Source organism: Anomaloglossus baeobatrachus, chromosome 4 (assembly GCF_048569485.1).
Source record: "Anomaloglossus baeobatrachus isolate aAnoBae1 chromosome 4, aAnoBae1.hap1, whole genome shotgun sequence".
NCBI classification, from domain to species: Eukaryota; Metazoa; Chordata; class Amphibia; order Anura; family Aromobatidae; genus Anomaloglossus; species Anomaloglossus baeobatrachus.
The window spans coordinates 435,707,877-435,852,055 of record NC_134356.1 but is presented as its reverse complement, the minus strand read 5'-3'; the positions used below and the strand labels follow the sequence as shown (position 1 = coordinate 435,852,055).

At 51.0% G+C, this 144,179-nt stretch overlaps 1 protein-coding gene across 1 annotated transcript; it reads right to left on the bottom strand.

Annotated features, from left to right (window-relative positions):
- Positions 1-79,790: 79,790 nt before the first annotated feature.
- LOC142302487 (ephrin-A3-like) lies at positions 79,791-120,549 on the bottom strand. The gene is made up of 5 exons (XM_075343560.1): positions 120,460-120,549; positions 85,194-85,480; positions 84,422-84,487; positions 84,246-84,323; positions 79,791-79,912 (listed from the first exon to the last, which is right to left on the bottom strand). The coding sequence occupies exons 1-5, from the start codon at positions 120,462-120,464 to the stop codon at positions 79,791-79,793; spliced, it is 558 nt and encodes a 185-aa protein (XP_075199675.1). The 5' UTR covers positions 120,465-120,549.
- Between the last annotated feature and the right edge of the window lie 23,630 nt (positions 120,550-144,179).

Sequence of the window (144,179 nt, the reverse complement as noted above, 5' to 3'; positions counted from 1 at the left end):
CCAGTGTCAACAGGTTGTTAGTTGGATAGCGGATAATGCTTCCAGTCAGATTGGCACCACCACAAACACTCTGTCTTCCACACGGTCAAGTGTCAGTAGCCGTGATACTGCACCGCACATTTCAGAACCTGATCCTCCTTCCTACCACCAGGCCGAGTACACGTCCACGGACATTACTGATCCCACACTTGGACACTCGGAAGAGCTGTTCGTTCACGTTTCCATTCACAAATTCTGGCCTCTCGCCAGCTCCTGTTGAAGTGGGCCATGACGAGATTGTATGTACAGATGCCCAAATATTTGAGCAGCCACGTTCTCACGAAGTTGGCAACGTGTCTCAACAAGGGGTGGACGATGATGAGACACAATTGTCAGGAAGTCAGGAGGAGGAGCAGGGTGCGGAAGAGGAAGACGACGTGGTGGATGATCCAGTAACTGACCCAACCTGGCAGGAGGATATGCAGAGCGAGGACAGCAGTGCACAGGGGGAGGGAGGCGTAGCATCCCAACAGGCAGTAAGAAGCAGAGTGGTGGCCCCAGGCAGACGTCAGGCAACTGTTCCCCGGAACAACATGACACAAGGTGCCTGTACAAATGTTAGGTCTTCCCGAGTCTGGCTGTAATACTATTGTATGTATTGAGGATTTCGATTGCGTTAGGGCAATGACAACCAGAGACGAGTTCTTGGTGCAAGACGTTTATAATATGCAACCAGCAAATATGTACATAAACGGAACAAAAACACAGTAGAACATAAATACAGGAAATACCTTCCAGGGACGGAGCGAAAGGGAATTCCCGGGACCGCGCACCGGACTCCCCCAGGGAGACCACCAAGAGCGAACCCCTATACAGGGACTGTCTGGCAATCACCCCAGAAGCCCTAAATGCGCAGCAGCCGGGACACAAAAGGGCAATAGGTAAGTCCAAAAATGTCCGTACGTGATGTGAGTCCAGAGTGGTATTAAACGGAAGGAACCGGGCAGAAGTGCCGACCAAAGACGGCAAACGGAGTCCGGGCACAGCTAGATGATACCAGATGAAGTCCAGAGTCGGTGTCGGTTGTTTTCCAAGAGGATCCGAATAACAATCAGGAACCAAAAGCAGCAGGGCAGGAGCACACAGGAAGCAGTATACTCAGGCACTGGACTAAGCTTTAGGGGTGGCTTTTAAACAGATGGACAGGAAGTAGGGCAACAGAACAGAAAACTCCATGTTAACAAAGGGCAAGCTCTTTCAAAAGAAAACTGGAAAACCCGGAACTCTGACACTGGCAGTTTTTTAAGTTGGCTCCAGATGATTCTAAAAAGGCCATTTGCAACACCTGCCATGCCAGCATCAGCAGGGGTACCAAAACTAGCAGCCTGACCACCACCAGCATGATCAGGCACATGTCAGCCAAGCACCCGACTTTGTGGGAAGTACAACAGAGTCGAGGAGCAGTGCTTGCTGATGTCACTGCTACGTCTTCGCTGGTTGTGCATGCGAGCCAATCCCCTGTCCATGCTGCCTGCGAACAAGCCTCCTCCACTCCTGCACCTGCAGTTGCCTACGCAGAAAGAACACCATCATCAAGCACGTCCTTGTCTCAGCGCAGCGTTCAGTTATCCATTCAGCAAACCTTTGAACGCAGGCGCAAATACACTGCCAACACCCCACATGCCACAGTTCTAAATGCTAACATTTCGCGACTGCTTGCGCTGGAAATGTTGCCTTTTAGGCTGGTTGAGACAGAAGCATTCCGCGACATGCTGGTGGCAGCTGTCCCACGTTACTCGGTCCACAGCCGCCACTATTTCTCCCGGTGTGCCGTCCCCGCATTGCATAACCACGTGTCACAAAACATCACACGTGCCCTGAACAACGCTGTTTCAGCCAAAGTCCACCTAACCACAGACACGTGGACAAGTGCATGTGGGCAAGGCCGCTACATCTCGTTGACGTCACACTGGGTTAATATTGTGCAAGCTGGGACCCAGTCTGAGCGAGGGACGGAACACGTCCTTCACACACCAAGTTTTGCAGGCCCTACCTCAGTCAGGGTTTCACACACACTCTACAGCTCCGGAATGTCATGCTCCTCAGCCTCCTCCTCCTCCTGCGCATCCTGATCCACTTTACCCTCCACACCAGTCCCAAGCTGGAAGTGTCGCGGGCGGAGGAGGGGACGGTGCGCTCTCCCACTGCTCGGGTCCGGCTGACGCTGCTCTACGGCTGCTGCTGCTCGTTGGCTCGAGCGATGGCCGGATCCCGGGGACTCGAGCGGCGCTACTCGCCCGTGAGTGAAAAGGGGTGGTTTGGGTTTTGGGGATATTGTCCGTGACGCCACCCACGGTTGTGGTGATTGTGTGGACACCACCGCTGCTCTGGACGGGGATCCCGGGAGCCTGTGACAGGGAGCAGCTTTGTTGTTATTTCTCCCCTCCGTGGGTAGGGGGGTTGGTTGTCCCGGGGCCTGGTGATGGGGTAGAGATGGATGACAGGCGGGTTGCGGGGCCTGATGAGGTGCAGGGTCGCAGGGGCAGCGCTGTGCCGCACGGCACGGAGGTACTCACTCAGCCCAATGATGATGACACAGTTCACGGTAAAACAAGTGGCTGGATGGACGGGTCACTCGGACGGCTGCGGTTGTTCCTCCCTGCAGGTTAGTGATGACTGTCTCTCCCTGCACCTAAGTTAAGTGTTGGTAGTGATGGTTTCCCAACGGTAACCCGCTCCCCGACCTGGATATGGGCCGGAGGAGCCCCTTTTGCCCACAGGCGCTGGCCCTGGGAGACGGTTGCCCTTAGCGGTGGCGGTATCTCCCCTTCACGGTTGTACGGTTGCCTTCTATCTGGACTTGGCTGTTTGGAAACCCTGAGGTTCCCTTCACTAACGGATTTGGCAAATTCACGGCGACACCAAGCCTTGCCGGGATCCGAAAGTCCTCTGCCAATGGTGCTGGCTTCTCTTTGTATACCGGTCCGGTACGGCCGGGTCACCACCCGTCCACGGTCCTTACGGCAGACTCCAATCGGCCTCCACTGCAGACGGTCACCACATCCTGCCAACCTTGCTGTCCTGTCCGGGCCACACACCCAGACCAACTTCAGGCTCTTTGCTGTCACTTTTCTCCGCTCTACTACTTTCCTCCTTCCACTTCCTTAGCTTAACTCTCACTGCCTGTGTTTTCCCTCCTCCTCGGTGGGTGGAGACCAACCGCCTGGCTCCACACCCTGGTGTGGACAACAGCCCCTGGGGAAGGCAACAAGGATTTTGTGTTTTGACTATGATATGCCTGCAGGGAGTGTGGGGTGTTTAAGTGTTGTGCTCTGTGGCCCCTGGCTTGTCCAGGGCGACACAGAAGCACTGCAGCACTGCCTCGGCGAAGCGGCAACAGGCAGTGCTGAAGCTAATCTGCATAGGTGACAAACCCCACAATGCAGAAGAGGTGTGGACAGCTCTGAAACAGCAGGCAGATCACTGGCTCACAACTCTGAACCTAAAGCCAGGAAAGGTCGTGTGTGACAATGGCCGGAACCTGGTGGCGGCTTTGAGGCGAGGCCAGCTGACACATGTTCCATGCGTGGCCCATGTGCTCAACCTCGTGGTTCAGCGGTTTCTAAAGTCATACTCAGAGCTGTCTGATCTGCTGGTAAAAGTTCGCCGCCTGTCTGCACATTTTCGAAAGTCACCTACTGCTTCAGCCGACCTTGCCGGCTTAAGACGCCGTTTGCATCTTCCGGCACACAGACTGGTGTGTGATGTCCCCACGCGTTGGAATTCAACTCTGCACAAGTTGGTCAGGATATGTGAGCAGAAGAGGGCAGTTGTTGAGTACCTGCATCACCTAAGCCGTCGGGAAATGGGTCAAACTCCACACATAACACCTGAGGAGTGGAGATGGATGTCCGACCTATGCACCATCCGCCAAAACTTTGAGGACTCCACCAAGATGGTGAGCGGCGATGACGACATTATTAGCGTCACCATACCGCTTCTCTGCCTTCTAAAATGGTCTCTGCTCAAAAAACAACCATGATGCATTGCAGGCGGAGCGCGATGAGTTTGAGCAAGAAACAGTAGTGGGTGTGGGTGATGATAACACACACAGCCCAGCCTCGTCTCATCACAACGTGCAGTGGAGGACTATGACGAGGAGGAGGATGAAGACATGGAGCAACTCTCTGGCCAAATTGAGGATATGACATGCAGTCATATCCTCGGTTCAGCGTGGCTGGCCAGAGGACAGGGTAGATGATGAGGAGGAGGAGGAGGAGGACAGCATGTTCAGTCATCGTATTGGTCAGGATACTGAAGTGATGGCTGTTAAGAGTCTGGCACACATGGCTGACTTTATGGTAAGCTGCCTGTCTCGTGACCCTCGCGTTAAGAACATCTTGGCCGACAATCATTACTGGTTGGTAACACTGTTAGACCCACGCTAAAAGGAGAAATTTATGTCTCTTATTCCCGAGGCGGAGAGGTCAGGCAAAATGCAGCAGTTCCAGAAGGCCATAGTCACGGAAGTAAGCAAAGCATTCCCCTCACAAAACGCTAGCGGCATAGGTCAGGAATCACTGGACAACCAAGGCGTACAGCCGAGAGGGGCACAAGTCCAATCCGCCAGAGGTAGGGGAACAGTCTTTAAGATGTGGGACAGTTTTCTCAGCCCCTCACATACCACAGCCCCTGAGGTGAGGGGTAGTGACACAAGAAATCCTAAGTTTGGCCAGATGCTCAAGGAGTACCTTGCAGATCAAACAACTGTACTCCGACATTCCTCTGTGCCTTACAATTAATGTGTATCCAAGCTGGACACGTGGCATGAATTGGCTCTCTACGCCTTGGAAGTCCTGGCCTGCCCTGCCGCTAGCGTTTTGTCAGAGCGTGTTTTTAGTGCCGCAGGTGGAATCATTACAGATAAACGCACCCGCCTGTCAACTGTAAATGCTGACAGGCTGACTCTGATCAAGATGAACAAGGGTTGGATTTGGCCAGACTTCACCACACACACCAACAGCAAATTACAGCGGAATTTAAAGTTTGTAACGGGAATTTGCCATGTACCTCCACTCACCCATGGTAACACACTTCTGGACTTTGGCTAATCGCTGGACTGCTCCTCCTTCTCCTCATGCGCCATCATGGTGACCGTTACAATAGTTAAGCCGTTGTTTCAGGTATACCCCCAGTGGTAAATTTTTTCGCCCATTCTTTCTGAATGGGCATTACAACGACAGGAGACCCGCTCCTTTGCAATAGGAACAATGTTTTGAGGCCCTCATGCACATCTCTATCCAGGGACAATGTGGAGCCTCCCAATTTTTGGCTGCCCTGCCTAAGGGCTATACTACAATAGACCCACTTCCTTACAATGGGCACTTCATGTTTACAGGCCATCATGCACGTCTCTATCCAGGGACAATATGGAGCCTGACGCTGCCACCGACTGCCACACACATGCTGTTTTTAAATGCAAGCACGGACGCAATAAGAACCTAACTGGTTTTTAGGAGCGACAATTACTGAGAAGTCTGACACTATCAGACACTGCTGACTGACGTGTATTATACACTAGACTTGTGCGTTATATAATAGTTTGTGCAAAACGCGCACCTGTACGCTGCCACCGACAGACACACACGTGCTGTTTTTAAATGCAAGCACGGACGCAATAAGAACCTAACTGGTTTTTAGGAGCGACAATTACTGAGAAGTCTGACACTATCAGACACTGCTGACTGACGTGTATTATACACTAGACTTGTGCGTTATATAATAGTTTGTGCAAAACGCGCACCTGTACGCTGCCACCGACAGACACACACGTGCGGTTTTTAAATGCAAGCACGAACGCAATAAGAACCTAACTGGTTTTTAGGAGCGACAATTACGGAGAAGTCTGACACTATCTGGACTGTTTTACACTGTGTACACCAGCCCCAGATATGATGAAGGCTGGTATACGGTCACCACTAGGAATGGCTATATACCCTGCCTGCCTGCCTGTATACTGCTACAATAGTCCTGACAAGGACTCTTCTGGTCACTAGCCTGTATTCCGACCTGGCTATACCCTGCCTGTATATAGCAACAATAGTCCTGTGAAGGACTCTGCTACTGTACTCCGACCTGGCTATACCCTGCCTGCCTGTATACAACTAGAATAGTCCTGAGAAGGACTTTTGGTCACACTGTTTGCAGCCCTGCAACTGAAAAAGCTATAAAGGGCCGCAAAGCTTTCCCTGAATCAGCGACACTCTCCCTGCACTGACTGTCTGGATAGCTGTGAGCAGAGCACAGCGCGCCGGCCGGTATAAAGGCTCGGTCACGCTGTGCAGGCCGGCCAATCACTGCAATTCCACAACTAACAGGGCTGTGGCATTGCAGTGGTCTGCCAGCCAATCCCTGCATGAGGGCTGGCTCTCAAAAGAGCGCCAACATGCAGAAATGAAGACCACGAGTACAGCACGAGTATCGCGAGATTACTCGGTCCCCGCCGAGCAGCCCGAGTACAGCGATACTCGTGCGAGTACCGAGTAGTTACAAGCATGCTCGCTCATCACTAGTCAGAACTCTTTCTGACATGGCAAAAACAGCCCACGATCAAGGTTGGATATATCATGAAGAATCAGACACATGGGAAGAAGGCTAATAAGGAACAGCAGCTTCCTCCGTACCTGTCAATAACGAATAACGTTTGGAACACCATTCTAAGTCTGAACTGGGTGCAAAAAACCTAAAAAAAACCTAAAAAAAAACTAAAAAAATCACTATGGGGAGATAAGGTATGCACACCAGTGACTATGTAAGGGGAATACATGGAATAGCAGAAACTGCTGTGTGAATACTGACTTGAAAAATCCAATAGCTATATGTAAGGGTGAAAATGTGAAAAATGGAATCTGCATTACTGCCATGAACATATGAATCAAGAGAAATTTAGCTACTGAATTGATCAATGCAATAGAGCCCCAACACTACGCCAAAGTATTTCTCTACGTTGGGGTCCCTAGCTTGTGTGTGTCCTCTCATGCAGTTAAAAAACTTACCGTGTATGGGAAGCTGAGACCCAGGCTATTTATGCGTATTATATGGATTGGCAATAGGTGTGGTGGGGAGGGTTCACAAACGAAAAACTACTAACAATAACGAATAACGTTTGGAACACCATTCTAAGTCTGAACTGGGTGCAAAAAACCTAAAAAAATCACTATGGGGAGATAAGGTATGCACACCAGTGACTATGTAAGGGGAATACATGGAATAGCAGAAACTGCTGTGTGAATACTGACTTGAAAAATCCAATAGCTATATGTAAGGGTGAAAATGTGAAAAATGGAATCTGCATTACTGCCATGAACATATGAATCAAGAGAAATTTAGCTACTGAATTGATCAATGCAATAGAGCCCCAACACTACGCCAAAGTATTTCTCTACATTGGGGTCCCTAGCTTGTGTGTGTCCTCTCATGCAGTTAAAAAACTTACCGTGTATGGGAAGCTGAGACCCAGGCTATTTATGCGTATTATATGGATTGGCAATAGGTGTGGTGGGGAGGGTTCACAAACGAAAAACTACTAACAATAACGAATAACGTTTGGAACACCATTCTAAGTCTGAACTGGGTGCAAAAAACCTAAAAAAATCACTATGGGGAGATAAGGTATGCACACCAGTGACTATGTAAGGGGAATACATGGAATAGCAGAAACTGCTGTGTGAATACTGACTTGAAAAATCCAATAGCTATATGTAAGGGTGAAAATGTGAAAAATGGAATCTGCATTACTGCCATGAACATATGAATCAAGAGAAATTTAGCTACTGAATTGATCAATGCAATAGAGCCCCAACACTACGCCAAAGTATTTCTCTACGTTGGGGTCCCTAGCTTGTGTGTGTCCTCTCATGCAGTTAAAAAACTTACCGTGTATGGGAAGCTGAGACCCAGGCTATTTATGCGTATTATATGGATTGGCAATAGGTGTGGTGGGGAGGGTTCACAAACGAAAAACTACTAACAATAACGAATAACGTTTGGAACACCATTCTAAGTCTGAACTGGGTGCAAAAAACCTAAAAAAATCACTATGGGGAGATAAGGTATGCACACCAGTGACTATGTAAGGGGAATACATGGAATAGCAGAAACTGCTGTGTGAATACTGACTTGAAAAATCCAATAGCTATATGTAAGGGTGAAAATGTGAAAAATGGAATCTGCATTACTGCCATGAACATATGAATCAAGAGAAATTTAGCTACTGAATTGATCAATGCAATAGAGCCCCAACACTACGCCAAAGTATTTCTCTACGTTGGGGTCCCTAGCTTGTGTGTGTCCTCTCATGCAGTTAAAAAACTTACCGTGTATGGGAAGCTGAGACCCAGGCTATTTATGCGTATTATATGGATTGGCAATAGGTGTGGTGGGGAGGGTTCACAAACGAAAAACTACTAACAATAACGAATAACGTTTGGAACACCATTCTAAGTCTGAACTGGGTGCAAAAAACCTAAAAAAATCACTATGGGGAGATAAGGTATGCACACCAGTGACTATGTAAGGGGAATACATGGAATAGCAGAAACTGCTGTGTGAATACTGACTTGAAAAATCCAATAGCTATATGTAAGGGTGAAAATGTGAAAAATGGAATCTGCATTACTGCCATGAACATATGAATCAAGAGAAATTTAGCTACTGAATTGATCAATGCAATAGAGCCCCAACACTACGCCAAAGTATTTCTCTACGTTGGGGTCCCTAGCTTGTGTGTGTCCTCTCATGCAGTTAAAAAACTTACCGTGTATGGGAAGCTGAGACCCAGGCTATTTATGCGTATTATATGGATTGGCAATAGGTGTGGTGGGGAGGGTTCACAAACGAAAAACTACTAACAATAACGAATAACGTTTGGAACACCATTCTAAGTCTGAACTGGGTGCAAAAAACCTAAAAAAATCACTATGGGGAGATAAGGTATGCACACCAGTGACTATGTAAGGGGAATACATGGAATAGCAGAAACTGCTGTGTGAATACTGACTTGAAAAATCCAATAGCTATATGTAAGGGTGAAAATGTGAAAAATGGAATCTGCATTACTGCCATGAACATATGAATCAAGAGAAATTTAGCTACTGAATTGATCAATGCAATAGAGCCCCAACACTACGCCAAAGTATTTCTCTACGTTGGGGTCCCTAGCTTGTGTGTGTCCTCTCATGCAGTTAAAAAACTTACCGTGTATGGGAAGCTGAGACCCAGGCTATTTATGCGTATTATATGGATTGGCAATAGGTGTGTTGGGGAGGGTTCACAAACGAAAAACTACTAACAATAACGAATAACGTTTGGAACACCATTCTAAGTCTGAACTGGGTGCAAAAAACCTAAAAAAATCACTATGGGGAGATAAGGTATGCACACCAGTGACTATGTAAGGGGAATACATGGAATAGCAGAAACTGCTGTGTGAATACTGACTTGAAAAATCCAATAGCTATATGTAAGGGTGAAAATGTGAAAAATGGAATCTGCATTACTGCCATGAACATATGAATCAAGAGAAATTTAGCTACTGAATTGATCAATGCAATAGAGCCCCAACACTACGCCAAAGTATTTCTCTACGTTGGGGTCCCTAGCTTGTGTGTGTCCTCTCATGCAGTTAAAAAACTTACCGTGTATGGGAAGCTGAGACCCAGGCTATTTATGCGTATTATATGGATTGGCAATAGGTGTGGTGGGGAGGGTTCACAAACGAAAAACTACTAACAATAACGAATAACGTTTGGAACACCATTCTAAGTCTGAACTGGGTGCAAAAAACCTAAAAAAATCACTATGGGGAGATAAGGTATGCACACCAGTGACTATGTAAGGGGAATACATGGAATAGCAGAAACTGCTGTGTGAATACTGACTTGAAAAATCCAATAGCTATATGTAAGGGTGAAAATGTGAAAAATGGAATCTGCATTACTGCCATGAACATATGAATCAAGAGAAATTTAGCTACTGAATTGATCAATGCAATAGAGCCCCAACACTACGCCAAAGTATTTCTCTACGTTGGGGTCCCTAGCTTGTGTGTGTCCTCTCATGCAGTTAAAAAACTTACCGTGTATGGGAAGCTGAGACCCAGGCTATTTATGCGTATTATATGGATTGGCAATAGGTGTGGTGGGGAGGGTTCACAAACGAAAAACTACTAACAATAACGAATAACGTTTGGAACACCATTCTAAGTCTGAACTGGGTGCAAAAAACCTAAAAAAATCACTATGGGGAGATAAGGTATGCACACCAGTGACTATGTAAGGGGAATACATGGAATAGCAGAAACTGCTGTGTGAATACTGACTTGAAAAATCCAATAGCTATATGTAAGGGTGAAAATGTGAAAAATGGAATCTGCATTACTGCCATGAACATATGAATCAAGAGAAATTTAGCTACTGAATTGATCAATGCAATAGAGCCCCAACACTACGCCAAAGTATTTCTCTACGTTGGGGTCCCTAGCTTGTGTGTGTCCTCTCATGCAGTTAAAAAACTTACCGTGTATGGGAAGCTGAGACCCAGGCTATTTATGCGTATTATATGGATTGGCAATAGGTGTGGTGGGGAGGGTTCACAAACGAAAAACTACTAACAATAACGAATAACGTTTGGAACACCATTCTAAGTCTGAACTGGGTGCAAAAAACCTAAAAAAATCACTATGGGGAGATAAGGTATGCACACCAGTGACTATGTAAGGGGAATACATGGAATAGCAGAAACTGCTGTGTGAATACTGACTTGAAAAATCCAATAGCTATATGTAAGGGTGAAAATGTGACACACACAAGCTAGGGACCCCAACGTAGAGAAATACTTTGGCGTAGTGTTGGGGCTCTATTGCATTGATCAATTCAGTAGCTAAATTTCTCTTGATTCATATGTTCATGGCAGTAATGCAGATTCCATTTTTCACATTTTCACCCTTACATATAGCTATTGGATTTTTCAAGTCAGTATTCACACAGCAGTTTCTGCTATTCCATGTATTCCCCTTACATAGTCACTGGTGTGCATACCTTATCTCCCCATAGTGATTTTTTTAGGTTTTTTGCACCCAGTTCAGACTTAGAATGGTGTTCCAAACGTTATTCGTTATTGTTAGTAGTTTTTCGTTTGTGAACCCTCCCCACCACACCTATTGCCAATCCATATAATACGCATAAATAGCCTGGGTCTCAGCTTCCCATACACGGTAAGTTTTTTAACTGCATGAGAGGACACACACAAGCTAGGGACCCCAACGTAGAGAAATACTTTGGCGTAGTGTTGGGGCTCTATTGCATTGATCAATTCAGTAGCTAAATTTCTCTTGATTCATATGTTCATGGCAGTAATGCAGATTCCATTTTTCACATTTTCACCCTTACATATAGCTATTGGATTTTTCAAGTCAGTATTCACACAGCAGTTTCTGCTATTCCATGTATTCCCCTTACATAGTCACTGGTGTGCATACCTTATCTCCCCATAGTGATTTTTTTAGGTTTTTTGCACCCAGTTCAGACTTAGAATGGTGTTCCAAACGTTATTCGTTATTGTTAGTAGTTTTTCGTTTGTGAACCCTCCCCACCACACCTATTGCCAATCCATATAATACGCATAAATAGCCTGGGTCTCAGCTTCCCATACACGGTAAGTTTTTTAACTGCATGAGAGGACACACACAAGCTAGGGACCCCAACGTAGAGAAATACTTTGGCGTAGTGTTGGGGCTCTATTGCATTGATCAATTCAGTAGCTAAATTTCTCTTGATTCATATGTTCATGGCAGTAATGCAGATTCCATTTTTCACATTTTCACCCTTACATATAGCTATTGGATTTTTCAAGTCAGTATTCACACAGCAGTTTCTGCTATTCCATGTATTCCCCTTACATAGTCACTGGTGTGCATACCTTATCTCCCCATAGTGATTTTTTTAGGTTTTTTGCACCCAGTTCAGACTTAGAATGGTGTTCCAAACGTTATTCGTTATTGTTAGTAGTTTTTCGTTTGTGAACCCTCCCCACCACACCTATTGCCAATCCATATAATACGCATAAATAGCCTGGGTCTCAGCTTCCCATACACGGTAAGTTTTTTAACTGCATGAGAGGACACACACAAGCTAGGGACCCCAACGTAGAGAAATACTTTGGCGTAGTGTTGGGGCTCTATTGCATTGATCAATTCAGTAGCTAAATTTCTCTTGATTCATATGTTCATGGCAGTAATGCAGATTCCATTTTTCACATTTTCACCCTTACATATAGCTATTGGATTTTTCAAGTCAGTATTCACACAGCAGTTTCTGCTATTCCATGTATTCCCCTTACATAGTCACTGGTGTGCATACCTTATCTCCCCATAGTGATTTTTTTAGGTTTTTTGCACCCAGTTCAGACTTAGAATGGTGTTCCAAACGTTATTCGTTATTGTTAGTAGTTTTTCGTTTGTGAACCCTCCCCACCACACCTATTGCCAATCCATATAATACGCATAAATAGCCTGGGTCTCAGCTTCCCATACACGGTAAGTTTTTTAACTGCATGAGAGGACACACACAAGCTAGGGACCCCAACGTAGAGAAATACTTTGGCGTAGTGTTGGGGCTCTATTGCATTGATCAATTCAGTAGCTAAATTTCTCTTGATTCATATGTTCATGGCAGTAATGCAGATTCCATTTTTCACATTTTCACCCTTACATATAGCTATTGGATTTTTCAAGTCAGTATTCACACAGCAGTTTCTGCTATTCCATGTATTCCCCTTACATAGTCACTGGTGTGCATACCTTATCTCCCCATAGTGATTTTTTTAGGTTTTTTGCACCCAGTTCAGACTTAGAATGGTGTTCCAAACGTTATTCGTTATTGTTAGTAGTTTTTCGTTTGTGAACCCTCCCCACCACACCTATTGCCAATCCATATAATACGCATAAATAGCCTGGGTCTCAGCTTCCCATACACGGTAAGTTTTTTAACTGCATGAGAGGACACACACAAGCTAGGGACCCCAACGTAGAGAAATACTTTGGCGTAGTGTTGGGGCTCTATTGCATTGATCAATTCAGTAGCTAAATTTCTCTTGATTCATATGTTCATGGCAGTAATGCAGATTCCATTTTTCACATTTTCACCCTTACATATAGCTATTGGATTTTTCAAGTCAGTATTCACACAGCAGTTTCTGCTATTCCATGTATTCCCCTTACATAGTCACTGGTGTGCATACCTTATCTCCCCATAGTGATTTTTTTAGGTTTTTTGCACCCAGTTCAGACTTAGAATGGTGTTCCAAACGTTATTCGTTATTGTTAGTAGTTTTTCGTTTGTGAACCCTCCCCACCACACCTATTGCCAATCCATATAATACGCATAAATAGCCTGGGTCTCAGCTTCCCATACACGGTAAGTTTTTTAACTGCATGAGAGGACACACACAAGCTAGGGACCCCAACGTAGAGAAATACTTTGGCGTAGTGTTGGGGCTCTATTGCATTGATCAATTCAGTAGCTAAATTTCTCTTGATTCATATGTTCATGGCAGTAATGCAGATTCCATTTTTCACATTTTCACCCTTACATATAGCTATTGGATTTTTCAAGTCAGTATTCACACAGCAGTTTCTGCTATTCCATGTACTCCTCCGTACCGGTCAGCTACTCCTGGAACAGCTTCAAAAATAGCAGGATCCCCGGGATGGACCTGCACAAACTGTAGCCAACAAAATCCGGACTGGAGTGAAACATGCCTAGCCTGTGGAGCCCCACAGCACAAGCTACAAGCCACAGCACCAGTGCCTCTTTATCCCGTAGTGGAAAGAAGAGTCCTGATAAGACCACCTGTTAATCCACAAAACCCAGATGCTCCCAGAGATGCAGTTCCTTGTACGTATGATGACTACGTTCCCTGGACTCCAGCCCAGCAGATGGCTTTCCTGCAAAATGCTCCAGACCCGACTAGAAACCCAGTCAGTTTTTCACGTTACCTGAACCAAATACAGGTCTCCTACAGAAGCACTTGGTTGGACATGGAAGGTTTGTGTAGAGTTAAAATGTCTCCCGAACTGTATGCCAAACTCACTGCCCACCTGACAGGACATGTTCCGGACAATACCCGTAATGTGGAATCGGGCCAAGATTTCATGATAAGACTCAATCTCTTCTGCGCCCAGGAGCAAAGAACTAAGGGCACAATGGGACCAGTGCATCAAGGTCATGTGGAGAATGTCAGCTCATTTTACTACAGATTGATGCAGTCATTCGCAGATGAAGGGCTGGACTTACAAGCGGGTGCGATACGTCGCCTGATGGTAAGATCCTTCATGGATGGAATACATGCACCTCTGGCAGAAAGATTGAAAGCGTGCTGCCCAGAATGGAGAAACATGGAAGACATAGATCTTCTAGTGAACAAAGCAAGTGGCTTAGAAACCGACGCAAAGGATAAAAGGAGCAACAAGAAAGTTGTCATAGCAGCAGTGGACGGTGAGCCAGAAGGTACAAGAAGGAAGGCACCGACCTGCTACTATTGTGGGAGTCAGACGACATGTGATCAGAGACTGTAGAAAGAAGAAGAGGGACACTCAAAACCAACCCGAGAGTCAGGAGGAGAAGACTGCCTGACTTGCGGCAGCACGGGATAGGGATGCCAGAGGTCCATTTATACATGTCCCCCTTCACATTGGCAACAAGGAAATAAGAGCTTTAGTGGACTCAGGAGCCTCTCGCTCCGTACTCCCCAAGAATCTGGTGCCTGAAGGATCCATCTCCTCTGAAGCTACTGTAGTATCCGGAGTTGATGGACAAGCCCAGATAATCTCAATAATACATCCACTGAAGGTGAAACTGGGACCATACATGTTCGTGTCTAAATTCTTAGTGTCCCCCCTGGGTGGAGATGCCCTAGTGGGAGCAGATCTACTATCAAGACTACAAGCTCAGATTGTCTACAATGAAGATGGATCTGCTATCCTGCAAATTCCAGAAGATATCCCAGAAGAAATACTGTGCACTCTCCAGATGATAGAAGACCAACCAGAATCTGAAGTTACACATGAAGTAAACACGGATCCAATACTTCTACAAGTTCCTGCAAAACTCTGGTCCACATCAAAAACTGACCTCGGCACACTACCCGTGCCCACAGTAAAAGTTTCAGTCAAGCCTGGAATTACGCCACCGCAGCTGAGACAATCCCCCCTCCCGCTACCTCTCGCAGTACATCTACCAGTACGTGGATGATTTACTACTGTGCTGCCCTAGTGAAGAAAAATGCACAACTGCTTCAATAAGTCTTCTTACCTTTCTAGCAGAAGTAGGATGCAAAGCGAGCAGAGATAAATTGCAGTTCTGCAAAACGAGGGTCACTTTCCTGGGTCATTGCCTTTCTGCGGGACAAAAATACCTCAGCCCGGACAGACAAGAAGTTATCAGGAAAGCAAGCATTCCTAGAAATCTCAAACAACTCAGAGGATTTTTAGGGCTAATATCATTTTGCAGACAGTGGATTCCCAATGCATCGCTACTCATGCAACCGCTGTATGATTGCACAAAGAATGTTCCTTTCTCCCTCACAGAAGAAGCTCGACAACATTTTCAAAAGCTCAAGGAACTAGTGATTGATGCACCTGCTCTGGCACTACCAAACTATGATCTCACCTTTTAATCTGTTCGTAGCAGAGCTTCAAGGATTTGCCGTAGGAGTACTCACCCAGAAGACGGACAAACATCACATAATCGGGTACTACTCCTCTCAACTTGACAACGTCACAAAAGCAGCACCAACCTGTGTCCGTGCTGTTACAGCAGTTTCAAACATACTGAAGAAAGCATCTGAAATCTCACTCGATTTCCCGACTACCATCGTTACCAGCCATGACATTTATGCTGTTCTCAATCAAGTGCAGCTGAAACGCCTCTCCATGGCAAGACAGGTCAGACTCCAGTGCACGCTGTTGCTACCCCCAAACATCTCATTTGCTCGAGTTACAAGTCTAAACCTTGCTGATCTGCTGATCTTTACAAGTTTAGAAGAGAGGACAGAAGAGAGGACAGAAGAGAGTGACAAACGTACCAGTGCACCATTTGATCATGATTGTCAGGAACTCATTGAACATGAGGCAAAGCCCCTGCACAATATTCAGGCAACACCGCTTACAAATCCAGACTTTGAACTTTTTGTGGATGTAGCAGATACGCTGATAAAGCAGGCAAGTTCCACACCGGATTTGCAGTAGTGACTCTATATGCAGTCCTAGCCAAACAACCGCTACCTCCACGCATATCTGCTCAAGAAGCAGAACTTCTTGCTCTCATCTGGGCAATTGAGTTTCTGGAAGAACGAACAGCGAACATCTACACGGACTCAGCCTATGCACACGGCATTGTGCACGATTTTGGCACTATCTGGCAGATAAGAGGATTCCTCACAGCAACAGGAAATCCCATCAGGCATGGAGCCTCAGTGAAGAAACTAATGGAAGTAGCCTTGATACCAAAACAGCTAGCAATCATAAAGGTTGCTGCCCACACCAAGGCTCAAACACCCGAGGCAAGGGGAAATCGCTTGGCCGATCAAACAGCAAAACAAGCAGCCTTACTCCCTTTGAAGGAGACGGAAACAGTGTCAACGACGGAGGAAGAAATGCAGAACCTCTTTGAGACACAAGAAAACGCCTCTGAGGAAGAAAAGGCCGGATGGCGGGCCAAGGGGGCAGAAAAGGTGGAGGGGATTTGGCGCCTAAACGGACTTCCCGTCCTGCCACGCAGTTGGTTCCCTGCCATTTTCCAAGTACTCCACTATCCCACACACAGTAGCACAAACTCAATCATGAACCAGATGCAACCTTATTGGGTAGCCCCCGGCTTCAGACAATACGCCTCCCAGAGAATAAAAGCTTGTCACAGCTGTCAACAACATAATCCAGGCCAGCTAACTAAAACCCCGCAAAGACACATGCCAAAGACGTTTGCCCCATTTCAAAGAGTACAAATAGACTATATACAGTTGCCAAAACATGGCATCTACGAGTTTGTACTTGTCTGTGTAGACCTCTTCTCAGGATGGCCAGAGGCCTATCCTGTAAGCTCAGCCACGGCCCGAATTACAGCAAAGAAATTGGCCTGTGAGCTGGTGCCTCGGTTTGGACTCCCTGAAGTCATAGAGTCAGACCGAGGTACTCATTTCACTGGACAAGTTTTCCAGAACACCTGTGCCCTGTTAGGCATTCAGTCAGCCTTACACACGCCTTACCACCCACAGTCATCAGGGAAAGTGGAAAGGTTAAATGGCACTCTAAAGCTCAAACTAGCCAAGGCAGTGGAGGAGACTGGTAGACCATGGACAGAATGTCTCCCCATAGCTCTTTACTCTATAAGGACTACCCCGCAGGGAAAGCAAAGGCTCTCACCCTTTGAAATACTCTTTGGTAGTGCACCCAGATTAGGATGCTACTTCCCACAGGAGTTACACCTGCAATGTGATAGCCTAACGTCTTATGTTGTTTCCCTGCAGAAGAGACTAGCTGAAACCCACCAAAGGGTCTACTCTTCTCTACCTGATCCTGATGCCGTTCCAGGAACCCACTCTCTAAAGCCTGGTGACCGGGTCTACCTAAAGAAGCTCGTGAGAAAGACCCTTGAGCCACGATTCGAAGGGCCTTTGACTGTCCAGCTGACCACTCCAACCTCCGTCAAACTTGAGGGGAGATCGATATGGGTCCATGCCAGCCACTGCAAGAAGGCCTAATACTGCTGTCTTTCCTCTAGAAATCACCTTGGCGTATCATGATGAGACTCCTATCGAGAGGCATGCAGGCAGTCCTGGGTGACGGATGTGAGACGACACTCCCTGAGCAAACCCGCGGCTTAGAAAGTATCTGGAGGCTAGCCTGCTTTCTCTATAGTCCACAGCTTCTCGATGGCCCCCTGTCCATCAATCACGCCAATAGGGGGGATTGTGAGGAAAGAGTTAACCTTTTTCACTGACTTAAAAAATAATAGAAATTCATTCTCCCTGGCAAGACCGAACCAGACTTATTTGCGTAATAAACTGTGAGACCAACCTAACAAAGGCTTGTAATATTGTTCAAGCCTCTATAAGATCAGCTGAAGTATAGCACAGACATAAGCTCGTGTTTGCTGCCTCCGTGAGACGTCCGGGCAGTGATGTCCAGGAGTTCTCTGTCTATGTCCTGCTTCTCTGACTTCCAGACAGATGATGTCCAAAGCTCCTTGGTGATGTAAGTATATTTAACTGTACTTAACCTTTGCATGTTCAATATACAAAAGTGTACGCAATATCATACTTTTCCTTTAAGTTTGTATTTCACATTAACCTTTATAATAAAATTACTTATTTGCCTTCTTTAAAGCCGTATCTGAACCTTAGTGTTAAAAATATTAGCAAAACAGGGCGGAGCAGAGGGCAACCTGCATAGGGGCAGAGCAGAGGGCAACCTGCATAGGGGCAGAGCAGAGGGCAACCTGCATAGGGACGGAGCAGAGGGCAACCTGCATAGGGACGGAGCAGAGGGCAACCTGCATAGGGGCGGAGCAGAGGGCAACCTGCATAGGGGCGGAGCAGAGGGCAACCTGCATAGGGGCGGAGCAGAGGGCAACCTGCATAGGGGCGGAGCAGAGGGCAACCTGCATAGGGGCGGAGCAGAGGGCAACCTGCATAGGGGCGGAGGAGAGGGCAACCTGCATAGGGGCGGAGCAGAGGACAACCTGCATAGGGGCGGAGCAGAGGGCAACCTGCATAGGGGCGGAGGAGAGGGCAACCTGCATAAGGGCGGAGGAGAGGGCAACCTGCATAGGGACGGAGCAGAGGGCAACCTGCATAGGGGCGGAGGAGAGGGCAACCTGCATAGGGACGGAGCAGAGGGCAACCTGCATAGGGGCGGAGCAGAGGGCAACCTGCATAGGGGCGGAGCAGAGGGCAACCTGCATAGGGGCGGAGCAGAGGGCAACCTGCATAGGGGCGGAGCAGAGGGCAACCTGCATAGGGGCGGAGCAGAGGGCAACCTGCATAGGGGCGGAGCAGAGGGCAACCTGCATAGGGGCGGAGCAGAGGGCAACCTGCATAGGGGCGGAGCAGAGGGCAACCTGCATAGGGGCGGAGCAGAGGGCAACCTGCATAGGGGCGGAGCAGAGGGCAACCTGCATAGGGGCGGAGCAGAGGGCAACCTGCATAGGGGCGGAGGAGAGGGCAACCTGCATAGGGGCGGAGGAGAGGGCAACCTGCATAGGGGCGGAGGAGAGGGCAACCTGCATAGGGGCGGAGGAGAGGGCAACCTGCATAGGGGCGGAGGAGAGGGCAACCTGCATAGGGGCGGAGCAGAGGGCAACCTGCATAGGGGCGGAGCAGAGGGCAACCTGCATAGGGGCGGAGCAGAGGGCAACCTGCATAGGGGCGGAGCAGAGGGCAACCTGCATAGGGGCGGAGCAGAGGGCAACCTGCATAGGGGCGGAGGAGAGGGCAACCTGCATAGGGGCGGAGGAGAGGGCAACCTGCATAGGGGCGGAGCAGAGGGCAACCTGCATAGGGGCGGAGCAGAGGGCAACCTGCATAGGGTCGGAGCAGAGGGCAACCTGCATAGGGGCGGAGCAGAGGGACACCTGCATAGGGGCGGAGGAGAGGGCAACCTGCATAGGGGCGGAGGAGAGGGCAACCTGCATAGTGGCGGAGGAGAGGACAACCTGCATAGGGGCGGAGGAGAGGACAACCTGCATAGGGGCGGAGGAGAGGACAACCTGCATAGGGGCGGAGGAGAGGACAACCTGCATAGGGGTGGAGGAGAGGACAACCTGCATAGGGGCGGAGGAGAGGACAACCTGTATAGGGGCGGAGGAGAGGACAACCTGTTTTAGGCCACGCCCCCTAACCACACCCATTTCACAGTCACGCCCATATCCACTCCCCATCCACACCCATTCAGCATGGACACGCAGGCAGCCGGCGTGCCTCCAGAATGGACACGCAGGCAGCCGGCGTGCCTCCAGCATGGACGCGCAGGCAGCCGGCTGGCCTCCAGCATGGACGCGCAGGCAGCCGGCTGGCCTCCAGCATGGACGCGCAGGCAGCCGGCTGGCCTCCAGCATGGACGCGCAGGCAGCCGGCGGGCCTCCAGCATGGACGCGCAGGCAGCCGGCGGGCCTCCAGCATGGACGCGCAGGCAGCCGGCGGGCCTCCAGCATGGACGCGCAGGCAGCCGGCGGGCCTCCAGCATGGACACGCAGGCAGCCGGCGGGCCTCCAGCACGGAGAGGCAGGCAGCCGGCAGGCCTCAAGCACGGAGACGCAGGCACCCGGCGGGCTTGCAGCACGGAGACGCAGGCAGCCGGCGGGCCTCCAGCACGGAGACGCAGGCAGCCACAGTGAGGTCGGCCGCCCGCCTTCACAGACAGGCGGCGGGCCGCCCGCACAGACAGGCGGCGGGGGGCGCCCGCACAGGCAGGCGGCGGGGGGCGCCCGCACAGAGAGGCGGCCGGCCGACCACACAGAGAGGCGGCCGGCCGACCGCACAGAGAGGCTCCGGCCGGGGGGGGGGGGGGGGGGAGGGGAATCAGTGCTGGGGAGATTATGTTTACATACCTTAGCACAGCACAGAGCAGACAGAGACTAGTTTCGGGCAGCGCGCTCCTCTCTGTTATGCCACGTCACGTGTTAGGATGGTAGGAGGGAAGATCAGGGAGGCGGGGAGAGAGTGGGTGGGCGGAGCCCGGGAGACGGCCGTCCCGTCCGTGGCAACGGGACAAACAATGCAAAGCGTGATAGTCCCGCTGTATCCGGGACGGTTGGGAGGTATGATATAGCTCTGGTGAGGAGAGGGCTGCTGGGGCATAAATATCTGGTGGGACGGGGCTGGAGGCATACAGAGCTGGGGTGTGCTGGGGGGTATATAGATCTGGTGGGGTGGCTGAGGGGTATACAAATCTGGTGTGGGGGCTGGGGGACATACAAATCTGGTGAGGGGGGTGGCTGGAGGCATATAGCTCTGGTGAGGAGAGGGCTGCTGGGGCATACATATTTGGTGGGAGGGGGCTGGAGGCATACAGAGCTGGGGTGTGCTGGGGGGCATATAGATCTGGTGGGGTGGCTGAGGGGTATACAAATCTGGTGTGGGGGCTGGGGGACATATAAATCTGGTGAGGGGGGTGGCTGGAGGCATATAGCTCTGGTGAGGAGAGGGCTGCTGGGGCATACATATCTGGTGGGAGGGGGCTGGAGGCATACAGAGCTGGGGAGTGCTGGGGGGTATATAGATCTGGTGGGGTGACTGAGGGGTATACAAATCTGGTGTGCGGCTGGGGGACATACAAATCTGGTGAGGGGGGTGGCTGGAGGCATATAGCTCTGGTGAGGAGAGGGCTGCTGGGGCATACATATCTGGTGGGAGGGGGCTGGAGGCATACAGAGCTGGGGTGTGCTGGGGGGCATATAGATCTGGTGGGGGGGCATACAAATTTGGTGAGGGGGCCATACAGATGTGGTGAGGGGGTGACTGGAGGCATATAGCTTTGGGTAGGTGGGGGGGGGTTACATACAGCATTCCTTGGTGTTCAGCTCCTCTTCCTGCAGTCTCTTTATCTGTGGACAGAGCTCAGCATGTTGCTCGGTAGCTCCGCCCACAGATGCACTTCCGTACACAAACAGCCCAGCAGTGAGCAGTGAGTGCACGCTAAGCTGCAGATTTAAAGTGCCGGCAGCCAGAGTGCTGCTGCCGCCCACCCATAACAGCGGCAGCACAGAGCCAGAGCAGTGAAGCAGCGCTCGGCTCTGCTCATGTGCATTAGGAGGGGGAGAAAGTCAGACTGGGAGAGAGCGGGTGGACGGAGCAACAGGCGGGACAAAAAGCCTCACGATCGTGACACCGGGACACCCGCTGAAATCCGGTACAGTCCCGCTGTATCCGGGACGGTTGGGAGGTATGCCAACACTGCTGACCCCCCAACGCCTGCCCTCCCCACCAAGGACAGAGAACAGGCGGCTTATCTGCTACACGACACTCGTGTTCGCGGGTGCAGGGAAGACACATCACAGCCGTCATATATTGGGTACACAGGCAGTAACAGAAGATTCCTGGAGCAATGTAAGGTCGAGCCGGCACAGAGCCCCCCCATTCCTCCTGCCTGTGACGTACGACTATGTAGAGGTCACACGTCACCAAGGAGAGATCTTCGCAGCTTCCTGGGTACACGCTAATGCTGCCGCTTGTAGAAAAGCGTGCAGCCGCCTCCTGCAGATGAGGGGAATCTATTTTACAGAAAAAACTATTGCCAACTACACCAATAACCACAAAAACCATATGAGGCCTCTTATTGCATAGATTCAATATAAACACCAAAAAGGAAAATGCAGGCCATATAATATATAACACATCATCTTTATTAACAATAATAGTTAAAACCACATAACAATAATGGATCAGCCCAAGAGGGACGGATGGAATAATGGGGATCGCCGGGCACTTGTTATACTATTATAAATGGAAAACTATATATGGATGGTATGAAATGCTATTCTGTTTCAAAAATCATTAATGACTGCAAACCTTTCCTTAATAATAACCATTAAATAATGTATAAGTAGTAGCAAGGGTATGGTTTGCAGTGACATAAATTACTTAATGCAACATAACATTACCAAAGTCCAAAAATTAGGCTGCCACGACCTCCCACAGACACACTGACGCGCGTTTCGCACTTAACCGTGCTTCGTCCAGGAGACAATAGAAAAAACTATTGTCCAAGTGTCAGATGCGATCGATCGGACGTCACGTGGTCCCGGAGGCAGAAAATTGTGATCAGCATCACAATCAGTGCTCCGATCACCAGCTCCAGCCTCCTGGACAAGAGCAGAGAAAGAACTGGGCAGAACAACACAAAGGACTACAGCCACATCTGAGAGGCATAAACCAATTATATTTATATTAGAATAGAGGATCACTTGAAAACCAGAAAAAATTCTCTCTAAAACGTCACTTTTATTAATACTATTAAAATACTAAAATCATACTAAATTCTGGAATAATATCCAGAAGTAAAGACATCAACAAGTCGTGCTTAGTGATAACTAAGTAGGGTCTTGAAGGTGGACAGGGGACAAGGGGTGTGCACCGCCTACTAATTTCAATTGATATGCTGATAGTTATGAGGTGGGACAGGGGGTCTGATAATCCCTGATGTTATTCCCTACCTAACCACGGAGGTCAAAAGCACCTTAATTTTTTGGGTGCCCCCCGTTCCTCGGCGGCTAGCCCTAACTGCCCCTGTTACTACTCCTGACCCTAACCCACCACCAAGTGGATTGTGCAGTGGTGCATAGCAGTCATGTGTCAAAAGTAATACCAATTACAATAATAAACCCAAATCTCATGTGCAAATTAAGGATTTCAAATCACAGTTTTATAAATTGCCTGTATGGCTATGAAACTGGGAAGATACATGAGAAAGAGGGTCTACACAAAGGATGATGGACCTGTGGTCCTAGTACTTATCCTGCCAGGACTAACTTGATCCCGACGCGTTTCCCCCCAGCGTCTTGGGGTTCATCAGGGGATATAGATATATCAAATTATCTCTAATCTGTTTAGGCCATCAATCTCCTCGTTGTTTATATTCTCCATGAGATGAAGATCCTGTGTGGTCCTTATGTGGGTCCAGTTGATACTCTGTACCCCCCCATTTAGGTGCTGGAGTTACAATGAAAAGCTCCTTTCACTTAATGGTACCAGGAAGGCTCTCTAGGCAATAGGTGCCTGCAGTAACAGCCTTTCACTGTGGCATCAGGTCCATAAGTCTCATGGACTTATGGACTCCAACTCCAGCACCTAAATGGGGGGGTACAGAGTATCAACTGGACCCACATAAGGACCACACAGGATCTTCATCTCATGGAGAATATAAACAACGAGGAGATTGATGGCCTAAACAGATTAGAGATAATTTGATATATCTATATCCCCTGATGAACCCCAAGACGCTGGGAGAAAACGCGTCGGGATCAAGTTAGTCCTGGCTGGATAAGTACTAGGACCACAGGTCCATCATCCTTTGTGTAGACCCTCTTTCTCATGTATCTTCCCAGTTTCATAGCCATACAGGCAATTTATAAAACTGTGATTTGAAATCCTTAATTTGCACATGAGATTTGGGTTTATTATTGTAATTGGTATTACTTTTGACACATGACTGCTATGCACCACTGCACAATCCACTTGGTGGTGGGTTAGGGTCAGGAGTAGTAACAGGGGCAGTTAGGGCTAGCCGCCGAGGAACGGGGGGCACCCAAAAAATTAAGGTGCTTTTGACCTCCGTGGTTAGGTAGGGAATAACATCAGGGATTATCAGACCCCCTGTCCCACCTCATAACTATCAGCATATCAATTGAAATTAGTAGGCGGTGCACACCCCTTGTCCCCTGTCCACCTTCAAGACCCTACTTAGTTATCACTAAGCACGACTTGTTGATGTCTTTACTTCTGGATATTATTCCAGAATTTAGTATTATTTTAGTATTTTAATAGTATTAATAAAAGTGACGTTTTAGAGAGAATTTTTTCTGGTTTACATCTGAGAGGCAGCCTCTACCAGGAGCCGATACACCAAATACAAACCACAGACAACCGCTGATCTCCAGCTACAGAGAACACACATTACAAGGGACAGTCCGCACTAACATCAGCAGAGACGTGAGGATACAGCCACATCTGAGAGGCGGCCTCTACCAGGAGCCGATACACCAAATACAAACCACAGACAACCGCTGATCTCCAGCTACAGAGAACGCACATCACAAGGGACAGTCCGCACTAACGTCAGCAGAGATGTGAGGACACAGCCACATCTGAGAGGCGGCCTCTACCAGGAGCCAATACACCAAACACAAACCACAGACAACCGCTGATCTCCAGCTACAGAAAACGCACATCACAAGGGACAGTCCGCATTAACGTCAGCAGAGATGTGAGGACACAGCCACATCTGAGAGGCGGCCTCTACCAGGAGCCGATACACCAAATACAAACCAAAGACAACCGCTGATCTCCAGCTACAGAAAACGCACATCACAAGGGACAGGCCACACTAACGTCAGCAGAGACGTGAGGACACAGCCACATCTGAGAGGCGGCCTCTACCAGGAGCCGATACACCAAATACAAACCAAAGACAACCGCTGATCTCCAGCTACAGAGAACGCACATCACAAGGGACATTCAGCACTAACGTCAGCAGAGACATGAGGACACAGCCACATCTGAGAGGCAGCCTCTACCAGGAGCCAATACACCAAACACAAACCACAGACAACCGCTGATCTCCAGCTACAGAGAATGCACATCACAAGGGACAGTCAGCACTAACGTGAGCAGAGACATGAGGACACAGCCACATCTGAGAGGCAGCCTCTACCAGGAGCCAATACACCAAATACAAACCCCAGACAACCGCTGATCTCCAGCTACAGAGAACGCACATTACAAGGGACAGTCAGCACTAACGTGAGCAGAGATGTGAGGACACAGCCACATCTGAGAGGCAGCCTCTACCAGGAGCAGATACACCAAATACAAACCAAAGACAACCACTGATCTCCAGCTACAGAGAACGCACATCACAAGGGACAGTCAGCACTATCGTGAGCAGAGATGTGAGGACACAGCCACATCTGAGAGGCGGCCTCTACCAGGAGCAGATACACCAAATACAAACCACGGACAACCGCTGATCTCCAGCTACAGAGAACGCACATTACAAGGGACAGTCAGCACTAACGTGAGCAGAGATGTGAGGACACAGCCACATCTGAGAGGCGGCCTCTACCAGGAGCCAATACACCAAATACAAACCACGGACAACCGCTGATCTCCAGCTACAGAGAACGCACATTACAAGGGACAGTCAGCACTAACTTGAGCAGAGATGTGAGGACACAGCCACATCTGAGAGGCGGCCTCTACCAGGAGCCAATACACCAAATACAAACCACAGACAACCGCTGATCTCCAGCTACAGAGAACGCACATCACAAGGGACAGTCAGCACTAACGTCAGCAGAGATGTGAGGACACAAGAAGAAGCTCCAAAGGTGGGAAATCAGACCGTGCCATGAAAGACCCCAGCCAGCGTACTGCCACGGGCCGGCATGATGCCCACGGACAGGAGTGGAAAACTCTGTGTATGATCCCCTGTGAAGGCCAACTGAAATTACACCTAGTGTAAGACATTGTGCTGCCCCCCATGTAGACCTGGGGAACATGGAGATACTGGGCGCACAGTGGTCTCCACCGTCTTCTGTAGAAAATGCATGCTCCTGGGCTCCTTAACCACTGTCCTCCTGACTTCCCCAGCCCTGATGTAGCAGGATTATGGGCATAGAAGAACGACCCAGGGTCATCAGCAGAACAGCTCCTCAGTAAATTGACCCCACAATGAGGCCTAATGGCAGTATGTGCAGGGCCTCAGACTATCCCGGCATAAGGGCAGCCTGTCCACCCCGGAGAGCTCTCATTAGCGGCTATGCTTCCCAGTGATATAAGTGACAGGCTCTGGCCTCAATCTGTTCTCTCCTTTCTATTGTTCCGCTGAATGCACAAGGGGCGCCGGGAGATGGTCATCTATCTGCGGGAGGAAGCCATGCATGAAAGTGACAATCTCCATAGTAATACAAGCGGCCACTGACCAGAAACCCTGAAATCTGCTGCGGAAACCTGCCAATATCAGCTTCTAACAGATCACCTTGTGCCTACTTCACCTGCAGGAACGGCTGGCAGGACGGAAGGCGGCTATTACCACACTGCAAGATGGCGGCACGTCACTCGATTACAAGTAAAGACACTGAGGTAATGAGTGACCGCAGTGCAAAAATGGATGACCGCGCATACGTGTGGAGTGACCTATGGGCACAGCCGCAACATTACATGAGGTTTTCTCTGGAATTAATTGCCCACCCTACGCTCACAAGTTGTCAGCGAATGGACAGCGGGTTATTCACACAGATCCATGACACCCATAATAACATCCCATCATGGAAACCGTGGGCGAGGAAGACAAGGAGGCGGACACTGATCTCACCGCAAGCCCACAACATAAGACCTTACATGAAGGGGTCAAATGTACGAGAGAAACAAGCAAAACCAAAAAAAAGCAAACCCCCAAAGTATACTCCTGCTACACCATTACAGGGGTCACATTTACAGTATACAGAGACCCCGCAGTGACCGGACGTCTCCTTCACCATTACAGGGGTCACATATACAGTATACAGAGATCCCGCAGTGACCGGACGTCTCCTGCACCATTACAGGGGTCACATATACAGTATACAGAGACCCCGCAGTGACCGGACGTCTCCTGCACCATTACAGGGGTCACATATACAGTATACAGAGACCCCGCAGTGACCGGACGTCTCCTGCACCATTACAGGGGTCACATATACAGTATGCAGAGACCCCGCAGTGACCGGACGTCTCCTGCACCATTACTGGTGTCATATATACAGTATACAGAGACCCCGCAGTGACTGGACGTCTCCTGCACTATTACTGGGGTCACATATACAGTATACAGAGACCCCGCAGTGACCGGACGTCTCCTGCACCATTACAGGGGTCACATATACAGTATACAGAGACCCCGCAGTGACCGGACGTCTCCTGCACCATTACAGGGTTCATATATACAGTATACAGAGACCCCGCAGTGACCGGACGTCTCCTGCACCATTACTGGGGTCATATATACAGTATACAGAGACCCCGCAGTGACTGGACGTCTCCTGCACCATTACAGGGGTCATATATACAGTATACAGAGACCCCCGCAGTGACTGGACGTCTCCTGCACCATTACAGGGGTCATATATACAGTATACAGAGACCCCCGCAGTGACCGGACGTCTCCTGCACCATTACAGGGGTCATATATACAGTATACAGAGACCCCGCAGTGACCGGACATCTCCTGCACCATTACAGGGGTCATATATACAGAACACAGAGACCCCGCAGTGACCGGACGTCTCCTGCACCATTACAGGGGTCACATATACAGTATACAGAGACCCCGCAGTGACCGGACGTCTCCTGCACCATTAGAGGGGTCATATATACAGTATACAGAGACCCCGCAGTGACCGGACGTCTCCTGCACCATTACAGGGGGAAAAATTTTTTTTGCCAAGTTGTGTTTATTTTCTTTTTTCTGCTTTGTATGTATATATTTGTTCTTGTATATATTGTATATATATTGTATATATTGTGTATATTGTATGGTGGGTATGGTAGTAAGGGCAGTAGAACTGGGTTTGGATGGTTGTGATATTTTTGTTACCGGGTACGGGCTGGAATGTAAATATGTAAATATGGTTTTATTTTTTCTGTTATCTATATATATAATTGCCTTATTCTGTCTGTCTGTCTGTCTGTCTGTCTGTCATGCTCCAAAATTGTGTCCTTACGGTGACACAAAGCTGATTGGCCGCTGGGCTCGCCATGGCCCCGCCCCCCCACACGGATTGGCCGCTCGCCCAGGCTGCGCCCCCACACGGATTGGCCAGCCGCTCGCCCAGGCTCCGCCCCCCCCCACAGATTGGCCTCTCGCCCCGGCACCCTGCAGGCATTGGCAATTCGGCCACGCCACGCCCCGCCCCCCTCACGCAATGCACGCTAGCTCTGGCCCCGCCCCCTTCTCCCCCCGCGCATTCCCCGAACTGACACGGCTGTCACGGAGGTGAGTACTGTACTCCCCCCCCCCCCCCGCGCATTCCCCGAAATGACACGGCTGTCACGGAGGTGAGTACTGTACTCCCCCCCACCCCCCCGGCCCCCGCTCGCACGGGAGTGGTGTGGATACGTTGGTAACCATGCTCGCATGGTTACAAGCGCATCAAGGTCCTGCTGCGGCGGAAGATCCACACGCACACACATAACAGCACACACACAAACATACACACACATCAGATCACACTCACTCTCACACACACATCACACACACCTCACACACACCTCACACACACCTCACATCGCATCCACACACTCACAGCATCCGGCGATATCACTTGCTTCTCGGCCTCGATACTGTGCTGTTGTGACCTTCCAGGACCTGACGGAGGATCACATGGCCAGAGGCATGTGGTATCTCCAGATGTTGTGAGTGTGAGCGCGTATGTGCGATATCGTCTGTGTGTGTGAGTGTATGCGATCGGGTATGTGTGAGTGTATGCGATCGGGTGTGTGTGAGTGGATGCGATCGGGTGTGTGTGAGTGGATGCGATCGGGTGTGTGTGAGTGGATGCGATCGGGTGTGTGTGAGTGGATGCGATCGGGTGTGTGTGAGTGGATGCGATCGGGTGTGTGTGAGTGGATGCGATCGGGTGTGTGAGTTTCGGCAGAGGAGCACGGCGTGCTGGAGGAGGCTGGGAGCAGAGAGGCTGATCATGGGGAAGGCTGGGAGGGGGAGGCTGATGCTGAAGGAGGCTGGGAGGGGGAGCCTGGGAGGAAGGAGGCTGGGAGGAGAGAGGCTGATCCTGGGGAAGGCTGGGAAGGGGAGGCTGATGCTGAGGGAGGCTGGAAGGAGAGAGGCTGATGCTGGGGGAGGCTGAAAGGAGAGAGGCTGATGCTGGGGAAGGCTGATGCTGAGGGAGGCTGGGAGGGGAAAGCTGATGCTGGGGAAGGCTGGGAGGATGGAGGCTGGGAGGAGAGAGGCTGATCCTGGGGAAGGCTGGGAGAGGGAGGCTGATGCTGGGGGAGGCTGGAAGGAGAGAGGCTGATGCTGGGGGAGGCTGGAAGAAGAGAGGCTGATGCTGGGGGAGGCTGATGCTGGGGGAGGCTGGGAGGAGAGAGGCTGATGCTGGGGACAGAGAGGAGAGGCTGATGCTGGGAGGAGAGAGGCTGATGCTGGGATGAGAGAGGCTGATGCTGGGAGGAGAGAGGCTGATGCTGGGGGAGGCTGGGAGGGGGAGGTTGATGCTGGGGGAGGCTGGGACGAGGGAGGCTGATGCTGGTGGAGGCTGATGCTTGGGGAGGCTGATGCTGGGGAGGCTGGAAGGAGAGAGGCTGATGCTGGTGGAGGCTGATGCTTGGGGAGGCTGATGCTGGGGGAGACTGGGAGGGGAAGGCTGATGCTGAGGGAGGCTGGGAGAAAGGAGGCTGGGAGGAGAGAGGCTGATCCTGGGGAAGGCTGGGAACGGGAGGCTGATGCTGAGGGAGGCTGGAAGGAGAGAGGCTGATGCTGGGGGAGGCTGGAAGGAGAGAGGCTGATGCTGGTGGAGGCTGATGCTTGGGGAGGCTGATGCTGGGGGAGACTGGGAGCGGAAGGCTGATGCTGAGGGAGGCTGGGAGGGGGAGGCTGGGAGGAAGGAGGCTGGGAGGAGAGAGGCTGATCCTGGGGAAGGCTGGGAAGGGGAGGCTGATGCTGAGGGAGGCTGGAAGGAGAGAGGCTGATGCTGGGGGAGGCTGGAAGGAGAGAGGCTGAGGCTGGGAGGAGAGAGGCTGATGCTGGGTAAGGCTGATGCTGAGGGAGGCTGGGAGGGGAAAGCTGATGCTGGGGAAGGCTGGGAGGATGGAGGCTGGGAGGAGAGAGGCTGATCCTGGGGAAGGCTGGGAGAGGGAGGCTGATGCTGGAGGAGGCTGGAAGGAGAGAGGCTGATGCTGGCGGAGGCTGATGCTGGGGGAGGCTGGAAGGAGAGAGGCTGATGCTGGTGGAGGCTGATGCTTGGGGAGGCTGGGAGAGGGAGGCTGATGCTGAGGGAGGCTGGGAGGAGGGAGGCTGGGAGAGGTAGGCTGAGAGAAGAGAGGCTGATGCTGGGGGAGGCTGATGCTGGGGGAGGCTGGGAGAGGGAGGCTGATGCTGGGGGAGGGTGGGAGGAAGGAGGCTGGGAGGAGAGAGGCTGATGCTGGGGAAGGCTGGGAGGAGAGAGGCTGATGCTGGGGACAGAGAGGAGAGGCTGATTCTGGGAGGAGAGAGGCTGATGCTAGGATGAGAGAGGCTGATGCTGGGAGGAGAGAGGCTGATGCTGGGAGGAGAGAGGCTGATGCTGGGAGGAGAGAGGCTGATGCTGGGAGGAGAGAGGCTGATGCTGGGAGGAGAGAGGCTGATGCTGGGAGGAGAGAGGCTGATGCTGGGGGCAGAGAAGCTGATGCTGGGGGCAGAGAAGCTGATGCTGGTGCAGCATGGGGGATGGAGCACAATGGGGGGGTGCGCAGCATCGGGGATGGAGCATGATGGGGGGGTGCGCAGCATCGGGGATGGAGCACGATGGGGAGTGCGGAGTATGGCGGATGGAGCACGTTTGGGAGTGCGCAGCATGGCGGATGGAGCACGTTTGGGAGTGCGCAGCATGGCGGATGGAGCACGTTTGGGAGTGCGCAGCATGGGAGATGGAGCACGATGGGGGGTGCGCAGCATAGGGGATGGAGCACGATGGGGGGTGCGCTGCATGGGGGATGGAGCACGATGGGGAGTGCGCTGCATGGGGGATGGAGCACGTTTGGGAGTGCGCACCTCCCCCCAACACACACACACACGCGCGCACTGCACAACACACCACACACACTGGGAACCACAAACAACTGCCCTACACAGACACCCACACACACAGACAACGCTGCACACACACAACACCCAACACACAAACACCGTGGCACACACAAATATACGCACATACCGCACAACACACACATTGCACAAAACATACCTCCCCCAAAACACACCACACACACACAAACCGCGCAACACACACACAACGCTACAGACACACAGCGCTCCACAAACAACGCAACACACGCAACACACATACAACACCGCTCTCACCCCCCGTCACACCCAGACAACACCCAGAACATACAAAAAACACAAAAACCTGAGCTGAAACAATGTTCAGTAAACATGCAACATTAAGCATGTGAATTGCAGCCTTAAGACTAGAAAAAACCAAGGAGAAAAATTGTATGAAAAATACCCTGAATATAAAATAAATTGCAAGTGCTTAATAACAGGGTACTTAGTGTATACATTTTTGCAAAAAGGTAAAAAGCTGTCTCACCTCGTCACGGTGTACCCATCTGAGACAGTCCCTAACCTACTGAAGTTAAAAACATTATCAATACCTGACTTGTGTCATGTCAAAACTCCAATGTGGATGGTGGCAAGTGGTCAGCTGTGTCCCAGATAAAATACACAGCAAAGTGAGACGCAATCAGTTGTTCAGTCTCAGTATTAGGAGGGCTGCACCCCCAACTTGCAATAAAGCAAGGTAACATACAAAAAACACAAAAACCTGAGCTGAAACAATGTTCAGTAAACATGCAACATTAAGCATGTGAATTGCAGCCTTAAGACTAGAAAAAACCAAGGAGAAAAATTGTATGAAAAATACCCTGAATATAAAATAAATTGCAAGTGCTTAATAACAGGGTACTTAGTGTATACATTTTTGCAAAAAGGTAAAAAGCTGTCTCACCTCGTCACGGTGTACCCATCTGAGACAGTCCCTAACCTACTGAAGTTAAAAACATTATCAATACCTGACTTGTGTCATGTCAAAACTCCAATGTGGATGGTGGCAAGTGGTCAGCTGTGTCCCAGATAAAATACACAGCAAAGTGAGACGCAATCAGTTGTTCAGTCTCAGTATTAGGAGGGCTGCGCCCCCAACTTGCAATAAAGCAAGGTAACATACAAAAAACACAAAAACCTGAGCTGAAACAATGTTCAGTAAACATGCAACATTAAGCATGTGAATTGCAGCCTTAAGACTAGAAAAAACCAAGGAGAAAAATTGTATGAAAAATACCCTGAATATAAAATAAATTGCAAGTGCTTAATAACAGGGTAGTTAGTGTATACATTTTTGCAAAAAGGTAAAAAGCTGTCTCACCTCGTCACGGTGTACCCATCTGAGACAGTCCCTAACCTACTGAAGTTAAAAACATTATCAATACCTGACTTGTGTCATGTCAAAACTCCAATGTGGATGGTGGCAAGTGGTCAGCTGTGTCCCAGATAAAATACACAGCAAAGTGAGACGCAATCAGTTGTTCAGTCTCAGTATTAGGAGGGCTGCACCCCCAACTTGCAATAAAGCAAGGTAACATACAAAAAACACAAAAACCTGAGCTGAGCTGTGTATTTTATCTGGGACACAGCTGACCACTTGCCACCATCCACATTGGAGTTTTGACATGACACAAGTCAGGTATTGATAATGTTTTTAACTTCAGTAGGTTAGGGACTGTCTCAGATGGGTACACCGTGACGAGGTGAGACAGCTTTTTACCTTTTTGCAAAAATGTATACACTAACTACCCTGTTATTAAGCACTTGCAATTTATTTTATATTCAGGGTATTTTTCATACAATTTTTCTCCTTGTTTTTTTCTAGTCTTAAGGCTGCAATTCACATGCTTAATGTTGCATGTTTACTGAACATTGTTTCAGCTCAGGTTTTTGTGTTTTTTGTATGTTACCTTGCTTTATTGCAAGTTGGGGGTGCAGCCCTCCTAATACTGAGACTGAACAACTGATTGCGTCTCACTTTGCTGTGTATTTTATCTGGGACACAGCTGACCACTTGCCACCATCCACATTGGAGTTTTGACATGACACAAGTCAGGTATTGATAATGTTTTTAACTTCAGTAGGTTAGGGACTGTCTCAGATGGGTACACCGTGACGAGGTGAGACAGCTTTTTACCTTTTTGCAAAAATGTATACACTAAGTACCCTGTTATTAAGCACTTGCAATTTATTTTATATTCAGGGTATTTTTCATACAATTTTTCTCCTTGGTTTTAACACCCAGAACATGTACAGCCCCTACACAAACACTTGGTAACTACACACAACAACATCTATATATATATATATATATATATATATATATATATATATATATATATATATATATGCTCCGCCCCTATACAGGTTGCCCTCTGCTCCGCCCCTATGCAGGTTGCCCTCTGCTCCGCCCCTATGCAGGTTGCCCTCTGCTCCGCCCCTATGCAGGTTGCCCTCTGCTCCGCCCCTATGCAGGTTGCCCTCTGCTCCGCCCCTATGCAGGTTGCCCTCTGCTCCGCCCCTATGCAGGTTGCCCTCTGCTCCGCCCCTATGCAGGTTGCCCTCTGCTCCGCCCCTATGCAGGTTGCCCTCTGCTCCGCCCCTATGCAGGTTGCCCTCTGCTCCGCCCCTATGCAGGTTGCCCTCTGCTCCGCCCCTATGCAGGTTTCCCTCCTCTCCTTTCTGCTTCTCCCGCACGGATCCTCCACTGCCCTGCACAGCTCCCCATCTCCACTGTATAAATCCCCCTCTCTCCTTTGCCCCTGTATAGATTCCTCTTCGTCGCTGCCCCATATAGCTCCCCCTCCTTCGTCTCCTCCACCCTCATAAAGATCCCTCGTCCTCTCCAGTGGCCCGTAGAGATCCCCCTCCTATCCTCCTCTTCCTCGTACATATCCCTGTACTCTCCTCCTCCTCATCCTCCTCTTTGTATATATCCCCATCTCCTCCTCCATCTCAATCCCCCCCGCCGTGTGGGGGCTGATGATAGGGGTGGTGGTGTATTAGGGCAAGAGCGCTGTGTGGGGGCTAAAGATGGGGGGGTGGGGGTGTATTAGGGGAAGATCGCTGCGTGGGGGTGTATTGGGGCATGAGTGCTGTGTGGGGGCTGATGGGGGGGTGGGGGTGTATTAGGCCAGGAGCGCCGTGTGGGGGCTGATGATGGGGGTGGGGGTGTATTAGGGCAGGAGCGTTGTGTTGGGGCTGATGGGCAGGAGCGCTGTGTGGGGGCTGATGATGAGGGGTGGGGGTGTATTAGGGCAGGAGCGCTGTGTGGGGCTGATGGGGGGTGGGGGTGTATTAGGGCAGGAGCGCTGTGTGGGGCTGATGGGGGGAGGTGGTATATTAGGGCAGGAGCGCCGTGTGGGGGCTGATGATGGGGGTGGGGGTGTATTAGGGCAGGAGCGCCGTGTGGTGGCTGATGATGGGGGTGGTGGTATATTAGGGCAGGAGCGCCGTGTGGGGGCTGATGATGGGGGGTGGTGGTGTATTAGGGCAGGAGCGCCGTGTGGGGGATGATGATGGGGGTGGGGGTGTATTAGGGCAGGAGCGCTGTGTGGGGCTGATGATGGGGTGGTGGTGGTATATTAGGGCAGGAGCGCCCTGTGGGGGCTGATGATGGGGGATGGTGGTGTATTAGGGCAGGAGCGCCCTGTGGGGGCTGATGATGGGGGATGGTGGTGTATTAGGGCAGGAGCGCCGTGTGGGGGCTGATGATGGGGGTGTATTAGGGCAGGAGCGCTGTGTGGGGGCTGATGATGGGGGTGGTGTATTATTGCAGGAGCGCTGTGTGGGGGCTGATGATGGGGGGTGGTGTATTAGGGCAGGAGCGCTGTGTGGGGGCTGATGGGGGGTGGTGGTGTATTAGGGCAGGAGCGCTGTGTGGGGGTTGATGATGGGGGGTCTTGATGTTTTAGGGCAGGAGCGCTGTGTGGGGGTTGATGATGGGGGGTCTTGATGTTTTAGGGCAGGAGCGCTGTGTGGGGGCTGGTGATGGGGGTGTATTAGGGCAGAAGCGCTGTGTGGGGGCTGATGATGGGGGGTTGTTGTATTAGGGCAGGAGCGCTGTGTGGGGGCTGATGATGGGGGTGGGGGTGTATTAGGGCAGGAGCGCTGTGTGGGGGCTGATGATGGGGGTGGGGGTGTATTAGGGCAGGAGCGCTGTGTGGGGGCTGATGATGGGGGTGGGGGTGTATTAGGGCAGGAGCGCTGTGTGGGGGCTGATGATGGGGGTGGGGGTGTATTAGGGCAGGAGCGCTGTGTGAGGGCTGATGATGGGGGTGGGGGTGTATTAGGGCAGGAGCGTTGTGTGGGGGCTGATGGGGATGGGGTGTATTAGGGCAGGAGCGCTGTGTGCGGGCTGATGGGGGGGTTGGTGTATTAGGGCAGGAGCGCTGTGTGGGGGCTGATGGGGGGTTGGTGCATTAGGGCAGCAGCGCTGTGTGGGGGCTGATGATGGGGGTGAGGGTGTATTAGGGCAGGAGCGCTGTGTGGGGGTTGATGATGGGGGTTGGTGTATTAGGGCAGGAGCGCTGTGTGGGGGTTGATGATGGGGGTGGTGGTGTATTAGGGCAGGAGCGCTGTGTGAGGGCTGATGATGGGGGTGGGGGTGAATTAGGGCAGGAGCGTTGTGTGGGGGCTGATGGGGATAGGGTGTATTAGGGCAGGAGCGCTGTGTGGGGGCTGATGATGGGGGTGGGGGTGTATTAGGGCAGGAGCGCTGTGTGGGGGCTGATGATGGGGGGTGGGGGTGTATTAGGGCAGGAGCGCTGTGTGGGGGCTGATGATGGGGGTGGGGGTGTATTAGGGCAGGAGCGCTGTGTGGGGGCTGATGATGGGGGTTGGGGGTGTATTAGGGCAGGAGCGCTGTGTGGGGGCTGATGATGGGGGTTGGGGGTGTATTAGGGCAGGAGCGCTGTGTGGGGGCTGATGATGGGGGGTGGTGGTGTATTAGGGCAGGAGCGCTGTGTGGGGGCTGATGATGGGGGTGGGGGTGTATTAGGGCAGGAGCGCTGTGTGGGGGCTGATGATGGGGGTGGGGGTGTATTAGGGCAGGAGCGCTGTGTGGGGGGCTGATGATGGGGGGTGGTGGTGTATTAGGGCAGGAGCGCTGTGTGGGGGCTGATGATGGGGGTGGGGGTGTATTAGGGCAGGAGCGCTGTGTGGGGGCTGATGATGGGGGTGGGGGTGTATTAGGGCAGGAGCGCTGTGTGGGGGCTGATGATGGGGGTGGGGGTGTATTAGGGCAGGAGCGCTGTGTGGGGGCTGATGATGGGGGTGGGGGTGCTTTAGGGCTGGAGCGCTGTGTGGGGGCTGATGATGGGGGATGGTGGTGTATTAGGGCAGGAGCGTTGTGTGGGGGCTGATGGGGATGGGGTGTATTAGGGCAGGAGCGCTGTGTGGGGGCTGATGGGGGGTTGGTGTATTAGGGCAGGAGCGCTGTCTGGGGGCTGATGGGGGGTTGGTGTATTAGGGCAGGAGCATTGTGTGGAGGCTGATGGGGGGTTGGTGTATTAGGGCAGCAGCGCTGTGTGGGGGCTGATGATGGGGGGTGGGGGTGTATTAGGGCAGGAGCGCTGTGTGGGGGCTGATGATGGGGGGTGGGGGTGTATTAGGGCAGGAGCGCTGTGTGGGGGCTGATGATGGGGGTGGGGGTGTATTAGGGCAGGAGCGCTGTGTGGGGGCTGATGATGGGGGTGGGGGTGTATTAGGGCAGGAGCGCTGTGTGGGGGCTGATGATGGGGGTTGGGGGTGTATTAGGGCAGGAGCGCTGTGTGGGGGCTGATGATGGGGGGTGGTGGTGTATTAGGGCAGGAGCGCTGTGTGGGGGCTGATGATGGGGTGGTGGTTTATTAGGGCAGGAGCGCTGTGTGGGGGGCTGATGATGGGGGTCGGGGTGTATTAGGGCAGGAGCGCTGTGTGGGGGCTGATGATGGGGGTGGGGGTGTATTAGGGCAGGAGCGCTGTGTGGGGGCTGATGATGGGGGGTGGGGGTGTATTAGGGCAGGAGCGCTGTGTGGGGGCTGATGATGGGGGGTGGGGGTGTATTAGGGCAGGAGCGCTGTGTGGGGGCTGATGATGGGGTGTAATAGGGCAGGAGCTCTGTGTGGGGGCTGGTGATGGGGGTGTATTAGGGCAGAAGCGCTGTGTGGGGGCTGATGATGGGGGGTTGGTGTATTAGGGCAGGAGCGCTGTGTGGGGGCTGATGATGGGGGGTGGGGGTGTATTAGGGCAGGAGCGCTGTGTGGGGGCTGATGATGGGGGTGGGGGTGTATTAGGGCAGGAGCGCTGTGTGGGGGTGTTTTAGGGCAGGAGCGCTGTGTTGGGGCTGATGATGGGGGTTGTATTAGGGCAGGAGCTCTGTGTGGGGGCTGGTGATGGGGGTGTATTAGGGCAGAAGCGCTGTGTGGGGGCTGATGATGGGGGGTTGGTGTATTAGGGCAGGAGCGCTGTGTGGGGGCTGATGATGGGGGTGGGGGTGTATTAGGGAAGGAGCGCTGTGTGGGGCTGATGATGGGGGTGGGGGTGTATTAGGGCAGGAGCGTTGTGTGGGGGTTGATGATGGGGGTTGGTGTATTAGGGCAGGAGCGCTGTGTGGGGGTTGATGATGGGGGTTGGTGTATTAGGGCAGGAGCGCTGTGTAGGGGCTGATGGTGGGGGTGGGGGTGTATTAGGGCAGGAGCGCTGTGTGAGGGCTGATGATGGGGGGTGGGGGTGTATTAGGGCAGGAGCGTTGTGTGGGGGCTGATGGGGATGGGGTGTATTAGGGCAGGAGCGCTGTGTGGGGGCTGATGAGGGGGTTGGTGTATTAGGGCAGAAGCGCTGTGTGGGGGCTGATGGGGGGTTGATGTATTAGGGCAGTAGCGCTGTGTGGGGCTGATGATGGGGGTGAGGGTGTATTAGGGCAGGAGCGCTGTGTGAGGGTTGATGATGGGGGTTGGTGTATTAGGGCAGGAGCGCTGTGTGGGGGTTGATGATGGGGGGTGGTGGTGTATTAGGGCAGGAGCGCTGTGTGAGGGCTGATGATGGGGGTGGGGGTGTATTAGGGCAGGAGCGTTGTGTGGGGGCTGATGGGGATAGGGTGTATTAGGGCAGGAGCGCTGTGTGGGGGCTGATGATGGGGGTGGGGGTGTATTAGGCAGGAGCGCTGTGTGGGGGCTGATGATGGGGGGTGGGGGTGTATTAGGGCAGGAGCGCTGTGTGGGGGCTGTTGATGGGGGGTGGGGGGTGTATTAGGGCAGGAGCGCTGTGTGGGGGCTGATGATGGGGGTTGGGTGTGTATTAGGGCAGGAGCGCTGTTTGGGGGCTGATGATGGGGGTGGGGGTGTATTAGGGCAGGAGCGCTGTGTGGGGGCTGATGATGGGGGTGGGGGTGTATTAGGGCAGGAGCGCTGTGTGGGGGCTGATGATGGGGGTGGGGGTGTATTAGGGCAGGAGCGCTGTGTGGGGGCTGATGATGGGGGTGGTGGTGTATTAGGGCAGGAGCGCTGTGTGGGGGCTGATGATGGGGGTGGGGGTGTATTAGGGCAGGAGCGCTGTGTGGGGGCTGATGATGGGGGTGGGGGTGTATTAGGGCAGGAGCGCTGTGTGGGGGCTGATGATGGGGGGTGATGGTGTATTAGGGCAGGAGCGATGTGTGGGGGCTGATGATGGGGGTGGGGGTGTATTAGGGCAGGAGCGCTGTGTGGGGGCTGATGATGGGGGTGGGGGGTGTATTAGGGCAGGAGCGCTGTGTGGGGGCTGATGATGGGGGTGGGGGTGTATTAGGGCAGGAGCTCTGTGTGGGGCTGATGATGGGGGTGGGGGTGTTTTAGGGCTGGAGCGCTGTGTGGGGGCTGATGATGGGGGATGGTGGTGTATTAGGGCAGTAGCGTTGTGTGGGGGCTGATGGGGATGGGGTGTATTAGGGCAGGAGCGCTGTGTGGGGGCTGATGGGGGGTTGGTGTATTAGGGCAGGAGCGCTGTGTGGGGGCTGATGGGGGGTTGGTGTATTAGGGCAGGAGCGTTGTGTGGAGGCTGATGGGGGTTGGTGTATTAGGGCAGCAGCGCTGTGTGGGGGCTGATGATGGGGGTGGGGGTGTATTAGGGCAGGAGCGCTGTGTGGGGGCTGATGATGGGGGTGGGGGTGTATTAGGGCAGGAGCACTGTGTGGGGGCTGATGATGGGGGTGGGGGTGTATTAGGGCAGGAGCGCTGTGTGGGGGCTGATGATGGGGGTTGGGGGTGTATTAGGGCAGGAGCGCTGTGTGGGGGCTGATGATGGGGGGTGGTGGTGTATTAGGGCAGGAGCGCTGTGTGGGGGCTGATGATGGGGGTCGGGGTGTATTAGGGCAGGAGCGCTGTGTGGGGGCTGATGATGGGGGTCGGGGTGTATTAGGGCAGGAGCGCTGTGTGGGGGCTGATGATGGGGGTGGGGGTGTATTAGGGCAGGAGCGCTGTGTGGGGGCTGATGATGGGGGGTGGTGGTGTATTAGGGCAGGAGCGCTGTGTGGGGGCTGATGATGGGGGGTCGGGGTGTATTAGGGCAGGAGCGCTGTGTGGGGGCTGATGATGGGGGTGGGGGTGTATTAGGGAAGGAGCGCTGTGTGGGGGCTGATGATGGGGGGTGGGGGTGTATTAGGGCAGGAGCGCTGTGTGGGGGCTGATGATGGGGGGTGGTGGTGTATTAGGGCAGGAGCGCTGTGTGGGGGCTGATGATGGGGGTGTATTAGGGCAGCAGCGCTGTGTGGGGGCTGATGATGGGGGTGGGGGTGTATTAGGGCAGGAGCGCTGTGTGGGGGCTGATGGGGGGGTTGGTGTATTAGGGCAGGAGCGCTGTGTGGGGGCTGATGGGGGGTTGGTGTATTAGGGCAGTAGCGCTGTGTGGGGGCTGATGATGGGGGTGAGGGTGTATAAGGGCAGGAGCGCTGTGTGAGGGTTGATGATGGGGGTTGGTGTATTAGGGCAGGAGCGCTGTGTGGGGGCTGATGATGGGGGTGGGGGTGTATTAGGGCAGGAGCGCTGTGTGGGGGCTGATGATGGGGGGTGATGGTGTATTAGGGCAGGAGCGATGTGTGGGGGCTTATGATGGGGGTGGGGGTGTATTAGGGCAGGAGCGCTGTGTGGGGGCTGATGATGGGGGTGGGGGTGTATTAGGGCAGGAGCGCTGTGTGGGGGCTGATGATGGGGGTGGGGGTGTATTAGGGCAGGAGCACTGTGTGGGGGCTGATGATGGGGGTGGGGGTGTTTTAGGGCTGGAGCGCTGTGTGGGGGCTGATGATGGGGGATGGTGGTGTATTAGGGCAGTAGCGTTGTGTGGGGGCTGATGGGGATGGGGTGTATTAGGGAAGGAGCGCTGTGTGGGGGCTGATGGGGGGTTGGTGTATTAGGGCAGGAGCGCTGTGTGAGGGCTGATGGGGGGTTGGTGTATTAGGGCAGGAGCGTTGTGTGGAGGCTGATGGGGGTTGGTGTATTAGGGCAGCAGCGCTGTGTGGGGGCTGATGATGGGGGTGGGGGTGTATTAGGGCAGGAGCGCTGTGTGGGGGCTGATGATGGGGGTGGGGGTGTATTACGGCAGGAGCACTGTGTGGGGGCTGATGATGGGGGTGGGGGTGTATTAGGGCAGGAGCGCTGTGTGGGGGCTGATGATGGGGGTTGGGGGTGTATTAGGGCAGGAGCGCTGTGTGGGGGCTGATGATGGGGGGTGGTGGTGTATTAGGGCAGGAGCGCTGTGTGGGGGCTGATGATGGGGTCGGGGTGTATTAGGGCAGGAGCGCTGTGTGGGGGCTGATGATGGGGGTCGGGGTGTATTAGGGCAGGAGCGCTGTGTGGGGGCTGATGATGGGGGTGGGGGTGTATTAGGGCAGGAGCGCTGTGTGGGGGCTGATGATGGGGGGTGGTGGTGTATTAGGGCAGGAGCGCTGTGTGGGGGCTGATGATGGGGGGTCGGGGTGTATTAGGGCAGGAGCGCTGTGTGGGGGCTGATGATGGGGGTGGGGGTGTATTAGGGCAGGAGCGCTGTGTGGGGGCTGATGATGGGGGGTGGGGGTGTATTAGGGCAGGAGCGCTGTGTGGGGGCTGATGATGGGGGGTGGGGGTGTATTAGGGCAGGAGCGCTGTGTGGGGGCTGATGATGGGGGTGTATTAGGGCAGCAGCGCTGTGTGGGGGCTGATGATTGGGGAGGGGGTGTATTAGGGCAGGAGCGCTGTGTGGGGGCTGATGATGGGGGGTAGGGGTGTATTAGGCCAGGAGCGCTGTGTGGGGGCTGATGATGGGGGGTGGGGGTGTATTAGGGCAGGAGCGCTGTGTGGGGGCTGATGATGGGGGTTGGTGGTGTATTAGGGCAGGAGCGCTGTGTGGGGGCTGATGATGGGGGTGGGGGTGTATTAGGGCAGGAGCGCTGTGTGGGGGCTGATGATGGGTGTGGGGGTGTATTAGGGCAGGAGCGCTGTGTGGGGGCTAATGATAGGGGTGGGGGTGTATTAGGGCAGGAGCGCTGTGAGGGGGCTGATGATGGGGGGTGGGGGTGTAGTAGGGCAGGAGCGCCGTGTGGGGGCTGATGATGGGAGGTGGTGTATTAGGACAGGAGCGCTGTGTGGGGGCTGATGGAGGGGGTGTATTAGGGCAGGAGCGCTGTGTGGGGGCTGATGATGGGGGTGGGGGTGTATTGGGGCAGGAGCGCTGTGTGGGGGCTGATGATGGGGGTGGGGGTGTATTGGGGCAGGAGCGCTGTGTGGGGGCTGATGATGGGGGGTGGGGGTGTATTGGGGCAGGAGCGCTGTGTGGGGGCTGATGATGGGGGGTGGAGGTGTATTGGGGCAGGAGCGCTGTGTGGGGGCTGATGATGGGGGTGGGGGTGTATTAGGGCAGGAGCGCTGTGTGGGGGCTGATGATGGGGGTGAGGGTGTATTAGGACAGGAGCACTGTGTGGGGGCTGATGATGGGGGGTGGGGGTGTATTGCGGCAGGAGCGCTGTGTGGGGGCTGATGAAGGGGGGTGGGGGTGTATTAGGGCAGCAGCGCTGTGTGGGGGCTGATGATGGGGGTGGGGGTGTATTAGGGCAGGAGCGCTGTGTGGGGGCTGATGATGGGGGGTAGGGGTGTATTAGGGCAGGAGCGCTGTGTGGGGGCTGATGATGGGGGGTGGGGGTGTATTAGGGCAGGAGCGCTGTGTGGGGGCTGATGATGGGGGTTGGTGGTGTATTAGGGCAGGAGCGCTGTGTGGGGGCTGATGATAGGGGTGGGGGTGTATTAGGGCAGGAGCGCTGTGTGGGGGCTGATGATGGGGGTGGGGGTGTATTAGGGCAGGAGCGCTGTGTGGGGGCTAATGATAGGGGTGGGGGTGTATTAGGGCAGGAGCGCTGTGAGGGGGCTGATGATGGGGGGTGGGGGTGTAGTAGGGCAGGAGCGCCGTGTGGGGGCTGATGATGGGAGGTGGTGTATTAGGACAGGAGCGCTGTGTGGGGGCTGATGGAGGGGGTGTATTAGGGCAGGAGCGCTGTGTGGGGGCTGATGATGGGGGTGGGGGTGTATTGGGGCAGGAGCGCTGTGTGGGGGCTGATGATGTGGGTGGGGGTGTATTGGGGCAGGAGCGCTGTGGTGGGGGCTGATGATGGGGGGTGGGGGTGTATTGGGGCAGGAGCGCTGTGTGGGGGCTGATGATGGGGGGTGGGGGTGTATTGGGGCAGGAGCGCTGTGTGGGGGCTGATGATGGGGGTGAGGGTGTATTAGGACAGGAGCACTGTGTGGGGGCTGATGATGGGGGGTGGGGTGTATTGCGGCAGGAGCGCTGTGTGGGGGCTGATGATGGGGGTGAGGGTGTATTAGGACAGGAGCACTGTGTGGGGGCTGATGATGGGGGGTGGGGGTGTATTGCGGCAGGAGCGCTGTGTGGGGGCTGATGATGGGGGGTGGGGGTGTATTAGGGCAGAAGCACTGTGTGGGGGCTGATGATGGGGGTGGGGGTGTATTGGGGCAGGAGGGCTGTTGTGGGGGCTGATGATGGGGGTGGGGTGTATTAGGGCAGGAGCGCTGTGTGGGGGCTGATGATGGGGGGTGGGGGTGTATTGAGGCAGGAGCACTGTGTGGGGGCTGATGATGGGGGTGGGGGTGTATTGGGGCAGGAGCGCTGTGTGGGGGCTGATGATGGGGGTGGGGGTGTATTAGGGCAGCAGCGCTGTGTGGGGGCTGATGATGGGGGTGGGGGTGTATTAGGGCAGGAGCGCTGTGTGGGGGCTGATGATGGGGGTGGGGGTGTATTGAGGCAGGAGCGCTGTGTGGGGCTGATGATGGGGGTGGGGGTGTATTAGGGCAGGAGCGCTATGTGGGGGCTGATGATGGGGGGTGGTGGTGTATTAGGGCAGGAGCGCTGCGTGGGGGCTGATGATGGGGGTGGGGGTGTATTGAGGCAGGAGCGCTGTGTGGGGGCTGATGATGGGGGGTGGTGGTGTATAGGGCAGGAGCGCTGTGTGGGGGCTGATGATGGGGGTGGGGTGTGTATTAGGGCAGGAACGCTGTGTGGGGGCTGATGATGGTCGGGTGGGGGTGTATTGGGCAGGAGCGCTGTGTGGGGGCTGATGATGGGGGGTTGGTGTATTAGGGCAGGAGCGCTGTGTGGGGGCTGATGATGGGGGTGTATTGTGGGCAGGAGCGCTGTGTGGGGGCTGATGATGGGGGTGGGGGTGTATTAGGGCAGGAGCTCTGTGTGGGGGCTGGTGATGGGGGTGTATTAGGGCAGAAGCGCTGTGTGGGGGCTGATGATGGGGGGTTGGTGTATTAGGGCAGGAGCGCTGTGTGGGGGGCTGATGATGGGGGTGGGGGTGTATTAGGGCAGGAGCGCTGTGTGGGGGCTGATGATGGGGGTGGGGGTGTATTAGGGCAGGAGCGCTGTGTGGGGGTTGATGATGGGGGTTGGTGTATTAGGGCAGGAGCGCTGTGTGGGGGTTGATGATGGGGGGTTGGTGTATTAGGGGCAGGAGCGCTGTGTAGGGGCTGATGATGGGGGTGGGGGTGTATTAGGGCAGGAGCGCTGTGTGAGGGCTGATGATGGGGGGTGGGGGTGTATTAGGGCAGGAGCGTTGTGTGGGGGCTGATGGGGATGGAGTGTATTAGGGCAGGAGCGCTGTGTGGGGGCTGATGGGGGGGTTGGTGTATTAGGGCAGGAGCGCTGTGTGGGGGCTGATGGGGGGTTGGTGTATTAGGGCAGTAGCGCTGTGTGGGGGCTGATGATGGGGGTGAGGGTGTATAAGGGCAGGAGCGCTGTGTGAGGGTTGATGATGGGGGTTGGTGTATTAGGGCAGGAGCGCTGTGTGGGGGGCTGATGATGGGGGTGGGGGTGTATTAGGGCAGGAGCGCTGTGTGGGGGCTGATGATGGGGGGTGATGGTGTATTAGGGCAGGAGCGATGTGTGGGGGCTTATGATGGGGGTGGGGGTGTATTAGGGCAGGAGCGCTGTGTGGGGGCTGATGATGGGGGTGGGGGTGTATTAGGGCAGGAGCGCTGTGTGGGGGCTGATGATGGGGGTGGGGGTGTATTAGGGCAGGAGCACTGTGTGGGGGCTGATGATGGGGGTGGGGGTGTTTTAGGGCTGGAGCGCTGTGTGGGGGCTGATGATGGGGGATGGTGGTGTATTAGGGCAGTAGCGTTGTGTGGGGGCTGATGGGGATGGGGTGTATTAGGGCAGGAGGGCTGTGTGGGGGCTGATGGGGGGTTGGTGTATTAGGGCAGGAGCGCTGTGTGAGGGCTGATGGGGGGTTGGTGTATTAGGGCAGGAGCGTTGTGTGGAGGCTGATGGGGGTTGGTGTATTAGGGCAGCAGCGCTGTGTGGGGGCTGATGATGGGGGTGGGGGTGTATTAGGGCAGGAGCGCTGTGTGGGGGCTGATGATGGGGGTGGGGGTGTATTACGGCAGGAGCACTGTGTGGGGGGCTGATGATGGGGGGTGGGGGTGTATTAGGGCAGGAGCGCTGTGTGGGGGCTGATGATGGGGGTTGGGGGTGTATTAGGGCAGGAGCGCTGTGTGGGGGCTGATGATGGGGGGTGGTGGTGTATTAGGGCAGGAGCGCTGTGTGGGGGCTGATGATGGGGTCGGGGTGTATTAGGGCAGGAGCGCTGTGTGGGGGCTGATGATGGGGGTCGGGGTGTATTAGGGCAGGAGCGCTGTGTGGGGGCTGATGATGGGGGTGGGGGTGTATTAGGGCAGGAGCGCTGTGTGGGGGCTGATGATGGGGGGTGGTGGTGTATTAGGGCAGGAGCGCTGTGTGGGGGCTGATGATGGGGGGTCGGGGTGTATTAGGGCAGGAGCGCTGTGTGGGGGCTGATGATGGGGGTGGGGGTGTATTAGGGCAGGAGCGCTGTGTGGGGGCTGATGATGGGGTGGGGGTGTATGAGGGCAGGAGCGCTGTGTGGGGGCTGATGATGGGGGTGGGGGTGTATTAAGGCAGGAGCGCTGTGTGGGGGCTGATTATGGGGTGGGGGGTGTATTAGGGCAGGAGCGCTGTGTGGGGGCTGATAATGGGGGTGGGGGTGTATTAGGGCAGGAGCGCTGTGTGGGGGCTGATGATGGGGGGTGGTGGTGTATTAGGGCAGGAGCGCTGCATGTGGGCTGATGATGGGGGTGGGGTGTATTAGGGCAGGAGCGCTGTGTGGGGGCTGATGATGGGGGGTTGGTGTATTAGGGGCAGGAGCGCTGTGTGGGGGCTGATGATGGGGGGTAGGGGTGTATTGGGGCAGGAGCGCTGTGTGGGGGCTGATGATGGGGGTGGGGGTGTATTAGGGCAGGAGCGCTGTGTGGGGGCTGATGATGGGGGGTTGGTGTATTAGGGCAGGAGCGCTGTGTGGGGGCTGATGATGGGGGTGGGGGTGTATTAGGGCAGGAGCCCTGTGTGGGGGCTGATGATGGGGGGTGGGGGTGTATTGGGGCAGGAGCGCTGTGTGGAGGCTGATGATGGGGGTGGGGGTGTATTAGGGCAGGAGCGCTGTGTGGGGGCTGATGATGGGGGGGTGGGGTGTATTAGGGCAGGAGCGCTGTGTGGACGCTGATGATGGGGGTGGGGGTGTATTAGGGCAGGAGCGCTGTGTGGGGGCTGATGATGGGGGTGGGGGTGTATTGGGGCAGGAGCGCTGTGTGGGGGCTGATGATGGGGGGTGGGGGTGTATTGGGGCAGGAGCGCTGTGTGGGGGCTGATGATGGGGGGTGGGGGTGTATTGAGGCAGGAGCGCTGTGTGGGGGCTGATGATGGGGGTGGGGGTGTATTAGGGCAGGAGCGCTGTGTGGGGGCTGATGATGGGGGGTGGGGGTGTATTAGGGCAGGAGCGCTGTGTGGGGGCTGATGATGGGGAATGGGGGTGTATAGGGGCAGGAGCGCTGTGTGGGGGCTGATGATGGGGGTGGGGGTGTATTAGGGCAGGAGCGCTGTGTGGGGGCTGATGATGGGGTGGTGGTGTATTAGGGCAGGAGCGCTGTGTGGACGCTGATGATGGGGGTGGGGGTGTATTAGGGCAGGAGCGCTGTGTGGGGGCTGATGATGGGGGTGGGGGTGTATTGGGGCAGGAGCGCTGTGTGGGGGCTGATGATGGGGGGTGGGGGTGTATTGGGGCAGGAGCGCTGTGTGGGGGCTGATGATGGGGGTGGGGGGTGTATTAGGGCAGGAGCCCTGAGTTCTGGATACTTGTGACCTACAGCAAGTGTGTCCTTACATCTGTGGCAGAGGTGGCCATGTGACTGCAGAGAAGACATAGCCGGGGGGGGGGGGGGGGGGGGGGGGGGGGACAGAGGGGAGGTCACTGACCTGTGCCCTCCTGCATCCATACACTGCACGTCTGTCACCTTATCCTTCTCAAGGACGGAGACTGTGCAAAATAATAATCCTGCTGACCAGTCCGCCACATGTCCGTGTACTGCTCTATCCGAAAATCTCAGCACCAAGATAATGGACACAGTCACAAATGAGGGCAGCTGGATCTCAGGATGTCAGTGATGAGCGAGCACTGCCATGCACGAGTGCTTACTGCCGGTAACGAGCACTAATCGCGGCTCTATATAATCCTCACACGTCTCCTAATGTGATTGTGGCTCTATGTAATCCTCACGTCTCTTCTTCATGTGATTGCGGCTCTATGTAATCCTCACGTCTCTTCTTCATGTGATCGCGGCTCTATATAATCCTCACGCGTCTCTTCTTCATGTGATCGCGGCTCTATATAATCCTCACACGTCTGTTCTTCATGTGATCGTGGCTCTATTCAGGGGTCGGGAACCTATGGCTCGCGAGCCAGATATGGCTCTTTTGATGGCCGTATCTGGCTCGCAGACAGGGCTCCTACCTGTCTATGGGAAGGATCAGGGCCGGCGCCAGCACCCGGCAAACCCGGTCAGCTGCCGGGGGGGCCCACTCGCGGTGGCAGGAGTGGCGCACCGCTACTCAGGGGGGCCCGGTGGCCACGCTGTCACCGCCCCCCGCCGAGGATCGAGCTTTCAATTGCATCGGCATCGCAGGTGCCGATACAATTGAGAGCAATGATGAGAGAGTGAGCGGCGCGCTCTCTCTCTTATCATTCTCCCCGCTGTGACTGTCGGCGTTCTTCTGACAGCTCTGCAGCGAGCGCGGTGACGTCATCACTGCGCGCCTGCTGAGAGGTCAGCGAGCGACAGCAATGGACGATGCGCCGAGGAGACCGGATCAGCGGGGGAACGAGAAGTGAGCCGCCCCTCTACTGACACTGGGCTCCCCTGACTCACAGGCCGGCCACTACACAGCGGCACTAGTACACATAGGGGCCCGGCAGCCGCTCTGCGTCTATGTGTAGTGCTGCTGTGTAGTGGCCGAACTGTGAGTCAGGGGAGCCCAGTGTCAGTAGAGGGGCCCCTGACCTGGAGAGGCCACCAGCCATGTCTGACCTGCACAGCAGACGGAATCTCCATCCTGCAGGACCTGCGATGATGTCACGCCCATGTGACTGTGTGGGAGGAGACACAGGATGCCGGCAGAAAGCAAGAGAACTGAATCCTGAAGGAGATTTGGACACATGACTGGTAATAAGAAAAGAGGGGACATGAGGGTGAGGGGGGCTGCAGGGTGAGGGGCATATGAGGGCTGCAGACTGTGACAGAAGCATGTGAAGGGGTGCAGAGTGTTTGAGAGGGGTAAGTTGGGGTACAGGCAGGGTGAGATATGTGAGCAGGGTGTGTGAGATATGGGGGTGTATTGTGTGTGATATGGGGGGTGCAGGCTGTATGGGAAGCAGGGTATGTGACATATGGGGGTGTAGTGTGTGAGATCTGGGGGGTGCAGGCTGTATGGGAAGCAGTGTGTGTGTGTGTGGGATATGGGGGGTGCAGGCCGTATGGGGAGCAGTGTGTGTGTGTGAGATCTGGGGGGTGCAGGCTGTATGGGAAGCAGTGTGTGTGTGGGATATGGGGGGTGCAGGCCGTATGGGGAGCAGTGTGTGTGTGTGTGATATGGGGGGTGCAGGCTGTATGGGAAGCAGGGTGTGAGAGATATGGGGGTGTAGGCTGTATGGGAAGCAGGGTGTGTGATATGGGGGTGTAGTGTGTGTGATATGGGGGTGCAGGCTGTATGGGGAGCAGGGTATGCGACATATGGGGGTGTAGTGTGTGGGATATGGGGGGTGCAGGCTGTATGGGGAGCAGTGTGTGTGTGTGATATGGGGGGTGCAGGCTGTATGGGAAGCAGGGTGTCTGGGCCACTGACAGATACAATTGCTCCAGCGGTCACTTAGTACACAAAGGAGTGTTCCTCTCTGCTGCACTAAGCCACCGCTGGACCTAAACAATAATTCGCTGTAAAATAATAAAATAGATAATTGACATAACTGACAATGCGTTGTGTGACATGTCCAATATTCCAGCTTCTTTCTTCTGCGAATGCCTCAAAGCTGGCATTCTCTCAACATCAGGTGGGAAGAATGCCAGCTTCCAGTCATGCGCAGGAAAAAGAAGAAGCCAGACTGCTGGACTGATGTCATGCATCGCAAGTTCACAATGTAAGTTATTTATTTGATTTTTTTACTGCTAATTACCATTGTTTCAGTCCAGTTGTGGCTTTATACAGCAGGGAGGAGCATTCCTTGCTGTACTAAGTGAACATTGGAGCGATTGATCTGTCAATGGCCCTTTAAACATATTGTACGGCTCTCGCGGAATTATATTTCAAAATATGTGGCGTTTACGGCTCTCTTAGCCAAAAAGGTTCCTGACCCCTGCTCTATATAATCCTCACACGTCTGTTCTTCATGTGATCGTGGCTCTATATAATCCTCATGCGTCTCTGCTTCATGTGATCGCGGCTCTATATAATCCTCATGCGTCTCTTCTTCATGTGATCGCGGCTCTATATAATCCTCACATGTCTCTTCTTCATGTGATCACGGCTCTATATAATCCTCACACGTCTCTTCTTCATGTGATCGCGGCTCTATATAATCCTCACACGTCTCTTCTTCATGTGATCGTGGCTCTATATAATCCTCACACGTCTGTTCTTCATGTGATCGCGGCTCTATATAATCCTCACGTCTGTTCTTCATGTGATCGCGGCTCTATATAATCCTCACACGTCTGTCCTTCATGTGATCGCGGCTCTATATAATCCTCACACGTCTTTTCTTCATGTGATCGCGGCTCTATGTAATCCTCACACGTCTCTTCTTCATGTGATCGTGGCTCTATATAATCCTCACACGTCTCTCCTTCATGTGATCGCGGCTCTATATAATCCTCACGTCTGTTCTTCATGTGATCGCGGCTCTATATAATCTTCACGTCTGTTCTTCATGTGATCGCGGCTCTATATAATCCTCACATGTCTCTTCTTCATGCGATCGCGGCTCTATATAATCCTCACACGTCTCTTCTTCATGTGATCGCGGCTCTATATAATCCTCACACGTCTCTTCATGTTATCGCGGCTCTATATAATCCTCACGCGTCTCTTCTTCATGTTATCGCGGCTCTATATAATCCTCACACGTCTGTTCTTCATGTGATCGTGGCTCTATATAATCCTCACGTCTGTTCTTCATGTGATCGCGGCTCTATATAATCCTCACGTCTGTTCTTCATGTGATCGTGGCTCTATATAATCCTCACATGTCTCTTCATGTGATCGCGGCTCTATATAATCCTCAAGTCTGTTCTTCATGTGATCGCGGCTCTATATAATCCTCACACGTCTGTCCTTCATGTGATCGCGGCTCTATATAATCCTCACACGTCTGTTCTTCATGTGATCGCGGCTCTATATAATCCTCACGTCTGTTCTTCATGTGATCGCGGCTCTATATAATCCTCAAGTCTGTTTTTCATGTGATCGCGGCTCTATATAATCCTCACACGTCTCTTCTTCATGTGATCGCGGCTCTATATAATCCTCACACGTCTGTTCTTCATGTGATCGCGGCTCTATATAATCCTCACACGTCTGTTCTTCATGTGATCGCGGCTCTATATAATCATCATGCGTCTCTTCTTCATGTGATCGTGGCTCTATATAATCCTCACACGTCTCTTCTTCATGTGATCGCGGCTCTATATAATCCTCACACGTCTGTTCTTCATGTGATCGCGGCTCTATATAATCCTCACACGTCTGTTCTTCATGTTATCGCGGCTCTATATAATCCTCATGCGTCTCTTCTTCATGTGATCGCGGCTCTATATAATCCTCACACGTCTGTTCTTCATGTGATCGCGGCTCTATATAATCCTCACACGTCTGTTCTTCATGTGATCATTGCTCTATATAATCCTCACACGTCTGTTCTTCATGTGATCGCGGCTCTATATAATCCTCACGTCTGTTCTTCATGTGATCGCGGCTCTATATAATCCTCACACGTCTGTCCTTCATGTGATCGCGGCTCTGTATAATCCTCACACGTCTGTTCTTCATGTGATCGCGGCTCTATATAATCCTCACACGTCTCTTCTTCATGTGATCGTGGCTCTATATAATCCTCACGTCTGTTCTTCATGTGATCGCGGCTCTATATAATCCTCACGTCTGTTCTTCATGTGATCGTGGCTCTATATAATCCTCACGTCTGTTCTGCATGTGATCGCGGCTCTATATAATCCTCACGTCTGTTCTTCATGTGATCGTGGCTCTATATAATCCTCACGTCTCTTCTTCATGTGATTGCGGCTCTATATAATCCTCACACGTCTCTTCTTCATGTGATCGTGGCTCTATATAATCCTCACACGTCTGTTCTTCATGTGATCGCGGCTCTATATAATCACGCGTCTCTTCATGTGATCGCGGCTCTATATAATCATCACACGTCTCTTGTTCATGTGATCGTGGCTCTATATAATCCTCACACGTCTGTTCTTCATGTGATTTGCGGCTCTATATAATCACGCGTCTCTTCTTCATGTGATCGCGGCTCTATATAATCCTCATGCGTCTCTTCTTCATGTGATCGCGGCTCTATATAATCCTCACATGTCTCTTCTTCATGTGATCGCGGCTCTATATAATCCTCATGCGTCTCTCCTTCATGTGATCGCGGCTCTATATAATCCTCACACGTCTGTTCTTCATGTGATCGCGGCTCTATATAATCCTCACACGTCTGTTCTTCATGTGATCGCGGCTCTATATAATCCTCACACGTCTGTTCTTCATGTGATCGCGGCTCTATATAATCCTCACACGTCTCTTCTTCATGTGATCGTAGCTCTATATAATCCTCACGCGTCTCTTCTTCATGTGATCGCGGCTCTGTATAATCCTCACGCGTCTCTTCTTCATGTGATCGCGGCTCTGTATAATCCTCACGTCTGTTCCTCATGTGATCGCGGCTCTGTATAATCATCACATGTCTCTTCTTCATGTGATCGCGGCTCTATATTATCCGGTTTCTTTGCTCTGGCACTGTCTGGGTGTGTGTTACAGGGGGAGCGTGACCATCACTAAGTGCTTTTGTCCAGCTCAATATTTCCTAATTAATTCTCAGCCTTGAGAGCAGAGATTAGAGAAAAAATCCAAATTACAGCTCAGCCGTGCGTGCGATGTATTGACGGGCACACGTGACCAGAGGCGGCCTGTCAGAAGCTTTTCAGCAGACTCTATCTGGCTTCTGGTGTAAAGATGGTGTGGTGTTTGGGGATCAGGATATCCCGGGGGTCGGCTCCTGCGGGGAGGATGAAGGGGTCCCTGCTCTGCGGGGTGGCTCGGCTGACGGGACTAATGTCTTTTTTTTTTTCCTTCCAGTTTGCGGCGCAATGACTACACGGTTCAGGTGAATGTTAACGACTACCTTGACATTTACTGCCCACATTATAACGATACGATGGCGGATCACCGGATGGAGCAGTATATCCTGTACATGGTGAATTATGAGGGCTACCACTCCTGCAACACCAGCCATGGCTTCAAGCGCTGGGAATGTAACCGGCCGCACTCCCCACACAGCCCCATCAAGTTCTCGGAGAAGTTTCAGTGGTACAGCGCCTTTTCTCTGGGGTACGAGTTCCACGCGGGACACAACTACTACTACATCTGTGAGTACCGGAGGGTAGAGCCGCATTGGGGCCATCAAGTACATTCAGCAAGCGCGCTGGAGATCTCAGTGTCCCAGGAACAGAACCAAGGCGTTACATTTTAGCCCAGTGGTGAGCCGCCTGCAGCCTCCGACAGGGGAGCGTCTTACCTTGCGCTTGTTAGATGGAGGACGTGTCATCTGACTCTGGGTTTGTGCACCATGTATTGCATGCCTGCACTGTCCTGTAATACGGATGCCTGTATACAGCGGTGTAATAAGACTGGTGCATATCTCACCCTAGTGGTCAAAATATAGAATTGCACATGTGATCAGTGCAGTGGATGTTGCTCACTGACACAGGAGGAGCCGCTGCCTCTGAGTCTGCGAGTGATCATTGCCATCCATCTACCCCAGAGCGAAGGCTCACACCGGATTGTGGGATCTGTCCGGCTGATGTATGGGCTCCTCGCACTCCAAATTCTGCCGGATGTAAGGGGGATGGCCTCACTCCCAAGTCACATGTGAGGGGGCACTAATCACAGCAGGCAGGTGGAGGCTCCCGCTGCAGTCATCTGTCGTCCGGTGGATGGACATCCCCGGTCCCCTTACAGGATCCCTCCTGCTGATACTCAGTTGAACCCTCCAGTTGTTCCTCCTGGTATTTTAGTCTTAATTTTTACATTGCACCCATTCTTATTGTTTTTTGTTTTTTTTTCTTTTTCCAGCAACACCAACCCACAACCACCGGCACTCGTGCCTGAAGATGAAAGTGTCCGTGTGCTGCGCAACCAGTAAGTGTTTAAAACCTGGGACCTGGGGGGATGGTGATTGCTTACTGTTGTCAGGACTACGTCAGGCGCGTCGTAATGGTGTCGTCCTTCCCCCGCAGCGGCTCATTCTGGAGAGAAGCACGCTCCCACCCTGCCCCAATTCACGATAGGACCAGAGGTGAAGATTGAAGACCTAGGTGAGTCTGCTCACCAGGGCTGTGGAGTTGGAGTCGTGGAGTCGGAGCTAATTTTGATGCAGTCGGAGCCGGAGTCGGAGCTAATTTTGATGGAGCCAAAGTCGCAGCTCATTTTGATGGAGTCGGAGTCGGTATAAAATGAACCGGCTCCGACTCCTAGAATATATAATAAATTGGGCACAGTAGTGCAATGCAGAATGTGTTGAATATTTTTTCATAGGAATTTGGGAAAGTTATGAAATGTCCTATAAATGGCTGTTCTGTTCGTGATCTAAGGCTACATTCACACACAGCGTTTTTGCTGCGTTTTTTGAGGATACATTTGTCAGCTGCAAAAGCAGATCAGCTTTTTAAAAAACTGCATCACCTGAAAGGTTTTTGAGCTCATAAAAAAGCATTAGAAAAAGGCCACACAAGCTGACTGCTCATTCTTTGTGAGGATCCTCACAAAATGCTGTGTCTGAATGTCCTATCTTGTCACCCATTGCCTTTGCTGGGATGCCCAGAGTTACTGCATTTCACTGAATTATTTTGCCATCAATATTCGATGTTTGTAAAGAAGAAAGAAATTGTTAGCAAGACACTAGCAGTAACAAATAGTAAAGCTCATCACAGCAGCCAACTTCTCCAGGCCTTAAGGCCCCGTCACACTAAGCAACATCGCTAGCAACATCGCTGCTAACGAACAACTTTTGTGACGTTGCTAGCGATGTTGCTGTGTGTGACATCCAGCAACAACCTGGCCCCTGCTGTGAGGTCGTTGGTTGTTGCTGAATGTCCTGGGCCATTTTTTAGTTGTTGCTGTCCCGCTGTGTGTGAAGCCCCACAGGTGTTGTGTCGGTGCATTACCTTCAGGGACTCCACTCGGCTGGATCTCGTCACAGGTAGGGAATCTTCTATTTGTCGTGACGCCACTCTCAGAATTGCGGTCAGTGGGGACCGCCACTGCAGGTTGAGGGACGCCTGGGGCTGATGATATGTGCAGTTAGTTGGAATAGCCTCCTGAGAGTGAGGCAAGCCCCAGGGCCCTGTGTAGGTGCGTAGTACCACAAGGCGCAGAATAACTCCACACACGCAGGATGTCTTTCAGGGGTTTTACTCACTTCAGATGGCAGGGTGAGTAACCCGGGCGTAGCTGAGATGAACCAGGCGGGAACCAGGTATCCTTCAGGCTGACTTCTGATGGTGACTACCAACTCGCCTTCCTTAGCCCTTGGTGGTTTGGGGTAACCCCGACTTTTAGTCCCTATGGGGGTCACCCAGGGAAGTTGCTGAAGCCTCTCTCCCCTTCGTTTGCCGTTTGCTTGTTGCCTGGGCCAGATCACTCCAGCTTCTTGCCTCCTGTGAACTGTGGGCCCTAACTGTGGCTACGTGGCTGCGGCTTTTAGGTGTTGTGGTGTGGGCTTTGAGGGCCCCCACACCGGCAGGTTTAGCAAGGAAAGGTGGATCTATCCCCGCTCCGGGATCTGCCGCCCGTTTGGGCCTGGTTCTCCCTAGCAGTCTCCTTACTTCCCACTCTGTGCTCTCTCTCTAGCTGGAGATAGGTTTCGGGTAGCCCTCCTAGGTGACCGTTCTCCCCCGTCGGTAGCCACTGCGCGGACGCTGTCAGACTACAGCAGCCCAGGGGAAGGGGTCAGCTCTCCTCGGAGCTCCCTGGACTCTGCTCTGAACCGGCTCACATCTGGGACCTTCACTGCTGCTCCTGTCAGAGCCTCACTTTCCTGCTCCTCACTCCTCCACACTCTGCTGCAGACTCTAGACTGTTTACTCCTCCTTCTCTTTTCCCTTTTGTGCCTGCCTACGCCACCTAGCAACCAGACTCTCTTACCACACCCCTTGAGAGGAGATGGAGGCTTTTGGCCCCCTCCACTATTCCAGTGAAGGTGAAGGCTTTTCCCCCTCCTGGGATCCCCAGGGGTCCTCTCATGGGTACATGTGTGAGACCTGATCACTATGCGCCTGTGTTCCACACCCCGGTCAGCCTTCTGGATTACCTGTATTGTACTGTCCCCAGCATGGGTGCAGTACTCAGTGGTGCCTGACCAGGTCAGGGGCGCCACATTCCCCCTTAGTTATCACCAGCACGTCCTCGGGCTGCAAGACAACATTTTAAAAATGCATAAAACATTAAAACATGTAAAACATTTTTAAAAGCACCAGGTACCATACATCACCACCCTCCACCCACAAGTCCGTTAACCCACCCAAAACCCTTTCACGTTGGCCGCGGCTTCAGCCACTTCTGGCAGGATGTAGAGGCGGCTTTCATGGGCTGGTGGTTTCAGGGTATACCTGGCCTGGTGGATCCGCGCCTTCAGCCACTTCTGGCAGGATGTAGAGGCGGCCTCCACAGTTGGTGCTGACCAGGTACCCTCTTTGTGGTGGAGAGCCAGGCCCCATAAACAGGCATGCTCTCTGGTTGCAGGTAAGCCAAGGCCCTATATACGGACGGGCCCCCTGGTTGCAGACGAGCCAAGCCCCTAAACAGGCTGACTCTGGTGGTGGTGGTGCCCTCTGGTGTAACTATTTACACTGCGAGAGTTTGTGGCTATAGCCAGTTCATAGCCTTAAGGTTCATTTCTCACATCAGTTTATGTGGGCACATTCTTAAACTTGTAAAACGTTGCAAAACAAACTTTTCAAACTGGTAACTTGCTTTACTTGAACTTATGCAGACTCCTCCTCACCAGGGCTTGGGCCTGTAGGGCTGCGGCACCTGCTGTTTCCTTGACCTTTTTCTTCATCTGTGGTAGTCTCATCAGTGGGTTCTTTGTCTGTTCTTTCTTTATCGCTGTCTTTCCTTTCTTCTTCTTTAGGACATGGTGCTACATCTAGCGCATACCACCCTCTTTCTCCTTGATGCATGGTAAATTGTACGGAGTCTCCTGTACGCAGGTTCCTTCCAGGATGTCCTCTGGGCAAATTAGCTCTGACGTCTCTCCTATTGACAAAAATGCCTTCTTTGATACCAGGTGCAACGATGAACCCGTATCCTGACTTCAGGCTAAAGTCTTCCACAATTCCTCTACAAAGGGGTCCTCTGACCTGTGCTTTGGCTCTTCTCAGGAACCGTTTTTCTTCTAGGTCTCTGGCCGTTATGTCATCTCTTTGCTCTGGGGATGGCGGGGCAGGTGACAACTGGTTTCGGCTACGGCGCCGTGTCTTGCGGGCTTGATTCTGCTGGGTGGCTGCTTCACTGCTGGCAGGCTCCCAGGTGAGGTTGCTGGATAAATCTTCCTCTTCATCCCAGCGAGAATATGGCAACATCTCCGGCTCTGGGCATGGATCCACTGCTGGTGGCTCCTGAGTCAGCTCCTCAGCTTCCTGGCCTCCCCTCCCCCTTAGTTCTTCTGAGCACTCCTTTGGTGGCAGTGCTGGGGATGGACTTTCTTCAGCAGGCCCAGGCAGGGATCTTTTTGGCATGATTGCTGCAGGAGTCGTCTTGGGGGTATGCGGAGGGAGTATGTACTGGTCCACCAACCATTGTGGAAACTTGGCCTCCATGTCAGCCTTCAGCTGCCAGTATGCGGGGTCCTCCCCCAGCGTGGGCTTTCCAGCAAGGACCTCTTTGGACTGGGGAGCGGTGTCTGCTCTGGCCTTGCAGGCCGGGGTAAATGGTGATGCCATCTTATCTTGGCGGGCCGCGCCTGACATGGCGGCGGCCTGGTCTTGGCGGGCCGCGCCTGGCATGGCGGCGGCCTGGATGGGCGTTTCTGGCGCAGCTTGGATCGACGTCGCAGCTGCGATGGGGTCTTTGCAGGCTGGGCTGGGCGTCGCTGCCTCGATCGGAGCTTGGCGGGCCGCACCTGGCGGGGCTGCGGCCTGGTTCAGCACCTCACTTGCGGCGCGGACGAGCGTTGCGGCTGCGGTGGGGTCTCGGCGGGCCGGGCCTAGCATGGCGGCGGCCTGGGTCAGCGTCACACCTGCGGCGTGGATGAGGGTCGCGGTGGCAGCCGGTTCTTTGCGGGCCGGGCAGGGCATCGCTGCAGGGACCGGGTCTTGGTGGGCCGAGCAGGGCATCGCTGCGGCGGCCTGGGCTTGGCGGGCCGCACCTGGCGTGGCTGCGGCCTGGCTCAGCGTCGCCGCGCCGGGCGCCTCTTCAGGGACCGCGGGCGTGGCAGCAGGGGTCGGGGCATCCGGGCCGGCAGGGGTAATACTGGACTCACCCATCGGTGGCAGCATCGGGGTCTGAGTCGTTGCCACTCGGTCTGGCGCGCGGCGCGCGGCTCTCCCTTCATAGGCCTGAACCGCGGCAGCCATCTCCAGAAGTTCCATGCGTTCTTCTCTGATCTGCTCCACGACCCGGGTCTCCAGTCGGTCGCAGAACTGGGCCAGCTCCCGATACCACCAGGCAGCGGAGCCCGGTTCTGGGTTTCTGCGGTCAGACGCCATTTCTTCTGCGCCGTCTTCTGCACGATCTCCCAGCAGTGGACTCGTCGTTGCCTCTAGTAGCAAGCTGTTCAGTTTCCGCTCTGCCTCTTTCAGCAGCTCCTCTCCCAGCAGCAGGCTTCTGGCTCCCTTTCTGTCCCGACGTCTCTGGACGCTTCCGCTCTCTTCACAAGCGAGGTCCGGACTCTGCAGGGGATCTCTGGGTAGCCACACCTCTTCGTGGGCGGTAACTTCTCCCAGCGCGGGCTGCTGTTGTTTTTCAGCGCGCTTTTCATGGTGGCAATATGGCGGCGCTTCCAATTTTCCAAGCGGACCGCCCAGGCACATGGTCACCTGTCTGAACAGGTCTAGTCCTTATCCTGTTCGTGACGCCAGATGTGAAGCCCCACAGGTGTTGTGTCGGTGCATTACCTTCAGGGACTCCACTCGGCTGGATCTCGTCACAGGTAGGGAATCTTCTATTTGTCGTGACGCCACTCTCAGAATTGCGGTCAGTGGGGACCGCCACTGCAGGTTGAGGGACGCCTGGGGCTGATGATATGTGCAGTTAGTTGGAATAGCCTCCTGAGAGTGAGGCAAGCCCCAGGGCCCTGTGTAGGTGCGTAGTACCACAAGGCGCAGAATAACTCCACACACGCAGGATGTCTTTCAGGGGTTTTACTCACTTCAGATGGCAGGGTGAGTAACCCGGGCGTAGCTGAGATGAACCAGGCGGGAACCAGGTATCCTTCAGGCTGACTTCTGATGGTGACTACCAACTCGCCTTCCTTAGCCCTTGGTGGTTTGGGGTAACCCCGACTTTTAGTCCCTATGGGGGTCACCCAGGGAAGTTGCTGAAGCCTCTCTCCCCTTCGTTTGCCGTTTGCTTGTTGCCTGGGCCAGATCACTCCAGCTTCTTGCCTCCTGTGAACTGTGGGCCCTAACTGTGGCTACGTGGCTGCGGCTTTTAGGTGTTGTGGTGTGGGCTTTGAGGGCCCCCACACCGGCAGGTTTAGCAAGGAAAGGTGGATCTATCCCCGCTCCGGGATCTGCCGCCCGTTTGGGCCTGGTTCTCCCTAGCAGTCTCCTTACTTCCCACTCTGTGCTCTCTCTCTAGCTGGAGATAGGTTTCGGGTAGCCCTCCTAGGTGACCGTTCTCCCCCGTCGGTAGCCACTGCGCGGACGCTGTCAGACTACAGCAGCCCAGGGGAAGGGGTCAGCTCTCCTCGGAGCTCCCTGGACTCTGCTCTGAACCGGCTCACATCTGGGACCTTCACTGCTGCTCCTGTCAGAGCCTCACTTTCCTGCTCCTCACTCCTCCACACTCTGCTGCAGACTCTAGACTGTTTACTCCTCCTTCTCTTTTCCCTTTTGTGCCTGCCTACGCCACCTAGCAACCAGACTCTCTTACCACACCCCTTGAGAGGAGATGGAGGCTTTTGGCCCCCTCCACTATTCCAGTGAAGGTGAAGGCTTTTCCCCCTCCTGGGATCCCCAGGGGTCCTCTCATGGGTACATGTGTGAGACCTGATCACTATGCGCCTGTGTTCCACACCCCGGTCAGCCTTCTGGATTACCTGTATTGTACTGTCCCCAGCATGGGTGCAGTACTCAGTGGTGCCTGACCAGGTCAGGGGCGCCACACTGTGCAGCACAGATCGCTGTGTGTGACAGCGAGACAGCAACAACTAAATGTGCAGGCAGCAGGAGCCGGCTTCTGCGGAGGCTGGTAACCAATGTAAACATCGGGTAACCAAGAAGCCCTGTCCTTGGTTACCCGATATTTACCTTTGTTACAAGCCTCCGCCGCTCTCACTGTCAGTGCCGGCTCCTGCTGTGTGCACATTTAGCTGCAGCACACATCGGGTTAATTAACCCGATGTGTGCTGTAACTAGGAGAGCAAGGAGCCAGCGCTAAGCATTGTGCGCTGCTCCCTGCTCTGTGCACATTTAGCTGCAGCACACATCGGGTTAATTAACCCGATGTGTGCTGTAACTAGGAGAGCAAGGAGCCAGCGCTAAGCATTGTGCGCTGCTCCCTGCTCTGTGCACATTTAGTTGCAGCACACATCGGGTAATTAACCCGATGTGTGCTGTAACTAGGAGAGCAGGGAGCCAGTGCTCAGTGTGCGCTGCTCCCTGCTCTCTGCACGTGTAGCTCCGTGCGGTGGTAACCAAGGTAAATATCGGGTTGGTTACCCGATATTTACCTTAGTTACCAAGCGCAGCATCTTCCACGCGGCGCTGGGGGCTTGTCACTGGTTGCTGGTGAGCTCACCAGCAACTTGTGTAGCGACGCTCCAGCGATCCCTGCCAGGTCAGGTTGCTGGTGGGATCGCTGGAGCGTCGCAGTGTGACATCTCACCAGCAACCTCCTAGCAACTTACCAGCGATCCCTATCGTTGTTGGGATCGCTGGTAAGTTGCTTAGTGTGACTGGACCTTTAGGGGAAAAAGTTCTGCAAGATTACCAACTCAAAAAAGAACAGGTTCTTGCTATTGTAAAGGACAATGCTTCAAACTTGATAAGTACAATTAAACTGATGAATGAGAGTAATGAACAACAGCTAGAAGAAAATTTAGGATTTAGTATGTGTGAGATGGAGCCACAGCGCTGCTCATTTAACGGAGGAACAAACAGATATTACAACAGAAGAACAGCAAAATGATACTTTAGGATTAGATGATCTTGTTGAAGCTGCTTCAAAACTGCTGTCATGTGACCCGGAAGTTGTGGTGTTGCCACTGTACTGTATCGTACTATACTGGCGTGCGCCGCATCCGCCAAACTGGTGAAAAGCCGGATGTGTGAAACTGGGCGGACATGCTGGAAATCTAATTGGAAAAGTGAGGAAGTTGGTTATTGCCGCCAGAACCCCTAAAATTGATTCCATCTTGAAGAAATGTGCTGGGAAAGGGGCAATTGTTGATCAAGCCACTCGGTGAGGCAGTACTTATTTAATGACTGAGCGATTGCTTGAACTAAAATCATTTCTTATAGATATGGTAAACCCTCAAGTAACCTTAAATGAAGGTCATTGGACACAGGTGGCTAAATTGAAGGAATTGCTTAATCACCCATTTACCGTGACTAAAAAATTACAAGCTGAGGATTTAACTCCTGGCATTTTCATATGGGAGTGGAAGAACTTGCTATTTTGCCTGTCCCAAAGAGGAGGTTTAATCGCAGATGGCATTTCTGCTTCAATGAAACGGAGAGATACACAGCTATTGGAAAATAAAATTCTTCTGACAGCTGTTTATGTGGACCCAAGTCTTCGTATACTGCTTGATGATCAACAGCTTACTAAAGGAAAAGAAGCTTTGAGTGAGGTAGCAGTTAGGATGAGCGGCTACAGGACTGCCAGCCGCAAGAGGACTTGGGTCCTGACAGTGCTACTGCTGCCATATCTTCATCCTCATCAGATGAGGAGTTTAACTTTGAGAAGTATTTGGATGACATGAAGCAGCAAAGTGTTGCCGCAAGGAAAAAGATTTCCCTCTGTCACCTATAGCAGCAGATTGACCAGATTTCAGTAAAATGTTTCACTTGCTCTCAAAGAAATAGAAAAATTCAACCGTTCATCAAAACTGACTGTGCATGAGGCAATTCCTTTATACCCGGAAATTGTTAGAGATGTTGCCCATGTGGTTATTGCTTTGCCTCCAACCCAGGTTACTGTAGAGAGGATGTTCTCTAGCCTTAATATTAGGTCAGATCAGGTCATCTGTGAAGGAGGATCTGATGGAGGCAATTCTATGTCTTACAACAAATTCATAGACTACACAAATGTTATTTACTATGTTTTTGTTGAAAACTGTTTTTTGCCACCTACATAGTGTTTATATATATATATATATATATAATGCACTATGTAAGTGGCAAAAAACATTTTTCATCAAAAACATACTAAATATTTAGCATAATGCTCATATTTAAGTGAAAAATATATTGTAGTATAATGTGAACATCAGACATTTAATCATTTTTATGATACAATAATCAAGATATTTAGATAGAACATAAAATATATTTATTGTAATACAACTTTAGAACACAAACTAATAAATTGTAAATATGTAATATATATAATATATAATTATACAGTGTGTGTATATATATTACACAAGATATATATGTAGTCTACTGTATATTACATATTGTATTACATATTTACAATTTATTAGTTTTTTGTGTTCTAAAGTTGTATCCAATAAATATATTTTATGTTCTATTAAAATATCTTGATTATTGTATCATAAAAATTAAATGTCTGATGATCACATACACATGTTGATGTCCTACAATAAATTTTTCACCTAACTATAAGCAATATATGTAGGAGTCGGAGTGGTGGAGTCTGAGTCGGTGCAAGGGAAATTGAAGAGTCTGAGTCGAAGGTTTAGCTTACCGACTCCACAGCCCTGCTGCTCACTCGTGGTGCGCTGTCTCCCCCTGCAGGAAGGTCGACTCATAGCAGTTTCTCACACTTCCTCACATGCTGGTGTCCGGATCATATTCTACAGGAGGTGCCCATAGATGCAGATCGGTAGTTGATGATCCGCAGAGTGGTCTCGTGCCTCATCCATGACAGGCCATCACACCCATCAAATATGGTAGTCTGCAGGCACCTGCTACTTGTGCCTGGTGTCGTCCCGAAAGATTCGGAAATTGCAGCCAAGTGTTTGACTGGATTAGTGATTGAGCTCTGACTACCCGGGACTAAGACACCAGCTTCATTGCTGCTGTTGGAACGTAGATTGGATTGTTCCTGGCCGGCCAGATAATCACACGAGCTGCTTCCCTTCATCGTGTTTAGCTCTTATTGCCGCCCGGAGGACGGTGTCACAGGGCGACTCTGAGCTTAATGTTTTTGGGCTCCCGAAGACACTGCTGCTCCTGTCATAAATATAAACCTCCTTGGGTGTTGTGTAAGTAAACCCTTGTCTAATGTGCATCTTGTAGGCGGCCGCCATGTATATTGTGACCTACATACTGGACGGTCACCTCCATCTGCTGTCTCCTCTTGGCTTAAATGTACTTTTGTGTTCAAGGGACATGTTGTTCAGTCTCGCTAGTCCCCTCTGGTGTTTAAGTCCTCTGCAGACATCACATGGACGATCCCACTCGTCTACCTTCACTCTCCACCTTCCTACATCAATCACCTTTTTCACGCTCTACATCCCCTGACTGACCTCGGCCCCTGCCCTCCGCCTACCTCTGACTATGACCTCGACCCCTACCCTCCACCCATATCTCGGACTGCAACCGGGGCCCTTGCCCTTTGCCCGCATCTTGGACTGGGACTCTGGCCCTTGCCCTTTGCCCGCATCTTGGACTGGGACTCTGGTCCGTGCCCTCTGCCGGCCTCTTGGACTGGGACTCTGGTCCGTGCCCTCTGCCCGCCTCTTGGACTGGGACTCTGGTCCGTGCCCTCTGCCCGCCTCTTGGACTGGGACTCTGGTCCGTGCCCTCTGCCCGCCTCTTGGACTGGGACTCTGGTCCGTGCCCTCTGCCCGCCTCTTGGACTGGGACTCTGGTCCGTGCCCTCTGTCCACCTCTTGAACTGGGAGCCTGGTCCGTGCCCTCCGCCAGCCTCTTGGACTGGGAACCTGGTCCGTGCCCTCCGTCCGCCCATTGGACTGGGACTCTGGTCTGTACCCTCTGCCCGCCCATTGGACTGGGACTCTGGTCCGTGCCCTCTGCCCGCCCATTGGACTGGGACTCTGGTCCGTGCCCTCTGCCTGCCCATTGGACTGGGACTCTGGTCCGTGCCCTCTGCCCCCGCTCATTGGACTGGGACTCTGGTCCGTGCCCTCTGCCCGCCTCTTGGACTGGGACTCTGATCCATGCCCTCTGCCCGCCTCTTGGACTGGGACTCTGGTCAGTGCCCTCTGCCCGCCTCTTGGACTGCCACTTGAGCCCATTTCTGCTTTACTGTTGGACACCAGATCTTGCTTTCCTCCATTCACCTTTTCCCTCCTGTATTTCAGGTAACTTTAATCCAGAGATCCCCAAGTTGGAGAAGAGCATTAGTGGGACGAGCCCGAAGCGAGAACACTTACATTTGACGGTGGCCGTCTCTCTGCTCCTAATGACTCTCTTGGCGTCTTAGTTTTCTTGTTTCAGGCTGAAGACCTCGGAGAAATGAATGCAATCTCCACATTCAGAACTCTGTAAGGACTGTGCAGGTTGGGGAGCGGCTGATGGGAGGAGGAGCAGCGTCCTTAATCTCATTTATTTTTTTTTTTTTTAACAAAAATCTTTTTTTTTTTTATTAAGACTAAACCTACGGCACTAAAATCACAACCCTGACACTAGTGGACACTATCGAGGTCTTGTGATTTCTTGAATAATGTCATTGAGCAGACAGGACCAAGGAGCTGCTGCCTAGAGCTTGTGATCCACAGGGCCCTGCTCTGCCCCGGCCCACAACATACAACTGGCGGCCACACCTATGGGCTGTTATTACTTGAGTGCCTATGCCCGTTAGGTTCCTGCGAGGATAGGATGCACGCCGAGTGCCGGACCTTGGGGTGACAACAGACCATCGTTTTAGTCAGCCTTACAATCCCCTGAGTTGGTTTTTTCCATTCCTCCTGGACATGTTGCCCTTTGGTTCTTTTCTGGATGCCCTTGTGATCTCTTGCCCAGATTACCGCCAGCCTCATGGATTTTCCTGGCCAAGTGCATTGAGCACAGTAGCAGAACCCTTTACCAAATGTTTGGCTCTAACACTTTCTGGTGCCATATTGTGTACTTTTCCTTCCCAAGGTCCTCAGACACCTTATATCAATAAGCCAACCTGATTCAATGGATGATAAAACTGCAAAACACCGGAAGAGGTGGAAGTACCAGACCTGCAGTGATGGCCACTGTTCCTTCTGGATGTCCAGGCTCAGAATTAGGATTAGCTTCCAGGCTTCTGTGGGTCCAGGACTAGCAATGGACAGTCATTAAACCAATGTTCCCTATGTGAGATGTAGCAGAGCCTGGACGCAGCAGACAGAGCGCCCTCAGCTGGTCACAGCTCCACGACAACTGTCCCACAACTCTACAGAGATGAGAGGAAATTGCACTAAATTACCCCAGACCCCTCCACCGGGGACATCCACTGCTCGATAGTCAATACCCTGGGAATTCTTGATGGACAGCTAGGGAACCAGCGCATCCGTAATACAGCAGGACCCCACTGTACAGAGCCGAACGGGGAGAGCAGCATGCAGGAGACAGAATGGCGTTGTAAATACATATCTATCTATATTTTATGTATACCATCCCTGTGATGACGTATACATTGTCCCTTCTGACTGAACTGTAAATTCAAATGTTGTCTTCTATGAAGGCAAGTCTCCACCTATGCAATGCACAGACACTTTGAGAATAAATATCAGACTGACCTTTTTATGAACGGCATCGGCTGTGATTTTCATATAATGCTGTAAACCTAGAAAATGAATAAAAGAATAAACCTGACTAGTCACTTGTACTTGCAGGGGAGGGTGAGGAACAAGTTGCAAGTACCAAGGGGCGGGGCGATGTAGCTGACCAGAGAGGACGCATGGGAAGAGAGCTCCTATAATCCTGATCTTATCCTGGCAATTTACACCCGGTTACCTGATCCATTTACTCACTAACCTGTTGCTGTGACAGGAGACACCATCTGGAGGCTGCAGATTCCCACTGGAGCTATTCTCTGACTCCTGCACGGCGTTGCTGGATCTCCTGAGGCTGGAGAGAGTGGAGCAGCAGCCATCTTCCCTACAGCATGCATTTCCACAGTGAGCAGCAGAGCATGACTCCAGAGAGCAGTGAGGAGTGACAGATTTATGGCCAGAGGTGAAGACCCAGGAGTGGTGAGCACAGGGAGTTAATCCCTTAGCTTAGCTTAGGGGCCGGTGGTTGTGTGGGAGACTTTAACCCATAGAGTGCTGGAGGGTCTGGAGTGTGTGCCTTGAAAAACGGGCCCTGCAGATTTTTCCTGACACATGAAAACAAATAAGTGACACATATTGAAGTCCCCACGCTGCGCAGGCCTGCATCATCCTGATAAATAAACCCTGAGTGCTGTGCTGCCCTGGGACTCCCTTCATTCTTATTATCCACCATATAAGTGGCTGTTTTCCGGCTCTCTGGACGTGGTGAGGAAGTGGAGACAGACATATTACTAAATATACATTATAAAGGCACAGATTCAGACGCACGGGGGCACGATAAGAGAGGGGTGCAGAATCAGCAAATCCCCAGTGTATCAATATGAGTCCCTCTAAACAAAGTGGAGCTATTGACAAACTTAAGGAGTTCGCAAGGGGTGGTCAGGCAGATGCCCCTAAAGCCAAGAGAAATGCCACCCCAAAAGGTCAGGCACTATTGGATGACGGGTCAGAGGATAAAGATGATTTAACCCTGAGGCAGGTGTATGAACAGCTTCTACAAGCAATTTCTACAAGCAACAGCTCCCTCACAGGGAAGATTGAGCAGGTACATTCAGAGGTGGGCCTCCTGCGTCAGGACATGCAATCCCTGAGGGCCCGAACAGCGGAAGTCGAGACGCGAGTGTCTGAACTGGAGGATCAAACTGTAACACTCAAAACAAAAGTGACAACAATGGCCGGATCGGCAAATGCATGGCGCCAAAAAGCAGACGATCTGGAGAACCGCATGCGTCGAAACAATATACGAATCATAGGACTGCCAGAGCGCTCGGAAGGTCAGCATCCGGAACAATTCCTGGAGGAGTGGCTGAAATGTAATCTCGGAGATGAGTTCTCCTCGACATTTGCGGTGGAGAGGGCGCACAGAGTTCCAACGAGGCCTCCTATTCCAGGCGCGCCACCACGTCCCTTTTTAGCAAGGATGCTCAACTACAGAGATAGAGACACAGCACTCCGTCTGGCCCGACAGAAGAGCCCACTCAAGTTCAATAATGCTGCGCTCTCGATCTTTCCGGACTTTTCGGTGGACCTCCAGAAACAGAGGGCCCACTTTATGGAGGTGAAGAACAAAAATTAAGGTATTCTCCCAAATTAAGCAAGTCAAGGCCCAACTGGTGGTACTGGTAGAGACTCACCTCACACGGGACACAGCCAGACTAGTAAACAAACCGTGGGTACAATGGTCGGCACATGCGTTCCACACCAGCTACTCCAGGGGTGTCTCTCTATTGGTCCATAGACATATCCGTTGGGAAGTGAAGGTGGTGAGGCATGACCCGGAGGGGCGATTTGTGTTTATATATGCGTCTATAAACTCTAGAGATTATGTGCTGTTATGTATTTACAACCCCCCGCCAGCTCGCATCTCCATTCTTAAACAAGCAATGAGCTTTGCCCTCAATTATCCAGATGCTTATGTGTTATGTATGGGGGATTTTAATCTTGTGATGGATGAGGAGCAGGACAGGTTTCGGATGGATGGAGGGGGACAACATTCGGCCACACACTTGACTGATTTGCAGCAATGCGCGGAGGGAGGTGGGTGGATTGACCTTTGGCGACTCCGGCATCCTAACACCCGAGAATATACATGTCATTCTTCTACTAGACGCACGCTGTCCCGACTAGATTATATGTTTGGGTCGAGCAATATCGCAACCTGGGTGGATGACGTGGTACACGGGGTCAGGGGCATATCAGATCACAGCCCAGTGATTCTTACTATGAAGACTAACCAAGGTGTTGGTAAACCCTTTTGGAGGTTAAACCCCTTTTGGCTAAAACTAATAGATCAAAGTGATAGAACTCTGACCCAAATAGAGGATTTCCTGGAAGCCAACCCTAAACCCTGGAATATTAACTTGGTGTGGGACACCCTTAAAGCCTACCTTAGAGGGTGTTTGTCTTCAACCATAACATATCTTAAAAGAGTGACTAAAACTGAGGATGATATAGTAGAGGGGAGACTTAGGGACTTAGAGGCAATATATATATCGGCCCCAACCGATGGAAATAGGGCGGCCTGGATGCAATCATATAGGTTATATATGCAGCACTCTGAGACCAAGTCCAAACGCAAATTGTTCTTTACCCGACAATCATATTTTGAGCTTGGAAATCAATCCAGTAAATTATTGGCATATATGGCTAGGCAACACAACACTTCAAATACAATATTGGGTATACGGAGGATGGATGGCTCAATAGCTACATCCCCTGAGGATATTTTAGAGTGCTTTTGTGAATACTATAAAACCCTATACACATCTAGAAATCCTCATGGAGTTCAAAGTTGCGTGACATATTTGTAGGATTTGGAGTTTCCCACTTTGAGTGAATCACAACGGGAGTCTCTGGAGGCGGACATCACACTGGATGAAGTGATTACTGCCATCTCGGATATGGCTAGGGGGAAATCCCCGGGTCCAGATGGCCTTCCCATAGAATTCTATAGTAAATATTGTGACGTATTGGCCCCGATTCTTTTAGAGGTTTTCTCACATTTTTCAGCCGGCGACTCTCTACCTGCCTCCTTGTACGAAGCACATATAGTCATGTTGAGGAAGGAGGGTAAAGACCCACTAGACTGCGGTTCATACCGTCCTATATCCCTAGTTAACGTGGATTACAAGATATTTACCAAAATACTGGCGTCCAGGCTTAATTCAGTCATATTGAGTATAGTTCACCCAGATCAAACCGGATTTATGCCTGGGAAAAACACCTCTATAAATATAAGACGGGTCCAGTCCATAGTGCAATATAGCACACTGGTCCAGGAGAACGAGTGGGCCTTGGCCTCGCTGGACGCGGCCAAGGCATTTGACTCGGTAGAATGGCCATTTTTATTTGCCTGCCTCCACAGATTCACTTTTGGGCCTAAATTCAGTAACTGGATTCATATGTTGTATAGGTCCCCGACGACCAGGATACTAGTCAATGGTGCTATGTCTACACCCTTCGCATTGAACCGGGGCACAAGACAGGGATGCCCTCTGTCTCCAGCATTGTTTGCACTAGTTATTGAAGCTTTGGCAATTAGAATCCGCTCTCATCCACAGATCACTGGAATCACTATAGCCGACCGAACAGATCAAATAGGATTGTATGCGGATGACATGGTTGTCTTCTGAGATCGAGTGCAAGAGACTCTACCGGTGGTTATAGACACAATAGATACATTTGGGGAGTTTTCGGGACTACGCATCAACTGGGATAAGTCGGCTTTGATGCCATTAATGCATGGGTCTGGAATTTCAATGGAGGGTAGGTCACCTTTGCAAGTGGTAACTAGCTTTAAATACCTGGGAATACACATACAGAAAGACCATACACTAGACCTGCAGACGAGTATAACCCCACTTCTGGAGCACGTTAAACTTAAATATAACTTGTGGAGCAAGCTACCCTTGTCAGTGGTTGGCAGAATAAATTTAATCAAAATGATATTACTTCCAAAGCTTAGTTATACACTACAACATAGTGCAGTATCAGTACCCAAGTCCTTCTTCTCAATGTTGAACTCGCTTACTACCTCTTTCATATGGGGGAAATCCAGACCCAAACTTCGGTTATCCATTTTACAGAGATCCAAAAGACTGGGAGGGATGGCTTTACCGGAGTTCTTCCTCTACTACCTCGCGGGACAGCTTAGGGCACTAGAGACTTGGATGCCTGGATGTCAGCTGCCAAACTCTGAGAGTCACTTGGCACACGCGGCTGGGACTGATTGTTTAGTGGGTTTTCTGGAATCAGAAGGACTGAGAACACCACGGCAATTACCCCTCCTCAGGTTGGCAAGATTAGTCTGGCGACAAGCCAAGAGGGTGGTACACTTCGAAGGGGTGGTGGCGGAACTCCCATTATGGGGGAATAGCCACTTCCATACTCTGAGAGATCACCCCTCGGCGCAATTCTGGGCCACTCACAGCGTCAGTACATTAGGTGATCTTTTTGTCCCGGGAACCACAACCTTCAAGTCCTTTGAACAAGTCCAGATTGAATATAATGTTCCAAGATCACAATTCTTTAGATACCTGCAGATTCGCACAGCGATTCAATCCCACATACAGAAAATTGGAGTGAGGAAATTGATATCATCACTTCCTATGATAGGTATTCTAAAATCACAAGGACCTCGAGGCCTCATCTCAGCTATATATACTTACCTGTTGTCAGTGGGGGTGGAGTCTGACCCCTTGCCAGCCCAGGATAGATGGAAATCTCTAATTCCCTCTCTACAGGGAGAGGAATGGGAAGAGATATTGGAATCTCCGACTGCGGTATCCCCTTCGGTTAATAATAAATTGATTCAATGCTACATTGTCCACCAGGCATACCTTACTCCAACTCGATTATTTAGTATGGGCCGTTCTCGTACATCGGAGTGCCCGAGGTGTCATCTCTCAGGGGCAAATTTCATACATATGATTTGGAGCTGTCCCAATATATCTTCGTACTGGCGGGGAGTGACATCTCTGCTGACATCGATTGTGTCGATTCCTGTTTTGTGTGACCCTTTGATATGCCTGTTTGGGGTGGTGGAGGAAGAGTCCTGGGATCATTACATGACAATATTCCTCAGAGAGGCATTGTTTCTGGCTAGGAAATTAATAGCTCTGAGGTGGATGGGAGATTCGAATCCAACTGTGAGGTCCTGGGTTAAACTAGTCAATGCAACCATAGTCTATGAGCGGGTGGTATATTATAATAGGGGGTGCCCGGGAAAATTTAACAAAATCTGGGGTTTGTGGAATTCTTCTCCAGACACACTTGCGGAGGTTTGAGGGAGATTATGCGGATAATGGTGGTTCCCGTTAGATGTTGGGATATGAAACACTGTCCAATGGTATATTGAGGTATAATAATGCAATGTGGCTGTTGTTGTTCTTTCTTTCTTCCTTTTTCTATTCCTCTTTCTATCTTGTTTTCAAAATATGTCATGCTGATAGTTACAGCTGTTCTTATGCTCAATATAAAATTAGATATATATGCAAATGATAAGAAGTATGGATAATAACATTGTTCTATCTTAAGTGCTAAAGATATTGTGGACTTTATATGACTGTTTATTGTTATATTTAAATATTACTATCTATATACGGAGCTATCTTTATATGGCAAATGTCAGTTGTACCATGTTTGAAATTGTTAATAAAACGAAGTTTAAAAAAAAAAAAGGTGCAAGTACCAGCCCGACATCAACCCTGTCCTCACCCGTGGCTCAATGTTGGCTTATACCCAACACCTCAACGGTCTCCGCTCACCTCTCATCGGGAATACCCAATACTTCCCTGGTCCTCGCTCACCTCTCGTCGGAATACCCAACACCTCCATGGTGCCCGCTCGTCGGGAATACCCATCATGGCCACGGCTCTCGTCGGAAATACCAAACACCTTCACGGCCACGGCTCTCCTCTCGTCGGGAATACCCAACACCTCCACTGCTACGGCTCTCCTCTCGTCGGGAATACCCAACACCTCGACTGCCACCATGCCTCCACTGTATTCTTCTTGCCATATCCATGGTCCCCATGTCCCTCTCGCCTAGAACACCCGACACATGCAAGGTCCCCCTGCTCCACTCGCCTAGAACACCCCACATATGCGAGGTCCCCCTGCTCCACTCGCCTAGAACACCCCACACATGCGAGGTCCCCCTGCTCCACTCGCCTAGAACACCCCACACATGCGAGGTCCCCCTGCTCCACTCGCCTAGAACACCCCACACATGCGAGGTCCCTCTGCTCATGTGCAATACATGACATCTATTATCCCAGCACCTTTGTTCGTCTAGGGTACACAACACTTCAATGGGAGCATGGATGGTTCTTGCACCCCTCTCACCTGCCATAACACTTAGGGTAAATCTATATATTGTGTTCCTTTTTCCTGTAATGACTTCTGGTGTAAATCTATGTATTCCTCTATCCTATAATATCACAAATTTGAGGTAAACAGATGGTCCTCATGTTGCACTGTCTTTCACACCTGTACACAACCTCTGCCTGCGCTCTCGCTCCCAGGTCAGGAATTTCAATGCTGCCTCCTTCCACCCACAGTCTGGGAAAATCTGATGCCCTCACTTCTCTTAAAAAGCTGATAAACTGCGCCCTTCATTCACCTCAGTATGTTCGGGACCTGCATGATCTCTGTCTACTGCAGCAGTAGCTGAAGTGACCAGTAGAGGGCACCATGATCAGTCTACTGCAGGAGGTGTCACCAGCAGAGGGCACCATAATCTGTCTACTGCATACCGTGTTTCCCCGAAAATAAGACGTCCCCCGAAAATAAGACATAGCAGGAGTATTCAGGGATGCTTTAATATAAGACATCCCCTGAAAATAAAACATAGCTGAGGTCAATAATGAAGTGTCATGCAGCGGTGAAAGAGTTAAAGACACTGCAGGACACTTCATTATAGGCAGCGGACACCCCCAGAAGAGAGAAGAAAGAAGAAAGAAGACCCCCGATCATACTCACAAGACGCCGACCGGGAGCAGGTGAGCGCATCAAGGTCCTGCAGCGGCGGAACACACACACACACGCACATAAGAACAGACACACACACATCAGATCACACTCACTCTCACACACACATCAGATCGCATCCACACACTCACAACATCCAGCGATATCGCTTGCTTCTCGGCGGCGATACTCTGCGTGCAGTGACCTTCCAGGACCTGCAGGAGGATCACATGGCCGGAAGCATGTGGTATCTCTGGATGTTGTGATTGTGTAAGCGTGTATGTGCGATATCGTCAATGTGTGTGTAAGTGTATGCGATCGGATGTGTGCGTGTATGCTGTCTGATGTGTGAGTGTGTGAGTGTATGCGATCGGATCGGTGAGTGTCGGCAGAGGAGCACGGCGTGCAGTACAGCTGCTGGGATCGTGGGGTGGGTGGGAAGAAGTGGGGTGGGTGTGTGTGTGAGTGAGTGTGACCTGATGTGTGTGTTTGTGAGATCTGATGTCAGCCAGACGCAGGGGAGCACAGCTGCAGAGAGATCACAGGGAGAAGTGTGTGTGTGTCTGTGTGTGTGTGAGAGAGATCTGATGTCAGCCAGACGCAGGGGAGCACAGCTGCAGAGAGATCACAGGGAGAAGTGTGTGCGTGTGATCTGATGTCAGCCAGACGCAGGGGAGCACAGCTGCAGGGAGATCACAGGAAGAAGTGTGTGTGTGTGTGTGTGTGTGTGATCTGATGTCAGCCAGACGCAGGGGAGCACAGCTGCAGAGAGATCACAGGGAAAAGTGTGTGTGTGTGTGTGTGTGTGTGTGTGTGTGTGATCTGATGTCAGCCAGACGCAGGGGAGCACAGCTGCAGAGAGATCACAGGGAGAAGTGTGTGTCTGTGTGTGTGAGAGAGATCTGATGTCAGCCAGACGCAGGGGAGCACAGCTGCAGAGAGATCACAGGGAGAAGTGTGTGTGTGTGTGTGTGTGTGTGTGTGAGAGAGATCTGATGTCAGCCAGACGCAGGGGAGCACAGCTGCAGAGAGATCACAGGGAGAAGTGTGTGCGTGTGATCTGATGTCAGCCAGACGCAGGGGAGCACAGCTGCAGGGAGATCACAGGCAGAAGTGTGTGTGTGTGTGTGTGTGTGATCTGATGTCAGCCAGACGCAGGGGAGCACAGCTGCAGAGAGATCACAGGGAAAAGTGTGTGTGTGTGTGTGTGTGTGTGTGTGATCTGATGTCAGCCAGACGCAGGGGAGCACAGCTGCAGAGAGATCACAGGGAGAAGTGTGTGTCTGTGTGTGTGAGAGAGATCTGATGTCAGCCAGACGCAGGGGAGCACAGCTGCAGAGAGATCACAGGGAGAAGTGTGTGTGTGTGTGTGTGTGTGTGTGTGAGAGAGATCTGATGTCAGCCAGACGCAGGGGAGCACAGCTGCAGAGAGATCACAGGGAGAAGTGTGTGCGTGTGATCTGATGTCAGCCAGACGCAGGGGAGCACAGCTGCAGGGAGATCACAGGCAGAAGTGTGTGAGTGTGTGTGTGTGTGTGTGTGTGATCTGATGTCAGCCAGATGCAGGGGAGCACAGCTGCAGAGAGATCACAGGGAGAAGTGTGTGTGTGTGTGTGAGAGAGATCTGATGTCAGCCAGACGCAGGGGAGCACAGCTGCAGAGAGATCACAGGGAGAAGTGTGTGTGTGTGTGAGAGAGATCTGATGTCAGCCAGACGCAGGGGAGCACAGCTGCAGAGAGATCACAGGGAGAAGTGTGTGCGTGTGATCTGATGTCAGCCAGACGCAGGGGAGCACAGCTGCAGGGAGATCACAGGAAGAAGTGTGTGTGTGTGTGTGTGTGTGTGATCTGATGTCAGCCAGACGCAGGGGAGCACAGCTGCAGAGAGATCACAGGGAAAAGTGTGTGTGTGTCTGTGTGTGTCTGTGTGTGTGTGTGTGTGTGTGTGTGTGTGTGAGATCTGATGTCAGCCAGACGCAGGGGAGCACAGCTGCAGAGAGATCACAGGGAGAAAAGTGTGTGTGTGTGTGTGTGTGTGTGTGAGCGAGATCTGATGTCACCCAGACGCAGGGGAGCACAGCTGCAGGGAGGTGTGTGTGTGTGTTCGTTCTGATGTCAGCCAGACGCAGGGGAGGCGTGCAGCATATCTGATGGGAGATCACAGAAGGATCTGGGAGCCATACAGACGCCCTGGGCTGGTAAGTATGACGATCCTGGGATGGGAGGGGTCTGCTTTTTGTGGGGGATAAACTTACCCCCAACCATGTCTCCTCGAGAATAAGACACCCCCCTGAAAATAAGACATAGTGCTTTTTGAGGGCAAAAAAAAAATATAGGACAGTGTGTCTTATTTTCGGGGAAACGGTAGTAGCTAATATCACCAGCAGAGGGCACAGTTATCTGTCTACTGTAGCTGATATCACCAGCAGAGGGCACAATGATCTATCTACTGTAGCAGTAGTTGTCACCGGCAGATGGCACAATGATCGGTCTACTGTAGCAGTAGCTGATGTCACCAGCAGAAGGCACCATGAATTTGTCTACTGCAGCAGTAGCTGATGTCATCAGCAGAGGGCACCGTGATCTGTCTGCTGTAGCATGAAGTGTCACCAGCAGAGGGCACCATGATTTCAGTCTGCAGCAGTAGCTGATGTCACAAGTAGAGGGCACCGTGATCTCAGTCTGCTGTAGCACGAAGTGTCACCAGCAGAGGGCACCATGATTTGTCTACTGCAGGAATAGCAATAGCTGATGTCACCAGCAGAGGGCACCATGATTTGTCTACTGCAGCAATAGCTTATATCACCAGCAGAAGGCACCATGATTTGTCTACTGCAGCAGTAGCTAATGTCATCAGCAGAGGGCACCATGATCTCAGTCTACTGTTGTAGTTGTCACCAGCAGAGGGCACCATGCTGTAGCAGTAGGTATCACCAGTAGAGGGCACAATGATCCGAGTCTAGTGCAGCAGTAGTTTGTCACCAGCAGAGAGACCATGATTTGAGTTTACTGTAGGTGTAACCAGCAGACGGGTGGAATGATCATGGTTGCAGGGACTGTGATTTGAGCCTAGGGGTGCAGAGGTCCCGCCAACCTCAACGCCTGCTTCAGCTGGATGTGTATCTCCGGGCCCATCGGGTCCCTACGCTGTAAACTGCGGCGGTGTTGAGGCGAACATGTATGCCGACTGCTTAAGAAGATGAATATTCACTGCTCTCCACGCCCTTAATCCCGCCCACATCTTTTCACTGAAGCTGAGGTGGGCGGTATTATGGGCGTGTAGAACAGTGAATATTCATTTTATTTACTAGCCGCATATGTGATCACCAAGTCGCCGGCTTCCTGCAGCTGCGGGGCGATCGTCTGCTGCTATTGAAGAGAACGATTTCACTGCTCTGCACACCCATAATCCCAGGCGTGTGGGGAAGTGAATGTGCCAACAGCTGACGCAGGTGCAAGTGACGTCATGTGCTGCGCCACGAACACACTGAAGTCAGTTCCCAAGCATGCCATTATTAAAGGAGGAGATCTAGGGGAGGTGAATATACCGTGTTTCTGTCGCGGGCGGGGAGGAGGGTGTCAGCACACTACGCTCACCCCTTCTGCTCAGGTCCGGCGGCTGCTGCTCAGTGGTGGCTCGAGCTGTGGGCCGGATCCCGGGGGTTCTCGAGCGGCACTCCTCGCCCGTGAGTGAAAGGGGGGTTTGTTGGGTGTGGGAATTGTTTATTGTCCGTGACGCCACCCACGGTTGTGGTGATTTCACCACCGCTGCTAAATATGGGGATCCCGGGGATGGTGATGCGGAGCAGCCAGGTGTTGTGTTGCCCCTCCGTGGGTAGGGGTTGGTGATCCCGGGGCCCGGTGATGAGATGGGAGATGCAGGGCCTGGTGGGCGCAGGGACGCGGGGGCAGCGCTGTGCCTTGCGGCACTGTGGTACTCACTCAGCCTGAGACGTTGACACAGTTTTACGGTAAACCACACGGCTGGAAAGACGGTTCCCACGGACGGCTGCACTTGCTCTCCCAGTAGGTGACGGTGATGTCCCTTTTCCTTGCACCTTTGTTTCTGTGTTGGTAGCGATGGGTTCCTACCGGTAACCCGCTCCCCGACTACAAGCTGGACCGGAGGAGCTCTACTCTTTGCCCGCAGGCGCTGGCCCAGAGAAACTGGTGCCTTGGCGGTGGCGGTGTTTCTACTGTAATGGTTGGGCTGTTGCCTTCAATCGGGACTTGGTTGTTGGGGGATCTGCGTCCCCTTCACTGACGGATTTGGCAAATTATGGCGACTCCTAGCCTTGCCGGGGTCCGAGAGGCCCCTGCCCTGGTGCTGACTGTCCTTTGGTACGCTGCTCCAGACCGCCGGGCCACTACCCGTCCGCGGTCCTTCCAGGAACTTCCAAACGGTCACCCCTCCAGACAGTCACCGCCGTTGCTGACCTTGCTGACCCTGTCCTGCACACAGCTGGACTCACTTCAGGCTTTCTTTCTGTCACCTTTCACCTTTCTTCCACTTCTCCTACTCCTCCTTTACCACTTCCACTTCACTTTCTTTCACTTTCACCTCCTAAACTCATCTGCTTGTTTACTCCTTCACGTCCCTCACTGGACTGACTGGTTTTCCCGCCCCCAGAGCTGTGAACTCCTCGGTGGGTGGAGCCAACTGCCTGGCCCACCCCCTGGTGTGAACATCAGCCTCTGGAGGAAGGCAACGCAAGTGTGAAAGTACCCTTAATAAAAAAAAAAAAAGATTTTTGTACAAAAAAAAAAATAAATAAATGAGATTATGTGCGCACAGTGCGTTTTTCGCGGCGTTTTTGCGCGTTTTTCGGGTGCGTTTTTGCTCAGAAAACTGCATGACTTGGCTTCCCCAGCAAAGTCTATGAGTTTTCATTTTTGCTGTCCGCACACATGTTTTTTTTCAGCTGCGTTTTTGTGGTGCCACAAAAATGCAGCATGTCAATTATTCCCGCGTTTTTCACTGTGCTTTTCATCCATTGAGTTCAATGGGATGTTGAAAGACGCAATGAGAAACGCAAATAGCTGCGTTTTGGTGCGTTTCTAAGACCAAAAACGCAGCTATAAACGCAGGAGGTGGGTAGTAAAGTGACATGTACAGGAAGAGGATTCCTTCTGTCAGTAAATACAGAAGCGTGAATCCTCCCGGTACCGTCACCGCCACTTCCACGTCCCGTCCTGTGCATGTAAGCTGCCGTGCGGCGCCATGTTCGGGCAGGAGGTGGAAGCGGCTGCGAAAACAAAAGTTAAAAGTAGAAAAAAAAAAAAAGTTATACTCACCTGTCTGCAGACTCCCGGTGCCATGCCCGCTCCCAGCTCCTCTCACGGTATCGCCAGCCCCGCTCCGGCTGTGTGCAGACGGCCGGGAAACCTCCGATGGATGCAGGACCTGGCGATGGATCACCTGATGCAGTCACCTGACGCATCAGCTGATCGTAAGTATCGCGGTGACGCGGGCGCCCGGCCGGTATCAGCGGATGCGTCAGGAGAGTTCATCCCTGATTACCGGCAGCTGCTGCAGCGATCGGACGGGATCAGACTCCCGCCCCATCGCTCCAGGAGCTGCCGGTAATCAGGACATAAGTGAGTATTATTATTATTTTTTTTTTTTGCACCGATGCATCAGCTGATTGTATAATCGGCTTTTATACAATCAGCTGATGTGTGATGTGATTCAGGCACTTGATCCTGACACATCATCTGATCGCTTTGCCTTCCAGCAAACCGATCAGATGATATTGGATCCGGATTGGACGGCGCGGGACCCTGACCCAGGATTACTGCGGAGGGGGGTTCTTTATTTCAATAAAGATGGAGTCACTAATTGTGTTGTGTTTTATTTCTAATAAAAATATTTTTCTGTGTTGTGGTTTTTTTTTATCTTTACTAGAAATTCATGGTGGCCATGTCTAATATTGGCGTGACACCATGAATTTCGGGCTTAGGGCTAGCTGATAATGGAGTTAGGGCTAGCTGTATATTATTACCTAGCTAGCCACCCGGCTTCAGGGCAGCTGGAAGAGTTGGATACAGCGCCAGAAGATGGCGCTTCTATGAAAGCGCCATTTTCTGGGGTGGCTGCGGGACTGCAATTCACAGCGGGGGTGCCCAGAAAGCATGGGCACCCTGCACTGTGGATTCCAATCCCCAGCTGCCTAGTTGTACCCGGCTGGACTCAAAAATTGGGCGAAGCTCACGTCATTTTTTTTAAAAATTATTTCATGAAATTCATGAAATAATTTAAAAAAAAGGGCTTCCCTATATTTTTGGTTCCCAGCCGGGTACAAATAGGCAGCTGGGGGTTGGGGGCAGCCCGTACCTGCCTGCTGTACCCGGCTAGCATACAAAAATATGGCGAAGCCCACGTCATTTTTTTTGTTTGGGGGGGCAAAGAAATCCTGCATACAGTCCTGGAAGGAGGATGCTGAGCCTTGTAGTTCGACAGCTGCTGTCTGCTCTTCTGCATACACTATTGGATGGAGGATGCTGAGCCTTGTAGGTCTGCTCCCCCTGACTCTCCCTCAAGCATTCAGTCCTGGATGGAGCATGCTGAGCCTTGTAGTTCTGCAGCTGTCTGCTCTTCTGCATACACTAGTGGAGAATGAAGAACACATTGAAGAAGGAAATGACATCAGACCTTTTTTTTTTGTTCACTGATAAAAAAACGCAGCAAAACGCAGAGATCAAAAACGCAGCAAAACGCAGCCAACAACGCACCAAATCGCGGCAAAAACGCATGCGTTTTTTCGACGCAGGTGCGTTTTTGTGCGTTTTTAGCGGCCAAAAACGCACAAAAACGCAGCGTCAAAAAGACGCAGTGTGCGCACATAGCCTAAGGACGCTGCTCCTCCTCCCATCAGCCGCTCCCCAACCTGCACAGTCCTTACAGAGTTCTGAATGTGGAGATTGCATTCATTTCTCCGAGGTGTTCAGCCTGAAACAAGAAAACTAAAACGCCAAGAGAGTCATTAGGAGCAGAGAGACGGCCACCGTCAAATGTAAGTGTTCTCGCTTCGGGCTCGTCCCACTAATGCTCTTCTCCAACTTGGGGATCTCTGGATTAAAGTTACCTGAAATACAGGAGGGAAAAGGTGAATGGAGGAAAGCAAGATCTGGTGTCCAACAGTAAAGCAGAAATGAGCTCAAGTGGCAGTCCAAGAGGCGGGCAGAGGGCACGGACCAGAGTCCCAGTCCAAGAGGCGGGCAGAGGGCACGGACCAGAGTCCCAGTCCAAGAGGTGGGCAGAGGGCACGGACCAGACTCCCAGTCCAAGAGGCGGGCAGAGGGCACGGACCAGAGTCCCAGTCCAATGAGCGGGGGCAGAGGGCACGGACCAGAGTCCCAGTCCAATGGGCTGGCAGAGGGCACGGACCAGAGTCCCAGTCCAAGAGGCGGGCAGAGGGCACGGACCAGAGTCCCAATCCAATGAGCGGGGGCAGAGGGCACGGACCAGAGTCCCAGTCCAATGGGCGGGCAGAGGGCACAGACCAGGTTCCCAGTCCAAGAGGCGGGCAGAGGGCACGGACCAGAGTCCCAGTCCAAGAGGCGGGCAGAGGGCATGGACCAGAGTCCCAGTCCAAGAGGCGGGCAGAGGGCACGGACCAGAGTCCCAGTCCAAGAGGCGAGCAGAGGGCACGGACCAGAGTCCCAGTCCAAGAGGCGGGCAGAGGGCACGGACCAGAGTCCCAGTTCAAGAGGCGGGCAGAGGGTACGGACCAGAGTGTCAGTCCAAGATGCGGGCAAAGGGCAAGGGCCAGAGTCCCAGTCCAAGATGCGGGCAAAGGGCAAGGGCCCCGGTTGCAGTCCGAGATATGGGTGGAGGGCAGGGGCCGAGGTCAGTCAGGGGATGTAGAGCGTGAAAAAGGTGATTGATGTAGGAAGGTGGAGAGTGAAGGTAGACGAGTGGGATCGTCCATGTGATGTCTGCAGAGGACTTAAACACCAGAGGGGACTAGCGAGACTGAACAACATGTCCCTTGAACACAAAAGTACATTTAAGCCAAGAGGAGACAGCAGATGGAGGTGACCGTCCAGTATGTAGGTCACAATATACATGGCGGCCGCCTACAAGATGCACATTAGACAAGGGTTTACTTACACAACACCCAAGGAGGTTTATATTTATGACAGGAGCAGCAGTGTCTTCGGGAGCCCAAAAACATTAAGCTCAGAGTCGCCCTGTGACACCGTCGTGCGGGCGGCAATAACAGCTAAACACGATGAAGGGAAGCAACTCGTGTGATTATCTGGCCGGCCAGGAACAATCCAATCTACATTCCAACAGCACCAATGAAGCTGGTGTCTTAGTCCCGGGTAGTCAGAGCTCAATCACTAATCCAGTCAAACACTTGGCTGCAATTTCCGAATCTTTCGGGACGACACCGGGCACAAGTAGCAGGTGCCTGCAGACTACCATATTTGATGGGTGTGATGGCCTGTCATGGATGAGGCACGAGACCACTCTGCGGGTCATCAACTACCGATCTGCATCTATGGGCACCTCCTGTAGAATATGATCCGGACACCAGCATGTGAGGAAGTGTGAGAAACTGCTATGAGTCGACCATCCTGCAGGGGGAGACAGCGCACCACGAGTGAGCAGCAGGGCTGTGGAGTCGGTAAGCTAAACCTTCGACTCAGACTCTTCAATTTCCCTTGCACCGACTCAGACTCCACCACTCCGACTCCTACATATATTGCTTATAGTTAGGTGAAAAATTTATTGTAGGACATCAACATGTGTATGTGATCATCAGACATTTAATTTTTATGATACAATAATCAAGATATTTTAATAGAACATAAAATATATTTATCGGATACAACTTTAGAACACAAAAAACTAATAAATTGTAAATATGTAATACAATATGTAATATACAGTAGACTACATATATATCTTGTGTAATATATATACACACACACTGTATAATTATATATTATATATATTACATATTTACAATTTATTAGTTTGTGTTCTAAAGTTGTATTACAATAAATATATTTTATGTTCTATCTAAATATCTTGATTATTGTATCATAAAAATGATTAAATGTCTGATGTTCACATTATACTACAATATATTTTTCACTTAAATATGAGCATTATGCTAAATATTTAGTATGTTTTTGATGAAAAATGTTGTTTGCCACTTACATAGTGCATTATCTATATATATATATATATATATATCTATATAACACTATGTAGGTGGCAAAAAACAGTTTTCAACAAAAACATAGTAAATAACATTTGTGTAGTCTATGAATTTGTTGTAAGAAATAGAATTGCCTCCATCAGATCCTCCTTCACAGATGACCTGATCTGACCTAATATTAAGGCTAGAGAACATCCTCTACAGTAACTTGGGTTGGAGGCAAAGCAATAACCACATGAGCAACATCTCTAACAATTTCCGGGTATAAAGGAATTGCCTCATGCACAGTCAGTTTTGATGAACGGTTGAATTTTTCTATTTCTTTGAGAGCAAGTGAAACATTTTACTGAAATCTGGCCAATCTGCTGCTATAGGAGACGGAGGGAAATCTTTTTCCTTGCGGCAACACTTTGCTGCTTCATGTCATCCAAATACTTCTCAAAGTTAAACTCCTCATCTGATGAGGATGAAGATATGGCAGCAGTAGCACTGTCAGGACCCAAGTCCTCTTGCGCCTGGCAGTCCTGTAGCCGCTCATCCTAACTGCTACCTCATTCAAAGCTTCTTTTCCTTTAGTAAGCTGTTGATCATCAAGCAGTATACGAAGACTTGGGTCCACATAAACAGCTGTCAGAAGAATTTTATTTTCCAATAGCTGTGTATCTCTCCGTTTCATTGAAGCAGAAATGCCATCTGCGATTAAACCTCCTCTTTGGGACAGGCAAAATAGCAAGTTCTTCCACTCCCGTATGAAAATGCCAGGAGTTAAATCCTCAGCTTGTAATTTTTAGTCACGGTAAATGGGTGATTAAGCAATTCCTTCAATTTAGCCACCTGTGTCCAATGACCTTCATTTAAGGTTACTTGAGGGTTTACCATATCTATAAGAAATGATTTTAGTTCAAGCAATCGCTCAGTCATTAAATAAGTGCTGCCTCACCGAGTGGCTTGATCAACAATTGCCCCTTTCCCAGCACATTTCTTCAAGATGGAATCAATTTTAGGGGTTCTGGCGGCAATAACCAACTTCCTCACTTTTCCAATTAGATATCCAGCATGTCCGCCCAGTTTCACACATCCGGCTTTTCACCAGTTTGGCGGATGCGGCGCACGCCAGTATAGTACGATACAGTACAGTGGCAACACCACAACTTCCGGGTCACATGACAGCATGTGACCGGCGTTTGTCGCGCTGCCACTGTACTGTATACACTGTACTGGAGTGCGCCGCATCCGCCAAACCGGTGAAAAGCCGGATGTGTGAAACCGGCGTCCCGGTCTTGCAGACTCTTTCATTGCCAGCTGCAGCGTGTGCACAACACAGCGCATGTGATGAATAGGAAAGTGTTTTGAAGCAGCTTCAACAAGATCATCTAATCCTAAAGTATCATTTTGCTGTTCTTCTGTTGTAATATCTGTTTGTGCCTCCGTTACATGAGCAGCGCTGTGGCTCCATCTCACACATACTAAATCCTAAATTTTCTTCTAGCTGTTGTTCATTACTCTCATTCATCAGTTTAATTGTACTTATCAAATTTGAAGCATTGTCCTTTACAATAGCAAGAACCTGTTCTTTTTTGAGTTGGTAATCTTGCAGAACTTTTTCCACTAAGGCCTGGAGAAGCTGGCTGCTGTGGCTGCTTTACTATCTGTTACTGCCAGTGTCTTGCTAACAATTTATTTCTTCTTTACAAACATCGAATATTGATGGCAAAATAATTCAGTGAAATGCAGTAACTCTGGGCATCCCAGCAAAGGCAATGGGTGACAAGATAGGACATTCAGACACAGCGTTTTGTGAGGATCCTCACAAAGAATGAGCAGTCAGCTTGTGTGGCCTTTTTCTAATGCTTTTTTATGAGCTCAAAAACCTTTCAGGTGATGCAGTTTTTTAAAAAGCTGATCTGCTTTTGCAGCTGACAAATGTATCCTCAAAAAACGCAGCAAAAACGCTGTGTGTGAATGTAGCCTTAGATCAGGAACAGAACAGCCATTTATAGGACATTTCATAACTTTCCCAAATTCCTATGAAAAAATATTCAACACATTCTGCATTGCACTACTGTGCCCAATTTATTATATATTCTAGGAGTCGGAGCCGGTTCATTTTATACCGACTCCGACTCCATCAAAATGAGCTGCGACTTCGGCTCCATCAAAATTAGCTCCGACTCCGGCTCCGACTCCATCAAAATTAGCTCCGACTCCACGACTCCAACTCCACAGCCCTGGTGAGCAGAATCACCTAGGTCTTCAATCTTCACCTCTGGTCCTATCGTGAATTGGGGCAGGGTGGGAGCGTGCTTCTCTCCAGAATGAGCCGCTATGGGGGAAGGACGACACCATTACCACGCGCCTGACGTAGTCCTGACAACAGTAAGCAATCACCATCCCCCCAGGTCCCAGGTTTTAAACACTTACTGGTTGCGCAGCACACGGACACTTTCATCTTCAGGCACGAGTGCCGGTGGTTGTGGGTTGGTGTTGCTGGAAAAAGAAAAAAAAACAAAAAACAATAAGAATGGGTGCAATGTAAAAATTAAGACTAAAATACCAGGAGGAACAACTGAAGGGTTCAACTGAGTATCAGCAGGAGGGATCCTGTAAGGGGACCGGGGATGTCCATCCACCGGACGACAGATGACTGCATCGGGAGCCTCCACCTGCCTGCTGTGATTAGTGCCCCCTCACATGTGACTTGGGAGTGAGGCCATCCCCCTTACATCCGGCAGAATTTGGGGTGCGAGGAGCCCATACATCAGCCGGACAGATCCCACAATCCGGTGTGAGCCTTCGCTCTGGGGTAGATGGATGGCAGTGATCACTCGCAGACTCAGAGGCAGCGGCTCCTCCTGTGTCAGTGAGCAACATCCACTGCACTGATCACATGTGCAATTCTATATTTTGACCACTAGGGTGAGATATGCACCAGTCTTATTACACCGCTGTGTACAGGCATCCGTATTACAGGACAGTGCAGGCATGCAATACATGGTGCACAAACCCAGAGTCAGATGACACGTCCTCCATCTAACAAACGCAAGGTAAGACGCTCCCCTGTCGGAGGCTGCAGGCGGCTCACCACTGGGCTAAAATGTAACGCCTTGGTTCTGTTCCTGGGACACTGAGATCTCCAGCGCGCTTGCTGAATGTACTTGATGGCCCCAATGCGGCTCTACCCTCCGGTACTCACAGATGTAGTAGTAGTGTCCCGCGTGGAACTCGTACCCCAGAGAAAAGGCGCTGTACCGCTGAAACTTCTCCGAGAACTTGATGGGGCTGTGTGGGGAGTGCGGCCGGTTACATTCCCAGCGCTTGAAGCCATGGCTGGTGTTGCAGGAGTGGTAGCCCTCATAATTCACCATGTACAGGATATACTGCTCCATCCGGTGATCCGCCATCGTATCGTTATAATGTGGGCAGTAAATGTCAAGGTAGTCGTTAACATTCACCTGAACCGTGTAGTCATTGCGCCGCAAACTGGAAGGAAAAAAAAAGACATTAGTCCCATCAGCCGAGCCACCCCGCAGAGCAGGGACCCCTTCATCCTCCCCGCAGGAGCCGACCCCCGGGATATCCTGATCCCCAAACACCACACCATCTTTACACCAGAAGCCAGATAGAGTCTGCTGAAAAGCTTCTGACAGGCCGCCTCTGGTCACGTGTGTCCGTCCGGTGTATAGCTTCTGCCTCCGGAAGCCACACAAAGTATTACACTTTTAAAAAAGTGTAACCCCTCCCCTCTGCCTATACACCCTCCCGTGGATCACGGGCTCCTCAGTTTTGGTGCAAAAGCAGGAAGGAGAAAACTTATAAATTGGTCTAGGGTAAATGCAATCCGAAGGATGTTCGGAGAACTGAAAACCATGAACCAAAAGAACAATTCAACATGAACAACATGTGTACACAAAAGAACAACCAGCCCGAAGGGTACAGGGGCGGGTGCTGGGTCTCCCAATAGGAGCTAGAAGAAAAGGAATTTACGGTAAGTAAACAAAATTCCCTTCTTCTTTGTCGCTCCATTGGGAGACCCAGACAATTGGGATGTCCAAGAGCAGTCCCTGGGTGGGTAAAAGAATACCTCAATAAAAAAGAGCCGAAAAAAACGGCCCCCTCTTACAGGTGGGCAACCGCCGCCTGAAGGACTCGCCTACCTAGACTGGCGTCTGCCGAAGCATAGGTATGCACTTGATAGTGTTTCGTGAAAGTGTGCAGACTAGACCACGTAGCTGCCTGACACACCTGCTGAGCCGTAGCCCGGTGCCGCAAAGCCCAGGACGCACCCACAGCTCTGGTAGAATGGGCTTTCAGCCCTGAAGGAAGCGGAAGCCCAGCAGAACAGTAGGCTTCGAGAATCGGTTCCTTGATCCACCGAGCCAAGGTTGACTTGGAAGCCTGCGAACCCTTACGCTGGCCAGCGACAAGGACAAAGAGCGCATCTGAACGACGCAGGGGCGCCGTGCGAGACACGTAGAGCCGGAGTGCTCTCACTAGATCCAAAGAGTGCAAATCCTTTTCACACTGGTGAATTGGATTAGGGCAAAATGAAGGTAAGGAGATATCCTGATTGAGATGAAAAGGAGATACCACCTTAGGGAGAAATTCCGGGACCGGACGCAGGACCACCTTATCCTGGTGAAACACCAGGAAGGGGGCTTTGCATGACAGCGCTGCTAGCTCAGACACTCTCCGAAGTGATGTGACTGCCACTAGGAAGGCCACCTTCTGCGAAAGACGTGATAGAGAGACATCCCGCAGCGGCTCGAAAGGTGGTTTCTGAAGAGCCGTTAGCACCCTGTTAAGATCCCAGGGTTCCAGCGGACGCTTGTAAGGTGGGACTATGTGGCAAACTCCCTGCAGGAACGTGCGAACCAAGCGGAAGCCTGGCTAGACGCTTTTGAAAAAACACGGAGAGCGCCGATACTTGGCCCTTGAGAGAGCCGAGTGACAAACCCTTGTCCATTCCGGATTGAAGGAATGAAAGAAAAGTGGGTAAGGCAAACGGCCATGGAGGAAGATCATTAGTAGCGCACCAGGATAGGAAGATTTGCCAAGACCTATAAAAGATCTTGGCGGACGTAGGCTTCCTGGCCTGTCTCATGGTGGCAATGACATCCTGAGATAACCCTGAAGACGCTAGGAGCCAGGACTCAATGGCCTCACAGTCAGGTTGAGGGCCACAGAATTCAGATGGAAAAACGGGCCTTGTGACAGCAAGTCTGGGCGGTCTGGAAGCGCCCACGGTTGACCCACCGTGAGATGCCACAGATCCGGGTACCACGACCGCCTCGGCCAGTCTGGAGCGACGAGAATGGCGCGACGGCAGTCGGACCTGATCTTGCGTAGTACTCTGGGCAGCATCGCCAGAGGAGGAAACACATAAGGCAGTCGAAACTGCGACCAATCCTGAACTAACGCGTCTGCCGCCAGAGCTCTGTGATCCTGAGACCGTGCCATGAATGCCGGGACTTTGTTGTTGTGCCGTGCCCCAGCGGCGACAGATCTCCCGAAACACGTCTGGGTGTAGAGACCATTCCCCCGCGTCCATGCCCTGACGACTGAGAAAATCTGCTTCCCAGTTTTCTACGCCCGGGATGTGAACTGCGGAGATGGTGGAGGCTGTGGCTTCCACCCACTGCAGAATCCGTCGGACTTCCTGGAAGGCTTGACGACTGCGAGTGCCGCCTTGGTGGTTGATGTATGCGACGGCAGTGGCGTTGTCCGACTGGATACGGATCTGCCTGCCCTCCAGCCACCGATGAAAAGCCAATAGGGCTAGATACACTGCCCTTATCTCCAGAATATTGATCTGAAGGGATGACTCTATCGGAGTCCAGGTTCCCTGAGCCCTGTGGTGGAGAAAAACCGCTCCCCAACCTGACAGGCTCGCGTCCGTGGTGACCACAGCCCAGGTTGGGGGTAGGAAGGATTTTCCCTGCGACAGAGAATTGGGAAGGAGCCACCACTGAAGTGACGTCTTGGTTGCAAGGGAAAGAGAGACGTTCCTGTCGAGGGAAGCCGTACTCTTGTCCCATTTGCGGAGAATGTCCCATTGGAGTGGCCGAAGATGGAATTGCGCGAACGGGACTGCCTCTATAGCTGCCACCATCTTCCCCAGGAAGTGCATGAGGCGCCTTAAGGGGTGTGACTGACTCCGAAGAAGGGATTGCACCCCTGCCTGCAAAGAAAGCTGTTTGTCGCTCGGATGCTTGACTAACGCTTGCTGGGTATGAAACTCCATCCCAAGGTACGTCAGTGATTGGGTCGGTGTCAACGTGGATTTCGGGAAGTTGATGATCCACCCGAACCGCTGGAGAGTCGCCAGAGCGACAGATAGACTTTGTTGACACGCCACCCGAGACGGGGCCCTGACTAGGAGATCGTCCAGGTAGGGAATCACCGAGTGGCCCTGAGAATGCAGGACCGCCACAACGGATGCCATGACTTTTGTGAAAACCCGTGGGGCTGTCGCCAAGCCGAAAGGCAATGCCACGAACTGGAGGTGTTCGTCCCCGATGGCGAAACGCAGGAAACGTTGATGCTCGGGTGCAATCGGTACATGGAGATAAGCATCCTTGATGTCAATCGATGCTAGGAAGTCTCCTTGTGACATCGAGGCGATGACCGAGCGGAGAGATTCCATGCGGAACCGTCTGGTTCTCACATGTCTGTTGAGTAGCTTGAGGTCCAGAACGGGACGGAATGACCCGTCCTTTTTTGGCACCACGAACAAGTTGGAGTAAAATCCGCGACCACGTTCCTGAAGGGGAACGGGGATCACGACTCCTTCCATCTTTAGAGTGGCCACTGCCTGAAAAAGTGCGTCGGCCTGAGCGGGGGGGCGGAGAGGTTCTGAAGAAACGATCAGCAGGACGAGAGCTGAACTCTATCCTGTAACCATGAGACAGAATGTCTCTCACCCATCGGTCTTGAACATGTGGCCACCAGGCGTCGCCAAAGCGGGAGAGCCTGCCACCGACCAAGGATGCGGCTGGGGGAGGCCGAGAGTCATGAGGAAGCCGTCTTGGAGGCAGTGCGTCCTGCGGCCTTTTGTGGGCGAGACTTGGATCGCCACGCATAGGAGTTCCTCTGGCCTTTCTCCGGCCTGTTGGACGAAGAGGATTGGGACTTGGCGGAGGGACAAAAGGACCGAAATTTCGATTGAATTTTTCTCTGTTGAGGTCTCTTAGGTTTGGCCTGGGGTAAGGAGGAATCCTTTCCTTTGGATTCCTTAATAATCTCATCCAATCGTTCGCCAAACAAACGGTCGCCAGAAAACGGCAAACCGGTTAAGAACCTCTTGGAAGCCGAGTCTGCCTTCCATTCGCGCAGCCACATGGCCCTGCGGACTGCCACAGAGTTAGCGGATGCTACAGCCGTACGGCTAGCAGAGTCCAGGACGGCGTTCATGGCGTAGGACGAAAAAGCTGACGCCTGAGAGGTCAAAGACGCAACTTGCGGAGCAGAATTACGTGTGACAGCATTAATCTCAGTCAGACAAGCCGAGATAGCTTGGAGTGCCCACACGGCTGCAAAGGCCGGGGCAAAAGACGCGCCCATGGCCTCATAGATGGACTTCACCAGGAGCTCTATCTGTCTGTCAGTGGTATCCTTTAGGGATGAGCCATCTGCAACCGACACCACGGATCTAGCCGCCAATCTGGAGACTGGAGGATCCACTTTGGGACAGTGAGCCCAACCCTTAACGACTTCAGATGGGAAGGGGTAACGCGTGTCAGTGTTTCTCCTGCTGAGACGCCGCCTCCTCTACAGGAGGAGGCGGGGGAGAGAGATCCAACACCTGGTTGATGGACGAGATAAGATCATTTACTAAGGCGTCCCCTTCAGGTGTATCAAGGTTAAGACCGATGGGTGAGAGACGTGTCTCCTGCCCTAATACACCACCCCCATCATCAGCCCCCACACAGCGCTCCTGCCCTAATACACCCCCATCATCAGCCCCCACAGGGCGCTCCTGCCCTAATACACCACCATCCCCCATCAGCCCCCACAGGGCGCTCCTGACCTAATATACCACCACCACCCCATCATCAGCCCCACACAGCGCTCCTGCCCTAATACACCCCCACCCCCATCATCAGCCCCCACACGGCGCTCCTGCCCTAATACACCACCACCCCCCATCATCAGCCCTCACACGGCGCTCCTGCCCTAATATACTGTCAGGGCCGGGAAGGCTTGTAGGCCCAGGGGGTGGATCCACTGGACCTTGCACCCCACCGGAGGGCAGGGTACACGGCAGCCGGAGCACCGGCGTGGCAGGGACAAGTATAAGCAGGTCACCAGAGTCACAGAGTTCTTTAGGACAGTAAAGTAAACAGGCACAGGTACCAGGGAGCAAAGACACGAAGTCAGCAGGACACGGCACCAGAGGACCTGAGCACCTAGCTCATAAGACTATGCTACAAGACACGTTGATCAGGCCCCGCCCACATGGAAAGGAAAGTTTTATATACCCAGCACAGCCCTATGTCATTTCCTGCTTCAGGTGTGCTGAGCCCATAAGACCAGGAGAGTGGGCGCGGCCTGGTCCTATACAGAACCATGAGGCTAAGACTCAGAGTCAGACTCCTGAGACCAGGAACAGGACTCAGGGGAGCAAGAGCGGGAGCGGCAGCCATGACCAGTGGACACGTGGACTGGATCAGTGAGCAAGGAGCGGTGGTGCGATGGCGATACTGGATCAGTGGGTACGGAGCGGTGGTGCGATGCAGGGACCGGCTCAGTGGGTAAGGAGTGGTGCTGGGACACGGGGAGCGTGACAGTACCCCCCCCTGAAGCCCCCCTCCCCGCGGCCGGGACATGTAGGCGCGCCGAAGAGGGGCAGCAATGTACTTCCGGGACAACCAGGACCGGGCCTCAGGACCGCAATCCACCCAATCGACCAGGAAGGACTGCTTACCCCGGACTGTTTTCATGGCCACTATGTCCCGTATCGGGGAACCCATGTCAGCGGCAAGGGAGGCAATGGAAAGGGGAGGACCGTCAGAAACAGGACTGGAGTCTCGGACGGCCGGATCGGGCGTCTCGGACTGGGTACAGGACAGTGTCTCATCCTCGGTAGCCGGTGGCATCAAAGTCTCAATTGTCAGGGACGGTGGAACGACGCTGGAGTGCGTCGTCTCCTCTGGTTCCGGTGGCACCACAGGCACAAGTGACAGGAGTTGTGGTACGGCACTAGACTGCGTCGTCACCTCTTCAGGGGTCGGTGATTCCAACGGTTCAGGTGACAGGGACTGAGGAACAGGCTGCAGGCAGTGGTCATGACACAAGGGTCCCCAGCGGGAAATAGCGCCAGAGCGCCAACTAATGGCAGGGTCATGGAGTTGAAGCCAGGGCAGACCCAGCAGGAGCTCAGGAGCCATTCTTGGGATGACATAGAAGGCTATAGTCTCGGTATGCGAAGCGCCAACCTGGAGGTTCACGGGTTCGGTGGTAAACCGGACAGGTTTGTAGAGCGGTTTTCCGTCCACTGAGGCGAACCAGAGAGGCTTCTTCAGCGGGGTGACAGGGACCTGGTATTTGTCTACCGTGGCCTGGTGAATAAAGTTGCCTGTTGCCCCGGAATCGATGTGGGCCTCAGCTGAAAACCGGGTCCCCTCTGTCGTCACCCGGACAGTCTGTTTAATTGGAACCAAAGGGATTTCGGTGGCAAGGATGGCGGTTCCCACCATCCCTTGGACCTGGGGTCTACTTGGTTTCTCCGGGCAAGAACGGAGCATATGTGAACCGTCTCCGCAATAGAAGCACAGGCCCCGGGCGAGCCGTTCTGCACGGCGTTGCTTGGCTTGGGTCAGACGGTCCACTTGCATGGGTTCTGGCGATAAGTCACGGAAAGGCAGGGACGAGGGAGCGGTAGGTCTCTGCGGGGGCAAGGCATGGCAAGGTGGTCGCTTCTCCCGGACTCTTTCTTTGGTACGCTCCTGAAAGCGGAGGTCAATCCGGGTGGCCAGGGAAATCAAAGCGTCCAGGGTGCGTGGAACATCACGGCCGGCTAGTTCGTCTTTAATACGACCCGAGAGACCCTCCCAAAAGGCCGCTGTTAAGGCCTCATTGTTCCAGCCCAGCTCCGAAGCGAGCGTGCGGAACTGGATGGCGTATTGGCCGACTGTTTGGGTCCCTTGGCGTAGCTGGAGGAGCGTAGAGGTCACTGCGGTAGTTCGTCCGGGTTCGTCGAAGGTGCCCCTGAAGGCTCGCAGGAACTCCTGGATGTCGGTGATCATCGGGTCCTCATTTTCCCACAGGGGGTTAATCCAGGCCAGGGCTTCGCCTTCCAGGTGTGACATCAGGAACGCCACCTTGGCCTGGTCTGAGGCAAACAAGTGCGAGAGCAACTGGAAGTGCAGGGAGCACTGGTTCAGGAAACCGCGGCAGGACTTGGGATCCCCTGCATAGCGAGGCGGAGCAGCGAGGCGCAGTTGCGAGGCCGTGGAGGAAACTGGTTCGGACCTGGAGACTGGTTGCTGTGTGGACTCAGACGAGGCGGCGGTCTGCAGCGTATATAACCGATGGTCCACGGACGCCAGGAATTTCAGCATCCGGTTCAGGGTTTCACGCTGTTGTGCCAGCTCCTGGCGCAGCTCAGCCAGCTCTGATGTTTGTGCTCCAGCGGGATCCATGGCCTGATCAAACTGTCAGGGCCGGGAAGGCTTGTAGGCCCAGGGGGTGGATCCACTGGACCTTGCACCCCACCGGAGGGCAGGGTGCACGGCAGCCGGAGCACCGGCGTGGCAGTGACAAGTATAAGCAGGTCACCAGAGTCACAGAGTTCTTTAGGACAGTAAAGTAAACAGGCACAGGTACCAGGGAGCAAAGACACGAAGTCAGCAGGACACGGCACCAGAGGACCTGAGCACCTAGCTCATAAGACTATGCTACAAGACACGTTGATCAGGCCCCGCCCACATGGAAAGGCAAGTCTTATATACCCAGCAGAGCCCTATGTCATTTCCTGCTTCAGGTGTGCTGGGCCCATAAGACCAAGAGAGTGGGCGCGGCCTGGTCCTATACCGAACCATGAGGCTAAGACTCAGAGTCAGACTCCTGAGACCAGGAACAGGACTCAGGGGAGCAAGAGCGGGAGCGGCAGCCATGACCAGTGGACACGTGGACTGGATCAGTGAGCAAGGAGCGGTGGTGCGATGGCGATACTGGATCAGTGGGTACGGAGCGGTGGTGCGATGCAGGGACCGGCTCAGTGGGTAAGGAGTGGTGCTGGGACACGGGGAGCGCGACATATACCACCACCCCCATCATCAGCCCCCACACAGCGCTCCTGCCCTAATACACCCCCACCCCCATCATAAGCCCCCACACAGCGCTCCTGCCCTAATACACCCCCACCCCCATCATCAGCCCCCACACAGCGCTCCTGCCCTAATACACCCCCACCCCCATCATCAGCCCCCACACAGCGCTCCTGCCCTAATACACCCCCACCCCCCATCAGCCCCACACAGCGCTCCTGCCCTAATACACCCCCACCCCCATCATCAGCCCCCACACAGCGCTCCTGCCCTAATACACCACCACCCCCCCATCAGCCCCCACACAGCACTCATGCCCCAATACACCCCCACGCAGCGATCTTGCCCTAATACACCCCCCCTTCATCAGCCCCCACACAGCGCTCCTGCCCTAATACACCCCCACCCCCCCATCAGCCCCCACACAACACTCATGCCCCAATACATCCCCACGCAGCGATCTTGCCCTAATACACCCCCACCACCCCTATCATCAGCCCCCACACGGCGGGGGGGATTGAGATGGAGGAGGAGATGGGGATATATACAAAGAGGAGGAGGAGGAGAGTACAGGGATATGTACGAGGAAGAGGAGGATAGGAGGGGGATCTCTACGGGCCGCTGGAGAGGACGAGGGATCTTTATGAGGGTGGAGGAGACGAAGGAGGGGGAGCTATATGGGGCAGCGACGAAGAGGAATCTATACAGGGGCAAAGGAGAGAGGGGGATTTATACAGTGGAGAAGGGGAGCTGTGCAGGGCAGTGGAGGATCCGTGCGGGAGAAGCAGAAAGGAGAGGAGGGGGAAGCGTGCGGGGCCCGAGGAGAGGACAACCTGTATAGGGGCGGAGCAGAGGGCAACCTGCATAGGGGCGGAGCAGAGGGCAACCTGCATAGGGGCGGAGCAGAGGGCAACCTGCATAGGGGCGGAGCAGAGGGCAACCTGCATAGGGGCGGAGGAGAGGGCAACCTGCATAGGGGCGGAGCAGAGGGCAACCTGCATAGGGGCGGAGCAGAGGGCAACCTGCATAGGGGCGGAGCAGAGGGCAACCTGCATAGGGGCGGAGCAGAGGGCAACCTGCATAGGGGCGGAGCAGAGGGCAACCTGCATAGGGGCGGAGCAGAGGGCAACCTGCATAGGGGCGGAGCAGAGGGCAACCTGCATAGGGGCGGAGCAGAGGGCAACCTGCATAGGGGCGGAGCAGAGAGCAACCTGCATAGGGGCGGAGCAGAGGGCAACCTGCATAGGGGCGGAGCAGAGGGCAACCTGCATAGGGGCGGAGCAGAGGGCAACCTGCATAGGGGCGGAGCAGAGGGCAACCTGCATAGGGGCGGAGCAGAGGGCAACCTGCATAGGGGCGGAGGAGAGGGCAACCTGCATAGGGGCGGAGGAGAGGGCAACCTGCATAGGGGCGGAGCAGAGGGCAACCTGCATAGGGGCGGAGCAGAGGGCAACCTGCATAGGGGCGGAGCAGAGGGCAACCTGCATAGGGGCGGAGCAGAGGGCAACCTGCATAGGGGCGGAGCAGAGGGCAACCTGCATAGGGGCGGAGCAGAGGGCAACCTGCATAGGGTCGTGTATTGCAAATATAAAAATGGCTATTTTTTGAGTCTATACATTATGTTAAACTATAACATAATGATTAATCAGACAGACAAAGTGTACATGGTTACAAAATCTTGTATATACTTAAGGATTTCTGTGTGTTTGTCTTGAATATACAGACAGACAATATACCATTGTAACAGAAACCTTATGATTTACTTACATCAAATATCTGATGGTTTTGTGTGTTTGCTATCCATTGAAATAGAAACTCTGATCTATTTAGTTCAACAATCTGATGTTTAATGTGTTTGCTATATACACAGACAGACAATATATCCATTTACCTATCTCAAATACCTGATGTGTATTCTTGGGAGATTTGAATGTCTGTGGGTTTATTACCCCATTGCCTGATGTGTGGTGTACCTCTGATTCATCTATGCCCAATGACTGGCCATCAAAGGGCATGGATCAATAAGACTACAACACATTAACTTTAAGGCTTGTAATATTGTTCAAGCCTCTATAAGATCAGCTGAAATATAGCACAGACATAAGCTCGTGTTTCCTGCCTCCGTGAGACGTCCGGGCAGTGATGTCCAGGAGTTCTTTGTCTATGTCCTGCTTCTCTGACTTCCAGACAGATGATGTCCAAAGCTCCTTGGTGATGTAAGTATATTTAACTGTACTTAACCTTTGTATGTTCAATATACAAAAGTGTACGCAATATCATACTTTTCCTTTAAGTTTGTATTTCACATTAACCTTTATAATAAAATTACTTATTTGCCTTCTTTAAAGCCGTATCTGAACCTTAGTGTTCATATAATATTAACAAAACATTTGGCGCTGCGAGCAGGGTATACGCAGAAGGCTTTGAGTATTTTTGTTAGTGTGATATTGCGTAAAATATGCCTCTTTTTAAGAAAAAAGTGGTTGTGAGTGAATGCATTGAGATTCCAGGTTGGGAACAGAGTCCCTATGATATTTTGGCAACCAAGTGGTCGCATAGTGTTGGTTTGAGTGAACCATGGGACAAATGTTTGAAAAATGCTGAACCTGTAGATGTGGTTGAATGCTTGCAGAAAGTGAAAGTGGAGAAAGGTAAAGAATTGGGCGCTGTTGGTAGGCGTGGATGGATCCTGTTGTCTGCATATAGAAAACAGCATCAGGAAAAGATACGTATGGTAACAAAAGTTCAGGAATTAGAGAGACAGTTGTGTGAGGTCCAGACTGCATTGGTCACAGCACAGTGTCAGAATAAGTTGTCAGTGGACAAGTGTGATGGATATCAGCATGATGCAGACAAGTCTGCTGTATGTATAGAGCAGTATAAATACAGAAAGAAGAGAGGGAAGGAGAATAGAAAGGAAGTAGCTTTGGCCATAGCCAGAGCAGGGACAGAGGGGAACTCAGATGAGTGGAATGGTGATGTACAGAACTCATCTGATTCTGAAAACGTCACCGATCCAGACCAGAAGGATGAACATGTCAGTGGGGAGAAGGAAAGTGATCCTCATCTTAACCCAATAAAAGTTCATCCTATATACCATAGACAAGTTGTAAAAACAGCTACAGGTAAACAGAACAGGAATATGGTACAGGATTGCAGTCAGCTTCATGATCATTTTTCACAAAGGCCAAATGAACCTTTGATAGCTTGGATCAGGGGTGGGCAATTAATTTTCCCATGGGGCCGCATGAGAAATTGGGATGGCTTTAGAGGGCCGGACTAATATAATTAACTCAGTTTTACCCAATACTGTATATAGCATATATACTATCCCTTCATATACAAACAGTAAGTTACGGACTGTGTGACCCCTCGTGGCCCTGCACGCACACATGTCCTTTTTTTCTCTGGCAGCACGGGTGTCACACAGATCGCACACTAATGTGATCTGTGTGACATCAGTGTGACAAATACCAGAGAAAACACGGGTCTTTTTAATAAAAAGATTTTCTATATTTACCTCTCTCCAGCGCTGCTGTCTCTGGCTCTGCTGCCTCCCGCTCCTTATCGCTGGTAATTATACTCACTGAATATTCACTGCAGTGAGCAGCTGGAAGCAGGGACAGCGCTGGGGACCGCATCGCTGGGTGAGTATACAGGTGTGTGTGTGTATGTTGAGAACCTGGAAGCCGGAGCATCTCGGGGACTCGTCACAGTTCCCAATGAACTCTGATGAACCCATGAAGCTGTAGCGTGGGTGTCGCAGGATGGTCATCAAAGTTCATTGGAAACTCTGATGACCTCCTGGAGGTCACTGTGCTTGCAGAATACTCACCTGTCCCTGCGGTGATGTCCTCAACGGTGCTGTGCCCGGTGCTGTCATCGCGATGCTCCGGCTTCCAGGTCCTGAGTGCGGTGAATAATCAATGAATGAGCGGTGGTCAGGAGCTGGAGGCAGCAGAGCTGAAGAAAGCAGGTAAATATGGAAAATCTTTTTATTTCACAGACTCGTGTTTTCTCCGGTACCTGTCACATGTATGCAAACAGGTACCAGAGAAACGCAATCAGGCCCTGTAATGGCGGTATGGCGCTGCAGGGGGCGGGGAGAGAGCACGTGGTACCCGACGTAACTCCAGTACCACTCGCAGTTATGGGCTTTTCTCTCTGCACGCACGCACACATACATACACACAAGCACACGCTATATACATATATACACAAACAATCCCCATATACTACATCACTACACCCCCATATACACCTGTAATATACATCACTACACCCACATATACACCTGTAATATACATCACTACACCCCTATATACACCTGTAATATACATCACTTCACCCCCATATACACCTGTAATATACATCACTTCACCCCCATATACACCTGTAATATACATCACTACACCCCCATATACACCTGTAATATACATCACTTCACCCCCATATATACCTGTAATATACATCACTACACCCCCATATACACCTGTAATATACATCACTGCACCCCCATATACACCTGTAATATACATCACTGCACCCCCATATACACCTGTAATATACATCACTGCACCCCCATATACACCTGTAATATACATCACTACACCCCTATATACACCTGTAATATACATCACTACACCCCTATATACACCTGTAATATACATCACTGCACCCCCATATATACCTGTAATATACATCACTTCACCCCCATATACACCTGTAATATACATCACTTCACCCCCATATACACCTGTAATATACATCACTACACCCCCATATACACCTGTAATATACATCACTTCACCCCCATATATACCTGTAATATACATCACTACACCCCCATATACACCTGTAATATACATCACTGCACCCCCATATACACCTGTAATATACATCACTGCACCCCCATATACACCTGTAATATACATCACTGCACCCCCATATACACCTGTAATATACATCACTACACCCCTATATACACCTGTAATATACATCACTACACCCCTATATACACCTGTAATATACATCACTGCACCCCCATATATACCTGTAATATACATCACTACACCCCCATATACACCTGTAATATACATCACTACACCCCCATATACACCTGTAATATACATCACTGCACCCCCATATACACCTGTAATATACATCACTACACTCCTATATACACCTGTAATATACATCACTGCACCCCCATATATACCTGTAATATACATCACTACACCCCTATATACACCTGTAATATACATCACTGCACCCCCATATACACCTGTAATATACATCACTGCACCCCCATATACACCTGTAATATACATCACTGCACCCCCATATACACATGAAATATACATCACTGCACCCCCATATACACCTGTAATATACATCACTGCACCCCCATATACACCTGTAATATACATCACTGCACCCCCATATACACCTGTAATATACATCACTACACCCCTATATACACCTGTAATATACATCACTGCACCCCTATATACACCTGTAATATACATCACTACACCCCTATATACACCTGTAATATACATCACTACACCCCTATATACACTTGTAATATACATCACTGCACCCCTATATACACTTGTAATATACATCACTGCACCCCTATATACACTTGTAATATACATCACTGCACCCCTATATACACTTGTAATATACATCACTGCACCCCTATATACACTTGTAATATACATCACTACACCCCTATATACACCTGTAATATACATCACTACACCCCCATATACACTTGTAATATACATCACTACATCCACATATACACCTGTAATATACATCACCACACCCCTATATACACCTGTAATTTACATCACTGCACCCCTATATACACCTGTAATATACATCACTACACCCCTATATACACTTGTAATATACATCACTGCACCCCTATATACACCTGTAATATACATCACTACACCCCTATATACACCTGTAATATACATCACTACACCCCTATATACACTTGTAATATACATCACTGCACCCCTATATACACCTGTAATATACATCACTACACCCCTATATACACCTGTAATATACATCACTACACCCCTATATACACTGTAATATACATCACTACACCCCTATATACACCTGTAATATACATCACTGCACCCCTATATACACCTGTAATATACATCACTACACCCCTATATACACCTGTAATATACATCACTACACCCCTATATACACCTGTAATATACATCACTACACCCCTATATACACCTGTAATATACATCACTACACCCCTATATACACCTGTAATATACATCACTACACCCCTATATACACCTGTAATATACATCACTACACCCCTATATACACTTGTAATATACATCACTATATCCACATATACACCTGTAATATACATCACTACACCCCTATATACACTTGTAATATACATCACTACATCCACATATACATCACTAGACCCTAGACACTAGACTATATACTACACCTGTAAAACTACATTGCCATATACTACATCACTACACCCAAATATTACTCACCAGTTACCCCCCCCTCCCCTCCACTCCCCCCATTGTCCCCTCAGGTTACTAGTCACCACTCACCTTTCCCTCCTCAGACACCTCCGTACGGGCTCCTGCTGACATCCTCTTCTCTTGTACGGCCCCCTGCTGAGCTGCTTCCTCTCTCCGTACGGGCTCCGGCTGCTGCATCTTCTTTTCCTGCCGGGGCGGGAACTTTTCAAATGACACACACGCGCGCCGTACTGACGACATCAGGGCGCGCGCGTGTGTGTCACAGAGAAAGTGCCGGCAGGAAAAAGAGGACAGATTCCTGCGTTCCGCTGCTGCACTGTGCCGTGCTGCAGTATCTGTCCTCTGTTCCCTGCCGGCACGCAGCGTGTGATAAGGGCAATCTGACCACGGGCCGCCCGGAGCCTGGAGCTCCGGACAACAGGTCAGATTGCCCTCATCAGTGACTGGCCAGCAAGGACGCCCGGAGCCAGGCGGGCCGGTCACAGAGAGTAGGCGGGCCGGATGTGGCCCGCGGGCCGCCTCTTGCCCAGGTCTGGCTTGGATAGTCAGATTATGGGAGACGGGGGCTCATGGAGTACAGCTGGATGCTGTGGATGGCCCAAAGTTTGTTCAACTCAGCCATGAGCCTGTAGTGAAGGAGGCATTTTGTTCCTTGATAGTTCAGCGACCACATGTGGTGTGTAGTATGTTGGATGTTGTGGCTATGGCATTGCAGCATAAATACCCATCTGAGGCGGACTGGCCGCCTAATGAAAAACCATGGTTTACATTGAAAGATTGTGCTCGGAGATTGAAGGAGGAGGCTATGAAAAATGCTATTTCAGCAAGTACATATGACAATTACATGCAAGTTATTGTAAGTGTTTCTATTAGAAATTGTATCATTAGAAATGCCCCTCCAGCTTATAAACATGTCATGATGGCATTAATGATAAATCAGACTGGGAAACCAATCTCTAATACATTGGAGGTGATCCGACAGTTAGGGGGTCTGGGAGAATGGGGTCCCAAACAGAGAGATCAGCTTAATTTTGAAGAACAGTGTAACAACATCAAAAGTAGTAAAAATCGTAGATCCCGTGTTACCAGGAGAGATATGTTTATGGCCCTGATAAAGGATGGTGTTCCCTGGGATAAAATAGACGGGATTAGTACTGACGAGATGTGGAAATTGTATCAAAAGAGAAAATTGTATCAAAGGAGAGGACTCAATAAAAAGTCAGGGGTTTCACTTAATAAAAAGGTTGCAGCAAAAGATTCTGAATCTCCACAGCGCAGGCGAAGCAGGACACGGGGAGAAAGAGGGCCACTTTCTCATCGTCACCAGCAAAGCCTACAGCATCGGGGGTGGAGGATCTTTATGCTGAAATCAAATGTTTAGTGCAGGAAATCAAAGCCCAGCAGAAGAGGTTATCATCATCTTCCACCAAGATGTCTCCATCTGAAATGGAAGATAGATGGGGGGAAAAGATAAGGGTAATATTGAGACCACAGAGGAGATTGCCACCAATACAGAATGTACAGAGATATGTAAAGAGATAAATATTACAAAAGCCATTCCTGCTCATAAACAATACAGAGCCATCCAAATGTTCACAAAGGAGAGACTGGAAACAAGCAGGATCCCTGTGTTCAGTCTATTGGAAGGGCAATTATTTTTGCTATTGTTTGGTTGGTCATATATTTACATACCCATGCTGCTAATTAATACAGCACAATATACCAATAAGGTTGGGTAAATGGTGAGCTTTTTTGGCTCTCCAGTTAGATGTGAATCTTTTTGCATATGGATAATGGACTGGATAAAATTGTGTTTTGTGCATTATTTGAGCTTATATGCTAATCATGTTTGTGCTTTCTTTTTAGACTGGAGACCAGAGTTTTACATGTTATTAGAGCAATCAGGCTAAAACAATGAAACAAGTAATCATCCCATTGTGAAGAATGGGTATTGTATTTACTTAATGGTTGTTGTTTGTTTTATGTGTATGTTCAATCAGGACCACAATAGGCTTGTAAATGCCATCTCAGTATGATGCTCTCATAGTCTGAAGGTCAGATTTGGCCTTAGGCTATGTGCACACAGTGCGTTTTTGGCTATGTGCACACGCTGCGTTTTTTTTACGCTGCGTTTTTGTGCGTTTTTGGCACCGTGTGCACATAGCCTTTCTCGGCGTTTTTGCGCGTTTTTCGGGTGCGTTTTTGGCCTCAAAACTGCATGACTTTGCTTCCCCAGCAAAGTCTATGAGTTTTCATTTTTGCTGTCCCCACACAGCGTTTTTTTTCAGCTGCGTTTTTGTGGTGACCACAAAAACGCAGCATGTCAATTATTCCCGCGTTTTTCACTGCGCTTTTCATCTATTGAGTGCAATGGGATGTTGAAAGACGCAATGAGAAACGCAAATAGCTGCGTTTTGGTGCATTTCTAAGACCAAAAACGCAGCTATAAACGCAGGAGGTGGGTAGTAAAGTGACGTGTACAGGAAGAGGATTCCTTCTGTCAGTATATACAGTATATACAGAAGCGTGAATCCTCCCGGTACCGTCACCGTCACTTCCACGTCCCGTCCTGTGCATGTATGCTGCCGTGCGGCGCCATGTACAGGCAGGAGGTGGAAGCGGCTGCGAAAACAAAAGTTAACAGTAGAAAAAAAAAAAAGTTATACTCACCTGTCTGCAGACTCCCGGTGCCATGCCCGGTCCCAGCTCCTCTCACGGTATCGCCGCTCCGGCTGTGTGCAGACGGCCGGGAAAGCTCCGATGAATGCAGGACCTGGCGATGGATCACCTGATGCAGTCACCTGACGCATCAGGTGATCGTAAGTATCGCGGTGACGCGAGCGCCCGGCCGGTATCAGCCGATGCGTCAGGAGACTTCATCCCTGATTACCGGCAGCTGCTGCAGCGATCGGACGGGATCAGACTCCCGCCCCATCGCTCCAGGAGCTGCCGGTAATCAGCACATAAGTGAGTATTATTTTTTTTATTTTTTTTTGCACTGATGCATCTGCTGATTGTATAATCGGCTTTTATACAATCAGCTGATGTGTGATGGGATTCAGGCACTTGATCCTGACACATCATCTGATCGCTTTGCCTTCCAGCAAACCGATCAGATGATATTGGATCCGGATTGGACGGCGCGGGACCCTGACCCAGGATTACTGCGGAGGGGGGGTTCTTTATTTCAATAAAGATGGAGTCATTAATTGTGTTGTGTTTTATTTCTAATAAAAATATTTTTCTGTGTGTTGTGTTTTTTTTTTATCTTTACTAGAAATTCATGGTGGCCATGTCTAATATTGGCATGACACCATGAATTTCGGGCTTAGGGCCAGCTATACAGCTAGCCCTAACCCCATTATTACCCGGCGAGCCACCCGGCATCAGGGCAGCTGGAAGAGTTGGATACAGCGCCAGAAGATGGCGCTTCTATGAAAGCGCCATTTTCTGGGGTGGCTGCGGGACTGCAATTCACAGCGGGGGTGCCCAGAAAGCATGGGCACCCTGCACTGTGGATTCCAATCCCCAGCTGCCTAGTTGTACCCGGCTGGACTCAAAAATTGGGCGAAGCTCACGTCATTTTTTTTTTAAATTATTTCATGAAATTCATGAAATAATTTAAAAAAAAAGGGCTTCCCTATATTTTTGGTTCCCAGCCGGGTACAAATAGGCAGCTGGGGGTTGGGGGCAGCCCGTACCTGCCTGCTGTACCCGGCTAGCATACAAAAATATGGCGAAGCCCACGTCATTTTTTTTGTTTGGGGGGGCAAATAAATCTTGCATACAGTCCTGGAAGAAGGATGCTGAGCCTTGTAGTTCGACAGCTGCTGTCTGCTCTCCTGCATACACTATTGGATGGAGGATGCTGAGCCTTGTAGGTCTGCTCCCCCTGACTCTCCCTCAAGCATTCAGTCCTGGATGGCGCATGCTGAGCCTTGTAGTTCTGCAGCTGTCTGCTCTTCTGCATACACTAGTGGAGAATGAAGAACACATTGAAGAAGGAAATGACATCAGACCTTTTTTTTTTGTTCACTGATAAAAAACGCAGCAAAACGCAGAGATCAAAAACGCAGCAAAACGCAGCCAAAAACGCACCAAATCGCGGCAAAACGCGTGCGTTTTTTGCCGCGTTTTTCCGACGCAGGTGCGTTTTTGTGCGTTTTTAGCGGCCAAAAACGCACAAAAACGCAGCGTCAAAAAAAACGCACTGTGTGCACATAGCCTTAAGGCCTCGTCACACTAAGCAACATCGCTAGCAACATCGCTGCTAACGAACAACTTTTGTGACGTTGCTAGCGATGTTGCTGTGTGTGACATCCAGCAACAACCTGGCCCCTGCTGTGAGGTCGTTGGTTGTTGCTGAATGTCCTGGGCCATTATTTAGTTGTTGCTGTCCCGCTGTGAAGCACAGATCGCTGTGTGTGACAGCGAGACAGCAACAACTAAATGTGCAGGCAGCAGGAGCCGGCTTCTGTGGAGGCTGGTAACCAATGTAAACATCGGGTAACCAAGAAGCCCTGTCCTTGGTTACCCGATATTTACCTTTGATACCAGCCTCCTCCGCTCTCACTGCCTGTGCTGCCGGCTCCTGCTGTGTGCACATGTAGCTGCAGCACACATCGGGTTAATTAACCCGATGTGTGCTGTAACTAGGAGAGCAAGGAGCCAGTGCTAAGCATTGTGCGCTGCTCCCTGCTCTGTGCACATGTAGCTACAGCACACATCGGGAAATTAACCCCATGTGTGCTGTAACTATAAGAGCAGGGAGCCAGCGCTAAGCATTGTGCGCTGCTCCCTGCTCTGTGCACGTGTAGCTGCAGCACACATCCTGTAATTAACCTGATGTGTGCTGTAACTAGGAGAGCAGGGAGCCAGCGCTAAGCATTGTGCGCTGCTCCCTGCTCTGTGCACATGTAGCTGCAGCACACATCCTGTAATTAACCTGATGTGTGCTGTAACTAGGAGAGCAGGGAGCCAGCGCTCAGTGTGCGCTGCTCCCTGCACGTGTAGCTCCGTGCGCTGGTAACCAAGGTAAATATCGGGTTGGTTACCGATATTTACCTTAGTTACCAAGCGCAGCATCTTCCACGCTGCGCTGGGGGCTTGTCACTGGTTGCTGGTGAGCTCACCAGCAACTTGTGTAGCCACGCTCCAGCGATCCCTGCCAGGTCAGGTTGCTGGTGGGATCGCTGGAGCGTTGCAGTGTGACATCTCACCAGCAACCTCCTAGCAACTTACCAGCGATCCCTATCGTTGTTGGGATCGCTGGTAAGTTGCTTAGTGTGACTGGACCATTAAACTGAACTCAGGTAATGAGAGAAGGGATAGATCAGGATTATTAATTAAGGTAATTCTAATGAATAGTGGAGACAGTGACATGTTAATCAGTTGATGGTACTGTCTATTTCTAAAATGTAGATAGTCAGAGGGAGGGCTCCTTCAGTTCTGCAGAGAAGATAAATGATTTGGATCTTCACATCCTATCAATGATTGTGCAAAAATGTGGGTAAAACAATTGAGTGACAAAAGGTATTCCAGAACCTGCTGAAGTCATTGCTCGAGGAGCAGACAATGTGCTGACAGTTATGAAACAAGACAAGTGGGAATACATCCCAACTGACAGATGAGTAATATGTGTATTGTTGTCCCTTTAGATCAAAATCTGGAAATGTTGCATCATTGGCGCCACCATGGGCATGGATCTACTTCCGTCAGAAGCCAAGCAACCTTCAGACCGAAAACAGAGACCAACCGTGGAAAATGTGGCCTTATTGAAAACCAAACAAAAGAAGACCTAGAAGAAGAAGATGTGACCCAAAACTTCACCTCCAATCTGTATTGTGCCTATATGAACTGCACTGGGGAACATTCTCTAACAGAAGAGATGATTGCCCTAAGGACTCAGAGGAGTTGTCAAAGCAAAATAGGCAGATGTCAACAATTAAAAATACAGAATCAGACAGGCTATAAAGAGATTGCTATTATTTGTGGCTCTCATACAAATAAAAAATGCAAACGTATGAGGGCAGGAAATAATATGAGATTAACAATATAATGACCGTTTCATCATATACACAAAATGTAAAATTGTTAACAAAATCATAGATACAAGGATTATCTATAAAATTGTAGGAACACTCACAGTAGCGACATATGCTGCTAAAGCAGAAGGCCGATTCTCTTGTTTGGTGGTTACATTTATAAATACCACAAGTAGAGATAGATATACTAGATTTATTACATTACACAAGATAATGGTAGATGGTGGGAATGGGTACTTTCTTAGTTACCTGATTTTTGGATATATTCGTTATATATTAGGAGTAATATTTGCTATAATTTGTGCATGCATTGCTTTGTGTTGCTGTATACAGTGTACACTTTCCTTATGTCAATCATCTACTAAAACCATGCCCTTAGGATATGGTACCTTGTATAAATAATCTATGGCTCAAAATAGCCAAGGATGGAATGTATTGCAAATATAAAAATGGCTATTTTTTGAGTCTATACATTATGTTAAACTATAACATATTGATTAATCAGACAGACAAAGTGTACATGGTTACAAAATCTTGTATATACTTAAGGATTTCTGTGTGTTTGTCTTGAATATACAGACAGACAATATACCATTGTAACAGAAACCTTATGATTTAGGGGTGCTTCACACACAGCGAGCTCGCTGCTGAGTCACAGTTTTTGTGACGCAGCAGTGACCTCATTAGCGATCTCGCTGTGTGTGACACTGAGCAGCGATCTGGCCCCTGCTGCGAGATCGCTGCTCGTTACACACAGCCCTGGTTCGTTTTCTTCAAAGCCGCTCTCCCGCTGTGACACACAGATCGCTGTGTGTGACAGCGAGAGAGCGACAAATGAAGCGAGCAGGGAGCAGGAGCCGGCGTCTGACAGCTGAGGTAAGCTTGTAACCAAGATAAACATCGGGTAACCAAGGTGGTTACCCGATATTTACCTTAGTTACCAGCCTCCGCAGCTCTCACGCTGCCTGTGCTGCCGGCTCCGGCTCTCTGCACATGTAGCTGCTGTACACATCGGGTTAATTAACCCGATGTGTACAGCAGCTAGGAGAGCAAGGAGCCAGCGCTAAGCAGTGTGCGCGGCTCCCTGCTCTCTGCACATGTAGCTGCATTACACATCGGGTTAATTAACCCGATGTGTACAGCAGCTAGGAGAGCAAGGAGCCAGCGCTCAGTGTGCGCGGCTCCCTGCTCTTTGCACACACAGCTAAGCAGCTAAGCGGTGTGCGCTGGTAACTAATGTAAACATCGGGTAACCATACCCGATGTTTACCTTAGTTACCAGTCTCCGCAGCTTCCAGACGGCGGCTCCGTGCAAGCGCAGCGTCGCTTGCACGTCGCTGCTGGCTGGGGGCTGTTCACTGGTCGCTGGTGAGATCTGCCTGTTTGACAGCTCACCAGCGACCATGTAGCGATGCAGCAGCGATCCTGACCAGGTCAGATCGCTGGTCGGATCGCTGCTGCATCGCTAAGTGTGAAGGTACCCTTACTTACATCAAATATCTGATGGTTTTGTGTGTTTGCTATCCATTGAAATAGAAACTCTGATCTATTTAGTTCAACAATCTGATGTTTTATGTGTTTGCTATATACACAGACAGACAATATATCCATTTACCTATCTCAAATACCTGATGTGTATTCTTGGGAGATTTGATTGTCTGTGGGTTTATTACCCCATTGTCTGATGTGTGGTGTACCTCTGATTCATCTATGCCCAATGACTGGCCATCAAAGGGCATGGATCAATAAGACTACAACACATTAACTTTAAAGGTCCAGTCACACTAAGCAACTTACCAGCAATCCCAACAACGATAGGGATCGCTGGTAAGTTGCTAGGAGGTTGCTGGTGAGCTGTCACACTGCGACGCTCCAGCGATCCCACCAGCAACCTGACCTGGCAGGGATCGCTGGAGCGTGGCTACACGAGTTGCTGGTGAGCTCACCAGCAACCAGTGACCAGACCCCAGTCTCCTAGTTACAGCACACATCAGGTTAATTAACCCGATGTGTGCTGCAGCTAAATGTGCACAGAGCAGGGAGCAGCGCACAATGCTTAGTGCTGGCTCCTTGCTCTCCTAGTTACAGCACACATCGGGTTAATTACCTGATGTGTGCTGCAGCTACATGTGCACAGAGCAGGAGCCGGCACTGACAGTGAGAGCGGCGGAGGCTGGTATCAAAGGTAAATATCGGGTAACCAAGGACAGGGCTTCTTGGTTACCCGATGTTTACATTGGTTACCAGCCTCAGCAGAAGCTGGCTCCCTGCTCACTGCACATTAGTTGTTGCTGTCTCGCTGTCACACACAGCGATCTGTGCTTCACAGCAGGACAGCAACAACTAAAAAATGGCCCAGGACATTCAGCAACAACTAACGACCTCACAGCAGGGGCCAGGTTGTTGCTGGATGTCACACACAGCAACATCGCTAGCAACGTCACAAAAGTTGTTCGTTACCAGCGATGTTGCTTAGTGTGACGGGGCCTTAAGGCTTGTAATATTGTTCAAGCCTCTATAAGATCAGCTGAAGTATAGCACAGACATAAGCTCATGTTTGCTGCCTCCTTGAGACGTCCGGGCAGTGATGTCCAGGAGTTCTCTGTCTATGTCCTGCTTCTCTGACTTCCAGACAGATGATGTCCAAAGCTCCTTGGTGATGTAAGTATATTTAACTGTACTTAACCTTTGTATGTTCAATATACAAAAGTGTACGCAATATCATACTTTTCCTTTAAGTTTGTATTTCACATTAACCTTTATAATAAAATTACTTATTTGCCTTCTTTAAAGCCGTATCTGAACCTTAGTGTTAAAAATATTAGCAAAACAGGGCGGAGCAGAGGGCAACCTGCATAGGGGCGGAGCAGAGGGCAACCTGCATAGGGGCGGAGCAGAGGGCAACCTGCATAGGGGCGGAGCAGAGGGCAACCTGCATAGGGGCGGAGGAGAGGGCAACCTGCATAGGGGCGGAGGAGAGGGCAACCTGCATAGGGGCGGAGCAGAGGGCAACCTGCATAGGGGCGGAGGAGAGGGCAACCTGCATAGGGGCGGAGGAGAGGGCAACCTGCATAGGGGCGGAGGAGAGGGCAACCTGCATAGGGGCGGAGGAGAGGGCAACCTGCATAGGGGCGGAGGAGAGGGCAACCTGCATAGGGACGGAGCAGAGGGCAACCTGCATAGGGGCGGAGGAGAGGGCAACCTGCATAGGGACGGAGCAGAGGGCAACCTGCATAGGGGCGGAGCAGAGGGCAACCTGCATAGGGGCGGAGCAGAGGGCAACCTGCATAGGGGCAGAGCAGAGGGCAACCTGCATAGGGGCGGAGGAGAGGGCAACCTGCATAGGGGCGGAGCAGAGGGCAACCTGCATAGGGGCGGAGCAGAGGGCAACCTGCATAGGGGCGGAGCAGAGGGCAACCTGCATAGGGGCGGAGCAGAGGGCAACCTGCATAGGGGCGGAGCAGAGGGCAACCTGCATAGGGGCGGAGCAGAGGGGCAAAACAGGACTGCCTGCATGCATCTCGATAGGAGTTTCCTCACGTTATTGTGAGGAAAGAGTTAACCTTTTTCACTGACTTAGAAAATAATAGAAATTCATTCTCCCTGGCAAGACCGAACCAGACTTATTTGCGTAATAAACTGTGAGACCAACCTAACATTATCTGGCGCCCGAAAAGCAGGGACCCGTGTTTCTAATCCCAGGACGCAGTGGACTGTCTTGCCATTCAGAAGAGGAGGTGACCAGACGTGGGGACCAGAAACACCTGGCCAGGTAAGAGTTGAACCTTATTCTTCTCTTTATGCTCCCCACATCTGATCTCCCCTCTCCTCAACGCGCAAAATGGTACACTGTGAGTAGAAACTGGGTTATTGGCGGGTTTCTACTGAACTCTGAGAGAGCCTTGCCAGCTGATGTTTTCTGTGCCTTGGTTGGTTGTTTGTTTGTTTCTTTGTGTTTCTCTGCCTCTCCGTGTGTCGCGTGTCTGCTCTCCTGCGCTTTGCTTCTGTGCTGTTGTCTTTGCTGGTTGTTATAGATCCCATACATCAGTGAGTGTTGAAAGGGAATAGTGTACCTGCTCTGTCCAATGGATGTGATATTCACTGCCCTAGTGTTAGTGGGAATAGCCCTGTTTGCCATTGCTATCGGATATAGAGTGTACCTTTGGTACAAGAAGGGTAACCCAGCGCCATTCAACATTCTCAGCCCCCTCTGAAGTTAGGACACCACCTTTCAGTAGGAATACAAAAGGAGTTAGTCTCTGAGTATCTCCAGGAAAGGTGGTTCTAGACCTCACCTTAGGTAGGAATACAAAAGGAGTTAGTCTCTGAGTATCTCCAGGATAGGTAGGTTTAGTCCAAAGGACGTTCAAGGGTCTAAAAGCTGAAGAAGATAGACGAAGAATGGGGCAAGGAATATCAAAAGACAGAAGAGCTGGATGCACCCTGCAACATCTCATTACGTGTTATCATGGCAAAAGAACAGCCAGTCAGTCCAAGGAAGTTTTTAAGACATTTGGATTGAAGGGGAAGGATCAATTGGACCCCAACAAATGGGACACAATAACAGCTACTAGAGCAGGAGTGATAGCAGATAAATCATGGACTGAACTAGTCAGAACTCTTTCTGACATGGCAAAAACAGCCCACGATCAAGGTTGGATATATCATGAAGAATCAGACACATGGGAAGAAGGCTAATAAGGAACAGCAGCTTCCTCCGTACCTGTCAGCTACTCCTGGAACAGCTTCAAAAATAGCAGGATCCCCGGGATGGACCTGCACAAACTGTAGCCAACAAAATCCGGACTGGAGTGAAACATGCCTAGCCTGTGGAGCCCCACAGCACAAGCTACAAGCCACAGCACCAGTGCCTCTTTATCCCGTAGTGGAAAGAAGAGTCCTGATAAGACCACCTGTTAATCCACAAAACCCAGATGCTCCCAGAGATGCAGTTCCTCGTACGTATGATGACTACGTACCCTGGACTCCAGCCCAGCAGATGGCTTTCCTGCAAAATGCTCCAGACCCGACTAGAAACCCAGTCAGTTTTTCACGTTACCTGAACCAAATACAGGTCTCCTACAGAAGCACTTGGTTGGACATGGAAGGTTTGTGTAGAGTTAAAATGTCTCCCGAACTGTATGCCAAACTCACTGCCCACCTGACAGGACATGTTCCGGACAATACCCGTAATGTGGAATCGGGCCAAGATTTCATGATAAGACTCAATCTCTTCTGCGCCCAGGAGCAAAGAACTAAGGGCACAATGGGACCAGTGCATCAAGGTCATGTGGAGAATGTCAGCTCATTTTACTACAGATTGATGCAGTCATTCGCAGATGAAGGGCTGGACTTACAAGCGGGTGCGATACGTCGCCTGATGGTAAGATCCTTCATGGATGGAATACATGCACCTCTGGCAGAAAGATTGAAAGCGTGCTGCCCAGAATGGAGAAACATGGAAGACATAGATCTTCTAGTGAACAAAGCAAGTGGCTTAGAAACCGACGCAAAGGATAAAAGGAGCAACAAGAAAGTTGTCATAGCAGCAGTGGACGGTGAGCCAGAAGGTACAAGAAGGAAGGCACCGACCTGCTACTATTGTGGGAGTCAGACGACATGTGATCAGAGACTGTAGAAAGAAGAAGAGGGACACTCAAAACCAACCCGAGAGTCAGGAGGAGAAGACTGCCTGACTTGCGGCAGCACGGGATAGGGATGCCAGAGGTCCATTTATACATGTCCCCCTTCACATTGGCAACAAGGAAATAAGAGCTTTAGTGGACTCAGGAGCCTCTCGCTCCGTACTCCCCAAGAATCTGGTGCCTGAAGGATCCATCTCCTCTGAAGCTACTGTAGTATCCGGAGTTGATGGACAAGCCCAGATAATCTCAATAATACATCCACTGAAGGTGAAACTGGGACCATACATGTTCGTGTCTAAATTCTTAGTGTCCCCCCTGGGTGGAGATGCCCTAGTGGGAGCAGATCTACTATCAAGACTACAAGCTCAGATTGTCTACAATGAAGATGGATCTGCTATCCTGCAAATTCCAGAAGATATCCCAGAAGAAATACTGTGCACTCTCCAGATGATAGAAGACCAACCAGAATCTAAAGTTACACATGAAGTAAACACGGATCCAATACTTCTACAAGTTCCTGCAAAACTCTGGTCCACATCAAAAACTGACCTCGGCACACTACCCGTGCCCACAGTAAAAGTTTCAGTCAAGCCTGGAATTACGCCACCGCAGCTGAGACAATCCCCCCTCCCGCTACCTCTCGCAGTACATCTACCAGTACGTGGATGATTTACTACTGTGCTGCCCTAGTGAAGAAAAATGCACAACTGCTTCAATAAGTCTTCTTACCTTTCTGGCAGAAGTAGGATGCAAAGCGAGCAGAGATAAATTGCAGTTCTGCAAAACGAGGGTCACTTTCCTGGGTCATTGCCTTTCTGCGGGACAAAAATACCTCAGCCCGGACAGACAAGAAGTTATCAGGAAAGCAAGCATTCCTAGAAATCTCAAACAACTCAGAGGATTTTTAGGGCTAATATCATTTTGCAGACAGTGGATTCCCAATGCATCGCTACTCATGCAACCGCTGTATGATTGCACAAAGAATGTTCCTTTCTCCCTCACAGAAGAAGCTCGACAACATTTTCAAAAGCTCAAGGAACTAGTGATTGATGCACCTGCTCTGGCACTACCAAACTATGATCTCACCTTTAATCTGTTCGTAGCAGAGCTTCAAGGATTTGCCGTAGGAGTACTCACCCAGAAAACGGACAAACATCACATAATCGGGTACTACTCCTCTCAACTTGACAACGTCACAAAAGCAGCACCAACCTGTGTCCGTGCTGTTACAGCAGTTTCAAACATACTGAAGAAAGCATCTGAAATCTCACTCGATTTCCCGACTACCATCCTTACCAGCCATGACATTTATGCTGTTCTCAATCAAGTGCAGCTGAAACGCCTCTCCATGGCAAGACAGGTCAGACTCCAGTGCACGTTGTTGCTACCCCCAAACATCTCATTTGCTCGAGTTACAAGTCTAAACCTTGCTGATCTGCTGATCTTTACAAGTTTAGAAGAGAGGACAGAAGAGAGTGACAAACGTACCAGTGCATCATTTGATCATGATTGTCAGGAACTCATTGAACATGAGGCAAAGCCCCTGCACAATATACAGGCAACACCGCTTACAAATCCAGACTTTGAACTTTTTGTGGATGTAGCAGATACGCTGATGAAGCAGGCAAGTTCCACACCGGATTTGCAGTAGTGACTCTATATGCAGTCCTAGCCAAACAACCGCTACCTCCACGCATATCTGCTCAAGAAGCAGAATTTCTTGCTCTCATCTGGGCAATTGAGTTTCTGGAAGAACGAACAGCGAACATCTACACGGACTCAGCCTATGCACACGGCATTGTGCACGATTTTGGCACTATCTGGCAGATAAGAGGATTCCTCACAGCAACAGGAAATCCCATCAGGCATGGAGCCTCAGTGAAGAAACTAATGGAAGTAGCCTTGATACCAAAACAGCTAGCAATCATAAAGGTTGCTGCCCACACCAAGGCTCAAACACCCGAGGCAAGGGGAAATCGCTTGGCCGATCAAACAGCAAAACAAGCAGCCTTACTCCCTTTGAAGGAGACGGAAACAGTGTCAACGACGGAGGAAGAAATGCAGAACCTCTTTGAGACACAAGAAAACGCCTCTGAGGAAGAAAAGGCCGGATGGCGGGCCAAGGGGGCAGAAAAGGTGGAGGGGATTTGGCGCCTAAACGGACTTCTCGTCCTGCCACGCAGTTGGTTCCCTGCCATTTTCCAAGTACTCCACTATCCCACACACAGTAGCACAAACTCAATCATGAACCAGATGCAACCTTATTGGGTAGCCCCCGGCTTCAGACAATACGCCTCCCAGAGAATAAAAGCTTGTCACAGCTGTCAACAACATAATCCAGGCCAGCTAACTAAAACCCCGCAAAGACACATGCCAAAGACGTTTGCCCCATTTCAAAGAGTACAAATAGACTATATACAGTTGCCAAAACATGGCATCTACGAGTTTGTACTTGTCTGTGTAGACCTCTTCTCAGGATGGCCAGAGGCCTATCTTGTAAGCTCAGCCACGGCCCGAATTACAGCAAAGAAATTGGCCTGTGAGCTGGTGCCTCGGTTTGGACTCCCTGAAGTCATAGAGTCAGACCGAGGTACTCATTTCACTGGACAAGTTTTCCAGAACACCTGTGCCCTGTTAGGCATTCAGTCAGCCTTACACACGCCTTACCACCCACAGTCATCAGGGAAAGTGGAAAGGTTAAATGGCACTCTAAAGCTCAAACTAGCCAAGGCAGTGGAGGAGACTGGTAGACCATGGACAGAATGTCTCCCCATAGCTCTTTACTCTATAAGGACTACCCCGCAGGGAAAGCACAGGCTCTCACCCTTTGAAATACTCTTTGGTAGTGCACCCAGATTAGGATGCTACTTCCCACAGGAGTTACACCTGCAATGTGATAGCCTAACGTCTTATGTTGTTTCCCTGCAGAAGAGACTAGCTGAAACCCACCAAAGGGTCTACTCTTCTCTACCTGATCCTGATGCCGTTCCAGGAACCCACTCTCTAAAGCCTGGTGACCGGGTCTACTCAAAGAAGCACGTGAGAAAGACCCTTGAGCCACGATTCGAAGGGCCTTTGACTGTCCAGCTGACCACTCCAACCTCCGTCAAACTTGAGGGGAGATCGATATGGGTCCATGCCAGCCACTGCAAGAAGGCCTAATACTGCTGTCTTTCCTCTAGAAATCACCTTGGCGTATCATGATGAGACTCCTATCGAGAGGCATGCAGGCAGTCCTGGGTGACGGATGTGAGACGACACTCCCTGAGCAAACCCGCGGCTTAGAAAGTATCTGGAGGCTAGCCTGCTTTCTCTATAGTCCACAGCTTCTCGATGGCCCCCTGTCCATCAATCACGCCAATAGGGGGGATTGTGAGGAAAGAGTTAACCTTTTTCACTGACTTAGAAAATAATAGAAATTCATTCTCCCTGGCAAGACCGAACCAGACTTATTTGCGTAATAAACTGTGAGACCAACCTAACAAAGGCTTGTAATATTGTTCAAGCCTCTATAAGATCAGCTGAAGTATAGCACAGACATAAGCTCGTGTTTGCTACCTCCGTGAGACGTCCGGGCAGTGATGTCCAGGAGTTCTCTGTCTATGTCCTGCTTCTCTGACTTCCAGACAGATGATGTCCAAAGCTCCTTGGTGATGTAAGTATATTTAACTGTACTTAACCTTTGTATGTTCAATATACAAAAGTGTACGCAATATCATACTTTTCCTTTAAGTTTGTATTTCACATTAACCTTTATAATAAAATTACTTATTTGCCTTCTTTAAAGCCGTATCTGAACCTTAGTGTTAAAAATATTAGCAAAACAGGGCGGAGCAGAGGGCAACCTGCATAGGGGCAGAGCAGAGGGCAACCTGCATAGGGACGGAGCAGAGGGCAACCTGCATAGGGGCGGAGCAGAGGGCAACCTGCATAGGGGCGGAGCAGAGGGCAACCTGCATAGGGGCGGAGGAGAGGGCAACCTGCATAGGGGCGGAGGAGAGGGCAACCTGCATAGGGGCGGAGGAGAGGGCAACCTGCATAGGGGCGGAGGAGAGGGCAACCTGCATAGGGGCGGAGGAGAGGGCAACCTGCATAGGGGCGGAGGAGAGGGCAACCTGCATAGGGGCGGAGGAGAGGGCAACCTGCATAGGGGCGGAGGAGAGGGCAACCTGCATAGGGACGGAGCAGAGGGCAACCTGCATAGGGGCGGAGGAGAGGGCAACCTGCATAGGGGCGGAGCAGAGGGCAACCTGCATAGGGGCGGAGCAGAGGGCAACCTGCATAGGGGCGGAGGAGAGGGCAACCTGCATAGGGGCGGAGCAGAGGGCAACCTGCATAGGGGCGGAGCAGAGGGCAACCTGCATAGGGGCGGAGCAGAGGGCAACCTGCATAGGGGCGGAGGAGAGGGCAAGCTGCATAGGGGCGGAGGAGAGGGCAACCTGCATAGGGGCGGAGCAGAGGGCAACCTCCATAGGGGCGGAGCAGAGGGCAACCTGCATAGGGGCGGAGCAGAGGGCAACCTGCATAGGGGCGGAGCAGAGGGCAACCTGCATAGGGGCGGAGGAGAGGGCAACCTGCATAGGGGCGGAGCAGAGGGCAACCTGCATAGGGGCGGAGCAGAGGGCAACCTGCATAGGGGCGGAGCAGAGGGCAACCTGCATAGGGGCGGAGCAGAGGGCAACCTGCATAGGGGCGGAGCAGAGGGCAACCTGCATAGGGGCGGAGGAGAGGGCAACCTGCATAGGGGCGGAGGAGAGGGCAACCTGCATAGGGGCGGAGGAGAGGGCAACCTGCATAGGGGCGGAGCAGAGGGCAACCTGCATAGGGGCGGAGCAGAGGGCAACCTGCATAGGGGCGGAGCAGAGGGCAACCTGCATAGGGGCGGAGCAGAGGGCAACCTGCATAGGGGCGGAGCAGAGGGCAACCTGCATAGGGGCGGAGCAGAGGGCAACCTGCATAGGGGCGGAGCAGAGGGCAACCTGCATAGGGGCGGAGCAGAGGGCAACCTGCATAGGGGCGGAGGAGAGGGCAACCTGCATAGGGGCGGAGCAGAGGGCAACCTGCATAGGGGCGGAGGAGAGGGCAACCTGCATAGGGGCGGAGGAGAGGGCAACCTGCATAGGGGCGGAGCAGAGGGCAACCTGCATAGGGGCGGAGGAGAGGGCAACCTGCATAGGGGCAGAGGAGAGGGCAACCTGCATAGTGGCGGAGGAGAGGACAACCTGCATAGGGGCGGAGGAGAGGACAACCTGCATAGGGGCGGAGGAGAGGACAACCTGCATAGGGGCGGAGGAGAGGACAACCTGCATAGGGGCGGAGGAGAGGACAACCTGCATAGGGGCGGAGGAGAGGACAACCTGTATAGGGGCGGAGGAGAGGACAACCTGTTTTAGGCCACGCCCCCTAACCACACCCATTTCACAGTCACGCCCATATCCACTCCCCATCCACACCCATTCAGCATGGACACGCAGGCAGCCGGCGTGCCTCCAGAATGGACACGCAGGCAGCCGGCGTGCCTCCAGCATGGACACGCAGGCAGCCGGCGGGCCTCCAGCATGGACACGCAGGCAGCCGGCGGGCCTCCAGCATGGACACGCAGGCAGCCGGCGGGCCTCCAGCATGGACACGCATGTAAGCCGTGCACCGGGGTGGGCTCTTTAGGATACAGCGAAGTCACAAATGGGAAATAAACGGCCCCAAAACTAGATTAACTAACAAAAGTGCTTTACTACAATTTGGATATGAACACAATCTAACAGGGGAAGACACTCAGGGAAAAATTCACAAACACTCAGCGAATAAGCTGAGACCCTTGTGCTATACAGCGTGGCGCCTTTTAACATGAGTCAACTTCAATATATACACTATATGTTACCTACAGGCATGACTGGATATTCCAACCACCAACTATCTTTTAATACCCTTAAACATGAAACAAAAAAATGGATGGGTGTGAAACACAAGCCGCCCGCAGTATAGCACAACAGTTTACAAACTTAAAATACATTTACTCTAACCCCAAATTGACTATTCCCCTGCCCCAATATAAATATAGTGCCCATTAATGGAGGATCCTTCCCAAGATTCACCTTGAATAACCAAACAACTTACTATATACAATGACTGCTTAGCAAAGAGCATAAAGACAAATAAAAAAAACAGATATATTGTTCAATACAAGTTCCCTCCTGAATGAGCTCAACTCTGGCCTAAAATAGGTCTTAGCAACATCCAGGTATGAGGTCATTGTGGTCCACAGAGAAGCCTCAATGGCAAATAATTAGATGTTGTAGTTGTAGAAACAATGGTCCCAAACGGTGATTGTGCAGTAAGTGTGGCCTGAAGGGGTTACAATGACTACCTAAACTAACTACAGGCCCTACTTGAGTCTCAAATATTTTGGCGCCAAACTGATGTGAGGTGCGTGCACGGTTACCCACTGCGATGGCGCAGTGGGCCTTACTTATCTTATCGACCCGGGTCTGCTCTGGACAGTATGTCTGAAGTACGCAGTAAGATGAGAGGCCTCTCCAACAGCTGAGCAGTACTGCTGGTCACTGTGGCTTGTCTCCTTGGCAACGTCCTATCAACTTCACAAAAGCGCAAAAGCGTTCTTTCAGCAATCTTCTCCCATCTGGTAAGGATACGGATACAGTGTCACAGCTCTGATCAAGATGATAGATTTCTAGTCGCAAATATTATCTCTTCCCTCTTCCGCACGCCCTCTGTCTCTGTACTCATTCACTGCCAACTGCCAACCGCTTCCAAGATGGCTGCTGCTCTACTGCCTGTGATGTCATTGTTTTTATCAGCCTGTAGCTCCGCCCCCATCTGAGCTACCTATTGCAGTCTTTCATCTGTGCTGAGAAACAGCGTCCTCTTATGGTTGAATAATGACATTTTTGTCCCTTATAAAGTATTATCACATCATTACTGACAGCTGCAGGGTTTAAAGTTACATACAATAAATACTGTTCACATTTATGAGACACAAATATATACGTCTAAACTATGCTTGTGAGGTGATACAGGGTCTTGCCATGCACATCTTTAACCAGGTACATACATGGACGCGCAGGCAGCCGGCGGGCCTCCAGCATGGACGCGCAGGCAGCCGACGGGCCTCCAGCATGGACGCGCAGGCAGCCGGCGGGCCTCCAGCATGAACGCGCAGGCAGCCGGCGGCCCTCCAGCATGGACGCGCAGGCAGCCGGCGGGCCTCCAGCATGGACGCGCAGGCAGTCGGCGGGCCTCCAGCATGGACGCGCAGGCAGCCGGCGGGCCTCCAGCATGGACGCGCAGGCAGCCGGCGGGCCTCCAGCATGGACGCGCAGGCAGCCGGCGGGCCTCCAGCATGGACGCGCAGGCAGCCGGCGGGCCTCCAGCATGGACGCGCAGGCAGCCGGCGGGCCTCCAGCATGGACGCGCAGGCAGCCGGCTGGCCTCCAGCATGGACACGCAGGCAGCCGGCGGGCCTCCAGCACGGAGAGGCAGGCAGCCGGCAGGCCTCAAGCACGGAGACGCAGGCACCCGGCGGGCTTGCAGCACGGAGACGCAGGCAGCCGGCGGGCCTCCAGCACGGAGACGCAGGCAGCCACAGTGAGGTCGGCCGCCCGCCTTCACAGACAGGCGGCGGGCCGCCCGCACAGACAGGCGGCGGGGGGCGCCCGCACAGACAGGCGGCGGAGGGCGCCCGCACAGACAGGCGGCGGGGGGCGCCCGCACAGACAGGCGGCGGGGGGCGCCCGCACAGACAGGCGGCGGGGGGCGCCCGCACAGACAGGCGGCGGGCCGCCCGCACAGACAGGAGGCGGGCCGACCGCACAGAGAGGCGGCGGGCCGACCGCACAGGCAGGCGGCGGGGGGCGCCCGCACAGAGAGGCGGCCGGCCGACCACACAGAGAGGCGGCCGGCCGACCGCACAGAGAGGCTCCGGCCGGGGGGGGGGGGGGGGGTTGAGGGGAATCAGTGCTGGGGAGATTATGTTTACATACCTTAGAGCACAGCACAGAGCAGACAGAGACTAGTTTCGGGCAGCGCGCTCCTCTCTGTTATGCCACGTCACGTGTTAGGATGGTAGGAGGGAAGATCAGGGAGGCGGGGAGAGAGTGGGTGGGCGGAGCCCGGGAGACGGCCGTCCCGTCCGTGGCAACGGGACAAACAATGCAAAGCGTGATAGTCCCGCTGTATCCGGGACGGTTGGGAGGTATGATATAGCTCTGGTGAGGAGAGGGCTGCTGGGGCATAAATATCTGGTGGGAGGGGGCTGGAGGCATACAGAGCTGGGGTGTGCTGGGGGGTATATAGATCTGGTGGGGTGGCTGAGGGGTATACAAATCTGGTGTGGGGGCTGGGGGACATACAAATCTGGTGAGGGGGGTGGCTGGAGGCATATAGCTCTGGTGAGGAGAGGGCTGCTGGGGCATACATATTTGGTGGGAGGGGGCTGGAGGCATACAGATCTGGGGTGTGCTGGGGGGCATATAGATCTGGTGGGGTGGCTGAGGGGTATACAAATCTGGTGTGGGGGCTGGGGGACATATAAATCTGGTGAGGGGGGTGGCTGGAGGCATATAGCTCTGGTGAGGAGAGGGCTGCTGGGGCATACATATCTGGTGGGAGGGGGCTGGAGGCATACAGAGCTGGGGAGTGCTGGGGGGTATATAGATCTGGTGGGGTGACTGAGGGGTATACAAATCTGGTGTGCGGCTGGGGGACATACAAATCTGGTGAGGGGGGTGGCTGGAGGCATATAGCTCTGGTGAGGAGAGGGCTGCTGGGGCATACATATCTGGTGGGAGGGGGCTGGAGGCATACAGAGCTGGGGTGTGCTGGGGGGCATATAGATCTGGTGGGGGGGCATACAAATTTGGTGAGGGGGCCATACAGATGTGGTGAGGGGGTGACTGGAGGCATATAGCTTTGGGTAGGTGGGGGGGGGTTACATACAGCATTCCTTGGTGTTCAGCTCCTCTTCCTGCAGTCTCTTTATCTGTGGACAGAGCTCAGCATGTTGCTCGGTAGCTCCGCCCACAGATGCACTTCCGTACACAAACAGCCCAGCAGTGAGCAGTGAGTGCACGCTAAGCTGCAGATTTAAAGTGCCGGCAGCCAGAGTGCTGCTGCCGCCCACCCATAACAGCGGCAGCACAGAGCCAGAGCAGTGAAGCAGCGCTCGGCTCTGCTCATGTGCATTAGGAGGGGGAGAAAGTCAGACTGGGAGAGAGCGGGTGGACGGAGCAACAGGCGGGACAAAAAGCCTCACGATCGTGACACCGGGACACCCGCTGAAATCCGGTACAGTCCCGCTGTATCCGGGACGGTTGGGAGGTATGCCAACACTGCTGACCCCCCAACGCCTGCCCTCCCCACCAAGGACAGAGAACAGGCGGCTTATCTGCTACACGACACTCGTGTTCGCGGGTGCAGGGAAGACACATCACAGCCGTCATATATTGGGTACACAGGCAGTAACAGAAGATTCCTGGAGCAATGTAAGGTCGAGCCGGCACAGAGCCCCCCCATTCCTCCTGCCTGTGACGTACGACTATGTAGAGGTCACACGTCACCAAGGAGAGATCTTCGCAGCTTCCTGGGTACACGCTAATGCTGCCGCTTGTAGAACAGCGTGCAGCCGCCTAGTGCAGATGAGGGGAATCTATTTTACAGAAAAAACTATTGCCAACTACACCAATAACCACAAAAACCATATGAGGCCTCTTATTGCATAGATTCAATATAAACACCAAAAAGGAAAATGCAGGCCATATAATATATAACACATCATCTTTATTAACAATAATAGTTAAAACCACATAACAATAATGGATCAGCCCAAGAGGGACGGATGGAATAATGGGGATCGCCGGGCACTTGTTATACTATTATAAATGGAAAACTATATATGGATGGTATGAAATGCTATTCTGTTTCAAAAATCATTAATGACTGCAAACCTTTCCTTAATAATAACCATTAAATAATGTATAAGTAGTAGCAAGGGTATGGTTTGCAGTGACATAAATTACTTAATGCAACATAACATTACCAAAGTCCAAAAATTAGGCTGCCACGACCTCCCACAGACACACTGACGCGCGTTTTGCACTTAACCGTGCTTCGTCCAGGAGACAATAGAAAAAACTATTGTCCAAGTGTCAGATGCGATCGATCGGACGTCACGTGGTCCCGGAGGCAGAAAATTGTGATCAGCATCACAATCAGTGCTCCGATCACCAGCTCCAGCCTCCTGGACAAGAGCAGAGAAAGCACTGGGCAGAACAACACAAAGGACTACAGCCACATCTGAGAGGCAGCCTCTACCAGGAGCCGATACACCAAATACAAACCACAGACAACCGCTGATCTCCAGCTACAGAGAACGCACATTACAAGGGACAGTCCGCACTAACATCAGCAGAGACGTGAGGATACAGCCACATCTGAGAGGCGGCCTCTACCAGGAGCCGATACACCAAATACAAACCACAGACAACCGCTGATCTCCAGCTACAGAGAACGCACATCACAAGGGACAGTCCGCACTAACGTCAGCAGAGATGTGAGGACACAGCCACATCTGAGAGGCGGCCTCTACCAGGAGCCAATACACCAAACACAAACCAAAGACAACCGCTGATCTCCAGCTACAGAAAACGCACATCACAAGGGACAGTCCACACTAACGTCAGCAGAGACGTGAGGACACAGCCACATCTGAGAGGCGGCCTCTACCAGGAGCCGATACACCAAATACAAACCAAAGACAACCGCTGATCTCCAGCTACAGAGAACGCACATCACAAGGGACATTCAGCACTAACGTCAGCAGAGACATGAGGACACAGCCACATCTGAGAGGCGGCCTCTACCAGGAGCCGATACACCAAATACAAACCACAGACAACCGCTGATCTCCAGCTACAGAGAACGCACATTACAAGGGACAGTCAGCACTAACGTCAGCAGAGATGTGAGTACACAGCCACATCTGAGAGGCGGCCTCTACCAGGAGCCGATACACCAAATACAAACCAAAGACAACCGCTGATCTACAGCTACAGAGAACGCACATTACAAGGGACAGTCCGCATTAACATGAGCAGAGATGTGAGGATAGAGCCACATCTGAGAGGCGGCCTCTACCAGGAGCTGATACACCAAATACAAACCACAGACAACCGCTGATCTCCAGCTACAGAGAACGCACATTACAAGAGACAGTCCGCACTAACGTCAGCAGAGATGTGAGGACACAGCCACATCTGAGAGGCGGCCTCTACCAGGAGCCGATACACCAAATACAAACCACAGACAACCGCTGATCTCCAGCTACAGAGAACGCACATTACAAGGGACAGTCCGCACTAACGTCAGCAGAGATGTGAAGACACAGCCACATCTGAGAGGTGGCCTCTACCAGGAGCCGATACACCAAATACAAACCACAGACAACCGCTGATCTCCAGCTACAGAGAACGCACATTACAAGAGACAGTCCGCACTAACGTCAGCAGAGATGTGAGGACACAGCCACATATGAGAGGCGGCCTCTACCAGGAGCAGATACACCAAATACAAACAAAAGACAACCACTGATCTCCAGCTACAGAGAACGCACATCACAAGGGACAGTCAGCACTAACAACAGCAGAGACGTGAGGACAGCCACATCTGAGAGGCAGCCTCTACCAGGAGCCGATAGACCAAATACAAACCACAGACAACCGCTGATCTCCAGCTACAGAGAACGCACATCACAAGGGACAGTCAGCACTAACGTGAGCAGAGATGTGAGGACACAGCCACATCTGAGAGGCGGCCTCTACCAGGAGCCAATACACCAAACACAAACCACAGACAACCGCTGATCTCCAGCTACAGAGAACGCACATTACAAGGGACAGTCCGCACTAACGTCAGCAGAGATGTGAGGACACAGCCACATCTGAGAGGCGGCCTCTACCAGGAGCCGATACACCAAATACAAACCACAGACAACCGCTGATCTCCAGCTACAGAGAACGCACATTACAAGGGACAGTCCGCACTTACGTCAGGAGAGATGTGAGGACACAGCCACATCTGAGAGGCGGCCTCTACCAGGAGCCCATACACCAAATAAAAAACCAAAGACAACCGCTGATCTCCAGCTACAGAGTACGCACATCACAAGGGACAGTCAGCACTAACGTGAGCAGAGATGTGAGGACACAGCCACATCTGAGAGGCGGCCTCTACCAGGAGCAGATACACCAAATACAAACCACGGACAATCGCTGATCTCCAGCTACAGAGAACGCACATTACAAGGGACAGTCAGCACTAACGTGAGCAGAGACATGAGGATACAGCCACATCTGAGAGGTGGCCTCTACCAGGAGCAAATACACCAAATACAAACCACAGACAACCGCTGATCTCCAGCAACAGAGAACGCACATTACAAGGGACAGTCAGCACTAACGTGAGCAGAGACGTTAGGATACAGCCACATCTGAGAGGCGGCCTCTACCAGGAGCCGAAACACCAAATACAAACCACAGACAACCGCTGATCTCCAGCTACAGAGAACGCACATCACAAGGGACAGTTCGCACTAACGTCAGCAGAGATGTGAGGACACAGCCACATCTGAGAGGCGGCCTCTACCAGGAGCCAATACACCAAATACAAACCACAGACAACCGCTGATCTCCAGCTACAGAGAACGCACATCACAAGAGACAGTCAGCACTAACGTCAGCAGAGACATGAGGACACAGCCACATCTGAGAGGCGGCCTCTACCAGGAGATAATACACCAAACACAAACCACAGACAACCTCTGATCTCCAGCTACAGAGAACGCACATCACAAGGGACAGTCAGCACTAACGTGAGCAGAGACATGAGGACACAGCCACATCTGAGAGGCAGCCTCTACCAGGAGCCGATACACCAAATACAAACCACAGACAACCGCTGATCTCCAGCTACAGAGAACGCACATCACAAGGGCAGTCAGCACTAACGTGAGCAGAGACGTGAGGATACAGCCACATCTGAGAGGCGGCCTCTACCAGGAGCCAATACACCAAATACAAACCACAGACAACCGCTGATCTCCAGCTACAGAGAACGCACATTACAAGGGACAGTCAGCACTAACGTGAGCAGAGATGTGAGGACACAGCCACATCTGAGAGGCAGCCTCTACCAGGAGCAGATACACCAAATACAAACCAAAGACAACCACTGATCTCCAGCTACAGAGAACGCACATCACAAGGGACAGTCAGCACTATCGTGAGCAGAGATGTGAGGACACAGCCACATCTGAGAGGCGGCCTCTACCAGGAGCAGATACACCAAATACAAACCACGGACAACCGCTGATCTCCAGCTACAGAGAACGCACATCACAAGGGACAGTCAGCACTATCGTGAGCAGAGATGTGAGGACACAGCCACATCTGAGAGGCGGCCTCTACCAGGAGCCAATACACCAAATACAAACCACAGACAACCGCTGATCTCCAGCTACAGAGAACGCACATCACAAGGGACAGTCAGCACTAACGTCAGCAGAGATGTGAGGACACAAGAAGAAGCTCCAAAGGTGGGAAGTCAGACCGTGCCATGAAAGACCCCAGCCAGCGTACTGCCACGGGCCGGCATGATGCCCACGGACAGGAGTGGAAAACTCTGTGTATGATCCCCTGTGAAGGCCAACTGAAATTACACCTAGTGTAAGGCATTGTGCTGCCCCCCATGTAGACCTGGGGAACATGGAGATACTGGGCGCACAGTGGTCTCCACCGTCTTCTGTAGAAAATGCACGCTCCTGGGCTGCTTAACCACTGTCCTCCTGACTTCCCCAGCCCTGATGTAGCAGGATTATGGGCATAGAAGAACGACCCAGGGTCATCAGCAGAACAGCTCCTCAGTAAATTGACCCCACAATGAGGCCTAATGGCAGTATGTGCAGGGCCTCAGACTATCCCGGCATAAGGGCAGCCTGTCCACCCCGGAGAGCTCTCATTAGCGGCTATGCTTCCCAGTGATATAAGTGACAGGCTCTGGCCTCAATCTGTTCTCTCCTTTCTATTGTCCCGCTGAATGCACAAGGGGCGCCGGGAGATGGTCATCTATCTGCGGGAGGAAGCCATGCATGAAAGTGACAATCTCCATAGTAATACAAGCGGCCACTGACCAGAAACCCTGAAATCTGCTGCGGAAACCTGCCAATATCAGCTTCTAACAGATCACCTTGTGCCTACTTCACCTGCAGGAACGGCTGGCAGGACGGAAGGCGGCCATTACCACACTGCAAGATGGCGGCACGTCACTCGATTACAAGTAAAAACACTGAGGTAATGAGTGACCGAAGTGCAAAAATGGATGACCGCGCATACGTGTGGAGTGACCTATGGGCACAGCCGCAACATTACATGAGGTTTTCTCTGGAATTAATTGCCCACCCTACGCTCACAAGTTGTCAGCGAATGGAAAGCGGGTTATTCACACAGATCCATGACACCCATAATAACATCCCATCATGGAAACCGTGGGCGAGGAAGACAAGGAGGCGGACACTGATCTCACCGCAAGCCCACAACATAAAACCTTACATGAAGGGGTCAAATGTACGAGAGAAACAAGCAAATCCAAAAAAAAGCAAACCCCCAAAGTATACTCCTGCTACACCATTACAGGGGTCACATATACAGTATACAGAGATCCCGCAGTGACCAGACGTCTCCTGCACCATTACAGGGGTCACATATACAGTATACAGAGACCCCGCAGTGACTGGACGTCTCCTGCACCATTACAGGTGTCACATATACAGTATACAGAGACCCCGCAGTGACCGGACGTCTCCTGCACCATTACTGGTGTCATATATACAGTATACAGAGACCCCGCAGTGACTGGAGGTCTCCTGGACCATTACTGGGGTCACATATACAGTATACAGAGACCCCGCAGTGACCAGACGTCTCCTGCACCATTACAGGGGTCACATATACAGTATACAGAGACCCCGCAGTGACTGGACGTCTCCTGCACCATTACAGGTGTCACATATACAGTATACAGAGACCCCGCAGTGACCGGACGTCTCCTGCACCATTACTGGTGTCATATATACAGTATACAGAGACCCCGCAGTGACTGGAGGTCTCCTGGACCATTACTGGGGTCACATATACAGTATACAGAGACCCCGCAGTGACCGGACGTCTCCTGCACCATTACAGGGGTCACATATACAGTATACAGAGACCCACAGTGACCGGACGTCTCCAGCACCATTACAGGGTTCATATATACAGTATACAGAGACCCCGCAGTGACCGGACGTCTCCTGCACCATTACTGGGGTCATATATACAGTATACAGAGACCCCGCAGTGACTGGATGTCTCCTGCACCATTACAGGGGTCATATATACAGTATACAGAGACCCCGCAGTGACCGGACGTCTCCTGCACCATTACAGGGGTCACATATACAGTATACAGAGACCCCGCAGTGACCGGACGTCTCCTGCACCATTACTGGTGTCATATATACAGTATACAGAGACCCCGCAGTGACCGGACGTCTCCTGGACCATTACTGGGGTCACATATACAGTATACAGAGACCCCGCAGTGACCGGACGTCTCCTGCACCATTACAGGGGTAACATATATAGTATACAGAGACCCACAGTGACCGGACGTCTCCTGCACCATTACAGGGTTCATATATACAGTATACAGAGACCCCGCAGTGACCGGACGTCTCCTGCACCATTACTGGGGTCATATATACAGTATACAGAGACCCCGCAGTGACTGGATGTCTCCTGCACCATTACAGGGGTCATATATACAGTATACAGAGACCCCGCAGTGACCGGACGTCTCCTGCACCATTACTGGGGTCATATATACAGTATACAGAGACCCCGCAGTGACTGGACGTCTCCTGCACCATTACAGGGGTCACATATACAGTATACAGAGACCCCGCAGTGACCGGACGTCTCCTGCACCATTACAGGGGTCATATATACAGTATACAGAGACCCCTCAGTGACCGGACGTCTCCTGCACCATTACAGGGGTCATATATACAGTATACAGAGACCCCGCAGTGACTGGACATCTCCTGCACCATTACAGGGGTCACATATACAGTATACAGAGACCCCGCAGTGACCGGACGTCTCCTGCACCATTACAGGGGTCACATATACAGTATACAGAGACCCCGCAGTGACCGGACGTCTCCTGCACCATTACAGGGGTCACATATACAGTATACAGAGACCCCGCAGTGACCGGACGTCTCCTGCACCATTACAGGGGTCATATATTCAGTATACAGAGACCCCGCAGTGACCGGACGTCTCCTGCACCATTACAGGGGTCATATATATAGTATACAGAGACCCCGCAGTGACCGGACGTCTCCTGCACCATTACAGGGGTCATATATACAGTATACAGAGACCCCGCAGTGACCGGACGTCTCCTGCACCATTATAGGGGTCACATATACAGTATACAGAGACCCCGCAGTGACCGGACGTCTCCTGCACCATTATAGGGGTCATATACACAGTATACAGAGACCCCGCAGTAACCGGACGTCTCCTGCACCATTACAGGGGTCATATATACAGTATACAGAGACCCCGCAGTGACCGGACGTCTCCTGCACCATTACAGGGGTCATATATACAGTATACAGAGACCCCGCAGTGACCGGACGTCTCCTGCACCATTACAGGGGTCATATATACAGTATACAGAGACCCGCAGTGACCGGACGTCTCCTGCACCATTACAGGGGTCATATATACAGTATACAGAGACCCCGCAGTGACCGGACGTCTCCTGCACCATTACAGGGGTCATATATACAGTATACAGAGACCCCGCAGTGACCGGACGTCTCCTGCACCATTACAGGGGTCATATATACAGTATACCGAGACCCCGCAGTGACCGGACGTCTCCTGCACCATTACTGGGGTCATATATACAGTATACAGAGACCCCGCAGTGACCGGACGTCTCCTGCATCATTACTGGGGTCATATATACAGTATACAGAGACCCCGCAGTGACCGGACGTCTCCTGCACCATTACAGGGGTCATATATACAGTTTACAGAGACCCCGCAGTGACCGGACGTCTCCTGCACCATTACAGGGGTCATATATACAGTATACAGAGACCCCGCAGTGACCGGACGTCTCCTGCACCATTATAGGGGTCACATATACAGTATACAGAGACCCCGCAGTGACCGGACGTCTCCTGCACCATTACAGGGGTCATATATACAGTATACAGTACAGTATGATGATTGGGGAGTAGTGCTCACCTGATAGATGATGATGGGGGAGTAGTGATCACATGATAGATGATGATGGAAGAGTAGTGCTTACCTGATAGATGATGATGATGGGGGAGTAGTGCTCACCTGATAGAGGATGATTGGGGAGTAGTGATCACATGATAGATGATGATGGAGGAGTAGTGCTCACCTGATAGATGATGATGGGGGAGTAGTGATCACCTGATAGATGATGATGGAGGAGTAGTGCTCACCTGATAGATGATGATGGAGGAGTAGTGATCACCTGATAGATGATGATGGGGGAGTAGTGATCACCTGATAGATGATGATGGGGAAGTAGTGATCACCTGATAAATGATGATGGGGATTAGTGCTCACCTGATAGATGAGGATGGGGGAGTAGTGATGACCTGATAGATGATGATGGGGGAGTAGTGATCACCTGATAGATGATGATGGAGGAGTAGTGATCACCTGATAGATGATGATGGGGGAGTAGTGATCACCTGATAGATGATGATGGGAGAGTAGTGATCGATAGCTGATGATGGGGGAGTAGTGATCACCTGATAGATGATGATGCGGGAGTAGTGATCACCTGATAGATGATGATGGAGGAGAAGTGATCTCCTGATAGATGATGATGATGGGGAGTAGTGCTCACCTGATAGATGATGATTGGAGAGTTGTGATCACCTGATAGATGATGATGGGGGAGTAGTGCTCACCTGATAGATGATGATGGAGGAGAAGTGCTCACCTGATAGATGATGATGATGGGGGAGTAGTGATCACCTGATAGATGATGATGGGAGAGTAGTAATCACCTGATAGATGATGATGGGGGAGTAGTGCTCACCTGATAGATGATGATGGGGGAGTAGTGATCACCTGATAGATGATGATGGAGGAGTAGTGATCACCTGATAGATGATGATGGGGGAGTAGTGATCACCTGATAGATGATGATGATGGGGAGTAGTGATCACCTGATAGATGATGATGGGGGAGTAGTGATCACCTGATAGATGATGATGGGGGAGTAGTGATCACCTGATAGATAATGATGGGGGAGTAGTGATCACCTGATAGATGATGATGCGGGAGTAGCGATCACCTGATAGATGATGATGGAGGAGAAGTGATCTCCTGATAGATGATGATGATGGGGAGTAGTGCTCACCTGATAGATGATGATGGGGAGTAGTGATCACCTGATAGATGATGATTGGAGAGTTGTGATCACCTGATAGATGATGATGGGGGAGTAGTGCTCACCTGATAGATGATGATGGAGGAGTAGTGATCACCTGATAGATGATGATGGGGGAGTAGTGATCACCTGATAGATGATGATGGGGGAGTAGTGATCACCTGATAGATGATGATGGGGGAGTAGTGATCACCTGATAGATGATGATGGGGGAGTAGTGATCACCTGATAGATGATGATGCGGGAGTAGTGATCACCTGATAGATGATGATGGGGAGTAGTGATCACCTGATAGATGATGATTGGAGAGTTGTGATCACCTGATAGATGATGATGGGGGAGTAGTGCTCACCTGATATATGATGATGGAGGAGTAGTGATCACCTGATAGATGATGATGGAGGAGTAGTGATCACCTGATAGATGATGATGGGGGAGTAGTGATCACCTGATAGATGATGATGGGGGAGTAGTGATCACCTGATAGATGATGATGGGGGAGTAGTGATCACCTGATAGATGATGATGCGGGAGTAGTGATCACCTGATAGATGATGATGGAGGAGAAGTGCTCACCTGATAGATGATGATGGGGGAGTAGTGATCACCTGATAGATGATGATGGGAGAGTAGTGATCACCTGATAGATGATGATGGAGGAGTAGTGATCACCTGATAGATGATGATGGGGGAGTAGTGATCACCTGATAGATAATGATGATGGGGAGTAGTGATCACCTGATAGATGATGATGGGGAGTAGTGATCACCTGATAGATGATGATGGGGAGTAGTGATCACCTGATAGATGATGATGGGGGAGTAGTGCTCACCTGATAGATGATGATGGGGGAGTAGTGATCACCTGATAGATGATGATGAGGGAGTAGTGATCACCTGATAGATGATAATGGAAGAGTAGTGATCACCTGATAGATGATGATGGGGGAGTAGTGATCACCTGATAGATGATGATGGGGGAGTAGTGATCACCTGATAGATGATGATGATGGGGGAGTAGTGATCACCTGATAGATGATGATGGGGGAGTAGTGATCACCTGATAGATGATGATGGGGGAGTAGTAATCACCTGATAGATGATGATGTGGGAGTAGTGATCACCTGATAGATGATGATGATGGGGAGTAGTGCTCACCTGATAGATGATGATGGGAGAGTAGTGATCGATAGCTGATGATGGGGGAGTAGTGATCACCTGATAGATGATGATGGAGGAGTAGTGATCACCTGATAGATGATGATGGGGGAGTAGTGATCACCTGATGATGATGGGGGAGTAGTGATCACCTGATAGATGATGATTGGGGAGTAGTGATCACCTGATAGATGATGATGGGGGAGTAGTGCTCAGTGAAAGATGATGATGGAGGAGTAGTGATCACCTGATAGATGATGATGATGGGGGAGTAGTGATCATCTGATAGATGATGATGGGGGAGTAGTGATCACCTGATAGATGATGATGGGGGAGTAGTGATCACCTGATAGATAATGATGGGGGAGTAGTGATCACCTGATAGATGATGATGCGGGAGTAGTGATCACCTGATAGATGATGATGGAGGAGAAGTGATCTCCTGATAGATGATGATGATGGGGAGTAGTGCTCACCTGATAGATGATGATGGGGAGTAGTGATCACCTGATAGATGATGATTGGAGAGTTGTGATCACCTGATAGATGATGATGGGGGAGTAGTGCTCACCTGATAGATGATGATGGAGGAGAAGTGCTCACCTGATAGATGATGATGATGGGGAGTAGTGATCACCTGATAGATGATGATGGGAGAGTAGTGATCACCTGATAGATGATGATGGGGGAGTAGTGCTCACCTGATAGATGATGATGGGGGAGTAGTGATCACCTGATAGATGATGATGGGGGAGTAGTGATCACCTGATGATGATGGGGGAGTAGTGATCACCTGATAGATGATGATTGGGGAGTAGTGATCACCTGATAGATGATGATGGGGGAGTAGTGCTCAGTGAAAGATGATGATGGAGGAGTAGTGATCACCTGATAGATGATGATGATGGGGGAGTAGTGATCATCTGATAGATGATGATGGGGGAGTAGTGATCACCTGATAGATGATGATGGGGGAGTAGTGATCACCTGATAGATGATGATGGGGGAGTAGTGATCACCTGATAGATGATGATGCGGGAGTAGTGATCACCTGATAGATGATGATGGAGGAGAAGTGATCTCCTGATAGATGATGATGATGGGGAGTAGTGCTCACCTGATAGATGATGATGGGGAGTAGTGATCACCTGATAGATGATGATTGGAGAGTTGTGATCACCTGATAGATGATGATGGGGGAGTAGTGCTCACCTGATAGATGATGATGGAGGAGAAGTGCTCACCTGATAGATGATGATGATGGGGAGTAGTGATCACCTGATAGATGATGATGGGAGAGTAGTGATCACCTGATAGATGATGATGGGGGAGTAGTGCTCACCTGATAGATGATGATGGGGGAGTAGTGATCACCTGATAGATGATGATGGAGGAGTAGTGATCACCTGATAGATGATGATGGGGGAGTAGTGATCACCTGATAGATGATGATGATGGGGAGTAGTGATCACCTGATAGATGATGATGGGGAGTAGTGATCACCTGATAGATGATGATGGGGGAGTAGTGATCACCTGATAGATGATGATGCGGGAGTAGCGATCACCTGATAGATGATGATGGAGGAGAAGTGATCTCCTGATAGATGATGATGATGGGGAGTAGTGCTCACCTGATAGATGATGATGGGGAGTAGTGATCACCTGATAGATGATGATTGGAGAGTTGTGATCACCTGATAGATGATGATGGGGGAGTAGTGCTCACCTGATAGATGATGATGGAGGAGTAGTGATCACCTGATAGATGATGATGGGGGAGTAGTGATCACCTGATGATGATGATGGGGGAGTAGTGATCACCTGATAGATGATGATGGAGGAGTAGTGATCACCTGATAGATGATGATGGGGGAGTAGTGATCACCTGATAGATGATGATGGGGGAGTAGTGATCACCTGATAGATGATGATGGGGGAGTAGTGATCACCTGATAGATGATGATGCGGGAGTAGTGATCACCTGATAGATGATGATGGAGGAGAAGTGCTCACCTGATAGATGATGATGGGGGAGTAGTGATCACCTGATAGATGATGATGGGAGAGTAGTGATCACCTGATAGATGATGATGGGGGAGTAGTGCTCACCTGATAGATGATGATGGGGGAGTAGTGATCACCTGATAGATGATGATGGAGGAGTAGTGATCACCTGATAGATGATGATGGGGGAGTAGTGATCACCTGATAGATAATGATGATGGGGAGTAGTGATCACCTGATAGATGATGATGGGGAGTAGTGCTCACCTTATAGATGATGATGGGGGAGTAGTGATCACCTGATAGATGATGATGGAGGAGTAGTGATCACCTGATAGATGATGATGGGGGAGTAGTGATCACCTGATAGATGATGATGATGGGGAGTAGTGATCAACTGATAGATGATGATGGGGAGTAGTGATCACCTGATAGATGATGATGGGGGAGTAGTGATCACCTGATAGATGATGATGCGGGAGTAGCGATCACCTGATAGATGATGATGGAGGAGAAGTGATCTCCTGATAGATGATGATGATGGGGAGTAGTGCTCACCTGATAGATGATGATGGGGAGTAGTGATCACCTGATAGATGATGATTGGAGAGTTGTGATCACCTGATAGATGATGATGGGGGAGTAGTGCTCACCTGATAGATGATGATGGAGGAGTAGTGATCACCTGATAGATGATGATGGGGGAGTAGTGATCACCTGATGATGATGATGGGGGAGTAGTGATCACCTGATAGATGATGATGGAGGAGTAGTGATCACCTGATAGATGATGATGGGGGAGTAGTGATCACCTGATAGATGATGATGGGGGAGTAGTGATCACCTGATAGATGATGATGGGGGAGTAGTGATCACCTGATAGATGATGATGCGGGAGTAGTGATCACCTGATAGATGATGATGGAGGAGAAGTGCTCACCTGATAGATGATGATGGGGGAGTAGTGATCACCTGATAGATGATGATGGGAGAGTAGTGATCACCTGATAGATGATGATGGGGGAGTAGTGCTCACCTGATAGATGATGATGGGGGAGTAGTGATCACCTGATAGATGATGATGGAGGAGTAGTGATCACCTGATAGATGATGATGGGGGAGTAGTGATCACCTGATAGATAATGATGATGGGGAGTAGTGATCACCTGATAGATAATGATGATGGGGAGTAGTGATCACCTGATAGATGATGATGGGGAGTAGTGATCACCTGATAGATGATGATGGGGAGTAGTGATGACCTGATAGATGATGATGGGGGAGTAGTGCTCACCTGATAGATGATGATGGGGGAGTAGTGATCACCTGATAGATGATGATCAGGGAGTAGTGATCACCTGATAGATGATAATGGAAGAGTAGTGATCACCTGATAGATGATGATGGGGGAGTAGTGATCACCGGATAGATGATGATGGGGGAGTAGTGATCACCTGATAGATGATGATGATGGGGGAGTAGTGATCACCTGATAGATGATGATGGGGGAGTAGTGATCACCTGATAGATGATGATGGAGGAGTAGTGATCACCTGATAGATGATGATGGAGGAAAAGTGCTCACCTGATAGATGATGATGGGGGAGTAGTAATCACCTGATAGATGATGATGTGGGAGTAGTGATCACCTGATAGATGATGATGATGGGGAGTAGTGCTCACCTGATAGATGATGATGGGAGAGTAGTGATCGATAGCTGATGATGGGGGAGTAGTGATCACCTGATAGATGATGATGGAGGAGTAGTGATCACCTGATAGATGATGATGGGGGAGTAGTGATCACCTGATGATGATGGGGGAGTAGTGATCACCTGATAGATGATGATTGGGGAGTAGTGATCACCTGATAGATGATGATGGGGGAGTAGTGCTCAGTGAAAGATGATGATGGAGGAGTAGTGATCACCTGATAGATGATGATGATGGGGGAGTAGTGATCACCTGATAGATGATGATGGGGGAGTAGTGATCACCTGATAGATGATGATGGGGGAGTAGTGATCACCTGATAGATGATGATGGGGGAGTAGTGATCACCTGATAGATAATGATGGGGGAGTAGTGATCACCTGATAGATGATGATGCGGGAGTAGTGATCACCTGATAGATGATGATGGAGGAGAAGTGATCTCCTGATAGATGATGATGATGGGGAGTAGTGCTCACCTGATAGATGATGATGGGGAGTAGTGATCACCTGATAGATGATGATTGGAGAGTTGTGATCACCTGATAGATGATGATGGGGGAGTAGTGCTCACCTGATAGATGATGATGGGAGAGTAGTGATCACCTGATAGATGATGATGGAGGAGTAGTGATCACCTGATAGATGATGATGGGGGAGTAGTGATCACCTGATAGATGATGATGGGGGAGTAGTGATCACCTGATAGATGATGATGGAGGAGTAGTGATCACCTGATAGATGATGATGGGGGAGTAGTGATCACCTGATAGATGATGATGATGGGGAGTAGTGATCACCTGATAGATGATGATGGGGAGTAGTGATCACCTGATAGATGATGATGGGGAGTAGTGATCACCTGATAGATGATGATGGAGGAGAAGTGATCTCCTGATAGATGATGATGATGAGGGAGTAGTGATCACCTGATAGATGATAATGGAAGAGTAGTGATCACCTGATAGATGATGATGGGGGAGTAGTGATCACCTGATAGATGATGATGGGGGAGTAGTGATCACCTGATAGATGATGATGATGGGGGAGTAGTGATCACCTGATAGATGATGATGGGGGAGTAGTGATCACCTGATAGATGATGATGGAGGAGTAGTGATCACCTGATAGATGATGATGGAGGAAAAGTGCTCACCTGATAGATGATGATGGGGGAGTAGTAATCACCTGATAGATGATGATGGGGAGTAGTGATCACCTGATAGATGATGATGGAGAGTAGTGATCACCTGATAAATGATGATGGGAGAGTAGTGATCGATAGCTGATGATGGGGGAGTAGTGATCACCTGATAGATGATGATGGAGGAGTAGTGATCACCTGATAGATGATGATGGAGGAGAAGTGATCTCCTGATAGATGATGATGATGGGGAGTAGTGCTCACCTGATAGATGATGATGGGGAGTAGTGATCACCTGATAGATGATGATTGGAGAGTTGTGATCACCTGATAGATGATGATGGGGGAGTAGTGCTCACCTGATAGATGATGATGGAGAGTAGTGATCACCTGATAGATGATGATGGGAGAGTAGTGATCGATAGCTGATGATGGGGGAGTAGTGATCACCTGATAGATGATGATGCGGGAGTAGTGATCACCTGATAGATGATGATGGAAGAGAAGTGATCTCCTGATAGATGATGATGATGGGGAGTAGTGCTCACCTGATAGATGATGATTGGAGAGTTGTGATCACCTGATAGATGATGATGGGGGAGTAGTGCTCACCTGATAGATGATGATGGAGGAGAAGTGCTCACCTGATAGATGATGATGATGGGGGAGTAGTGATCACCTGATAGATGATGATGGGAGAGTAGTGATCACCTGATAGATGATGATGGGGGAGTAGTGCTCACCTGATAGATGATGATGGGGGAGTAGTGATCACCTGATAGATGATGATGGAGGAGTAGTGATCACCTGATAGATGATGATGGGGGAGTAGTGATCACCTGATAGATGATGATGATGGGGAGTAGTGATCACCTGATAGATGATGATGGGGAGTAGTGATCACCTGATAGATGATGATGGGGAGTAGTGATCACCTGACAGATGATGATGGGGGAGTAATGATCACCTGATAGATGATGATGGGGAGTAGTGATCACATGATAGATGATGATGGAGGAGAAGTGCTCACCTGATAAATGATGATGGGGGAGTAGTGATCACCTGATAGATGATGATGGGGGAGTAGTGATCACCTGATAGATGATGATGGGGAGTAGTGATCACCTGACAGATGATGATGGGGGAGTAATGATCACCTGATAGATGATGATGGGGGAGTAGTGATCACATGATAGATGATGATGGAGGAGAAGTGCTCACCTGATAAATGATGATGGGGGAGTAGTGATCACCTGATAGATGATGATGGAGGAGAAGAGCTCACCTGATAGATGATGATGATGGGGGAGTAGTGATCACCTGATAGATGATGATGGGAGAGTAGTGATCACCTGATAGATGATGATGGGGGAGTAGTGCTCACCTGATAGATGATGATGGGGGAGTAGTGATCACCTGATAGATGATGATGGAGGAGTAGTGATCACCTGATAGATGATGATGGGGGAGTAGTGATCACCTGATAGATAATGATGATGGGGAGTAGTGATCACCTGATAGATGATGATGGGGAGTAGTGATCACCTGATAGATGATGATGGGGAGTAGTGATCACCTGATAGATGATGATGGGGGAGTAGTGCTCACCTGATAGATGATGATGGGGGAGTAGTGATCACCTGATAGATGATGATGAGGGAGTAGTGATCACCTGATAGATGATAATGGAAGAGTAGTGATCACCTGATAGATGATGATGGGGGAGTAGTGATCACCTGATAGATGATGATGGGGGAGTAGTGATCACCTGATAGATGATGATGATGGGGGAGTAGTGATCACCTGATAGATGATGATGGGGGAGTAGTGATCACCTGATAGATGATGATGGAGGAGTAGTGATCACCTGATAGATGATGATGGAGGAAAAGTGCTCACCTGATAGATGATGATGGGGGAGTAGTAATCACCTGATAGATGATGATGTGGGAGTAGTGATCACCTGATAGATGATGATGATGGGGAGTAGTGCTCACCTGATAGATGATGATGGGAGAGTAGTGATCACCTGATAGATGATGATGGGGGAGTAGTGATCACCTGATGATGATGGGGGAGTAGTGATCACCTGATAGATGATGATTGGGGAGTAGTGATCACCTGATAGATGATGATGGAGGAGTAGTGATCACCTGATAGATGATGATGGGGGAGTAGTGATCACCTGATGATGATGGGGGAGTAGTGATCACCTGATAGATGATGATTGGGGAGTAGTGATCACCTGATAGATGATGATGGGGGAGTAGTGCTCAGTGAAAGATGATGATGGGGGAGTAGTGATCACCTGATAGATGATGATGGGGGAGTAGTGATCACCTGATAGATGATGATGGGGGAGTAGTGATCACCTGATAGATAATGATGGGGGAGTAGTGATCACCTGATAGATGATGATGCGGGAGTAGTGATCACCTGATAGATGATGATGGAGGAGAAGTGATCTCCTGATAGATGATGATGATGGGGAGTAGTGATCACCTGATAGATGATGATTGGAGAGTTGTGATCACCTGATAGATGATGATGGGGGAGTAGTGCTCACCTGATAGATGATGATGGGAGAGTAGTGATCACCTGATAGATGATGATGGAGGAGTAGTGATCACCTGATAGATGATGATGGGGGAGTAGTGATCACCTGATAGATGATGATGGGGGAGTAGTGATCACCTGATAGATGATGATGGAGGAGTAGTGATCACCTGATAGATGATGATGGGGGAGTAGTGATCACCTGATAGATGATGATGATGGGGAGTAGTGATCACCTGATAGATGATGATGGGGAGTAGTGATCACCTGATAGATGATGATGGGGAGTAGTGATCACCTGACAGATGATGATGGGGGAGTAATGATCACCTGATAGATGATGATGGGGGAGTAGTGATCACATGATAGATGATGATGGAGGAGAAGTGCTCACCTTATAAATGATGATGGGGGAGTAGTGATCACCTGATAGATGATGATGGGGGAGTAGTGATCACCTGATAGATGATGATGGGGGAGTAGTGATCACCTGAAAGATAATGATGAGGGAGTAGTGCTCACCTGATAGATGATGATGGGGGAGTAGTGATCACCTGATAGATGATGATGGGGGAGTAGTGATCACCTGATAGATGATGATGATGGGGGAGTAGTGATCACCTGATAGATGATGATGGGGGAGTAGTGATCACCTGATAGATGATGATGGAGGAGTAGTGATCACCTGATAGATGATGATGGAGGAAAAGTGCTCACCTGATAGATGATGATGGGGGAGTAGTAATCACCTGATAGATGATGATGTGGGAGTAGTGATCACCTGATAGATGATGATGATGGGGAGTAGTGCTCACCTGATAGATGATGATGGAGAGAAGTGATCACCTGATAGATGATGATGGGAGAGTAGTGATCGATAGCTGATGATGGGGGAGTAGTGATCACCTGATAGATGATGATGCGGGAGTAGTGATCACCTGATAGATGATGATGGAAGAGAAGTGATCTCCTGATAGATGATGATGATGGGGAGTAGTGCTCACCTGATAGATGATGATTGGAGAGTTGTGATCACCTGATGATGATGATGGGGGAGTAGTGATCACCTGATAGATGATGATTGGGGAGTAGTGATCACCTGATAGATGATGATGGGGGAGTAGTGCTCACCTGATAGATGATGATGGAGGAGTAGTGATCACCTGATAGATGATGATGATGGGGGAGTAGTGATCACCTGATAGATGATGATGGGGGAGTAGTGATCACCTGATAGATGATGATGGGGGAGTAGTGATCACCTGATAGATAATGATGGGGGAGTAGTGATCACCTGATAGATGATGATGGGGGAGTAGTGATCACCTGATAGATGATGATGGGGGAGTAGTGATCACCTGATAGATGATGATGCGGGAGTAGTGATCACCTGATAGATGATGATGGAGGAGAAGTGCTCACCTGATAGATGATGATGGGGGAGTAGTGATCACCTGATAGATGATGATGGGAGAGTAGTGATCACCTGATAGATGATGATGGGGGAGTAGTGCTCACCTGATAGATGATGATGGGGGAGTAGTGATCACCTGATAGATGATGATGATGGGGAGTAGTGATCACCTGATAGATGATGATGGGGAGTAGTGATCACCTGATAGATGATGATGGTGGGGAGTAGTGCTCACCTGACAGATGATGATGGGGGAGTAGTGCTCACCTGATAGATGATGATGGGGGAGTAGTGATCACCTGATAGATGATGATGGGGGAGTAGTGCTCACCTGATAGATGATGATGGAGGAGTAGTGATCACCTGATAGATGATGATGATGGGGGAGTAGTGATCACCTGATAGATGATGATGGGGGAGTAGTGATCACCTGATAGATGATGATGGGGGAGTAGTGATCACCTGATAGATAATGATGGGGGAGTAGTGATCACCTGATAGATGATGATGCGGGAGTAGTGATCACCTGATAGATGATGATGGGGAGTAGTGATCACCTGATAGATGATGATTGGAGAGTTGTGATCACCTGATAGATGATGATGGGGGAGTAGTGCTCACCTGATAGATGATGATGGAGGAGTAGTGATCACCTGATAGATGATGATGGGTTAGTAGTGATCACCTGATGATGATGATGGGGGAGTAGTGATCACCTGATAGATGATGATGGAGGAGAAGTGCTCACCTGATAGATGATGATGGGGGAGTAGTGCTCACCTGATAGATGATGATGGAGGAGTAGTGATCACCTGATAGATGATGATGATGGGGGAGTAGTGATCACCTGATAGATGATGATGGGGGAGTAGTGATCACCTGATAGATGATGATGGGGGAGTAGTGATCACCTGATAGATAATGATGGGGGAGTAGTGATCACCTGATAGATGATGATGCGGGAGTAGTGATCACCTGATAGATGATGATGGAGGAGAAGTGATCTCCTGATAGATGATGATGATGGGGAGTAGTGATCACCTGATAGATGATGATGGAGGAGTAGTGATCACCTGATAGATGATGATGGGGGAGTAGTGATCACCTGATAGATGATGATGGGGGAGTAGTGATCACCTGATAGATGATGATGGGGGAGTAGTGATCACCTGATAGATGATGATGCGGGAGTAGTGATCACCTGATAGATGATGATGCGGGAGTAGTGATCACCTGATAGATGATGATGGGGGAGTAGTGATCACCTGATAGATGATGATGGGGGAGTAGTGCTCACCTGATAGATGATGATGGAGGAGTAGTGATCACCTGATAGATGATGATGATGGGGGAGTAGTGATCACCTGATAGATGATGATGGGGGAGTAGTGATCACCTGATAGATGATGATGGGGGAGTAGTGATCACCTGATAGATAATGATGGGGGAGTAGTGATCACCTGATAGATGATGATGCGGGAGTAGTGATCACCTGATAGATGATGATGGGGAGTAGTGATCACCTGATAGATGATGATTGGAGAGTTGTGATCACCTGATAGATGATGATGGGGGAGTAGTGCTCACCTGATAGATGATGATGGGGGAGTAGTGCTCACCTGATAGATGATGATGGGGGAGTAGTGATCACCTGATAGATGATGATGGAGGAGAAGTGCTCACCTGATAGATGATGATGGGGGAGTAGTGATCACCTGATAGATGATGATGGGAGAGTAGTGATCACCTGATAGATGATGATGGGGGAGTAGTGCTCACCTGATAGATGATGATGGGGGAGTAGTGATCACCTGATAGATGATGATGATGGGGAGTAGTGATCACCTGATAGATGATGGGGAGTAGTGATCACCTGATAGATGATGATGGGGAGTAGTGATCACCTGATAGATGATGATGGGGGAGTAGTGCTCACCTGATAGATGATGATGGGGGAGTAGTGATCACCTGATAGATGATGATGAGGGAGTAGTGATCACCTGATAGATGATAATGGAAGAGTAGTGATCACCTGATAGATGATGATGGGGGAGTAGTGATCACCTGATAGATGATGATGGGGGAGTAGTGATCACCTGATAGATGATGATAATGGGGGAGTAGTGATCACCTGATAGATGATGATGGGGGAGTAGTGATCACCTGATAGATGATGATGGAGGAGTAGTGATCACCTGATAGATGATGATGGAGGAAAAGTGCTCACCTGATAGATGATGATGGGGGAGTAGTAATCACCTGATAGATGATGATGTGGGAGTAGTGATCACCTGATAGATGATGATGATGGGGAGTAGTGCTCACCTGATAGATGATGATGGGGGAGTAGTGATCACCTGATGATGATGGGGGAGTAGTGATCACCTGATAGATGATGATTGGGGAGTAGTGATCACCTGATAGATGATGATGGGGGAGTAGTGCTCACCTGAAAGATGATGATGGAGGAGTAGTGATCACCTGATAGATGATGATGATGGGGGAGTAGTGATCACCTGATAGATGATGATGGGGGAGTAGTGATCACCTGATAGATGATGATGGGGGAGTAGTGATCACCTGATAGATAATGATGGGGGAGTAGTGATCACCTGATAGATGATGATGCGGGAGTAGTGATCACCTGATAGATGATGATGGAGGAGAAGTGATCTCCTGATAGATGATGATGATGGGGAGTAGTGCTCACCTGATAGATGATGATGGGGAGTAGTGATCACCTGATAGATGATGATTGGAGAGTTGTGATCACCTGATAGATGATGATGGGGGAGTAGTGCTCACCTGATAGATGATGATGGGGGAGTAGTGCTCACCTGATAGATGATGATGGAGGAGAAGTGCTCACCTGATTGATGATGGGGGAGTAGTGATCACCTGATAGATGATGATGGGAGAGTAGTGATCACCTGATAGATGATGATGGGGGAGTAGTGCTCACCTGATAGATGATGATGGGGGAGTAGTGATCACCTGATAGATGATGATGGAGGAGTAGTGATCACCTGATAGATGATGATGGGGGAGTAGTGATCACCTGATAGATGATGATGATGGGGAGTAGTGATCACCTGATAGATGATGATGGGGAGTAGTGATCACCTGATAGATGATGATGGGGAGTAGTGATCACCTGACAGATGATGATGGGGGAGTAATGATCACCTGATAGATGATGATGGGGGAGTAGTGATCACATGATAGATGATGATGGAGGAGAAGTGCTCACCTGATAAATGATGATGGGGGAGTAGTGATCACCTGATAGATGATGATGGGGGAGTAGTGATCACCTGATAGATGATGATGGGGGAGTAGTGATCACCTGATAGATAATGATGAGGGAGTAGTGCTCACCTGATAGATGATGATGAGGGAGTAGTGATTACCTGATAGATGATAATGGAAGAGTAGTGATCACCTGATAGATGATGATGGGGGAGTAGTGATCACCTGATAGATGATGATGGGGGAGTAGTGATCACCTGATAGATGATGATGATGGGGGAGTAGTGATCACCTGATAGATGATGATGGAGGAGTAGTGATCACCTGATAGATGATGATGGAGGAGTAGTGATCACCTGATAGATGATGATGTGGGAGTAGTGATCACCTGATAGATGATGATGATGGGGAGTAGTGCTCACCTGATAGATGATGATGGAGAGTAGTGATCACCTGATAAATGATGATGGGAGAGGAGTGATCGATAGCTGATGATGGGGGAGTATTGATCACCTGATAGATGATGATGGAGGAGTAGTGATCACCTGATAGATGATGATGGAGGAGAATTGATCTCCTGATAGATGATGATGATGGGGAGTAGTGCTCACCTGATAGATGATGATGGGGAGTAGTGATCACCTGATAGATGATGATTGGAGAGTTGTGATCACCTGATAGATGATGATGGGGGAGTAGTGCTCACCTGATAGATGATGATGGAGAGTAGTGATCACCTGATAGATGATGATGGGAGAGTAGTGATCGATAGCTGATGATGGGGGAGTAGTGATCACCTGATAGATGATGATGCGGGAGTAGTGATCACCTGATAGATGATGATGGGGGAGTAGTGATCACCTGATAGATAATG

Bases quoted from the DNA above. Each gene is read 5' to 3' on its own strand.
- LOC142302487 (XM_075343560.1), bottom strand. The intron at 84,324-84,421 runs GTAAGTGTTTAA...CTTCCCCCATAG, and splicing joins GTCCGTGTGCTGCGCAACCA to CGGCTCATTCTGGAGAGAAG. The intron at 79,913-84,245 runs GTGATTCTGCTC...CCTGTATTTCAG, and splicing joins GGTGAAGATTGAAGACCTAG to GTAACTTTAATCCAGAGATC.